A 141,248-nucleotide genomic window follows, 5' to 3' on the forward strand; every position below is an offset into this window, starting at 1 on the left:
AGAGGCAACAAGCATGACAGATTTCATCATTGAATGCAAGTATGTGGAGCTGCAGCCCTCAATCAACAAGAGAAGATTGTTACCAAATTGAGTTTCTCATAGAGCTTTCACACTAGCTATGTATTCCTATAAATACATTCCTTTGTGAGAAGAATAATACACATGAATTCTCATTCTCTCTGAATCGAAACTCTCTCTCTCTCTCTCTGTCAATTTTGATTATCCTTAAACACGTTATCAGCACGAAGTTGCTCTAGAATTAGAATCGAAAATTGACAAGAGTAGAGTTCATCATCAATCGAAGTCATTTTTCCAAACCTACAAAAAACCTCCAAAACCTAGCTCATATCAACGCCATTGATCCCAGAAGCCCAGAACCGGCCTCAGAATCGCCGGAACCGGCCGGAAAAGGCCTGAACCGGCCGCCGGAATTTTTGAACAGAACCAGACCGCTGCCAAGTGCTGCCGAGCAGCTGCGCAGCAGCTGCCGAGACCCTGCGCAGCAGCTGCCGAGCGACCTGCGCAGCAGCTGCCGAGACCCTGCTCAGCAGCTGCCGAGACCCTGCTCAGCAGCTGCCGAGAAGCTGCTGCGCAGCTTCCGAGCGACCTGCGCAGCAGCTGCCGAGCGACCTGCGCAGCAGCTGCCGAGCGACCTGCGCAGCAGCTGCCGAGCGACCTGCGCAGCAGCTGCCGAGAAGCTGCGCAGCAGCTGCCGAGTCACCTGCCAAACACTTTTAAGTGATTTTCCTGTGCAGATCAGCCTGTTTGCACGCCCCGAAACATCTTGATAGGGACCTCAGATCAAAATCCTTCCTTCATCAAAGTTGTTCGTCTATGTCTCTTCTATCTGACCTCCAAATTGTAGCCCTGTTGGAGTAGTTTTGAGACCTGTACACCATTCGAAGTGGGAGCTGTTCAGCACGCTCGTTCCTGTGCAGATCAGCCTGTTTGCACACCCTGAAACATCTTGTTCAGAACCTTTAATCAAAATACTTTCTTCATCAAAGTTCTTCATATATGTCTTTTCTATCTGACTTCAAAATTTCAGCCCTGTTGAAGTCGTTTTAAGACATGTACACCATTCAAAGTGGGAGCTATTCAGTATGATCGTTCCTGTGCAGATCAACCTGCTTGCACGCCGATAAACGTCCTTTTCGGGACATCTAATCAAAATCATTTCTTCATCAAAGTTGTTAATCTCTGTCTCTTATATCTTATCTCCAAATTTCAGCCCTGTTGGAGCAGTTTTGAGACCTGTATAACATTTGAAGTGCGATCTGTTCAGAAGCAAATTTGCTCCGAATTTCAACAAGTAAGTTTTAAAGATTAAAGTTCCTGTTTTGAGTTTGTATTCCTTTTTCTCTTCTTTTCAGGGACTTGTAATCAAAAAGCAGGAATTGTGGGATTCACTCTAAACGAACTAAGAGTGTTCGTAAATCAATGAACTAAGAGTGTTCATAATAATCGGACTAAGAGCGTCCGGAAAACATCAATTTATGGACTAAAAGTGGAATCGTGGGGATTCACTCTAAACGAACTAAGAGTGTTCGTAAATCAATGAACTAAGAGTGTTCATAATAATCGGACTAAGAGCGTCTGCAAAACATCAATTTATGGACTAAAAGTGGAATCGTGGGGATTCACTCTAAACGAACTAAGAGTGTTCGTAAATCAATGAACTAAGAGTGTTCATAATAATCGGACTAAGAGCATCCGCAAACATCATTGTTTTCATCTAAATCCAAATATTCTTGGAAATTGATTTCTTGGTAGCATAGCTCAGAAATCTTATTATTTTAGTTTTCGTGGAAGTTTAAACTCCGAAACTAATATATCTTATCTTCCTATTGTTCAGGATGTCGAATGAACCTAGACTCGATTTTCCAATGCTTGACTCAACAGGCTCGGAATACCATGGCTGGGTAACCAACGTTGAGAACCATCTCACTACGAGAGGGATATTGCCCATAATACAGGCACCTAACCAGGGCCTTGTGTTCCAACGAACACCCACAAAGCATGCTGCTCAAGTAATTATCTTGATGTGATACCATATGGATCAATTGAAGCATTGGTTCAAGCAATGCCATGCAAGTACCCAACTAGCCGCAAGCTACAAGGAGTATAGGCAATTGAGAGAGCAAGAAATCAATCTTGCTGAAGATGAAGATGGTGAAGATATCACTCTCACCACTGAGGACTTCAAAGTTGTAAAGAGCACGAGGATGCCGCAGACTTTGATTAGAATAGTCCTTTTCTATTTTCCAATAAAACGGCAAATGTGCCTTAGTCAACAAATGACAATTGTATTGACTCTTTCTCATGTGGCGTACCCAATGAAGTATGATGTCTAGGAAAGTAATTGAGATCGGGGTATTTAAGCGAGCCTCGCTCCACCAACATCTCTCTACTTCCCTGGTCATATTTCATTGGAATTACCAAACGGATTGGCAATTACAATTTGTATAAGTTTGATTTTATTTTGGAATAGATTTTGGAAACTTTGATGTAATCATTGGCTATTAATAAAGTGTCGCATTATTATTCAATATCATGGACATGTGTTAATTTCCGAACTTTATTACTTGAAAGATATAAGAGCCAATGATTTTCATGTGAAAACACATTGTAAGAATGGACAAGAGTTCCTTTGCATTGCCTCTAATGACTACGGACATAAACGAGTATTAGAGAAACTTATGTGTCGCTCTAGTGGGTTGCATGCAACCACTATTCGAGTCATTGAATCAAACCATGTCATAAGAGATGACTTATGGGATTCTGACACATATAGGCTTTGGCAAGACCGTTTGGGATATCCAGGTCGTGATATGATGTTCCATATATTAAAGACTTCACGGACATCCATTCCTCAAAACGAAAAGAAGTATGAACCAAAGATTGGTCCAAAGAGTTACTTCGTTTTGCAAAGCTTGCTCTTTAGCAAAGATAGGATCGAGACCATCCTATGCAAAGGACACTAAAGAAAATATACCATTCTTACAATTAATCCAAGGTGATATTTATGGACCTATTCAACCAACTTGCGGACGTTTGAATATCTCATGATGTTGGTTGACACGCAAACACACTAATCACGTGTTGTGCCATTGTCCATCTATAAAAGCTACGTATGCTATACTCCTAGCACAAATCATATGACAATGGGCTCACCCCCCAGATTCATCATTCAGTCAAATAGATTTGACTATGCTAGAGAGTTTACATCGAAGACTTTCGATGGTTATTGCAAAGGGACTGATGTTAGACATCACATTCCCATATACACGCCCAAAAGGTCTCGCGGACATAACTACGATGGTAGTTCAGATATTGGTGATACGCACCAATCTTCTTATATCCGCTTGGGGAGATGCAATATCGCATACAACTATGCTAATTTCTCTATGACCTACCGCCACTCAATGTATATCTGCGTTACAGCTAGTGACTGGGTACAAATATTTTGTACTTACACACATTCGAGTGAGCCATTTATGTGCCAATTGCGCTGCCACAGCGCCTATGGTAGGTCCTTACCAATAAGTGAGCAACTTAGTTGGATTTGAGACTCCAACAATCGTTCGCCACTTAATGCCCTTGCAAGGCGATCTCCTTTCCGTTTGATTTACGGATGTCACTTTGATGAGACAGTCTTCCCATCGTTAGGGGGAGATAAGAACTCGAATGTTCAGCAGGAACGACAGGAATTGTCGTGGTCTGTCCCCACTATGTCTCATCTCGATCCCTATTAAAAGTGATGAGATCACACACATTTGCTGCAAAAATGCCTGCAAGGAAGGACGTCCCAATAAGAGGACATAGCACCACCCTACACAGAGGTAGGCAAGGCGCCAACACCATAGAAAGTGGCACTCTGGTGTTACAGGCCATGGCCCCAGCTAAGATGCTTGGGAAGCCTGTGGATTCGAAGGATACTTTGGCACAATCCTTGGATCATCGACACTCAACATCCGTCTTATGAGTATCTTCCGGATTATGGTTATCGTTGGGGGACGCCTCAACGTCAGAACCTATTTCCGAGAATATAGAGCTCTATGAAAATCACACTAGTGTACATAAGACGTGGAATAGAAACTCCATCATAATTGATGATGTATTTGCGCATTTTGATGCACATGAGTTTGTTGAGATCGATGATATCGAACCACGCTCCGTTGAAGCATGAATACCAACGTAGAGAAATTTGGCCTAAATGGAAAGATGCGATCCAGGTTAAGTAAGATTCTCTAACGAAGAGGAAGGTCGTTGAGCCAGTGATGCCAACACCTTCTTACATAAAAACCTATTGACTAATGGGTCTTCGTTAGAAAGCGTGTTGAGAAAAAGAGATGGCAATCTCGCCTTATGGCGCAAAGCTTCTCACAAAACGCCCTGGAATTGACTACGATGAGACATATTCTCTCGTAATGGATGTCATTGCACTCCACTACCCTGTCAGTTTGGTAGTTTCCAAATAACTGAACATGCAGCTTATAAATGTGGTCACTATGTATCTCTATGGGGATCTAGATATGGAATATACATGAAAGTTCATAGTGAAACTTTAGTTACCCAAATCAAGTGGCTCTAGACCACGGAGCGCGTTTGCAATAGAGTTGAAACGCTCGCTAAAAGTGACTACTTGATTGGGAAGGGATATGCCCGCGCGTTTCCATAACAAGTTTCGGATTCTATCGCGGTTTTCATGTTGGACATGATCTTCATTAGAAGCCCTTAAAGAGTTAAGGGAAACCGCTGAACACTTGAAATCCGAGTTTGAGATGAAGGATTTTGGGGGAACACGATTATGCCTCAGTTTGGAACTTGAGCACCGTGTTGATAGATGCTTAGGCATTTTAACAAAAGGTCAAGCCTTCAAGCACCCCATGATCGTTCGTAGTCTTGATCCTAAAAAGGATCATCTTTTGTCTGAAGGATGATCAGACAAAGATGTGCAAGAGGCAGAAGTGCGAATAAGCGCATTATTGTACTTAGCTCAATGCACAAGACTGGACATCTCGTTTTGACATAAACTTGTTAGCTAAAAGGTATAGCTCTGCGCCAACGCGACGCCATTGGATTGGTGTAAAAGATATCTTTCGATACTTGAGATGTACGATCGATATGGGCTTATTCTATCCCTACAAAGAGATGATGGAATCAGACCCATCACACACCAGAAACGCCACCAAACGCTGGCCTGCGTTTTCTATCCCTACCCCAAAATGACATAAGTGTTTTTGGAAGGTTTTGCTGATATTGGGTATCTGTTGACCCATACAAAGGCCTTCCCAGACTGGTAAAGTGTTCACCATGGGTAAGACCGCGATATCTTGAAGGTTTACAGAATAGACCTTAGTCACTATATCTTCGAACAATGCAGAGAGTATTGCTCTTCACGAAGTAGTTCGTGAATGTATATGGACTGGATCCATAGTTACGCATGTTCGAACAGTTGTAGTTTGAAGTCTACCACAGATGAGCCTACAAGCATTTAAGATAATGCTGCTTATTTTGAAACAAATGAAGCAAGGCTGCATCAAAAGCGACAACATCAAGCATAAAATCAGCAATAAAAGACTCTCCTCAAAGATCAATCAGAGGGGGAGATGTCTACATATATGGTCTCGAAACGTGAAGAGTGTGTTGTGCTCTTTTTCCCTTTCGACCGAGGTTATTTTTATCCCACAGGGTTTTTTACTACTCGGCAAAGGTTTTTAATGAGGCAACGAGAGAAACACCACGTTTGGGAGACACAAAGGAGATGTTGAAATCAGGGGGAGTATCCAGAAGTATACCCACTTGACCATCGTGTACTCTTTTTGTCCTTCGTCCAGGGTTATTTTGTCCCACTGGGTTTTGTTACCTGGCAAGGTTTTAACGAGGCACATCTTTAGCATGGTCGCCCCACTTATACTACATCCTGAAGATGTTTTGATTCAACATATATGCTTTTGCTCATCTTTTCCCTTCGACCACGGTTTTTTCCCACTGGGTTTTCCGGGCAAGGTTTTGTTGCAGCAACTCTAAATGCTTCCCTCTCGTAGACATATATACTACCTACTTATGATGCTGATAAGAAGACTCCACTTATCTCTGAAGCTATGATATTGCATACTCCACACTCAACGCGCGTTGTGCTCTTTTTCTCCTTCGACCAAGGTTGTTTTTCCCACAGGGTTTTATTACTTGACAAGGTTTTTAACGAGGCAACTTCGAAGCGCACGGCATAGACAATACTATTGACATGAAATATCCAAGGGGGAGTGTTGTAGTATATATGACTCATGTTGTAGTATGTATGAGTCATAGTATAAATGTCTATATCATGTAATAAGTACTTGAGTGTATAGATAGGTACTTGAGTGTATAAACATAGGTACTTAAGTGTATGAAGACTTGTGTGACATGCTTTATACCAAGAGGCAACAAGCATGACAGATTTCATCATTGAATGCAAGTATGTGGAGCTGCAGCCCTCAATCAACAAGAGAAGATTGTTACCAAATTGAGTTTCTCATAGAGCTTTCACACTAGCTATGTATTCCTATAAATACATTCCTTTGTGAGAAGAATAATACACATGAATTCTCATTCTCTCTGAATCGAAACTCTCTCTCTCTCTCTGTCAATTTTGATTATCCTTAAACAATTGTGTTATAGTGCAAATATCTCCCCATGCCAGTTGGATTGTGTTTTAGAAGCTTATATGCTTTGGACGCTTAATCCTTAATGCTTGGAAGCAGTCATATTTATGTACTGGCAATTCGATCTTTCATTAAATGAATATAAGATTATTTACAAAATTTTTATTTCCAATTCGAGACTTGTAAGTATTCGATTTTCCTTGTATGCTTATATACTTTATCTCTTATCTTCACCACAGTTAATCTTGCAAATAAAAAAAATTCTGTTCGATTAGAATTTTGACAGAAAACCCCAGAAGATGACTCTAGCTAAGTTGGAAGATGTTAAAATGGGTGAAAGGAGATAGAAAAAGAAGATAAAATGAATCTCTATGAGTTTGTCATTAGTCTTGTGTCCGAATTAACTGGCAAATAAGCTATACAAGTTAAGTCAACTTTGGCTTCTTGGTTAAACGAACCACAATCATTAACAGTTGGGGCTTATAGCTCCCTTGTTTTGCCTGTTTTTCTGCATGTACGTACTCGTTTTTGCTTGCATTATATGCTTATCTTTCAACTATATATCTCAGCAAAATTTCTCCAAACTTTACGCGGTTGTGTGATCGATTATGAAGCATGCCCCAAAAGTCCACGCTACAATGGCACTCAGAAGAAGATTCCTATTACACTCGAGTCATGGATTGTGGTCCCAAAAGTTGTTTCTAAGAACCCATCTCCAGCAGTAACATGAATTTATGTGAATAAGCTGCTAACTGTATGGACAGAATTTATAGAAAACACTTAGTATACAAGTAGTGGAAGACTCTGATAGATTTCATTTCATTATTCTTTATTTTAATAAATGGTTTTTGTTAGGCCTAGTATGTTTTGATAGTGATAAGTGTTAACTTTCCACTAGTTGGCTTGCTTTTGTACTGTCTTAATCTAAATGTTTGATTTCCAGATGTTCTTACTGTTCACGTGTTGAGAAAAATTTATTTCCCAATTTAGATTCTTTGAGAATTGAGTTCTTTCTCAATTGGCTTTAGGATTTCTCACGTGTTGAGATTCTTTGAGAATTGTTTGATTCTTTGAGAATTTATTCTCAAAGAATAAATTCTTTGAGAATTTATTCCTCCTATTGGCTTGCTTTTGTACTGTCTTAATCTAAATGTTTGATTTCCAGATGTTCTTACTGTTCACGTGTTGAGAAAAATTTATTTCCCAATTTAGATTCTTTGAGAATTGAGTTGTGTGATAGTCTAGAAGTCGGGTTGACTTTGTTGACCTCTGTACAACAAGCTCTTGTTAAAAGAAACAGAAGTGTCAAAGTTGACTCTTGTAATCATTTGCCTGCATTTGCATGCTTTGTCCGACTTTATGTGGTTGTTTGATTAATCCAGAAAGATGCCGTAAATGTCAAACGAAGTTTCCCCAGTAGACTCTGCATGGGATAAGATTGGGTCCCAAATCTGGTTTTCCAGGAACCTATCACCACCTCCATCAGCTTTCATTTTCAGGTCTTTAATTTTCTGAAAACTCATTATTTTATGGTCTTCAAGTTTATCTTGCCATCTTGAACTTTCTTTGAAGATGCTGGGGAGGACTTTTTGCACACAACTAGTATCTTTATTGGTCTGTCAATGTGAACAGCTTTCTCTGTTCCACCCAAGCACTTGTAGCAAACTTTCAAAGCACCTTCCTTTTGCATATATAGTTGTTTGGATATGGTGACAGAAAATTGCAATGAATTTTTCCAAAAACAAAGAGGTTACAATGGATTTCAGGATTGTAGAGGCAATTGAGAGAAAGGACATAGTCACATTTGCTAGCTTAGTCCGAGAAAATGAAGGAATTCTCGAGCAAAGAGAAGCCGATACTTGCAACACGCCATTACACCTTGTGTCAAAGTTTGGATACCTTGAAATGGTGTCTGAAATTGTTTCTTTGTGTCCGGACATGGTTGCTGCTGAGAATAAGAACCAGGAGACTCCAGTCCATGAAGCTTGTCGAACAGGGAATCCCCGGATTTTAAAGATACTGCTGGAGGCGAATCCTGAGGTAGTTAGTAAGCTTAACAGTAAAGAAAAGGTCAGTGCACTTTCTCTGGCATGTAGCTATGGTCATCTTGATGTGGTGAGGCTCTTACTGAAAGAGCCTGGGAAGCTGGGTTTAGGGAAAGAAGGGTTTGATCAAACTTGTATACACTTGGCCGTGTCTGGTGGACACATGGGTAAGTATATATCATCAAAGTTTTGTCATTTAAGTATAAATTGATGGAGAAGTGACATTTCAATTAGTTCTAGCTTAGTACGTTTTCTTTATTCTTTTAGCTTAATTTCTGTTTACATATTGGTGGTGCAGATGTTGTTAAAGAGTTGCTAAGAGTGTGTCCTGACCTTGCTTATATGGTTGATGAGAAAGGAAACTATCCATTGCACTATGCAACTAGCAAAGAGAACAGGGAGATAACCTGGGCACTCCTCAAGCTTGATCCAAAGCTTGCTCAGCAGCACAATCTCAGTGGTCACACGCCCTTGCACTCGGCAGCAATAAACTACAAAGTCTCAGTCCTTCAAGTGTTCGTCTCAATGGCTAAACCAGCTTTTCAGATCGTAACAAAAGCCGGCGAGACGGTATTCCACTTGGTTGTGAAATATGGGCGATATGATGCTTTAGTATACTTGACCCATGTCTGTGATGATATGGATTTCTTCGACTGTAGAGACTGTTATAATAACACCATCCTACATCTTGCAGTTTCTGAAGCACAACATAAGGTGAGATTTGCACGAGTATAAGTCAACTGATAATGGTGATTGATAGATTTCGATTTTTGACCAGAATATAGAACATGGAAGTATGTTATTTGCCCAAATGTATTCATCTGTCGGTTAAGGAACCTTGCTAAATGTTATTACCTGCATCTTGTAGTCATGATAGGAAGATTTATCTTGCAAAAATATGGAACTGCAAATATATCATGGAATGAAAAAGTCAGATTAAGAAACAGACGTATTACATATGAAGTGTCCTGCCATGAAACTTGGGGTGTTTTCAGCATTATGTCATTTATATCAAGTTTTGGTACTTAATAGGAACAAAAATAGAACATTGAAAATGCTCGTCCCTAATGTTCTTACAACCATAGTGAAAAAAGTGGGTTAATAATGCCTGGCTGAACATTGATTAATTTTATCTTCTTCTTGTCCCAGATAGCAGAGTACCTAGCTAATCAGCAAAAAGAAAGTAGAGCTCAATTCTCGAAACAATGAAGGACTCACAGCCCTTGACCTCCTCAAACAGAGCAAGGAAAGTGTAGACAATCAGCGTCTCGAATCCATGCTAATGAAAGCAGGAGGTAAAACAAGGATTGAGCTGTTATCTACTTCACCAAAAGCAGATAAAGCCACCGCTCAGCCAGTGACACTTCCTGAAAACATTCCGAAACGAGCACAATTCGTTAAAGAGTATGAACTGCAGTTGTCCATCATAAATGAGATAGCTTCTGCGGCATCCAAGTCCCCATCAAGCTCATCAGTGTTGGGAAAATTAATAGAATGGAAATAATAACCCCAACCACAAAAGGATAATATGCAAAGAAATAAAGGGGTAAAAGAAAGAGAACACCAGATATAACGTGGTTCGGCAAGGTGCCTACGTCCACGGGGCAGCAACAACAAGAACTTCCACTATGATAAGGTGGGTACAAGAGATACACAACTTCAAGAATATTACTTGAAGGAAACTCTCTCTCTCACACTTGTTTTGCTACCTAACAACTACAACACTCTCAACTTGGAGTGGACACTCTTCACTCTCAACTTGGATGAAGATGTGATTGGATTGGATCGGATGAGATTTCATTGGAATGGGCAAATGACCTCTCCTTATATACACCAAGGAGGAACCCTCTAGATGACTTCATTAATGCTCCATTCAACCACCTTCATTTAATGCTCCTTCATGAATCTTCCACATTCATCTTGGTCCAAGCACTTCAAACTCTAGAACCAAGAGATGTTTGACCCCTCATAAATTCCTTGTGGGAAACTAGAATACATTATTCTAGAACCAATAGATCATTCATGAACATTCTTTGAATTTGGTCTGGATATTTAACAATCTCCCCCTCCAGACCAATCCGGGGAAATGCGAAGTGAGACTTCTACTTGAAGTCCATCCCAGCGGACTTGCTGCAATACTCCAACTTCTGCTGTGGAACCACTTTAGTCAACATATCAGAAATATTTTTGTTGGTGTGAATTTTCCCCAATTGGAAAAACTTCTTTGACACTACATCTCGAATCCAATGATAGCGATGATCAATGTGCTTAGTGCGAGGGTGATACATTGAATTTTTGCTCAAGTGAATAGCACTCTGACTATCACAATGCACCACATAATTTTCTTGCTTCACACCCAATTCTTGAACGAACCTTTGCAGCCATATCATTTCCTTGCCAGCTTCATTTGCTGCTATATACTCAGATTCTGTGGTGGATAAGGCAACACACTTCTGTAACTTGGATTGCCATGACACAGCTCCCCCAGAAAATGTAAATAAGTATCCAGAAGTGGACTTTCTATTATCAAGGTCTCCTGCCAAATCTGCATCTGTGAAACCTTCCAAGAATGATCCTGAACCACCAAAACACAAACACAACTTTGAGGTGCCCCTCAAATATTTAAGTATCCATTTGACAGCTTCCCAATGCTCTCTGCCAGGATTAGAAAGATATCTACTAACAACACCAACTGCATGTGCAATATCAGGGCGGGTGCATACCATGGCATACGTAAGACTACCAACAGCTGATGAATAAGGGATACCTGCCATCTTGTCTTTCTCCACTTGTGTAGTTGGGCATAAACTTCTGCTTAACTTGAAATGATTTCCTAGAGGTGAGCTTACTGGTTTAGCTTCTTTCATGTTGAACCTTTCAAGCACCCGTTCAACATACCTCTCTTGTGACAGCCATAATTTCTTCGCTTTCCTGTCACGAGCAATCTCCATGCCCAAAATCTGCTTAGCTGGCCCTAAGTCTTTCATGTCAAATGACTTTGATAAATTTGCTTTCAACTTGCGAATCATAGAAACATTTTGGCCCACAATCAACATATCATCAACATAGAGCAACAAAATTATGAAATTACCTCCAGTAAACCGCTGGATATAAACACATGGATCTGCATCAGTTCTCTTGTACCCATGACCCACCATGAATGAGTCAAATTTCTTGTACCATTGCCTCGGTGCTTGCTTAAGCCCATATAAACTTTTCTTCAACTTGCAAACCATGTGCTCTTTTCCCTCAACCTCAAAACCTTTTTCGGTTGGTCCATGTATATTTCTTCTTCCAAATCACCATGAAGAAATGCCGTTTTCACATCTAATTGCTCCACCTCAAGATCCATGCTAGCAGCCATGCCCAAAATAACTCTGATAGAAGTCATCTTGACAACTGGTGAGAAGATCTCGTCAAAATCTACTCCTTCTTTCTGCCCAAAACCTTTCACAACCAAGCGAGCCTTGAACCTTGTTAACTGTTCATTCTCATCTCTCTTCAACTTAAACACCCATTTATTTTTGAGTGCTTTTTTGCCTTTAGGAAGCTCCACCAACTCATAGGTGCCATTCTTCAATAAGGACTCCATTTCAGACTTCATCGCCAACATCCACTTATCACTGTCTGCATGAGTTTTTGCCTCCTCAAAGCATTCAGGCTCCCCATCATTGGTCAATAGAATGTATTTGGAATATGGATCATCTCCATCACTAGTGACCAAAATATATTGTGAAGAAGGATACTTGGTACTTGGCTTTGGCACTCTGTTGGATCTTCGAACTGGTACTTGGGCATTTTCTAGCTGCTCCCCCTGATTAGGCTCCCCATGATCATGATCCTCCTGATCATTATCTTCAGGTTCTGCTGCTTCTGCTTCTGCTTCCGCCATATCAGGAACATCTTCATTTACCATATCTTGAGTTTTGTCACTAGGTTCTTGTAGAAGCGGTGATGAATCGTAGGTGAGGCGGTCTGCATGTTCTACTTCCTTTTTGTCAAAATCCGCAATGGTTTGACCTTCATGGAACACCACATCTCTGCTTCTGAATAACTTCTTGGTCTTTGGATTCCACAACCGGTAGCCCATCTCTTCATTGCCATACCCAAGAAAGATGCATGGCATGGACTTGTCATCTAGCTTTGATCTTTGCTCCTTTGGTACATGTACAAATGCTTTGCACCCAAACACCCTCAAGTGGGAATATGAAGCACTTTTACCGGTCCACACGCCTTCGGGAGTCTCCAAGCCCAACGGTACACATGGTGTTCGGTTGATAAGGTAACATGCGGTTGTCACTGCTTCACCCCAAAACTCTTTTGCCAGGTTGGCCGTCTTCAGCATGCTTCTCACTTTTTCTAGAATGGTGCGGTTCACCCTCTCTGCTACACCATTATGTTGTGGGGTGCCAGGAATTGTCTTCTTGTGTTTGATGCCATGCTTCGAACAATAATCTCTGAACCCGTTCGAAGTGTACTCTCCGCCATTGTCACTACGGATACTTTTGAGGGTTCTTCCTGTCTCCCTCTCCACCATGGCATGGAACTCCTTAAAAGTTTGGAACACCTGGTCTTTTGATTTCAACAAATAAACCCAAACCTTTCGTGAAGCATCATCAATATAAGTGACAAAATATTTATTATGACCTAGTGATTCAACTTCCATGGGGCCACATACATCTGAGTGTACTAGGTCTAATACATTTTCTTTCCTTATAAATGTTCTTGTGAAACTAACTTTATGTTGCTTACCAAATAAACAATAATCACAAGGGTCAAGTGAGGTACCTTTGGCAAAGGGAATTAGAGACTTCTTTGCCAAAACTTGCAATCCCTTCTCACTTATGTGGCCTAGCCGCTTGTGCCATAAACTTGGATAAGAATCGTCTACAACATTCAACTCTCCTTTGCATATCTTGCCATATGTCTTGTAGAGGGTACAACACATCTTCCCTCTAGCAACTACTAGTGATCCCTTGGTAAGCCTCCATTTTTGATCACCTCCATGATGATGAAACCCTTCTCGATCAAGCACACCGGTTGACATCAAATTGAGACGTAGACCTGGAACATGTCTAACATCTTTCAACATAAGCTTGTTGCCCAAATCGGTCTCAAAACAAATATCTCCAATTCCTGAAATCTTGGAGTAGCCATCGTTGCCCATCTTCACAATCCCAAAGTCACCACCTTTGTATGTAGTGAAGTACTCCAAGTGTGGAGTGGCATGGAAAGAGGCTCCGGAATCAACGACCCATGCAACACCTGGACAATCATCAACATGTAGACATTCACCTTCAAGACAAAGGAACTCACACTCATCATGAGACACGGAAGCTGCAGTGTTTTTCGTGTCATCCTTGGGTTGATGAGTATTGCCATCTCGACCCTCCTTTGGATCATTCTTCAACTTGTTGCAATTCTTCTTCATGTGGCCAAAAATACCACAATGATGACACTTTCCATTGAATCTTGTCCTCGATCTGCTTATACTCCTTCCATGGCCTTTGGGACCTCTACTTTTGCTCCTTCCTCTATTCTCCGCCACAAAGACTTGGGTATTGTCGGAGCTTGAAGATTTTCTTCTAGTTTCTTCATTCAACATGTTACTCTTAACATTATCCATAGACAATACACCATTTGAAGCGGAATTACTTACGGTTACAACGAAGGTTTCCCAATTGTCCGGCAACGATCCCAATAGCAATAAGGCTTGCAACTCATCATCAATCTTCATGTCCATCGTGGCCAATTGATTGATTGTACTTTGGAAGTTGTTGAGGTGCTCGGTTACTCTAACACCATCTTTATACTTCATGTTTACAAGCTCCTTGATTAAAAATGCTTTCTTGGCAGCAGTCTTCTTCTCAAACAAGGACTCCAACTTCAACCACAATTCATGTGCGTTGGTTTCTTTGGACACATGGTGGAATACACTATCATCCACCCATTCGCGGATATGACCAATGGCTTTGCGGTTCATCTTCGTCCAATTCGCATCCGAGGTCTCTTCTGGCTTGGCCTCCTCTCCTTCGATTGGCTCATGTAAATCTTTGCAATAGAGAATATCCTCCATTCTCGGCTTCCATGTAATCCAATTAGAGTGGTTGAGTCGGATCATGGTACTCCTTGAACCTTCCATTCTAACACCCCTCACGAACCAAGGGCTCTGATACCACTGTTGGGAAAATTAATAGAATGGAAATAATAACCCCAACTACAAAAGGATAATATGCAAAGAAATAAAGGGGTAAAAGAAAGAGAACACCGGATATAACGTGGTTCGGCAAGGTGCCTACGTCCACGGGGCAGCAACAACAAGAACTTCTGCTATGATAAGGTGGGTACAAGAGATACACAACTTCAAGAACACTACTTGAAGGAAACTCTCTCTCTCACACTTGTTTTGCTACCTAACAACTACAACACTCTCAACTTGGAGTGGACACTCTTCACTCTCAACTTGGATGAAGATGTGATTGGATTGGATCGGATGAGACTTCATTGGAATGGGCAAATGACCTCTCCGTATATACACCAAGGAGGAACCCTCTAGATGACTTCATTAATGCTCCATTCAACCACCTTCATTTAATGCTCCTTCATGAATCTTCCACATTCATCTTGGTCCAAGCACTTCAAACTCTAGAACCAAGAGATGTTTGACCCCTCATAAATTCCTTGTGGGAAACTAGAATACATTATTCTAGAACCAATAGATCATTCATGAACATTCTTTGAATTTGGTCTGGATATTTAACAATCAGCACCTATGTCCAGGATGTCATCACATTTTCCATCACCCCAATCCAGCAAGTCTTCGCCTAGGCTACCATCACCGCAATCTAGCAAGTCATCACCTAAGCTGCCATCACCGCCATCTAGCAAGTCATCGCCTCAGCCTCAGGTTGGGGAAGCTGGCTTATCACCTCAGCAGCAAGTTGGATCAGCATTTGAAGTTAGGGAGGGACTGGATTATGAAAGACAAAAGAAGCAAGAGTTTCTTCTGCAAACCTTTGCCAGACAACACAAGCATCCTAGAAAATGGAACCAATCAGAAATGAGTACGGAGATTTTCTACAACCGGCGCAGGAAGCATGAAAAGGTGTACACAGAGGCACTACAGAATGCCAGGAACACCATAACACTAGTTGCCATTTTGATCGCCACGGTTACTTTTGCTGCTGGCATTAGTCCCCCGGGTGGTGTTTATCAGGAGGGACTTATGAAAGGGAAGTCGATAGCAGGAACAACAACTGCTTTCAAGGTGTTTGAAATAAGCAATTACGTCGCACTATTCACATCACTCTCGATAGTTGTTGTTCTTGTGAGTATCATTCCATATCGGAGAAAGCCATTGATAAGATTGTTGAGGGTTGCTCATAAGGTAATGTGGGTAGCTGTGGCATTCATGGCAACAGGGTATGTTGCATCCACATGGGTTATCATGCAACAAAATCAGAAAAACAAATTGTTGTTTGTGGCCTTTTTGACTATAAGCATCGGAATTCTGGGAACAGTTTTCATTTGGCTGGGTGTTATGCTAGTTGTTCATTGCCTGCGAAAGTCGAAGTGGAGGAAGGGAAGAAGAGAGATTGGGGAGGCTGATGAGGATCCTGAAATGGGAAGCCAAAACTCAGATGTTGATAGCACATACAATCAAGGATATCATTCATATTAGATGCCTTCACCTCCCAAATGATTGATAGGAATGTCTGGTGCAAGCAAGCCACATTATATTAGTTCCCTTCTCTTAATTTCAATTAATGGTTAATCATGGGGAGATTCAGATGTAGGCTTAATTTTGTTTTCTGTCAAAGAAATACTTGCATTAAAAAGTGAATAATTATAACCAGTGTGCAGAATGTGGCATAGTCACAAACCTTGCTTGATGAGAGCAAGTTAAGAAAAGGTACCACACCAGTACAAATGCTTTCCTTCCAACTTCTACTTTTCTAGTTGCAATTATAGATAAATACTCTGGAGCAGCACTGTTGCAATGTCCCGAGCAAGGAAAAAAGAGTACCACACCAGTATAAATCAACTAGACATATCACCTATCGGAACTTCCTCAACCCATAGAGGGGGCCGGCTTCCTTCTAATTTCTAAAGACTCTGGAGAAGCTCTATTGCAATGTCTTGGTAGTTTACTCCAAATAACTTCCTGAAAAGCTTGCTTCAGATATTTAAGTTCTTAAAATATGGGCCGTCCATGCTCAAATCTTATTCAGAATTGTTGATAGCTCAGATCACATTCATGGCAACACTTTCTAGCTACTTGTATTTTGCAATAACATTCAAGCAAAACCTCATTCCATACAATACTGCCAAGGCTTCAGTAGCATGACGTAAGAGACCGCTTCTGAAAGAAAATAGTAGTGCAGCTTTCAACTTTCCTTCTCCATCCCTCACAACTGCTCCTATACCAACTCTTCCCAACGAACATCCAAGCTCTTTCTTCATTCAATTTCAACCTTGAATGGGTCTGTGGCATCCAGCTAATTGGCTGTGTAGTAGCTACCCTATTGTAAGTGATTGATGAGGTGATTATGATGCTGCATCTCAAGGATAATACGAGATGGACTGAACTTACTAGAAATGCCACCGGGATAATACGAGATGGACTGCACTTATTAGAAACGCCACTTAGCTGTTCACTTCCTCCAGAATGCACCTTCCTTAGCAAAGCATAGCACGCCGCATCCTCTGTAATCGCATTCATCGCCACCCGACAATCTGTTTCAGAGCAATTTTTTCCATCAAGAGTTAATTCCATGACAGCCTTGATTGCCAGCAGCTCAGCAGCAAGCACAGAAAAGTCAATTATCCTGCTGCTGTGCTATGGCACACAAAATAAAACTCCTACTCCACACAAACCAGAATTCCCCAATGTACATAGCTTATGTTTATTTACCTTTAAGCACACCAGCAGCAGGCGGTTTGCATGTTTGAGGCCAATTCTCACAACATATGCAACCATCCCTACAACATCCAACAAAAAGTTATTACATAACAAAGCTTCCAACTTTTATAAATTACCACATGATTAGGCCAAAGCACAACAAAACCACTGCTGAAAACCTTGAAATAAAACAAAATGAAAATAATGCTTGGCTAGCTAATGGATATTCAGGCCTGAGAACTATTATTTCATTGTATAAGGACAACTTACTAATGACACATTCCAAGCTAGTTTAGGCAAGGACCTCATTATCTCCGTCAAATGAGAGCCAAACTATCACTGTTTGCAATCCTCCTGCACAATTAATATGTATATATCAATTAGATGGGATCTGATTTTTCGAGCTGGAGGTTAAGCCATTGTTTCATAGTTCAAGAAAATAATTACCAACTCACATCAGTAATAGTTCGACTGCAGTTTCAAGTATGCAATGTCTGACAACGGCACGTCTGTTGTACATAATAACCAAGTTTTGATGATTTGAGCAGAAGAATATGTCGACCCGCCCTGCCATTTCATCTTGTCACTTTCCACAGAGATTGGTAGTTTTCTTTTTTATTTTGGTCTGAAACTCAATTGCAGAGATTGACATATAAAAATAAAGAAACAGATATAGGAAACAGATTACTATTGAAATCTTCAAAACAAAATTTAGCTTACAACCTGCAAAGGATGATATTGGCGTCATTATATACAATAGTCCACACCATAGCAATCCGTTGCAAGTTTAACTGGCAGTCCTTCCATCATGCTACATACCTAATGAGACGAGAGCACATGTCTGAGGTCCTGACTCCAAATGCTGTAAACATAGTAAACCAAGTTATTATGAGAGGTCTGCAGTCACTCACTCTGTGAATGTAACATAATTTGATGATATTTTTGTTCTAGGACCAAAGGAAAATTCATTTCCATACTACCTACAGCTTTTAGGTCTGATCGAGGTTCCCAGAATGGCACTTGCAATACTTTATGTAACTTAATTGCAAATCCAGAACAATTGTTGCTTTCTTTCTGCATGTAGTTTTTACATTATATCAAAACTTCTTGCAGTACAATATGTAAATATTTTGATAAAGAAGAGCTCAATTACCAGAAGAAGAGAGGATGAGATTTGGTAGAGGTCCTATGTTATGGAACATCATAGGGAGGGATTGATCGACTGAAATTGAATATTTAACACAAAATAGGAATCTTGTGTCTCAATTTAAGCTCACAACCTGCAGAGCATATATATCAAACAACATACAAGAAGACAATAGCAATCCCTTGCAAGCTCGCTCACTGCCATTGACAAACACATATATGATTGTATTCATTGACCGATTACTTTCAATTAATTACGATTCAGATCTTTCCAGCTAGCTACAATACCTTGATACATCGGGCTTCATCTACTTGAAGCATTTTCTGCCAGCACGATCCCTAGACTGCATGTTGCACCGCTCCGAGGCAACTTCCAATGGCCTCACACTGGGGCATGCCTCAATTTCGCCTTTGAAAACACTACTTATTGATCCTTTTTGCTTCATTGTGGTTTGAGCACCCAAAAGGGTGCTTGCCCCTGCAATTTTCATGACCATTGTCTCGTAAAACTGCTTTTAGTAACCCGTCAATCTAGGGACATTAAACACATAGAATTCGTACTGTTTGAACCTAAATTTGGCAAGGCCTACGTGACATTAAGCCAGGTCGCACATGAAGTAGGCCGGGGTCATTGTGAGCCGTGATAGAATAAATATTTAGCCGAGGCCCGGCTCACTTCAGCTGAGGTCCAGCTCACTTCACCTCAGCCGAGGTCCGGCTCCCTTCACCTCAGCCGAGGCCCGGCTCACTTCAGCCGAGGTTCGGCTCACTTCACCTCAGCCGAGGTCCGACTCGCTTCACCTCAGCCGAGGTCCGGCTCACATGAGTCGATTTCTGGTTTACTTGTGGCTGAGAAAGTCCTATCCAAAACCCGTCAGAGACACTGATAGCATGACATTATGAGCAGATAAATGCCAACTTCTACGTTACAGCACTAAGTGTGGCTGTTACAAAATAATCATTTAAGAGTCATGATGGCTGATTGTCAGTTATGCACATCAAAGGAATTTTATTCTTAGAATTCAATTTGTAATCAATCCAGTCTCAACAATTAAGGCTGAGATTGTACGTATTAGTTTTGTTATCTTTATTCTGTACTATAAAAGGGGCCGTAGACATCTTTGTTAAAGGTCCTCGAGAAACGCTCTACGCGATTACTCAAATTTTATCTCAATACATTTCAATATTTCTGCAACACTTATCAATCTTCACGCGTTTATCTGATTGCTTTTATTTTACCGGTACTTATCTTTCCTGCACTTTACTTTGTCGTTCTTTACATTCCAGCAATTTATCTTTTTGCTTGTTACTTGTCTGCACTTTATTTTCTGCGGTTTATATTCTTGTTGTTTATTTTTATTTGCTGCACTTCTACTTTGCATTATTTACATTCTTGCGCTCATAAATACAAAATCACAAAAAGAATCAATCACCGAGTTACACAGCACTGCGGCCAGATAAGGCCGATCTGTGCTAAAGTCCTTGCATTCAAGGCAGAGAGAACCCCGCGGCCGAGATTGATCCTTCCTCGGCCCACAATCAACTGATCAAAAGTCAGATCGGCGCAAGACCTACAATCTATAACAAAACCTCGCTTGGCCCACCAGCCGCGAGTTGGCACGCCCGCGCACATGTCACCACTCCAGAAGGACACGTGTAAGCCAAAGAAGCCCTCGGCCTAGTGACACGCGGCCGAGACAATTTTTGAGCGAACACATACACATTGAAAACCATGATTAATTTAAGAGGTAAAATCATTTTACCACCTTGAACTTTACACTTTAAATCAGTTGTGCTCCCAAACTTTTAATTTGATCGCATGTGCTTTGTACTCTCCAATTTGTTCAATTATGGTCAATCCTTCACTAATCTATCAATTTATTCATATATTGTTGTCCACTCAAACTAGTTTTTAGCCTTTAATCATGCAAGAAACACACTATTTACATGATCAAGGCTAAAAATTGACCCTAAGTGGGCATGCATTGTCACTAATTTATGAAGAAATTGAGGAATTAGTTTACTAATGATTATGATTGATCATATTAGAGAGTATAAGGGCATATGTGATCAATTAAAAGTGCAGGGCCACAGACGATTTTAGGCATAAAGTTCTTGGCGGTAAAATGAATTCATCTCTTTAAGAGATACGAGCTTAATTACCAGAAGAGACCGTTGGACTAGATTGGCAGAGCTCCTTCTGCATCTACGACCGGCCGCGTCTTTAAAAAGAAAAGCGACCCTAAAAGAAGAGCGTCCCTTCAAATTGGTAACCACTTCAAATTGAGGTGTGGTCTATTCTGCAGGAAGTCTGGCAGTTGTTTTAGGCTTGCTGACTCGATGTGTAGGTTAGAAAGATGCGGCATTATTGTAACTTGGCAATCTTCTTCCATGAAACCTTGCACTCCTTCCCACTCTTTCCACCCCAACGTCGACCGAAAGAAGAGTTTTTCCAATTTTGGGAAAGCGGTAACAGGTGATGTTTGAGTTTCTTCTATACCCAAGAATTCAATTCCAACCCTTTCCACTCTCATGCCTTCTATTCTCAGAACTTCAAGAGATTGCAATCTCCCGAGAGGAGGCAAACATTCACAATTAAGGCAAAACTCAAGAGTAAGAAATCTCAAATGGTGTAAAGACATCAACCATTTCGGAGACACCGTGGTGCCTTTATAGTAGGAAATCCTCAAATCTTCCAAATTTTGATGTGGTTGCAAGGCATTCGGTACCTCTACATCGCTTTTTCCTCGGCGCTCCTCTCCTCCTCCGCGATAATGTAATTCCAAATCAAGGAGGTGTTTCTTCTTCTCCAGTTGTGCTTTCTGAGCCTCACTAGCATCAATCACTTCCCCCAACTCTGCAATTACAATCTTGCCCTGAACCAGGTCAAAGATTCCCAGATCTCCCAACTTCAATATTTCATTGTTGTCGTCGTCATCACCACCACCACAGACAACATCGAACGTATCTAGTATACGTAGACCTCTTATTCTCCCAATCCCTTTCGGTAAGTACTTTAGCGAATAACAACCAGCAACATAAAGATGCTTTAAGTTCATCAACTTTCCCATAGCCTTGGGCAGTTTTGTAAGTGATCTGCAATACTCAATGCGCAAGGTTTCTAGATTGAACAAATTACACATGGTGTCAGGTAATTCCTCTAGACTGTGATTACAAGACAAATCAATATACCTCAAATGTAACAGTTCACCAATCTCTTTGGGAAGTTCATGGACCTCGTTACCACTCAAATTTAACGTCCTAAGACATTTCAATTGCAAAAGTAAATCCCCACCTATTGTTGTGATTTCTGAATGAAAAGTTGCGAGGGTTTGCAAATTTGTGCATTTGTGAAATGAATTAGGAACTGAAAATTGACCAACTGCTGACACTAGAGATAAATGGCACACCTTATCAATTGAGAGCTCTGTTGATCGGTTAGCACCATTAGCCTCAATAATCCAAGATTCATTCCGGGCAAGAAACTTTACAAACTCATGCACAATATCATGCATCTCGCAAAATTCAATATTTCCTTTATTATCATATTCGAAGTCTTGAAAGAAGGATCGCGCCACTAAGTCATCAAAATAGTTTTGACCTATGGTTCTCCTCTCCTTGTTTCTTTTTGAATTGAGATAATTCTGTGACATCCACAACTCAATCAATGTGTCTTTATAGAACAAATAATCTTGTGGAAAACTTGCACAGAATAGAAGACAACGCTTGATTTCTGATGTCAAATCATAATAACTTAGTAATAACAGAGGAAAAACTTTCTGCTCAACCTCTTCTAAATCCCATATTTCACTATCCAAAACATCACGCCATTCTTTCGTTGTTTTCTTATTCCACATAAGACTACCTAAAGTCTTTGCAGCAAGTGGCGAACCCTTACACTTCTTAACAATTTCCTTACCAATAGCTTCAAACAAATCAGACTTGTCTTTTTCCCTATTAAAAAATGCAAGGTGATAGAATAATGAGAAACAATGTTGATCACTCAAATTTTCCAAATGGACCATTTGAGTGCTTGCTCTCATCATACGAGCAACTGCTTCGTTTCGTGTGGTCACTAATATTCTACTGCCTTCAGCACCAGACATTAAAGCTAACATTAATGGTTTCCACTTTGTATCATCTTCAGTCCACACGTCATCTAGGACCAGAAGAAACCTCTTTCCCTCAACAGATTTAGACACGGATTGCATGAAGGCATCCAACTCATCTGAAGTTGGGGTATCATTCTTATCAATGATGGTGTTGGCAATCTTGATCGTATCAAAAGGATCTGAGACACAAACCCACTTTCTCTTCTCAAAATGGGCTTTGACATCTTCATTGTTGTAGGCTAGTTGTGCAAGGGTGGTCTTGCCTATGCCCCCCCATCCCTATAATAGGGATGACTAGGGGCCCCATCTTCTCTTTACCCAACAACATGCTAATCAAGGTATCATTTTCATCTTCCCTACCAAATATCTCAGATACATCGACCTGAGATGAACTCTTTGGTCGTTCAGGTAATTGTTCAATGCCACCAGTTGTTGTGGATTGAAACTGGTACCTCTGCCTTTCCTCAGCAATCAAAGTTAGCCTACTATTCAGTTGTTTTATTTTCAGAGCAATGCCATGATGAACTTTAACCCGACCGACTTGGCCAAAGCAAAAGCAAGGAGAGGGAATAGAGAAACGCACCTTTTCCTCCTTATTAACAAGAGCTTCCTCACCTTCATTTTCTTGGTTCTCGAGTTGTTGTTTTAGAGATTCAGTGTTCCACTCATCAAGCACGTTGTCCATCTCGTACGACACTTGTTTGAGCTTGTCTAACCAATCTTGCACCACAGCTTCCTTGACTTGCCTCTTCTCTGCGTCCTTAAGTACAGCTTGAATTGCTTTGAGATTGCTGGTGAACTCCGCAACTTCGTTCTCTACATCCAAAATCAATCTCACCTTTCCTCTCATGCGTTCATAAGTTATTGAACCCAATTGGTCAAGAAGCACGGAAATGAGTGCCTCGGCCGCCATATTTGGCTTTGGGATTTAGGTGACAATGAATGGAAACAGGGGATCAGAGAAATAGCTAAGAAATATCAATGGCCACTGGAATTAAAGGTCCCAATGCCAGGATAACGTTTTCAACTTTATATGGTTCTGGAACAAAGCAGTACTAGCTGGACTCTCAGGGCCCGCCCTTCAGCAATAATGCAAGCCTTTTTGCCGAAAGGTCAAAAATGCAATATTGCCAGCTTGCTTTCTTTATTATTTGCCAAAATGAAAAAAAAAAAAAAAAAAAAAAAGCTATCAGAATCCATCTCCATCTCCGCCGCTGGTTCACGACTGCTTGAAGCTATTGAAGTGCGAGACAGACAGACGAGCAGCGCCTCTCCGACCTTGACCTCCTCACCCAATTTTGCAAACCCAACGACCACTTCTCACTATTCACCACGCTCTCGGTCCCCACTTTCTCGATCAACTCCTCCGCCCCTCCACAGCCCGCGGGCACGACGCCGTTTTACACCTCTCAATCACGGCCCTCGCCGTCTTCTGCCGCGTTCCCCAAATTGCCGTCGGAACCGACATTGTTTCCAAGATTCCACTCGCACTCAAACTTGTCTCAACATGTCAAGAATCAGGCCCAATTCTCCAAGAATGCTTTGAGTTTATGTATCTGCCTATCTGGTGTCTACATTACATTGTACAATTCTGGGGACTTCCTCAAATTTCTGGCTTCTTATATACCAATTTTACCTGAAGGTCCGTGTTTGTATTAAGCTTTTGCAAAGTTTACCGAGTACAGTGGTGTTTCTTGATGAGTATGTGGCAGTGCTATCAGTGATCTTGATGTGAAGAAAGAGATTGTTCCGGCAGACAGGTGCTTAGTGCTTGTTTTGGAGCACTCAAGAGTAGAGGTTGCGGTTCTGTTGAATGAACTTTGCCTACTCGAAGCATGAAGCGTATAAGAATTCAAAATAATTCACCAACTTGTGAGACAATTTGGTTAAAGAAAGGGAATGTGTCTCTTATGTAGTCTTGGTTGCTTGAAAACATAATTAACTTGATATCGAATGCTGTTTCTAGTGAGAATGAAGAGGAAGTACTCGTTGATGAAAATACTTGTGGGAGGATGATTGAAGGCCTTAATGAGACGATTGGTGTGGTTCTGGAGTATTTAAAGGATGCAAAGGAACATGGAGAGAGGAAGGGAATGATCTTTTGGCTTTGGTGCGGATAACTGGGAGATATATATATTGTTGCAGAAATCTCCCTTGCATGCAAGGACAAGGTTGGAGAGCTTTTATAGGCTAGTATATGCTCTACATTGAGGGTGAAGATGAAACAAGAGGACCCTTTTACTCGGTATGATTTTTTGCTTCCAATGCTGTGCCAAATGACAGTGGAGATTGGAGGATGTACAGCTTTGATTATAGCTCCCTTTGTGTATGCATGTCTGCATTTCATAGTTGTTTTTGCCTCCATTACATGCTTATCATTTTATTAGCACAGCAATTACTTCTCCAATCTTTACACGGTTGTGTGCTTGATTAAGAACCATGCCCAAAAAGTCCACACTACAATGAGACTCGGTCGAACTTTCCCAGTAGACTTGAGCATGTGGATAGTGGTCCCAAAAGTGGTGTCCAAGAACCCATCCCCTGCAGTGACATGAATTTTAGAATTTATGATCTTCTCCTTGGCATGGACACAATTTATAGAACACACTTGATTATACTAATATGGAATTGACTTTGATAGATTTCATTTCCATATTTTTTATTCTAAATAATGGTTATTGTGAGCCTGCTAGGCCTAGTATGTTATGTATATGTTTCGATAGTTGGTGTGTAATTTTCTCACTAGTTGGCTTGCTTTTTGTAATTATTTAAGCTCAATGTTCAATTTCCAGAGCAGTACTATATATTCTTACTGTTCAATTACAGATTGTTTAGAAAAAATTATTTCTCATTTTGTATTCTGGGATAATTGAGTTATGTAACTATCGAGCACTCGGTTGACTTCTGTACAACAAGCTCCTGTTAGTCTTGTCTGAAAGGAAGAAATGGAAGGGTACGTAAGCTTAACACAGTAAAGAGAAATCAGTGCACTTTCTCTGGCATGTAGCTATGGTCATCTTGATGTGGTGAAGCTCTTACTGAAAGAGCCGGGGAAGCTGGGGTAAGGGAAAGATTAATTTGAAATAGAAATCGAAATTTCAATTCTAGTTTAGGACATTTTCTTTATGGTTTTAGCTTAATTTCTGTTTACATATATAAGTGGTATCTTTATTGGGGGTGTAGATGTTGTTAAGGAGTTGCAAAGGGTGTGTCCTGACCTTGCTATATGGTTGATGAGAAAGGAAACTATCCAAAAAAAAAAGGGAGATAACCTGGACACTCCTCAAGCTTGATCCAAATCCTGCTCAGCAGCACAATCTCAGTGGTCATCACACACCCGCAAACTTGGCAGCAATAGACTACAAAGTCTCAGTCCTTCAAGTGTTCGTCTCAATGGCTAAACCAGCTTTTCAGATCGTAACAAAAGCCGGAGAGACGGTATTCCAAATGGCTGTGAAATATGGGCGTTATGATGATATGGATTTCTTTGACTGTAGAGACCATTATAATAACACTATCCTATATCCTTGCAGTTTCTGAAGCACAACATAAGGTGAGATTTTCATGAGTATAAGCAAATTACTAATGGTGATTGATTAATGCAGCAACAATGACTTGGTTAGAAAAGAGATATCCGCTTTGGAAACCTAAGATTAAGCCCACCCCATTTTGGTCCAAAGGAAGGTCTCCATGGTAGTCTAAGGGTCTTGTCAGGTTAATTTTCAGTTTTATGTGCTTTTAAGAGTATTAAAATCTTAGGGTGAGTATTCAAGGGTCTTGAGTGTGTCTTTATGTCTATTTAATAAGTATTGAAGAGTCTTATTATTAATAAGTTTTTAGTAGTCTTTTGGTGTGCTAGGAGTCTAAGGGTTGTGTTTGGAGCCTATAAATATGGTTATCTATTGTAAGCCATATCAGATTGGAATGAATTAAAATTAAATCTTTTGGAAGGCTTGTGCCTTGGTTTCTCTCTCCCCTTACCTTCCTCGCTCTATTTCTCCCTTCTACAGCTAAGAACCCTCTGTTTCTTCTAAAATCATTCTTCTTTCTTATTCTCTCAACACTCCCAAACCCACCCAAATCATACTCTCACCTATTGTTGCTCTCTGCTGCATCAGTTTTGGTATCAGAGCAAAACATCCTAACTGCTCATTCATATCCCTACACTTAGATCTACAATGGTTACCAACACAGAGCTTTCATCCAAAGTGGACAGTTTGTCTCAAGAATCTGAAGGTTATAAGAAGATGTTCAAAGAGGTGCTTGAAAAATTGAATTCCTTGGAACATGGTTTTCAATCTATGTCTGCTTTGGTTAAGGAGAAGTCAAAAGATGGTGAAAGAAGCATAGGCCGGAATTCATTTTCAGATTCTAGGCACGAAGACTCAAGACAATTTGGTTCAGAAAAGGGTGTGAAACTGGATGTTACTGATTTTAATGGAGACAGCAATCCTGAGGTGTTCCTTGATTGGCTACATAGTTTGGAAAGTTACTTCAAATGGCATCAGTTGGCAGAGGAGCGAAAAATCTCTTTTGCAGAAGCTAAATTGAAGGGGACAGCTAGAGTTTGGTGGGAAAAATACCAACAAACTCATTTTGCAGTGACTAGAACTTGGGAAGACATGAAGGTGACTTTGACATGTTTCTTTGTGCCACCTAATTACAAGCAACGGGTACACCTGCAGTTCGTAGAATTGGTGCAAGGAAGCCTATCAGTAGAAGAGTATACAAATAAGTTCATTAGTTTGGCTGCAAAATCAGATTTTCCATGGAATGAAGACATCATGATATCGATGTACCGCAAGGGCTTGAATCCTCATATTTCTTCAGGATTAGCAGCAAGTCGAATTTATACTATGAATGATGCTGTCCAGATTGCATACCAAATGGAGGAAGAGTATAAGAAGAAATCGTCCATGTCAATTTCAAGCAAAGGGAAGACACTTGACAAATCTTCTGGAGGATTCACATCTACAACTAGCGATTTAGATGAGAAAACTCATGGTGGTTCCTCATTTTCCAACCAGTTAGTGAGTTCTACTCTTAAGAGTGCACAAAAGGCTGCTGGTCCTGCCTCTAATACGAGGAATGAAATTAGATGGTGGAAATGTAAAGGCTTTGGACACTTGATGGGACAATGCCCAAATCGGTTAGTTGCTTTGGCAGATAAGGAAGATCCTATTGCATCCGCCAACCCTGAACAAAAGGTAAATGAAGTTGTTGAATTGCAAGCTGAGCAAGAGATGGAGGTAGAAGTGTATGACCCATGCTTAGTACTACGTTCGGTTCTCACTACGCAAAAAGAGCATGAGGAAGATTGGCGAAAGAGTAACATTTTCCAGACCCGTGTTCGGTGCAATGGTCAGTTGTGTACCCTAGTTATAGATGGAGGGAGTTGCTCTAATGTCATTTCTGAGGAAGCTGTTCTCAAGCTTGGGTTGCCTACCGAACCACATCCAAGTCCTTACAAGGTGGCATGGGTAAATAACACAAATCTCAAGGTCAATGATCGTTGTTTGGTGACATACTCTATTGGGAAATTGGTTGACAGCGTGACCTGTGATGTGCTGCCCATGAAAGTGTGTCATATTCTTCTGGGTTGACCATGGTTATATGATAAGAAGATACAGCACTGTGGCTATAACAACACATATTCCTTCAAAGATGGAAGTTCTGAGTTCAAATTGGTACCAACTAAAGTTTTGTCAACCATAAAGCTCAAGAAGACAGCTGGCACGTTCCTCCTTAAACAGACTGAAAGTGATGATTCTATACTTGGTCCAATTCCAAACTCGACTGAGTCGAGTTCTTTTCAGAGGGGGAGAATTAATGCAGCAGCAATGACTTGGTTAGAAAAGAGATATCCGCTTTGGAAACCTAAGATTAAGCCCACCCCATTTTGGTCCAAAGGAAAGTCTCCATGGTAGTCTAAGGGTCTTGTCAGGTTAATTTTCAGTTTTATGTGCTTTTAAGAGTATTAAAATCTTAGGGTGAGTATTCAAGGGTCTTGAGTGTGTCTTTATGTCTATTTAATAAGTATTGAAGAGTCTTATTATTAATAAGGGCATCTCCAACAGAATACCTATTTTAAAAAAAATTTGAAATTTAACAAATTTTGGGATAAGTTTTATCTTCAGCAGAATACCTATTTAAAAGCTAAATTTAGCTTTAGCTAAAAACTCTAGCTAAATATAGCTAGAGAGGAGAGAGAAAATAACTTCACGTAACATCCTCAACGTTTCAAAATTTAAATTAACTCAAGAATAGTTATCTTTGCTGGAGGACAACTCTCAAATTGGATAGTTATATTTAACTTTTAGCAATTTTTAGCTATGTTTATAACAAACACTGTTGGAGATGCTCTAAGTCTTTAGTAGTCTTTTGGTGTGCTAGGAGTCTAAGGGTTGTGTTTGGAGCCTATAAATATGGTTATCTATTGTAAGCCAAATCAGATTGGAATGAATTAAAATTAAATCTTTTGGAAGGCTTGTGCCTTGGTTTCTCTCTCCCCTTACCTTCCTCGCTCTATTTCTCCCTTCTACAGCTAAGAACCCTCTGTTTCTTCTAAAATCATTCTGCTTTCTTATTCTCTCAACACTCCCAAACCCACCCAAATCATACTCTCACCTACTGTTGCTCTCTGCTGCATCATTGATAGATTTCGATTTTTGACCACAATATATAACATGGGAGTATGTAACTTGCCCAAATGTATTCATGTGTCGGTTAAGGAACCTTGCTAAATGTTATTACCTGCATCTTGTAGTCATGATAGAAAGATTTATCTTCAAAAAAATGGAACTGCAAATATATCACGGACGAATGAAAAAGTCATATTAAGAAACAAAAGTATAGTATATCAAGTGTTCTGCCATGAAACTTAGGGTGTTTTAAGCATTATGTCATACTCATATTTATATTAAATTTTGGTACTTATTAGGAAGAAAAATAGAAGATTGAAATTGCTCATCCCTAATGATTTTACAACCATAGTGAAATAAGTGCATTAATAATGCCTGGCTGAACATTGATTAATTTTATCTTCTTCTTGTCCCAGATAGCAGAGTGATAGCAGGTACTTAATCAGCAAAAAGAAAGTAGAGCTCAATTCTCGAAACTATGAAGGACTCACAGCCCTTGACCTCCTCAAACAGAGCAAGGAAAGTGTAGACAATCAGCATCTTGAAGCCATGCTAATGAAAGCAGGAGGTAAAACAAGGATTGAGCTGTTATCTACTTCACCAAAAGCAGATAAAGCCACTGCTCAGCCAGTGACACTTCCTGAAAACATTCCTAAACGAGCACAATTCGTTTATAGTATATCAAGTAGGCCACATTTTATTAGTTTACTACTCTTAATTTCAATTAATGGTTTATCATGGGGAGATTCAGATGTTGTTAGACTTAATTTTGTTTTTTGTTTAAGAAATACTTGCATCAAAAAGTGAATAATTATAACCAATGTGCAAAATGTGGCATTGTGGCATAGTCACAAATCTTGCTTGATGAGAGCAAGTTAAGAAAAAGTCATCACACCAGTACAAATCAACTAGAGGGGCAGGCTTCCTTCCTACTTCTACTTCTCTAGTCGCAATTACAGATAAATACTCTCGAGCAGCTCTATTAATTGCAATGTCTAGAGCAAGGAAAAAAGAGAACCACACCAGTACAAATCAACTAGACATATCACCTATCAAAACTTCCTCAACCCATAGAGGGGTCGACTTCCTTCTAACTTCTAAAGACTCTGGAGAAGCTCTATTGCAATGTCTTGGTAGTTTACTCCAAGTAACTTCCTCAAAAGCTTGCTCCAGTTATTTAAGTTCTTGAAATATGGGTCGTCCATCCTCAAATCTTATTCAGAATTGTTGATAGCTGAGATCACATTCATGGCAACACTTTCTAGCTAATTGTATTTTTCAATAACATTCAAGCAAAACCTCATTCCATACAATATACCGCCAAGGCTTCAATAGCATGAGGTAAAAGACCGCTTGTGAAAGAAAATAGTAGTGCAGCTTTCAACTTTCCTTCTCCATCCCTCACAACTGCTCCTATATCAACTCTTCTTAACGAACATCACAAGCTCTTTCTTCATTCAATTTCAACCTTGTGGGTCTGTGGCATCCAGCTAATTGGCTGTGTAGCAGCTACCCTATTGGAAGTGATTGATGAGGTGATTGTGATGCGGCATCTCAAGGATAATACGAGATGGACTGAACTTATTAGAAGCCACCGAGCTGTTCACTTCCTCCAGAAAGCACCTTCCTTAGCATAGCATAGCACGCCACATCCTCTGTAATCGTATTCATCGCCAACTGACAATCTGTTTCAGAGCAATTTTTTCCATCAAGAGTTAATTCCATGACAGCCTTGATTGCCAGCAGCTAAGCAGCAAGCACAGAAGAAAATTATCCTGCTGCTGTGTTATGGCACACAAAATAAAGCTCCCACTCCACACAAACCAGAATTCCCCAATGTACGTAGCTCCATGTTTATTTACCTTTAAGCACACCAGCAGCAGGCGGTATGCATGTTTGAGGCCAATTCTAACAACGTATGCAACCATCCCTACAACATCCAACAAAAAAGTTATGGGTGTTTCTAAATTTACCCAGCAAATTTCTTAGTATACCCAGCAAATTTATTTATTTAAAAATATATCTAATTAAATCACATCATTTCCCAAACTAACCTTATCATGTACCCAACAAAAGAAACATGGCGATAGAAACTTGTTAGAAAGTAGAGCAAAATTAGCTTGATATAGCTGTCAACATTCAACACAATCATTATGTATCATCACAGTTAATTCTATATAATTAGGCATTAATAGGCCACGAATAGTTTTCCTTTTTGTATCCTAGAATCAAGCTATATCTTTGTATATATGATATACAGATCAATACAGCAATCATCACTTCCTGAAAATCTGTTTCTGTTGTTTTTCATGGTATCAGAGCAGGACGCATAATCCTGACTCTTCTCTAGTCTTCTCAACATCAAATCCACAAAGCCATAATCACAATGGCTGGTGATAACGTCCCACCATCACCATCCAATCCCAGCAAATCAGATAATTCAAAATCTGATGTCTCAAATCCATTCTTCACTCATCATTCAGACCACCCTGGATTGGTCCTAGTCTCCAAGCCTTTGAATGGAGACAATTACACAGGTTGGAAGAGGGCTATGACATTGGCTCTTAATTCTAAAAACAAACTCGGCTTTGTGAATGGTTCAATCAAAGCTCCATCATCCGAAGCTGATCCTGAAGGATATGCAACTTGGTCAAGATGCAATGACATGGTCCATTCATGGATCGTTAACACTGTCAGTTCTGAAATTGCTGACAGTATCATCTACTATCCTACAGCTCATGAGGTATGGGAAGATCTACATGAGCGTTTTTCACAAGGCAATGCACCTCGCATATTTGAAATTCAGCGAGACATCGCTTCACTCAGGCAAGAACAACAATCAGTTTCAGCAAACTACACGAAATTGAAGAGTTTATGGGATGAATTGGCAACCTATTCAGAAGCATCACAAGGAGCCCAGGCAGATCAACAGAAACTTATGCAGTTCTTGATGGGATTAAATGAGACTTACAGCGCAACCCGCGGTCAAATCCTCTTGATGAATCCCCTTCCAAGTATCAGACAAGCGTATGCTGCCGTTGCCCAAGAAGAGAAGCAACGTTTCATTGCAGCAGCGGAGTCTGGTTCAAGCGCTGCTGCCATGGCAGTTCAAAGTGGCGGCCGGTCGAACCAGATCGGCAGCAAAGGCGGTCGTGGTGACCGACTGAATTTTCGGACCGGTCAGGATGCAGAACGCGGCTTCACCCCGCGTTTTGGTTCAGGTCGAGGAAGGGGAAGGCCGCATTGTACCTATTGTGGTGATCCTGGACATTGGGTCCAAACATGCTTTCACTTGATTGGTTTTCCTCCAGGTCATCCCAAAGCAAAGCAAGGATCAGGAAATTTCCCCAAGAAGCACACTGCTTCACCAGTCGCGCCCTCTCCTTCTGCTCACCAGGTTAGTGCGACAGGCATCGTAGAAGAGGAGAAAGGATCAGCAATTACTTTATCTGAGGCCCAATTCCAGCAGTTTTTAGCTGCTCTTCAACAAGCCCAATCCAAATACTGACTCGAGTTCCAAAGCAAATGCAGTAACGCAGCCAGGTTTGTCTAGAGTTGCTTCCCGCAATTGGATTATTGATAGCGGGGCGACAGATCATATTACTTCGTGCTCTAAATTGTTGAATAAAAATAAAAAATATGCATTACCGCCTGTTTTGCTACCTAGTGGAGAAAAAATGCATATTGAAGCCACAGGTTCTATGCCTCTGAGTACCGCATATTATCTACATGATGTACTGTTTGTGCCAAAGTTTAAGGTTGATTTAATGTCGGTTAGCCGTTTGACAAGAGGTCTGAATTGTTCAGTGACATTCTATCCTTATTGGTGTGTTTTACAGGATCTGGCTACGAAGAGGACGATTGGTTTGGGTAAAGAACGTGATGGGCTATACTATTTGGTGGCACTGGCGACGGAGCAAACCAAACATTCCATTACTAAACCTTCCAGATCATCTTGCAACCTTGCCATTTCCGCTACCAACCTTTGGCATCATCGCTTGGGTCATGTTTCTTCTCCATGTTTAAGTCACATAGCAAAACAGTTTCTGCATTTTTCCATTCAGCCATTTAATAATTGCCATGTATGTCCCTTGGCTAAACAGAGTCGTTTACCATTCGGTTCTAGTTCTATTTCTTCTACAAGACCTTTTGAAATGATTCATTGTGATATTTGGGGTCGTTATCGACACCCTTCTCTTTCTGGTGCCTTTTATTTTCTTACCATTGTGGATGATTTCACCCGATTTACTTGGGTTTTCTTAATGAGGCACAAAGATGAAACACAACCACTTTTAAAGCATTTTTTTGCTCACATTCTCACTCAATTTGACTCTCGCATTAAAACTTTCCGAAGTGATAATGGTAGTGAATTTATTTCCCTTCGCTCTTTTTTTCAAGATCATGGCGTTGTCTTCCAACATTCTTGTGTTTACACGCCTCAACAAAATGGGGTTGTGGAGCGCAAGCATCGTCATATTCTACAGGTAGCTCGTGCTTTAAAATTTCAAGCTCACCTCCCTTCACAATTCTGGGGGGAGTGTGTCCTCACAGCCGTCCATATAATCAATCGCTTGCCCTCGCCCATCCTTTCTTACAAAACTCCATTTGACCTTCTTTACTCCAAACTGCCTTCTTTTTCTCATCTTCGAGTTTTTGGTTGCTTAGCTTATGCGACTAATGTGCACCCTACTCATAAATTTGACACTCGAGCCATACCTTCCATTTTCATTGGTTACCCGGTCGGTCAAAAAGCCTTCAAATTGTTTAACTTATCGACTAAGAAAATTTTTACGAGTCGAGATGTTAGATTTCATGAAGATGTGTTTCCTTATGCCTCCAATCCGCCCACTATTCCTTCTGCCTCGTTGGCCCATGACCCAGGCCCAGGCCCCATTCCACTTCTCTCTAACTCCTTTTTTGACTCAGCTTTTGACTCTCAGATGCCTCCCACACCAGTTCGGCCTCCCACACCAGTTCCTTCTTCTCCGCCATCCCCAACCACGCGATCTTCTCCGCCAATCCCAGACCCACGATCTTGTCCGCTACCGCCACCTCCGCCTCCGCCTCCACCAGTCCGGCCCCCTGTCACCCTTCGCCAGTATTCCCGTCGACCCAGGCCGCCTGCTCCACCCCCGCTCGTCCCTCCTCTTCCTACCCCACCATCTTCTCCGTCTCCTCCTCCCTCACCTCCACCCGTCGCTCTTTCCGACCAGCCTCCTCCCGGCCCACCACTGCTCCGTCGCTCCACCCGCTCCGCTGCGCCACCTGCTCGGTTCGCCGATCTCGACTTCTCCAAGCCTCAGTCCAATGCTTGCACTTACCAATCGCCCTCCTTCCCGCCAGGTCCTTCCAAAGGTACGCGGTATCCATTGGCCAATTATGTCTCTTATCATCGTTACACTCCTACCTACTCCTCTTTTGTGGCTCAGCTCAGTGCCGTCCATGAACCAAATTCCTATTCTGAGGCAGCTGCTGTCCCCGAATGGCAGGATGCCATGCGAGCCGAGTTGGAGGCCTTGCAGGCCAACGGTACATGGACACTCACCACGCTGCCCCCTGGGAAGTCCCCCATTGGTTGTCGATGGGTTTATAAAGTCAAGCACAAGTCTGATGGTTCCATTGAACGATACAAGGCCCGGTTGGTGGCCAAGGGCTTCACACAGATGGCAGGTATTGACTATCAGGACACCTTTTCTCCTACTACTAAAATAGTTACAGTCCGTTGTCTACTTGCATTAGCTGCGTCCCGTGGCTGGTCCCTTTCTCAACTCGATGTCAACAATGCCTTCCTCCATGGCAATCTGGATGAAGAGATTTATATGTCTCCACTGCCAGGGCTTCGGAGACAGGGGAGGAGCATTTGGTTTGTCGGTTGCATAAATCCTTGTATGGTCTAAAACAAGCTTCAAGGCAGTGGTTTTCTAGATTTTCAGAAGTTATTCGATCTGCTGGTTTTGTGCAATCTAGAGCGGACTACTCTCTTTTTACCAGAAGGCAAGGCAAGTCATTTACAGTCTTATTGATATATGTTGATGACATCTTAATTACTGGCAATGATCCTGTGAGTATTGCTGATGTTAAGAATTTTCTGCATAAAACATTTCGTTTGAAAGATCTTGGCTGCGTAAAGTATTTTCTTGGCATTGAGGTTTCTGCATCCAAGAGAGGAATTTTTATTTGTCAGCGCAAGTATGCGTTAGAAATTATAAAAGATGCAGGATTATTGGGCGCTGCCCCTGTTGATACACCCATGGAACGTGGTTTAAAGCTGTCAGATAAGACTGAGTTACTCAAAGATCCAGAGAAGTATAGGCGTTTGGTTGGAAGATTGATCTATCTCACAGTGTCAAGGCCAGATATTACATATCCTGTTCATATATTAAGCAGGTTTATGCATCAGCCTCGAAAAGCCCATTGGGAGGCAGCCTTGCGAGTGGTACGCTACCTCAAGTCAGCTCCTGGTCAAGGCTTATTCTTTTCCTCAAATAGTGATCTTCGGCTACGAGCCTTTTGTGACTCAGATTGGGCCGGGTGTCCACTTACAAGAAGGTCTACTACAGGGTATTGTGTGTTCTTAGGACCTTCTTTAATCTCATGGAGGTCTAAACGTCAGAAAACAGTCTCTCTTTCTTCAGCTGAAGCTGAGTATCGTGCTATGACAGGAGCTTGTTGTGAGTTGACTTGGCTACGTTATTTACTTCAAGACTTGGGGATTTTACACCAGGAAACGGCATTGCTTTATTGTGACAACAAGGCTGCTTTACATATAGCAGCAAATCCAGTGTTTCATGAATGTACAAGACATATAGAAATGGATTGTCACTATATCAGGGATAAGATCCAAGATGGTTCAGTGGAGACACGGTTTGTGAGTTCTGGAAATCAATTGGCTGATGTTTTGACTAAAGCTCTTGGCAAGGAAGACTTCATGCTTATGATTCGCAAGTTGGGCGTACAAGATATCCACTCCCCAACTTGAGGGGGAGTGTTAGAAAGTAGAGCAAAATTAGCTTGATATAGCTGTCAACATTCAACACAATCATTATGTATCATCACAGTTAATTCTATATAATTAGGCATTAATAGGCCACGAATAGTTTTCCTTTTTGTATCCTAGAATCAAGCTATATCTTTGTATATATGATATACAGATCAATACAGCAATCATCACTTCCTGAAAATCTGTTTCTGTTGTTTTTCATTCCCACTGTTCATCATTCCTTATACCAATCCTCTTTGGTGATAAGAACCAAAAAAATCCTCTTTGGTGATTTTGATTAACCAATCCTTATTTTCTGTTTTTTGAAAACCATGGATTAACTAATTCATGTCTTGTCCATTGATCACGACTCTTGGGTATGTTAGTTTAACTCGATTGATTTTGTGGGAAGAAAAGGCCTTTTATATTAAACTCGATCGAATTTGTGGGATATATCCTAATATATAGGGAAGGGAGGGATTCCTGTAATAGAAAATTTGAAATAGTGGAGTTTGATTATATAAGAATTGGACAGATTTGTCTCCAACGAACTGCAATCGATGAACTTTGCCAACACCCGCATGTAGATTGTTATGAAACCAGAGGCTAATTAATATCCAATCTTTCTTCGTTTCCCTCCTCCCTTCTTTGATCTTATCTGGTGGTGTTGTAATCTTAGATTATGAACAATGTATCTAGCTTTTTTAATTTAGCATACTCAGTGTATCTATATTTGAGTCATTCCAAATACCAGATGGGGACCTTTTTCATGTGGTCAAGCAAGCAAGCTTCCTGTATATGTTTTTATGTTCTTTTGTTTCCCTTGATTAGCTAGATAGCTACTTTCACCAAACATTGGATTCTCAAAGAAAACTCCCAAGTTTCCCGATTCTGCAGCTTCATTTTTCTGTTAACAAATTTCTTGGGGATTGTCTTACAATATGAGCATCTTCATATATCTACTAACATTTGAATCTTATATTTTGATCAACACTAACTGATTCAGTGATCCCTCTAACATTTGTTGGGAAATCAACATTTCCTACAGTCATTCAGTAAGCTGAGAGAAACAAGACCAAGCAAAAACCATATCAAATGGAAGGTCGGTCAAATTGTTCCTCCAAAACAGGGCAATTTCAAAAACAAATGGGGGCAAGAATTGCTGACTTCGAATTCCCTCAAATGGATGTCGAAACCAATTTTATCTTCAGCCAGTGACTCGTTTTTGTAAACCACGGATAACTAAAATACGGTTCAATAGCTTCGGATTCAATGCTAATTCAAAAAAAGTTTTAGCCAGAACTGGACATGTATAGTTTCTTTAAGATTCAACAATTACAATGAAATTGCAACAAGGCGCGTAAGACAAGGAGATGATTGGATTGTGTGGCAGATGAGGATACTGATTTTTGGGATTTCAAATGAGTGAAACAAAAGGTAATTTTGGCAATAAAGAAGTTTGTTGGGTACAAGATAAGGGCAACTTGGGAAATTAGGTGATTTAATTAGATATTTTTAAAAACAAATAAATTTGTTGGGTATATTAAGAAGTTTGCTGTGTACATTTAGAAACACCCAAAAGTTATTACATAACTAAGCTTCCAACTTTTATAAATTAACACATGATTATGCCAAAGCACAACAAAACCACTGCTGATAACCTTTTTTTTTTTTTTTAGAAAATAGATAACTTCATTAATTTATCCATGGCCAGAAGGCATGTATATCAGATGTTGTCTCATACCAAAATCATAAATGGCACAAGCTACCAAGCAAAGGACAAGTGAGCCTCACTGTTAACACATACGCTCACATATTTGAGCCTAACTACAAGAAAACAAATCCTCACTACTAACCTCTTTTTGAAAAGTAAACCTAGTCGCCTAGAGACCTCAATTGGTGTACAACTAGAGAAAACTAAGATGAAAGTAATAGAAGACCAACTTTCTGGTAATAGGTAAGAAGACCAGGAAAACTTAAAGCTTTCCTTTGCCCTTTTCTCGAGCCTCCAGCTGTAGGGTAATGATCCTCCGGGATCCCAAATATGAAACCCTGAAGAAAAGGAGCATATTCGCAGGGTCCACCAAAGAGCCCAATGCCAAAAGGTACTCAGAGCAGGTTTGGACACTCCAGGCCCATTTGATTGTAGCCTCAAAATTGATTTGGGCCACCACAATCTTTTGGGCTTCCAAAATGATTTGAGCACCCAAACTGATTTGGGCCCCCAAAACGATCTGGCCACCCCACTTGTCGCTCCACTGCCAAGCACGTCCGACGTCGTCGCTACCCCTCCAGATGCAGCCACCGCCATCGTCTCAGACACCCCACCGGCGTGCTCTGCAGACTCCAAAACATGATTCGCTTCACGGTGCACGACGACAATCTCCGCCACTTCCAAAAGTTGGAGTGCAAAGGCCGGCGCCGCCATCAATTGAAGTTTGGCCGCTTTGATCCGGGTCCAGAGGTCGCACGTCCACCACACAGGATCTCTCATCTCTTGGCTTCTAGATTGTATGCGTTGGTCGTTCCCGACTGCGAACCACCCAGACTTGAGCCGGCCTCGCCTCGGCCGGATCCGACACGACCATTCTTCCACCCAATCAACATTGAGTCTGATCGGACTGGAGCACCGATCCATAACCCTCACATCACCTATTTCCTTCCGGCAAGAGATGATGAGTAACCTAGGACAAGGTTGTGTGGTCGCCGCACAAGGTCGGCTTCTGAGTGTCATCAGCAGATGACGTAGAGGGGAGGCCGATACCGGCCGCCATGACTAAGGGCTAGGGTTGAGGTTTCGCCAGGGCCTCATTTTTAGTTCGGACTAGGGGAACTGCTGAAAACCTTGACATAAAACAAAATGAAAATAATGCTTGGTTATAAATATATGTTTATTATATTTGCTGCAGCTGCATTAGAATTTGATAGCTAGATACGGATATTCAGGCCTGAGAACTATTATTTCATTGTATAAAGACAACTTACTAATGACACATTCCAAGCTAGTTTAGGTAAGGACCTCATTATCTCCGTCAAATGAGAGCCAAACTATCACTGTTTCCAATCCTCCTGCACAATATGTACATATCAATTAGATGGAATTTGATTTTTCTAGCTGGTGGTTAAGCCATTGTTTCATAGTTCAAGAAAATGATTACCAACTCACATCAGTAATAGTTCGACTGCAGTTTCAAGTATGCAATGTCTGACAACGGTACGTCTGTTGTACATAATAACCAAGTTTTGATGATTTGAGCAGAAGAATATGTTGACCCGCCCTGCCATTTCATCTTGTCACTCTCCACACAGATTGGTATTTTTCTTTTTTATTTTGGTCTGAAACTCAATTGCAGAAATTGACATATAAAAATAAAGAAACAAATATAGGAAACAGATTACTATTGAAATCTTCAAAACAAAATTTAGCTTACAACCTGCAGAGGATGATATTGGGGTCATTATATATAACAGTCCACACAATAGCAATCCGTTGCAAGTTTAACTGGCAGTCCTTCCATCATGCTACATACGCAATGAGACGTGAGCAAAGGTCTGAGGTCCTGACTCCAAATACTGCAAACATAGTAAACCAAGTTATTATGACATAGAGGTCTGCAGTCACTCACTCTGTGCATGTGACATAATTTGATGATATTTTTGTTCTACGACCAAAGGAAAATTCATGTCCATACTACCTACAGCTTTTAGGTCTGATCGAGGTCCCCAGAATGGCACTTTCAATACTTTATGTAACTTAATTTCAAATCCAGAACAATTGTACCTTTCTTTCTGCATGCAGTGTTTAAATTAAGGGAAAATTTTAAGAACAGTACATGAAGTATCGGTCATTCTAACCTTTCGTGAATCAACTTTCGAAACTATCAAAACGGTACATGAATTTCAAATCTCAACCTAATTTTGGTGTATGCCATTACATTCTCCGTTAGTCAATGTGATTTCTGTCAAACTTTAAGGGGCAATTCAGTCACTTCTTAATTTCGTATTAATTGATTATTAATATTAATAATTAATGGAGAGAGAGAAATTAAAAAAAAAAAAAAAACAATATGTTCTCTCTCTTTTGTCCCGTTCAAACCCAACCCAGCAAACTCATGTTCTCTCTCTCTCTCTCTCTCTCTCTTCCCCCCCTCCCCATTCAAACCTAGCAAACCCAGCCAAGGAGTTAACCCCTTCTCCCCATTAAAAACTGTTAAAGGTCAGAAATTTTGATAGCTAATAAGCTCCAAAACACAAGAACCCATAACTTGTGGCTCAGCTCCGTTTCTTTTCGCATTTCCAGACTTCTCTCTCCAATTTTCTCCGTTCATTTTCAGTCAATGGCTTCCCGGTGGTTGAAACTTGAGGTTTACCCGCTATTCTTTGCCGTCGGAGCTGCAGTCAGATTTTTTTTTTTTTTTTAAGAGAATGGGTATTGGTTTTAGAATGGGTTTTAGATCGGAGAGGGACCGGATCATCCTCGGGTCTGGGCAAGGACATGTCGCCGTTAGGGGGAGAGGGGACGAGATTAATGGATCGATTGGTTGGTGGTTGGCAGCGATTTGGCGTATGGCTTGAGGTCTGGTGTTGACCATGGTGGATTTGTGGCTGGTTGTGGGTGGAGTGTTGAGATCGGTGGTGTGGGAGAAGGAAGGTGTTTGGGATGAAGTGCACTATGGATAAGGTGAAGACAACGTGCAGAGAAGGGGGAAGAAGAAGGACGCAAGAGTAAAAGAGATAGAGTGAAGAAAGAGAGTGAAGGGGGAAAAGGAAGAAGAATTCCAGAAGAAGGAAAAAAAAAAGATAGAAAGAAGAATCAGAGCCAGAGAGAGAGAGAAGAAGAATTCCAGAAGAAAGAAAAAGAAAAGGGAAAATTTCAAAACAGTAAGGTGAGGGAGAGGGAAATTGCGGAGGTTAGCTGGGATTGGTTCGATAATTGCAGGCCCGGCCGGCGGAATGGTGTGCTATTGCAGATTCGGAGGCGGTTTGATGGGGACGAGGTCGGGGCGGCATGTCGTGGCTCGGATCAGATTGTTCAGATCTGGGTTGGCTCGTTTGCCTGCGATCTGGGTATGGATCCGATTTATAGGGTTGCTGCCTCCTCAAGGCGTGATGTGGCTGGCAGAAAGTTGATGGTGGCGGTCCGGCCGAAGTGGTGTGGTGGTTGCGGTCAGTACGAGGGGGAAGGGGAGAGAGAGAGAGAGAGAGGTGCTCAATTTAGTTGGGTTTTTTTTTCCATCATCCTTGAAAAGACGGATTTACCCTCAAAAGTTTGACAGAAATCACATTGACTAACGGAGAATGTAACGGCATACACCAAAATTAGGTTGAGATTTGAAATTCATGTACCGTTTTGATAGTTTCGAAAGTTGATTCACAAAAGGTTAGAATGGCCGATACTTCATGTACTGTTCTTGAAATTTTCCCTTAAATTAAATCAGAACATCTTGCAGAATAATATATAAATAAATATTTTGATAAAGAGGAGCTCAATTACCAGAAGAAGAGATGATGAGATTTGGTAGAGGTCCTCTGTTATGGTACATCATAGGGACGGATTGATCGACTGAAATTGAATCCTCAACACAAAATAGGAATCTCGTGTCTCAAATTAAGCTCACAACCTGCAGAGCATATATATCTGGCAACATACAAGAAGACAATAGCAATCCCTTGCAAGCTCGCTCACTGCCATTGACAAACACATATATGTATTCATTAACCGATTACTTCAAATAATTACCATACAGACATTTCCAGCTTGCTAGAATACCTTGATATATCGGGCTTCATCAACTACAGCGCCCAGGTCGGAACAATTTCTTCAGTCTTTTAACGAGGAAGGTCGGAAGCGGCCCAGGTCGGAACCGGATAGCGCGATCCCACGTCAAATTGAGGTGTGGTCTATTCTGCAGGAAGTCTGGCAGTTGTTTTAGGCTTGCTGACTCGATGTGTAGGTCAGAAAGATGCGGCATTATTGTAACTTGACAATCTTCTTCCATGCAACCTCGCACTCCTTCCCACTCGTTCCACCCCACCGTCGAAAAGACGAGTTTTTCCAATTTTGGGAAAGCAGTAACAGGTGATGTTTGAGTTTCTTCTATACCCAAGAATTCAATTCCAACCTTTTCCACATTCATGTCTTGTATATTCAGAACTTCAAGAGACTGCAATCTCCCGAGAGGAGGCAAACATTCACAATTTTCGCACGACTCAAGAGTAAGAAATCTCAAATGGTGTAAAGACATCAACCATTTTGGAGACACCGTGGTGCCTGCATATTGAGAAATCACCAAATATTCCAAATTTTGATGTGGTTGCAACGCATTCAGTACCTCTACATCTCTTCTTCTGCTTCTTCTTCTTCTTCTTCTTCTTCTTCTTCTTCTTCTTCTTCTTCTTCTTCTTCTTCTTCTTCTTCTTCTGCTCCTCCTCCTCCTCCGCCTACTCCTCCGCCTCCTCCTCCTCCTCCGCCTCCGCCTCCGCCTCTTCCTTCTCCTATCCCAAAATCTAATACCAAATCAAGGAGGTGTTTCTTCTTCTCCAATTGTGCTTTCTGAGCCTCACTAGCATCAATCACTTTCCCCAAATCTTGAATTACAATCTTGCCCTGAAGCTGGTCAAAGATTGCCAGATCTCCCAACTTCAGTATTTCATTGTCGTCGTCACCACCACCACCACAGACAACAGTGAACGTATCTAGTATACGTAGACCTCCTATTCTCCCAATCCCTTTCGGCAAGTACTTCAACTTTTCACAATCAGCAACATGAAGATGCTTTAAGTTGATCAACTTGCCCATAGCCTTGGGCAGTTTTTCAAGTGATTCGCAGTTCTCAATGTGCAAGGTTTCTAAATTGAACAAACTACAGATGGCGTCAGGTAACTCCTTTAGAAATTCATTATCAGACAAATCAATATACCTCAAATGTAACAGTTCACCAATCTCCTTGGGAAGTTCATGGACCTCGCTATCACTCAAATTTAACGTCCTAAGACATTTCAATTGGAAAACTAAATCCCCACCAATTGTTGTGATTTCTGAATTATAAGTTGCGAGGGTTCGCAGATTTGTGCATTTGTGAAATGAAATAGGAACTGAAATTCGACCCTTTGCTGACCCTAGAGATAAATGACACACCTTATCAATTGAGAGCTCTGTTGATCGGTTAGCACCATCAGCCTCAATAATCAAAGATTCATTCCCAGTAAGAAACTTTACAAACTCATGCACAATATCATGCATCTTGCACCATTGAATGTTCCCTTTATAATCTAATCCAAAGTCTTGAAAGAAAGACCTCGTTACCAAGTCATCAAAATAATTTTGACCTACGGTTCTCCTCTCCTTGTTTCTTTTTGAATTGAGATAATTCTGTGACATCCACAACTCAATCAATGTGTCTTTAGAGAACAAATAATCTTGTGGAAAACTTGCACAGAATAGAAGACAACGCTTGATTTCTGATGTCAAATCATAATAACTTAGTAATAACGGTTGAAAAATTTTCTTCTCAACCACTTCTAAATCCCATATCTCACTCTCCAAAACATCACACCATTCTTTCGTTGTTCTCTTATTCCACATAAGACTACCTAAAGTCTTTGCAGCAAGAGGCGAACCCTTACACTTCTTAACAATTTTCTTACCAATAGCTTCAAACGAATCAGACTTATCTTTTTCCCTATTAAGAAATGCAAGGTGATAGAATAATGAGAAGCAATGTTGATCACTCAACTTTTCCAAATGGATCATTTGAGAGGTTGCTCCCATCATACGAGCAACTGCTTCGTTTCGTGTGGTCACTAATATTCTACTGCCTTCAGCACCAGACATTAAAGCTACCCTTAATGGTTCCCACTTTATATCATCTTCGGTCCACACGTCATCTAGGACAAGCAGAAACCTCTTTCCCTCGACAGATGTAGACACAGATTGCACGAAAGCATCCAACTCATCTGAAGTTGGATTCTTATCAATGATGGCTTTAGCAATCTTGATCCCATCGAAAGGATCTGAGACACAAACCCATTTTCTCTTTTCAAAATGGGCTTTAACATCTTCATTGTTGAAGGCTAGTTGTGCAAGAGTGGTCTTGCCCATGCCCCCCATCCCTATAATAGGGATGACTAGGGGCCCCATCTTTTCTTCACCACTACTCTTACCCAATAACATGCTTATCAAAGTATAAATTTCATCTTCCCTACCAAATATCCTAGATGGATCGACCAAAGATGAACTCTTTGGTCGTTCAGGTTGCTCAATGCCACTAGTTGTTGTGGATTGAAACTGGTACCTTTGTCTTTCCTCAGCAATTGAAGTTAGCCTACTATTCAGTTCTTTTATTTTCAGAGCAATGGCATGATGAACAATAACCCGACTGACTTGGCCAAAGCCAAAGCAAAAGCATTTACAGGGAGAGGGAATGGAGAAACGCACCTTTCTCTTGTTAACAAGAGCATTTTCACCTTCATTTTCTTGTTTCTCAACTTGCTGTTTTAGAATTTCCGTGTTCCACTCATCAAGCACGTTATCCATCTTGTAGGAGACATCTTTGAGCTTATCCAACCAATCTCGCACGACAACTTCCTTCACTTGCTTCTTCTCTGCATCCTCAAGTACAGCTTGGATTGCTTTGAGATTGTTGGTGAACTCTGCAACTTCTTTCTCCACATCCAAAACCAATGTCACCTGCCCTTTTATTAGCTTATAAGTTACTGAAGCCAGTTGTTCAAGAAGCACGGAAATGAGTGCTTCTGCCATAATGGGAATTGATTGATAATGCAAAGAAGAGGGAAATAGCTAGGAAGTGAGAAATATTGGAGAATGATTGTGGTATTGCCTTCCGTTTACCTCATGGGTTTATATACTAATCTGATAGTTCCCGCTATTGGACTCAAAGGAGCCGTGATCGTAGCATGACTAGCATCCAAAGTTCAAGAATCAAGCTATCTCTTTGATTTGTTAGCATAAATACCTTGCTTTCTTTGGGTGCTCTCTAGCCTCTTTATTCCTTTCTCCACTATGGCAATATCACACACGTACGGTTTCCTTTCTTTTCCTCTTAGTACTAAAATTATTTGTCTTGTTTAACAAAATTGATTTTAAAACACCGCGCTAGAATCAAAGAAGAAAGAGATACTAATTGGAGGGTTTTAGGTCACAAGAAGGTGACTCAGACAAGTAAGCTAGCTATAGCCTGATCCAGGAGTGAGAGTCTTGCGTACGGAAGACGCAAGGAACGCGTGGTACGGGCTGACTAATCAGACCCTTAGTAGGAGGGTATTTTGGGTATTTCACTTTAAAATAACAGGGGGGGGGGGGGGTTTTAGAATGAAAGAAATTTTTGGTGGGTTCTGATTGGACAACTACACGGCCACGTGGTGCGGCTACCGTATGTAAGAATTTTTCGATCCAGGAGGTAAGGGAGGGTTTGAGTACTCATCTTTGAGTTATAAATTGAAAATTACAAATATATCCCTTTCCCATTCCTTGATAGGATACCAAAGAACAAACCCATTCGTAGTAGGATAGGGAAAGAAGTATAAAAATCCCGAAGTAAACCAAAAAAAAAGAAAAAGAAACCGTCCAAGACCCTGTCTTTCAATTTCTTCTATCCCGGCCGGAAGACCCATCAGCATTCAATCTTTGAATCACCGATGGCTTCGCAGCAAGACACTCAATCTCCGCCGCTGGTTCACGACTGCTTGAAACTATTGAAGTCCGAGACAGACGAGCAGCGCCTCGCCGGCCTCGACCTCCTCACCCAATTTCGCAAAGCCAACGACCTCTCCTCTCTCCTCACTATTCACCACGCCCTCGGTCCCCACTTTCTCGATCAACTCCTCCCCACCGCCACCGCCCGCCGCAACGACGCCGTTTTACTTCTCTCAATCACAGCCCTCGCCGCCTTCTGCCGCGTTCCCCAAATCGCCGCCGCAAACGACGTCGTCTCCAAGATTCCACTCGTACTCAAACTTGTCTCAACATCTCAAGAATCAGACCCAATTCTCCAAGAATGCTATGAGTTTCTGTATTTGGTGTCTACAGCTTCCGATAAGGGAGCCACCACATTGTTCAATTCTGGGGGCTTCATCAAAATGCTGGCTTCTCATATAGCAGTTTTACCCTACGGTGTTGCTATTAAGCTTGTGCAAAATTTACTAAGAAAAGTGGTGTTTCTTGATATATATGTGGCAGAGCTCTCAGTGATTGTGGCTACATTGGCAAGGCAATTTGCTATGTTGCACAATGCTGCGAAATTCGATGCTCTGCATCTACTTTCGGGCATTCTCTCATCAACACATTTGAATTCAGCGCGGCTTCGGGACTCGCTTCGGCTGCTTTCGGATAGAAACTGGCCAAATTACATGCGTGATGGTATTGTGGCTATTTTGCAAAACCATGTTGGAGCCACTGAGAAGCAGGAGGCGCTTGTTCTGGCTGAGGCTATGGTGTCGATTTTCGGGGAGGGGTGGTTGATAGGGGAGATAGATAATGTAGGGGAACTTGATGGGAAGAAAGAGCCTATTCCGGCTGACAGGTGCTTACTGCTTGTTTTGGAGCAATCAAGAGTTGAGGTTGCTGTTCTGTTGAAAGCACTTGCCTATTTGAGAAATGAAGCAAGTAAGAACTCGAAATCTTCACCAACTAGTGAGACAGTTTGTTCAAAGAAAAGGAATGTGTCTCTGCTGTTTTCCTTGGTTGAAAAGATAATTAACTTGATGTCGAATGCTGTTGCTAGTGAGAATAAAGAGGAAGTACTTGTTGATGAAAATACTTGTGTGAAGATGATTGATGGCCTCAATGAGACGATTGGTGTGGTTCTGGAGTATTTACAGGATGCAAAGGAACATGGAGAGAGGAAGGGAAATGATCTTCTCGCTTCGGTGCGGATAATTGGGAGATATGTTGCAGAAACTCCCCTTGCATGTGAAGACAAGGTTGGAGAGCTTTTAGGGTATATGCTCTCGGTTGAGGGTGAAGATGAACCAAGAGGACCCTTCTACTCGGTGTGCTATTTGCTTCCAATGCTGTGCCAAATGACAGTAGAGATTGAAGGATGTAAAGCTTTGATTTCTTGTGGAGGTCATAACACTGTTGTTGACTGCCTTGTAAGATTGATTCGGCAACATAATCGTTATATGGGCGAGGATAATGGTTGCATCTATTTTGCATGGGGCACCATCTTGAATCTTCTTTCAAACAAAGAGCTAGTGCCAGTGCCATTGGATGACTTAACTGCTGTTAATCTATTGAAAGCATTGGCATGTTGGACAGAAAGCACTCATGATGACCCGTCAATTGTTATGATGGCTTCAAGAATTTGCGCATTGCTGTTGGATTTTACATCGCAGAAGGCTCTTCTTAAGAATCCTGACTTCGACAACAACTCTCTTGGTAGATTGTTTCGGCTGATTGCAAGAAGTTTGGCTTGATGGGGACAACATACATCTGATGCTGGTGAAGCAGAGAGAATTTCTTGGTATTGTTACAGCAGAAGTTTTGGTTGGATTTTGACTAGGAATATAGAGAAGATGCAAAAAGATATAGTTTTATTTTGTGCCACAGAAGGCTCTTCTTAAGAACCTTACTTTTATGTTGTTCTAATAGACTGACGTATTTTGCAACGCACAACAAGCTAGCTACAACCTCAGAACTTGTTTTGATATATAGGTCATTTGTTATTCATATATTAGCTTGAACAAGTGAAGTTCTTTTCAAGTAATTTCTTTTTCTTTTTCTTTTTGTATGTGTGATTATTGTCATTTCATTTCTGTGTGATATGTTTGGTACGTATTTGATAATTGGCTGCGAAAATGAATGTGGAGAAAGAAAATGGAGGTTAATACAGGATCTGAGATGGGAAGTCGAGACTCACATGATGATAGCACCAACAGCGTGGGATATTAATTATGCATCTTGAATCTTTTCACCTTCCAACGGATGGTAAGAATTCAAATTACTCATGTATTTTCATTTGATTAATCACTTATTGTTGTGAGCTGAGGTTGTCTTGGTAAGTCATAGACTCATAGTGTTCAATCTTTTTCCAGTTGGTTTGTTTTTGTACCGTACGTTCTCAGTCTTAAACTTCCAAAGCATATGTTCTCTAGCTAGAAAAGCAATATTGATCAAGTTTAGATTGTTAAGATGATTAACCTAAGTTGTAGCTTGTCAAAGAATTCAGAGATGTGATCTTAAGTCTCCTATATGGGGTTTGGTTATATACATAGACCAGAGTTATGTATGTAAACACACTTCGAAGCAGTTGTCAGTTAGAATTCATATATGAACTTGTGGAATTTTGCAAGCGAAAGGTTATTGATTGGGTAATCTACAAGGTTTGACAAAGTCAACCAATCCTTCAGCTGCAGACTTTGCACTATTATATATTTTCTGAAATGTCTAGCCTAGATTGATATGAGTTTAAGAACTATATATACATAAGGATCTAAGATAAAACAATACCCAAAATTTGTGGAACGGGTGTCTACGTCCCCCTTCAAGATAAAACTGCACACTGGAAGAATTTAAACGTCCTTAGGGGACATTATTGTCCTCCATCATGTTCAACATTTATATGTCAACATAAGCTTGGCCTGAATCCTATCCATCCAGAAAGCCCGCATTTCATGAGTATGCATTATAAGAATTGTTAACATGCCATTTACATTTAATTTACATGGCATACATGGTTTCTTTCAATTTCTTGGGCAAATTTTGCCTTGAAAGACATGTTCATCAAGGTTTGGTACAAAGAGAGAATTTTTATACAAAGACCTGTGTTCTAAACTAGTATGATTGATAACAGTACAATATATAAGATCAGGAAGTTTCCTAGAATAGGTGATAGAAAGACTTGACTATCTGAGTAGGGCGGGAATAAGTCATAGCAGACCAGGTTTAATCCTCATTTCTAGTAGCTCCTTTTACAAGTTTTGTCCCAGTCATGACCGCATAGTAAACCAAGATTAATCCCTCATTTTCAGTAGCTTCTTTTTTTTAATTTGTCCGGTCATCGCCACATAGTAAACCAGGTTCACTATTGGTTGAGGCAAGAACTAGAAAACTTGACTTCATTTTCTAATCATGAATAAATTAAAGTTATAAAACCATACAGATTCCAAGTCCAATTAATTGTGGAAGATTATAATCTGATCCCAAGTTCTAGGCATTTTCAAGGAACAAGGCAATCAAGTATATCCAGGAATATTGGCAAGGCCGGTAAGGGCCTTGCCAATATTCCTGGAGATACTTGATTGCCTTATTCCTTGAAAATTGCCAAGGGGAATATTCACAGTTACATGCATCATCCATGTTTTCCAAATTCAGTCAAATATTAATTCATGTATATTTCAAATCCTATTAAAATTTCCAAGAACTTGCAGTACACGAATAGAGCGTCCAACAACGTGTAGTATACGTTTTGAAAGATATAGACAACCTGTGTGTTGCCTACTCCAGTGTCCTTTATTATATATATGCATCGTATAAAGCTCATTTAGTTCCCCCCTAATTCTGAAGCCTAGTCAAAAGAATAGACAATAAAGTGTGTTCCAACTTTGAAGCCTTAAATGGATCCAAGGCTTTTAGTGTGCATTAGCAGCAACAACATACCTGAATTTATCGACTTACATCATGAAAATGAAGGAATTATTGCGCAAAGAACAGCTGATTCCTTCAACACAGTTTTACACCTTGCTTCGAAACTGGGACAAAATGACATGGTCCTGGAGATTATTAAGTTATGCCCTGAATTGGTTGCTGCTGAAAACAAGTACCTTGAGACTCCAGTTCATGAAGCTTGTCGCCTTGGAAATGCCAACATCTTGAAGCTGCTGTTAGAAGCCAATCCTCAAGCAGCAAGTAAGCTCAATGTTGAGAAAAAGAGTGCTTCTTTTCTAGCTTGCAGTCTGGGCCATCTTGATGCAGTGAATCTCCTATTGAATCAACCTTGGATGGAGAACTTAGAGGATGTTGGGCTTGATCAAACATGTATTAATGTTGCTGCATCCAATGGACACACAGGTATAGTTACAAAATCTCACGTAGCTTATTTTATGCATCCCTAATTCCTTTTGCATGAAACTATCATTCTCGTTGATTTTTAACTCTGTCTTGCAAAGTATCATTTGATTCTAGCATGTTATTGTAATGAGATCAAATGTTATTTCAATATATGCACGATTAGGTTCGATGCTTAAAAGTTTAAAATGATCTGGTGGTGCAGATATTGTTAGAGAGATACTAAACATCTGCCCTAACTATGCTCAAAAGGCTGATGACAATGGAAATTCACCTTTGCACTATGCTTGCAACAAAGGGCACAGGGAAATAACCTGGTTACTGCTACAGCGTGATGTCAATCTGGCCTTGCAGTATAACAACAATGGTTATACACCTTCTCATTTGGCAGCAATAAATGGAAACATATCAGTCCTTGAAGACTTCGCATTGAAAGCTCCAGCGGCTTTTCATTATCTCACAAAAGAAGAGGAGACAATATTTCATCTGACTGTGAGATACGGCAAATATCAAGCTTTGTTATTCTTGGTGCATGTTGCTAACAGTACTAACCTCCTTCACTGTCAAGATCGATATGGTAACACTATCTTGCACCTTGCAGTTTCTGGAGCGCGTTATGAGGTGAGAAATTAAATATCAATTTTAACTATAGCAAATAAATCAAGAAGTGATTACAGAAGCAGAATGTGGAATTGTAATATAATTAATATAGACAAATTCCACAGCTTTATGAGCTACATATCCAAGCATCGTTCTTACATTGTTTTGCTAATAGATACACTTCATAAATTTAATGGACATAACATAAATGTCAGTATTAATGCCATTTTTCTTTAAATGGAATCTCTGCCTGTACGTATAAGGACCGAAATGCTTGACTTACAAATTCCCAGTCATGTATGACAAATTTTAAATCGGAAGTATGCACAGAGTCTAGGGAAAATTAATTAAAAATATGCCAAGACAAGTATAGAGTCTAGGGAAAATTAATCAAGTGTAATATGCCAAGACAAGCATTGACATCATTCACTTATTCTCAAAGTTTTTTTTTTTCATTCTATTCAGATTGCTGAGTACTTGATCAACAAAGCAAAGATGGAGATTAATTCGCGGAACAGCAAAGGACTTACTGCATTTGACCTCCTCACTCAGGCCAAAGACAGTGTAGAGACTCGTCATCTTCAGACAATATTCCATAAAGCCGGTGGTGAAAGGTACACTAATGTGACAAGTACTTGTTCACCAGAAACATCGTCTTCAAGGCAGAGTTACATATTCGAATCAGACATGTCTATTACAAATGAAAATGCTTTACCCTCTTTGCAAGAAATAACCTGCACTCAGCCAGACAACCAATACAAGTTAAGACAGTCATCGATACTCCACAATCAAGTTCAAGGGAGATTTGACGAGGAAGCATACAAACTGAAGTCCTCTCCCTCAACCAACTCGCATCATCAACGCAGCAAGTCTTCGAACAAAAGGCACTGCAAAGATCATAAGCAGCATAAGATGTACAGAGAGGCGATACAGAATGCGAGGAACACCATAACACTAGTTGCCATTTTAATTGCAACAGTTACTTTTACTGCTGGAATTACCCCTCCAGGCGGTGTCTATCAGGATGGAGCAATGAAAGGGAAGTCGATAGCAGGCACAACAACATCTTTCAAGGTGTTTGCAATAAGCAATGACATTGCTCTCTTTTCATCACTGTCAATAGTTGTTGTTCTTGTTAGTATCATACCTTTCAGACGAAAACCGCAGATGAATCTCTTGGTGTTTGCCCACAAGGTCATGTGGGTAGCTGTGGCTTTCATGGCAACAGGTTATGTTGCAGCCACATGGGTGATCATGCCGAGAAATCATGGGACGGCTTTTGTGTTTGTGGCTCTACTGTCTGTCAGTGGTGGCACTCTAGGAACAATTTTCATTGGTTTGGGAGTGATGCTTGTGGATCATTGGCTAAGAAAGTTGAATTGGAGGAAACTGAAAAGGGGAATCTGGGGAGGTGCAGATGAAATTGAAAGCCAAAATTCTGATGTTGAGAGCTCATTCCATCAAGGCTATCACTCATACTGAATATCTTTCTCACCAAATAAATGAATTGTAAAGAATGTGTAATATCGATCTGCAAGTCAAATGCACTTGAGCTACCAAAAGAATTAAAATTTGATTGTAAAGATTTCAAAGTCCTTTTCGGAATTGCTGTGATTATTACAAAATTGAAGTTTTATTCTAGCTTTGGACCATTGGTATTGATTTGCCCAAGAGGTAGATTCTACTCATTCTAGTGTTCTACTTCTACCATATTGCGAAACATGTTATGCACGTATTTTGTTTCTTTAACTTAATAGTTGACATTGAAAGAAAGAAGATTGGCTAAAAAATGATATTGCATTGATACATTGTCGATTACATACAGATTACATATAGAAGGTACAAACCTATATTCACAAGGTAACTAATCTCACTGATCCTATAATCAAGCTATAATAAAGGAGTGCAAAAGTAACGGATATCTACAGATCATACAGAGGATATTTAGGATTACTTTCCTAACATGATTGATTTCCTAACACTCCCCCTCAAGTTGGAGAGTGAATGTCTCTAACTCCCAACTTGCCAACCATAGGAATGAAGATTTCCTTTCCCAAAGCTTTGGTGAAAACGTCTGCCAATTGATGTGTAGAACCCACAAACTTCGTGACAACAGATCCATCTTGTATCTTATCTCTTACATAATGACAGTCCATTTCAATGTGTCGAGTCCGCTCATGAAAGACAGGATTTGCTGCAATGTGCAGCGCTGCTTTATTATCACAATATAGAAGGGCTGGTTCTTGATGCAATACTCCCAAATCCTTGAGAAGATATCGAAGCCATGTGAGTTCACAACAAGCACCAGTCATTGCTCGATATTCTGCTTTAGCTGAAGAGAGGGAAACAGTTTTCTGTCGCTTTGATCTCCATGAAACCAATGAGGGACCAAGAAAGACACAATAACCTGAGGTGGATCTCCTAGTAATTGGACAACCTGCCCAATCAGAATCACAGAAAGCACGCAATCTAAAATCACTCTTAGAAGAAAAGAACAATCCTTGACATGGTGCCTTCTTAATATACCGGACAACACGCAAAGCTGCTTCCATATGTAGCTTTCGTGGCTGATGCATGAACCTGCTTAGTACATGTACCGAATATGTAATGTCTGGTCCTGAAACTGTAAGATATATTAATCTCCCAACAAGTCTTCTGTAACGAGCTGGATCTTTTAGCAAGTCACTTTTATCAAACAACTTTAAACCTCTTTCCATAGGACTGTCAGCAGGGGCTGCGCCTATTAACCCTGCATCCTTGACAATTTCTAATGCATATTTACGTTGAGAGATAAAGATCCCATTGCTAGAGGTTGAAACCTCAATACCAAGAAAATATTTCAAGTCTCCTAGATCTTTAATACGGAAATGGGAATGGAGGAAATTCTTGAGTGCAGTAATACTCACTGGATCATTTCGGGTAATTAAAATATCATCAACATAAATTAGGAGAGCAGTAAAGGACTTGCCGTGTTTCTTGGTGAACAAAGAGTAGTCAGCTCTTGATTGTACATATCCGGCAGACTGAATAGCCTCTGAGAATTTGGCAAACCACTGACGGGACGCCTGCTTTAGGCCATACAACGACTTGTGGAGTCGGCAGACTAAGTGTTCCTCCCCCTGTCTCCGAAGCCCTGGTGGAGGAGACATATAGATTTCTTCCTCAAGATCGCCGTGCAAGAAAGCATTGTTGACGTCCAACTGGTGAAGAGACCAGCCACGAGCTGCTGCCAAAGCAAGGAGACATCGAACAGAGATAATCTTGGCAGTGGGAGAAAAAGTGTCTTGATAATCAACACCCTCCAGCTGCGTAAATCCTTTGGCAACTAAGCGAGCTTTGTATCGCTCGACGGAACCATCAGCTCGATGTTTAATTTTATAAACCCATCGACAATCAATTGGGGTCTTACCAATCGGAAGAGGAGTGAGAGTCCAGGTTCCGTTGTCTTGGAGAGCGTGCAATTCAGACTTCATTGCCTCTTGCCATGCCAGATGGGAGACAGCCTCGGAGTAGGAACGGGGCTCGGTGGTTTGACTGATTTGAGCAAGGAAAGAGTGGTGTGCAGGCTTACATCGGTGATACGAAACATAATTGCAGAGGGGATAGCGGGTGCCTCTGGTTGGACCTGGAAACAATGAGGATGACTGATCGGAGCGGGGAACCGTGACCTGTGAGACGATATAATCCCTGAATTTGACCGGAGGAGTTGTGGTCCGGCTGGAGAGACGAAGGGGCTCGGCGACGGGTGGGTCGGGCACGGGCAAAGGAAGGGTTGCTGGTGTAGGAGCAACTGTGGAGGAATCGAGCGGTGGAGAATGGGACGCTGGGAGATCGGAAGTCGATGAGTGGGTGAGTGGGTCTGGTGGTGCTGGGGTTTTGGGACGGCGAGCATAGGTGCGAAGGGGTGGAGGAGGAGAGGATGGTGGCGCGAGGTCAAAGTTGTGGGTAGGAGAAGGGACGACGGGTTCTGGGGTGATGGACTGGGAAGAAGAGGAAGACGTGGCTGGGAGATCGGAATGGGTAGAAGGCGCCGGAGAGAGTGTCGGCGATGATGATGCGGGAACGGGTTGGTCTGGTATGGGTTCAATCTCAGAAATGGCAGGTGGTGGAACGGCTGGAAGATGGCATGGGGTCGAAGGAGGAAGAGAATTATCTGAGATTGGAGAGTCAACGTTGGGAATAGACTCAATGTTAGGGCTTTTATAAGGAGTTGGGTCAGGGGTTAAAGTTGGAATTGGGCCTGAAGTGGTCCCCAAAGTAGGGAAAATTGAATTGGGCTCAACAGAGGCATAAGGAAAAATGTTTTCGTGAAAGATGACGTCTCGACTAGTAAAGATTCTTCGAGTCGACAAATCAAACAATTTGTAAGCTTTTTGCCTAGCAGGATAACCAATGAAGATGCACTTGATGGAACGAGGAGAAAATTTATGGACAACACGAGGATTTGTAGCGTAAGCTAAACAACCAATGGTCCACAGGTGAGAAAAAGAAGGGATTTTATTGTAAAGGCATTCAAAAGGAGTTTGAAAAGAAAGAAGAGGAGTTGGAAGACGATTGATGATATGAATGGCAGAAAGAACGCACTCTCCCCAAAATTGTGTAGGGAGTTGAGCATGAAATTTCAAAGCCCGTGCAACTTGCAAAATGTGACGATGTTTGCGTTCCACTACCCCATTCTGTTGAGGCGTGTAAACACAGGAATGTTGGAAAATAACACCATTATCCTTGAAGAAAGATTGGAGTGAGAGAAATTCAGCACCATTGTCACTTCGAAAAGTCTTAATATATGATGAAAATTGAGTAGACACATAGCTAAAAAAATGCTTCAAAAGTGATTGTGTTTCACTTTTGTATCTCATCAAGAATATCCAAGTAAAACGAGTATAATCATCAACGATAGTTAAAAAGTAATGAGCACCAGAAAGAGAATTAAGGGTGTTTGTATCGACCCCAAATATCACAATGGATTAAATCAAACGGTTTTTCAGATGAAATGGAACTAACACCAAATGGCAAGTGATGTTGCTTAGCCAAAGGACAAATAGGGCAAGCATCGATAGGCTGAACTGAAAGATTTAAGAAGTTCTTAGCAATGAATTTTAACGGGGAATGAGAAACATGACCTAAACGGCTATGCCAGAGATTAGTAGAGGAGGTTGTGAGGTTGCAGGCTGGTAGATGGTTTGGTGATGAATAGGAATTGGTCAAGGTTTTCTTCATTGCCAATGCTACCAAGTAGTATAACCCATCACGCTGCTTACCCAAACCAATCATCCTCCTTGTAGCCAGATCCTGCAAAACACACCAATATGGGAAAAATGTCACTGAACAATTCAAGCCCCTTGTCAGACGACTGACCGATAACAGATCAACTTTGAATGTAGGCACACACAGTACATCATGCAGATAATACACAGAATTCAGAGGCAATGATCCTTTTGCAACAATATTAGCCTTCTCTCCGCTAGGTAATAACACAGGAGGTAATGAACAATTTTTACTCTTATGCGAAAATAATTTAGGAGATGAAGAGATGTGATCCGTCGCCCCGCTATCAATGATCCAGCTCCTTCTAAAAGATCCAGCTGCGGGAAGCGATCTTAGATAAACCTGGTTTAGTTACAGCAGCATTGGCTTGTGAATCAGACTGATTGGGCTTGCTGCTCCTAACAACGATGGTAGCTGAATGTGATTGAGGACTAAAAGAATCATCAGATACTTTGTGATTCAAAATAGCCAAAACTTGTTGAAGTTGTTGCTCAGAGAGAGGACTGCAACCGGAGGAACCGTTTTGCCAATTAGATTGGTTTGGTCGATTATGTTGGTTGAACACTATCACCAAGGCCGGATGATCAGAATGATCAATGAAAAATTATCTGAAATTTTGATTTCCCATGGAAACGAGATCAAGGATTGTTGTACGAGATATAGATCGAGTACAACGTAATGAGAAGAAAATTCGTTGCACGAAAGATAAGGTGCAGCGGCTATGGAGTCAGGATTTTAGTCCTGCTCTGATACCATGAAAGAAAGAAGATTGGCTAAAAAATGATATTGCATTGATACATTGTCGATTACATACAGATTACATATAGAAGGTACAAACCTATATTCACAAGGTAACTAATCTCACTGATCCTATAATCAAGCTATAATAAAGGAGTACAAAAGTAACGGATATCTACAGATCATACAGAGGATATTTAGGATTACTTTCCTAACATGATTGATTTCCTAACAAACATTAGAGGAGGTGAGTTCTGTACCATTTAGTCTAGTGATATTAGTCCTTATTTTGTAAGTAAAAAATTCTGAGGTTCTGACGCTATTGATAATGAAAAAGATCACAGCGCAGAGTGAAGCGTGAGGAATAAAAGTGACAAATTAACTAATATGTCAAAATTAAATTGAAGACAAAACACATGCAGAAAATACAAGGGTCCTTGACTCAAAGCACCAAAATGAACAAAAATTATCTCACTTACCCCAACAACAGATTTTTGTTCTCACCTACACAATTTAACAACAAATTATCATTTTACCCTCAATTCAATTAAGGAATTACAGCCCACTGCCACACACACACACACACACTCTCTCTCTCTCTCTATATATATCTCTCTCTCCCCCCCTCCCCCTCCCATACCTTCAGCCGAAGCTTGTCTCTCTCCAGCACAACCCTGTCGCCACCTACACAATTTAACAACAAATTATCATTTTACCCTCAACTCAATTAATGAATTACAGCCCACTGCCACACACACACTCTCTCTCTATCCCATACCTTCGGCCAAAGGTTCTCTCTCTCCAGCATGACCCTGTCGCCGGCACACACACACACTCTCTCTCTCCCATACCTTCAGCCGAAGCTTCTCTCTCTCCAGCACAACCTTGTCTCCACCTACACAATTTAACAACAAATGATCATTTTACCCTCAACTCAATTAATGAATTACAGCCCACTGCCACACACACACTCTCTCTCTATCCCATACCTTCGGCCGAAGGTTCTCTCTCCAGCACGACCATGTCGCCGGCACACACACTCTCCCTTTCCACTCTCTCTCTCTCCCCCAGCACTGGTGGATTCCCACGGTGGCGGCATTTCCAGTCCCAAGAAAGCGCTGGATTCTAGTAGCCAAGCCGTCATCGTTTCTCGTTGGATTCATGTCGTCGTTTCTTCGATTTCGGTAACCAAGCCGGTCGATCTGAACGTCGTCGTCTCTCTCCGCTTTCCCACCGGCACGACACCTCTCCCCTCCAAAATCTGATTTTGATTCCGTGAAGCCGTGGAGGAACTTGCCCCGTAAATCGTTGCAGCCGAGAAACCTGTGTGAGCTCGGAGTTGTGCAGCTCCGGTACGTCACCTTGAACCTCTCCTCCGCCTTCAACATGCCTTCGAAATCGGACCTGGTAGGAGAGCTCAGAGTCAGAGCTCCGAAGCACCCACGAGGCCTCTAGCTCGGATGCCTAAATCTTTTTTTTTTTTTTGTGGGCTCCGAGAGATGAAAGAAAAACGAGAAAAAAAAAATCTATACAATTTGGTCTTGTTTTATACAGTCTATTCTTTTTTTTTTTTTTTTTTTTTGGTAAAATGGGGGCAATAAAGCGCTATTGAGGGATAATAGACGTCTATTGGAAGGTAATAAATGTTTTAAATTGATGTAATCTCCTCTTCTTCTTTTTTTTCATTAATCAAAGTTTTATTTGTCTAATTTTACAGAGATCAGTTCTCATTTTGGCGACCGAAAGTTCTATTGGGGGGCAATAGACGTCTATTGGGGGGCAATACAGGTTTATTCAGGGGCAATAAACCTCTCCGGCCCCATATGAGATCTCCGACAATAGACATCTATTGGGGGGCAATAGAGGTTTATTCCCCCTCTATTAGGGGGCAATAGACGCCTATTTAGGGGCAATAAACCATTCTGGCGACCTATGAGATCTCTGACGACCTTTTTGGGGACCTCCGGTGAGGTTTTCAGAGAAGTCCAGGTGGATGGCGGCCGGTGACTGGATTCCGGCGATCGGTGGCAGGAATCCGGCTGTCGATGACCGGAATCCGGCGATTGCTGGCCGGATTCCGGAAGTCTCCTATGGCTTCTCTCTCTATGTAACAAAGGGGTGAGGGTAAAATAGTCTAAAAAAAAAAAAACATAATTGGGTATTAAGGAATACCTTATTAGAGTCTTCATGGGTAATGGGGAATTAAAAAAACTTAATGAGGTAAGTGGGAAAAAAAAATCCCTAGAATAAGGGTAAATGGACAAAATCCCATAATACAAAATTAGAATCCTTGACCCAAAGCACCAAAATTATCTCACTTACCCCAACAACAAATTTTTATTCCCATCTACACAATTTGACAGCAAATGACCATTTTGCCCTCCACTCAATTAAGAAATTGCAGCCACTGCCATTCTCTCTCTATCCAATCCCTTTGCCGGAGCCTACCTTCTCTCTCTCTCTCTCTCTCTCTCTCTCTCTCTCTCTCTCTCTCTCTCTCTCTCTCTCTCTCTCTCTCTCTCTCTCTCTCTCTCTCTCTCCCCAGCACGACGTCGGTGGATTTCCACGGCGGCGGCGTTTCCGGGCGCTAATCTAGAGGCAGAGGCAGAGGATTCATGGCGTTTCCCAGCGCTAATCCATCGGAAAGCGACGGTGTTGTTCACGTCGTCGTTTCTTCGACTCCGGTAGCCGAGCCGATCTGAATTGTCGTCTCTCTCCGCTCTCTCTCCCGCACGACGCCTCTCTCTCTCTCTTGCAAATTCCGACGATCCAACCATCTCGCCGGTCTCCTCACAACAGCAACTGAGGGCCTGATTTGACATTCAAACATCTTTGTGCTCCGGTTTCGATCGATTGATTGGGATCAAAACAGTAACCGATGGCCTGCAACCGGCGAAGAAAGGTGCAGCGGTGGGTGCCCAGATCATTTTCTGGGTGCCCTAATCAATTTTTTTTTTTTTTAAAGTAATGGGACAGAAGGGAAAAAAAAATGTTTTGAATGTCTATTGGGGGGCAATGCATGGTCTATTGGAGGGCAATAGACATTTTTAAATTGATATAATCTCTTCGTTTTTTTTCTTTAATCAAAGTTTTATTTGTCTAATTTTAGGAAGATTAATTCTCATTCCAGCTACCGAAAGTTCTATTGGGGGGTAATATACGTCTATTGGGAAGTAATAGAGGTTTATTGCCCCTCTATTGGGGGGCAATAAACCTTTTTGGCGACCTATGAAATCTCCGATGACCTCTTTGGGGACCTCCGGCGAGGTTTTCAGAGAAATCCGGTGGGCGACTCTCGGTGACCGGAATCCGACGACCGGTGACGGGCTCCGGTGAAGTCTCCTATGGTTTCTCTCTCTTCTATTTTCTCTCTCTCTCTCTAAGTCACAAAGGGGTGAGGGTAAAATAGTATTAAAAAAAATAATAAAAAATAAAAAAATAAATCTTAATGGAGTATTAGGAAATACTTCCTTAGAGTGTTTTGGTTAAGAAGGAATTTAAAAAACTTTCCGAAAAAAATCCCTAGAAATGGAGTAAATTAACAAAAACCCACAAAATTAAACACCGGATTGCAAATAAAGCAACACACGAGCATCAACTTGCAAGGCTATAAATAAGGACAAAATTCCACCGCCTCTGCTTTTGGATTCCCTGCGACGGGGGCCGACGCTCCACGTAAGTTAACTATCCTCAGATTGTCCAGTCCAGCAACTCCATTCCACTATTTCCTTTGAACTTCCATATTGCTGTAATCGTGGAATCTGAGCAATCGTGTTCGGTACTTCGGTATATTATTTTTCTAGTTTCCAGTTTCTAAATTGAGAATTGAGAATTTGATTCAATTCCTTTTCCCTAATGATGTTGTAGATGATGCTAATGTTGATGGTGTTGATTTAGATGCTGTTTACGTTGACGATGATGTGCTGTTGAATTGTTGATAATGTTTGCAGTGCATATGTTTGCTTCCAAGGTTGTCAGTAGTATCCTATTTCACCACTGATGCTGGAAGTGTCTGCTAGTCTGTATGAACACCTCCCTGGTTTAGTCTGTTAATCTGTTTCGTATGAACAACAACTAGGATCGATGTTGCCTTTGAGTCAAAGCCTACTTGTGCTCCGGTCTCCCACCTCCCTGGTTTAAAAGGATGTTCCCTAGCCATTAATTAAAAACAAAAAATTTCAAGCTAATGGGTTACTTGAATGCTGCGGAAGTGCGGATGGCACCCATGAAGGCTAAGAACGGTTAGAGGATTTGAATGTTGGGTGTCCTGATGGTCTGCAGAGTTATCCCCAAGACCCCAACATGGAAGTATCTGCAACTTGTGTGTTACTTTATTTGGATATCATGAACGTAGCAGGATGGCTCTACATGTACCGAGGCCACAGATGGAGATCATCTTATGCATGTGTGAGATTAAAAGACTGAAAAAGAACTGTGAAGAAGTGCTTCTTTGCATGCCCATCCTTAATGAGATCGCTTTTGCAATCTTCCGAAAGGACTTGGCTTATGTGGAAGCAGAGTACAATACACTGAAGATGCATGGGGAATTACAAGTTGAAGGAGAATTATATTTTCTGCTGAACCATGTATCATGTATGTCGGTTTCATTCGATGGAATACTATGCTATATTCTATATATTGTTGTAGTATATATGACTCATGTTGTAGTATGTATGAGTCATAGTATAAATGTCTATATCATGTAATAAGTACTTGAGTGTATAGATAGGTACTTGAGTGTATAAACATAGGTACTTGAGTGTATGAAGACTTGTGTGACATGCTTTATACCAAGAGGCAACAAGCATGGCAGATTTCATCATTGAATGCAAGTATGTGGAGCTGCAGCCCTCAATCAACAAGAGAAGATTGTTACCAAATTGAGTTTCTCTTAGAGCTTTCACACTAGCTATGTATTCCTATAAATACATTCCTTTGTGAGAAGAATAATACACATGAATTCTCATTCTCTCTGAATCGAAACTCTCTCTCTCTCTCTGTCAATTTTGATTATCCTTAAACACGTTATCAGCACGAAGTTGCTCTAGAATTAGAATCGAAAATTGACAAGAGTAGAGTTCATCATCAATCGAAGTCATTTTTCCAAACCTACAAAAAACCTCCAAAACCTAGCTCATATCAAAGCCATTGATCCCAGAAGCCCAGAACCGGCCTCAGAATCGCCGGAACCGGCCGGAAAAGGCCTGAACCGGCCGCCGGAATTTTTGAACAGAACCAGACCGCTGCCAAGTGCTGCCGAGCAGCTGCGCAGCAGCTGCCGAGACCCTGCGCAGCAGCTGCCGAGAAGCTGCGCAGCAGCTGCCGAGCGACCTGCGCAGCAGCTGCCGAGACCCTGCTCAGCAGCTGCCGAGAAGCTGCGCAGCAGCTGCCGAGCGACCTGCGCAGCAGCTGCCGAGTCACCTGCCAAACACTTTTAAGTGATTTTCCTGTGCAGATCAGCCTGTTTGCACGCCCCGAAACATCTTGATAGGGACCTCAGATCAAAATCCTTCCTTCATCAAAGTTGTTCGTCTATGTCTCTTCTATCTGACCTCCAAATTGTAGCCCTGTTGGAGTAGTTTTGAGACCTGTACACCATTCGAAGTGGGAGCTGTTCAGCACGCTCGTTCCTGTGCAGATCAGCCTGTTTGCACACCCTGAAACATCTTGTTCAGCACCTTTAATCAAAATACTTTCTTCATCACAGTTCTTCATATATGTCTTTTCTATCTGACTTCAAAATTTCAGCCCTGTTGAAGTCGTTTTAAGACATGTACACCATTCAAAGTGGGAGCTATTCAGTATGATCGTTCCTGTGCAGATCAACCTGCTTGCACGCCGATAAACGTCCTTTTCGGGACATCTAATCAAAATCATTTCTTCATCAAAGTTGTTAATCTCTGTCTCTTATATCTTATCTCCAAATTTCAGCCCTGTTGGAGCAGTTTTGAGACCTGTATAACATTTGAAGTGCGATCTGTTCAGAAGCAAATTTGCTCCGAATTTCAACAAGTAAGTTTTAAAGATTAAAGTTCCTGTTTTGAGTTTGTATTCCTTTTTCTCTTCTTTTCAGGGACTTGTAATCAAAAAGCAGGAATTGTGGGATTCACTCTAAACGAACTAAGAGTGTTCGTAAATCAATGAACTAAGAGTGTTCATAATAATCGGACTAAGAGCGTCCGGAAAACATCAATTTATGGACTAAAAGTGGAATCGTGGGGATTCACTCTAAACGAACTAAGAGTGTTCGTAAATCAATGAACTAAGAGTGTTCATAATAATCGGACTAAGAGCGTCCGCAAAACATCAATTTATGGACTAAAAGTGGAATCGTGGGGATTCACTCTAAACGAACTAAGAGTGTTCGTAAATCAATGAACTAAGAGTGTTCATAATAATCGGACTAAGAGCATCCGCAAACATCATTGTTTTCATCTAAATCCAAATATTCTTGGAAATTGATTTCTTGGTAGCATAGCTCAGAAATCTTATTATTTTAGTTTTCGTGGAAGTTTAAACTCCGAAACTAATATATCTTATCTTCCTATTGTTCAGGATGTCGAATGAACCTAGACTCAATTTTCCAATGCTTGACTCAACAGGCTCGGAATACCATGGCTGGGTAACCAACGTTGAGAACCATCTCACTACGAGAGGGATATTGCCCATAATACAGGCACCTAACCAGGGCCTTGTGTTCCAACGAACACCCACAAAGCATGCTGCTCAAGTAATTATCTTGATGTGATACCATATGGATCAATTGAAGCATTGGTTCAAGCAATGCCATGCAAGTACCCAACTAGCTGCAAGCTACAAGGAGTATAGGCAATTGAGAGAGCAAGAAATCAATCTTGCTGAAGATGAAGATGGTGAAGATATCACTCTCACCACTGAGGACTTCAAAGTTGTAAAGAGCACGAGGATGCCGCAGACTTTGATTAGAATAGTCCTTTTCTATTTTCCAATAAAACGGCAAATGTGCCTTAGTCAACAAATGACAATTGTATTGACTCTTTCTCATGTGGCGTACCCAATGAAGTATGATGTCTAGGAAAGTAATTGAGATCGGGGTATTTAAGCGAGCCTCGCTCCACCAACATCTCTCTACTTCCCTGGTCATATTTCATTGGAATTACCAAACGGATTGGCAATTACAATTTGTATAAGTTTGATTTTATTTTGGAATAGATTTTGGAAACTTTGATGTAATCATTGGCTATTAATAAAGTGTCGCATTATTATTCAATATCATGGACATGTGTTAATTTCCGAACTTTATTACTTGAAAGATATAAGAGCCAATGATTTTCATGTGAAAACACATTGTAAGAATGGACAAGAGTTCCTTTGCATCGCCTCTAATGACTACGGACATAAACGAGTATTAGAGAAACTTATGTGTCGCTCTAGTGGGTTGCATGCAACCACTATTCGAGTCATTGAATCAAACCATGTCATAAGAGATGACTTATGGGATTCTGACACATATAGGCTTTGGCAAGACCGTTTGGGATATCCAGGTCGTGATATGATGTTCCATATATTAAAGACTTCACGGACATCCATTCCTCAAAACGAAAAGAAGTATGAACCAAAGATTGGTCCAAAGAGTTACTTCGTTTTGCAAAGCTTGCTCTTTAGCAAAGATAGGATCGAGACCATCCTATGCAAAGGACACTAAAGAAAATATACCATTCTTACAATTAATCCAAGGTGATATTTGTGGACCTATTCAACCAACTTGCGGACGTTTAAATATCTCATGATGTTGGTTGACACGCAAACACACTAATCACGTGTTGTGCCATTGTCCATCTATAAAAGCTTCTTATGCTATACTCATAGCACATATAATATGACAACGGGCTCACTCCCCGGATCATCCTATTTAGTCAATTGGATTTTGACTATGCTAGTGAGTATACATCGAAGATTTTCGATGGTTATTGCAAAGGGAGTGATGTTGGACATCACATTCCCATATACACACCTAAATGGTCTCGTGGAAATAACTACGATGGTAGTTCAGACATTGGCGATGCGCACCAATCTCTTTATATCCGCTTGGGGTGATGCAAATATCGCATACAACTATGCTAATTCCTCTATGACCTACCGCCACTCAATGTATCCCTGCGTTACAGCTAGTGACTGGGTACAAATATTTTGTACTTACGCACATTCGAGTGAGTCATTTATGTGCCAATGTGAGCCATTTATGTGCCAATTGCGCCGCCACAGCGCCTATGGTAGGTCCTTAAAAACAAGTGAGCAACTTAGTTGGAATTGAGACTCCAACAATCGTTCGCCACTTAATGCCCTTGCAAGGCGATCTCCTTACCGTCTGATTTACGGATGTCACTTTGATGAGACAGTCTTCCCGTCGTTAGGGGGAGATAAGAACACGAATGTTCAGCAGGAACGACAGGAATTGTCGTGGTCTGTCCCCACTATGTTTCATCTCGATCCCTATTAAAGTGACGAGATCACACACATTTGCTGCACAAATGCCTGCAAGGAAGGACGTCCCTATAAGAGGACGTAGCGCCACCCTACACAGAGGTAGGCAAGGCGCCAACGTCATAGAAAGTGGCACTCTGGCGTTACAGGCCATGGCCCCAGCTAGGATGCGTGGGAAGCCCGTGGATTCGAAGGATATTTTGGCATCCTTAGATCATCGACACTCAACATCCGTCTCATGAGTATCTTCTGGATTATGGTTATCGTTGGGGGACGCCTCAACGTCAGAACCTATTCCTGAGAATATAGAGCTCTATGAAAATTACACTAATGTACATGAGACGTGGAATAGAAACTCCATCATAATTGATGATGTAGTTGCGCATTCTGTTGCGCATGAGTTTGTTGAGACCGATGATATCGAACCACGCTCCGTTGAAGCATGAATACCAACGTAGAGAAATTTAGCCTAAATGGAAAGATGCGATCCAGATTAAACGAAGAGGAAGGTCTTTGAGCCAGTGATGCCAACACCTCCTTACATAAAACCTATTGATTAATGGGTCTTCGTTAGAAAGCGTGTTGAGAAAACGAGATGGCAATCTCGCCTTATGGCGCAACGCCCTGGAATTGACTATGATGAGACATATTCTCACGTAATGGATGACATTACATCCACTACCCTGTCAGTTTGGTAGTTTCCAAATAACTGAACATGCAGCTTATAAAAGTGGTCACTACGTATCTCTATGGGGATCTAGATACGGAATATACATGAAAGTTCATATTGAAACTTTATTTACCCAAATCAAGTGGCTCTAGACCACGGAGCGCGTTTGCAATAGAATTGAAACGCTCACTAAAGTGACTACTTGATTGGGAAGGGATATGCCCGTGCGTTTCCATAACAAGTTTCGGATTCTATCACGGTTTTCATGTTGGACATGATCTTCATTAGAAGCCCTTAATGAGTTAAGGGAAACCGTTGAACACTTGAAATCCGAGTTTGAGATGAAGGATTTTTGGGGAAACACAATTAAGCCTCGGTTTTTGAACTTGAGCACCGTGTTGATAGATGCTTAGGCATTTTGACAAGGTCAAGCCTTCAAGCACCCCATGATCATTCGTAGTCTTGATCCTGAAAAGGATCCTCTTCGTCTGAATGGATGATCAGACGAAGATGTGCTAGAGAGGCTGAAGTGCCTTACTCAAGTACAATAAAGCGCATTATTGTACTTTGCTCAATGCACAAGACTGGACATCTCACTTTGCCATAAACTTGTTAGCTAAAGGTATAGCTCTGCGCCAACGCAACGCCATTAGATTGGTGTAAAAAGATATCTTTCGGTACTTGAGATATACGATCGATATGGGCTTATTCTATCCCTATAGAGAGATGATGGATTCAGATCCATCACACACCAGAAACGCCGCCAAACGCTGGCCTGCGTATTCTATCCCTACCCCAAAACGACATAAGTGTTTTGGAAGGTTTTTGCTGATATTGGGTATCTCTTGACCCATACAAAGGTCTTCCCAGACTGGTGAAGTGTTCACCATGGGTATGACCGTGATATCTTGAAGGTCTATAGAATAGACCTTAGTCGCTATATCTTCGAACGATGCAGAGATTATTGCTCTTCACGAAGTGGTTCGTGAATGTATATGGATTGGATCCATAGTTACGCATGTTCGAATAGTTGTGGTTTGAAGTCTACCACAAGATGAGCCTACAAGCATTTAAGATAATGCTGCTTATTTTGAAACAAATGAAGCAAGGCTGCATGAAAAGCGACAACATCAAGCATAAAATCAGCAATAACAGACTCTCCTCAAAGATCAATAAGAGGGGGGGATGTCTACATATATGGTCTCAAAACGTGAAGAGTGTGTTGTGCTCTTTTTCCCTTTCGACCGAGATTATTTTTTGTCCCACAGGGTTTTTATTACTCGGCAAGGTTTTTAATGAGGCAACGAGAGAAGCACCACGTTTGAGAGACACAAAGGAGATGTTGAAATCAGGGGGAGTATCCAGAAGTATACCCACTTGACCATCGTGTACTCTTTTTGTCCTTCGTCTAGGGTTATTTTGTCCCACTGGGTTTTGTTACCTGGCAAGGTTTTAACGAGGCACATCTTTAGCATGGTCGCCCCACTTATACTACATCCTGAAGATGTTTTGATTCAACATATATGCTTTTGCTCATCTTTTACCTTCGACCACGGGTTTTTCCCACTGGGTTTTCCGGGCAAGGTTTTGTTGCAGCAACTCTATTTGCATCCCTCTCGTAGACATATTACCTACTTATGATGCTGATAAGAAGACTCCACTTATCTCTGAAGCTATGATATTGCATACTCCACACTCAACGCGCGTTGTGCTCTTTTTCTCCTTCGACCAAGGTTGTTTTTCCCACAGGGTTTTATTACTTGACAAGGTTTTTAACGAGGCAACTTCGAAGCGCACGACATAGACAATACTATTGACATGAAATATCCAAGGGGGAGTGTTGTAGTATATATGACTCATGTTGTAGTATGTATGAGTCATAGTATAAATGTCTATATCATGTAATAAGTACTTGAGTGTATAGATAAGTACTTGAGTGTATAAACATAGGTACTTGAGTGTATGAAGACTTGTGTGACATGCTTTATACCAAGAGGCAACAAGCATGGCAGATTTCATCATTGAATGCAAGTATGTGGAGCTGCAGCCCTCAATCAACAAGAGAAGATTGTTACCAAATTGAGTTTCTCTTAGAGCTTTCACACTAGCTATGTATTCCTATAAATACATTCCTTTGTGAGAAGAATAATACACATGAATTCTCATTCTCTCTGAATCGAAACTCTCTCTCTCTCTCTGTCAATTTTGATTATCCTTAAACATATATATATATTTTTTTTTGGTTACAAAGCTATAAATTCTATATTTCAAAATTAAGGTTTTGTAGGTTTTGTGCATTCCAAAATTTGCAAAGTTTTTATTAAAATTTTGGATAGTGCTGTAACAAAAAAAAAAAAAGGTTTTGGACAGTGCATAATGAAAGTTGAGGCTAGGAAACGGTCGACGTTAAAAACAATAAAGGTAGTGAATGCTACATATTTTCCACCAAAATAATAATTTTGTAGATTTTTTTAGAGCAATCGTAGATAAAGACAGAGGAAACCGTCTGTGATGATATTGATATTTTGTAGTAGCGGGGTAGTGATTATTTCTATTTTGGGAATCCAAACGAAGAGACTAATCTCGTATGGACTGGGAATGACATTTTAGAACTAGGATATTTCAGGAAACGTCTAAGAAGTTGAGTTTCTTCGAATTTTTGAACAGAAATAATAAACTGCCGCCTCCCTTTTTGATATTCTAGCTAGAGTAAACAATGGAGCAGAATGGTAGATAAGGGCTGAAATAGGATAAGACTGAAAACCTTGCCTTACCTGTCTTTGAAGTCTGTTCTCTTCTAAGCTTTAGCAGATATTTTATTAATAGTATTATATAAATCTGCTCTCCTCCATGACTGTTTGTATTTACTGGTTGCGAGACACTACTCCTGAACTTACCCTTTTGGAAAAAAGAAAAAAAAAAGAAAAAACTTGAGGAAATGAGTCTAGGGCTGTTTGAGGCAATTGCAAGAAATGACTTACAGACTTTTCAAGGACCTGATTCAAAACAATGAAGAATTTCTTATGCAGAAAACTGGCGAAACAAAGAACTCTGTGTTGCACCTTGCTGCAAGGTTCGGTCACATTGAGCTACTTGTCTTTATCATTGAGCTACTTCCTGACTTGGTTTCTATTGGAAACGTCAAGGGTGAAACTCCGTTACACGAAACTTGTCACCAAGGGAATACCAATGTTGTGAAGCTGCTGGTAGAGGCCAATCCATATGTGATTGGTACTCTTAACCATGAAATGCAAACTGCTTTTTACATACCCTGCAGTTATGGGCATGTTGATGTTTGTCAAGTACATGGCACCAACCAGGGGTGTTAGACTCTGAAGACCATGAAGTTTTGAGTCCTCTTCATGTGTCTATAGCAGAAGGCTACGTTGGTAAGCTGAGAGTTCTTAATTCCCTCTATATACATTTATAAGCTCTTCTGTGCTTGAACTAATGTTTCAACTTTCAACTAATACTGCAGATATTGTTCAGACTATTTTGAAAGGGTGCCCCAGGTTTGCTTGGAAGGTTGACAGCAATGGGTGTCTACCGCTGCATATAGCTTGCGAAAAAGGTCACTTAGAGATAGCAAGAACACTGTTGATGATTGATCCAGACCTTGCTCTTGAATTTGACCATTATCTTTACACACCAGTACACTTGGCTGCAATGAATGGTCAAATCAAAATCCTTGAGGAACTTCTTTTGTGCTCTCCCAAATGTTTAGCAAGGCTCACAGGAGATGGAGAAACTGTGTTTCATCTTTCAGTAGGATTCAATAGATACGCTGTGTTTACCTCTTTGGTAAAGAATTATAACAATACCTATCTCCTGATTCTCCTCAACCAGGCTGACAAGCATGGTAACACAATCTTAAATATTGCTGTCTCTGCAGGGAACATTACAGTGAGTTGTTAGCTATTCTATTTTAAAATTATTGGTTGGTTGCCCTCTTCAACTCTGTATGATCTTAAACTATGTCAAATTGTTAGTTGACAGAGCACATCATCAGGAATACTACAGTTGATGTCAATTGTAGAAATCAAAGAGGTCAAACAGCAATGGATATCTTGTGCCAGCAAAGAAGAGCGTCGGATATCAGAAACATGTTGAAGAGTTTTGGTGGCAGGACGAGCACTGAGTTGTCGTCTTTAACACCAAAGATTGATGAGATAGATTATGAGACTACAACAACATCAGAAAGTCCTAGAGTTGTACTTGAGCAAGAATTTGAAATGCTTTTCGAAGGCATCGCACATCCGGGAAGTGATCAATATGATTGTGAAATTGGTATGGGGTCCCCAGCCTTGAATGTGCAGCATCTTCCAAAGCCAAGAGGACAAAACAAAGTGGGAAAAACTAGGCAATATGAGATATATAGAGAGAGGCACTGCAAAATACCAGGGACATAATAACATTTGTTGCCGTTCTAATTGCCTCAGGTACTTTCACTACTGGTATGAATCCTCCTGGTGGTGTCTACCAGGAGGACCAGCTTAAAGGACAGTCAACAGTTGGCAGAACAACAGCTTTTAAGGTCTTTGCAATATGCAACACAGCAGCACTTTTCATATCTATGTGCATTGTCAATTTGTCATTGTCTTGGTCAGCATCATTCCCTTCCGGAAAACCACTAATGAAACTACTGGTGGTTGCTCATAAAGTAATGTGGGTGGCGGTGTCACTAATGGCCACAGCTTATATCGCAGCCATGTGGATGATCATGCCACACGGTGAAGATGTAAATTGGACCCTTGAAGTAGTGATTTCTGTGTGTGCAGGGACTATGGGATCTGTTTTTTTATTCCTTGGTGTCACATGGACCAGACACTGGTTGATGAAGTTCAAGTGGAGGAAGCAGAGAGGTAAAACTACAGAGGAAAGAGCACAAAAACAAGCTGTACGAACACATCAAAGAGCACAGAAAAGAACAGAGGATACACCAGAATACAACTCATCATTATTCACCAACTCCATTGCTGGGAGTTTCGAAGAACTAGGATATCGATCATACGTACTGAACAAAGAAAAATGGAGAAATATATTGTGTTCTTCTCAATCCAATGGAACATGAAGATGGAGTCTACTGTGAAATTTACTCGGGGCCTAATTCAAGGTTAGGCTATGCTTTTTGATAGACTGGCCTTTCTGTAATATTCTTATCATATGTCGCTTGTATTTATTCTTAATGTTCTTGGCCTAATACAAGTAATAAATTAAATAAACTAGATAATTAAGAACAATATGATATAATCATGAGAAAATTACCTGCAACACATCAATTGGCTACTACTGAAATATTGTACAATATTATATGATTCCAGTAGACAATACATTTGATCAGGTTTCTTTATTTTTCACAAGACACTAGATGAATAGATGATCCGTGACTACTCGATGACTTTTTTTTCTTTTTTTTTCACGTGCCGGGAGATCATGTCAGAACGCTTCTTCCCCCCTAGCCACCAAGAATAGATTGAAATTTTACTCCAATCAGCATCAGCGGGATTCGAACCCAGTGTGAGGGTTACACACTTAGAGACTCTTACCAACTTGACCACCTGTGGTGGTTACTCGATGACTCTCTTATTGCAAGCTTAATCAATCAGTTGCATGTAAATAAATAAAACCGTTAAAATTCCTGATAAATCTTTAGTCAGTTTTGATCGAGCGAGCATTTGGTCTGAACATTATCCACTCTTGTCTATACGAGAACAAAAAAAAAACAGACAAACAATGTCATGTTTAAATAGGCAAATTTGCTATTCCCACTTTCGGAGATCAATTATTGAACTGAAGAGGGCAAATAGTGTAAGACACTAAGACATAAGGAGCGAATAGCAAGCGTGATAAGAATAAAGGGACCAAATTAGGACCGAAGTCAGGAAATTCGATCGAAATTTTCCTAAACCCGGGTAAAAAATTGGCTGAGTGTGAAAAAGGCAGGAATGGCATCGAAACGGAGAGGAGTAGTAGATGGAGACCAGCCGATGTACCAACTGTTGAAGGCTGAAACGTGTTTGTGGTATGTGATCGAGGTCCAGGAGAAAGAAATTCGTACCAGACAATAATCATATGCTGTGTTGGTATGTGATCCTTTTTCCTATTTATCAATTCTTGTTGTAAAACTAACATAGAAAGTGTTTCAGAAAATGGAGAGAGCTTTGCTTCTAAGAACTTGAGAGAGAGAGAGTTTAGATGCAGATAATAAGTGTAGTATTTTCTGTTTTTCTCCTCATAACATGGATGAGAAATGGACTACATATAGTGGAAGATAGGGAACATGTAGCCTAAAGTCCTCCATAAAACAAGGACCCCTAAAGTCCTCCATAAAACAAGGATTCCTAAAGTCATCCATAAAACATGGAAAGGGTAAGCCTATAACAACATAATGATTTACCCTATATCTATTTACATGATATAGCCATAATGATTTACAACAATTCTGAGTATAAATTCAAAAATTAAGGTGTTTTTTGTTGAACTTTTGGTTTTTGAGAATCTCATTCTAAATCAAAGCCAATCTGAACCGAAAAAAAAAAAATGGAAGATTGGTCACTTGGTCAGGATACAGTTGATGATTTTTTTCGATGAAGTTGTGTGGTACGTGCTACACTGCTACTGGTGTTCGAAATGGTGGTGGGGTAGTAACCATTGCTATTTAGGAATTGAAAGGAATAATACAGTAATTTTGTTAATGTATTTAGCCATGCTAACGTGCTGTTTTGTTAATGAGCTACATGTTAGGATACAGTTGAAAAGAGAGAATGCAAACCAGTGAGGTAGTGAAAGAAAGGAAGATTGGTTGGGATTTCTATTTGGGAATTGAAAGGAATACATTAATTTCTCTGCAACTTCTCAAGTGTTTCATGAATAATTGCCCGGACGTATGAACTTGACATTCCAGAACTAGGATATTTCCTAAGAGTTTGCTGAGAAAGTAATGATTTTGTTTGACTTGTTAAACAGAACTGATTGACTCATGTTGTATTCCAGCTTGAGTAAATGATGGGTTAGAAAGGGGACTAAAGTAGGATTAGACTGGAGACCTCGACTTGGACATCTTCGAAGTCTTTTCCTCTTCTTAGCTGCAGCAGATGTCTTAAGCATTGGAGTATTATATAAATCTGCTATTCCCCATTACTGATTGTAAAAGTGGTTGTGAGACAGGCTCTACTCCTAATTTTTTTTTTTTTCCATTTAAAAAGTTTAAAGAAATGATTCCAGGGCTATTTGAAGCAATTGCAAGAAATGACACGCAGACTTTCATCGACTTGGTTGAAAACAATGGAGGTTCTCTCATTCAGAAAACTGAGGAAACAAAAAACTCAGTGTTACACCTTGCTGCAAGGTTTGGGCACGTTGAGCTGGTTGCCTATATCACTAAGCTGCTTCCTGACTTGGTTTCTGTTGGGAACATTAAGGGAGAAACTCCATTACATGAAGCTTGTCGCCAAGGGAATACCAGTGTTGTAAAGCTGCTGTTAGAGGTCAATCCATATGTGGCTTGTAGTCTTAACCACGAAATGCAAACTGCTTTCTACATGGCTTGTAGTCATGGAAATGTTGATGTTGTGAAGCACATGACAAACCAACCAGGGGTGTTAAGACGCTGAAGAACATGAAGTTTGCAGCCCTCTACATCTAGCTATAGCAGAAGGCTTTATCGGTAAGCTGTGTGTTCATTCTTTATGTATTCATGACATGAACCTTGCTTTTCTGTGTCATAACCTGAACTAGTACTTCAACTGATGCTGCAGATATTGTTAGGAGTATTTTAGAAGCTTGCCCCAGGTTTGCTTGGAAGGTTGACAGCAAAGGACTTTTGCCGCTCCATTTGGCTTGCGAAACAGGTCACGTAGAGATAACAAGAACACTCTTGACGATTGATCCAAACCTTGCTCTTGAGTTTAACCCTTACGGTTACACACCACTACTACACTTGGCTGCGATGAATGGTCAAATCAAAATCCTTGAGGAACTTTTACTGTGCTCTCCCAAATCTTTAGAACTTCTCACACGAGACAGGGAAACTGTCTTTCATCTTTCAGTAAGATTCAACAGATACAGTATGTTTACCTCTTTGGCAAAGAATTATAACGACACCAACCTCCTCAACCAGGCTGACAAGCATGGTAACACAATCTTACATCTCACTGTCGCTGCAGGGAACACTAGAGTAAGTTTACTATTCTATTTTTAAGGTATTGGTCAATTGTCTTAGCTCCTTCAACTTTGCATGATCCTAAACAATGTCAAAATTTCAGTTATCGGAGTAAATCATCAGAAACACTAAGGTAGATGTCAATTTTAAGAACCAAAGAGGTGAAACAGCGTTGGACATCCTAAATCAGCAAAGAACATTATCGGATCTTAGAAACATGTTGAAGAGTTTTGGTGGCAGGACAAGTGCTGAGCTGTTCCCTTTAACCCCAAAGGTTGATGAGATAGATTCTGAGACTACAACATTAGAAAGTCCTAGAGCTGCACTTGAGCAAGAATTTGAAATGCTTTTTGAAGGTAATACGCATCCAGGAAGTGATCAATATGATTGTGAAATTGGCAGGGGGCGCATGGCTAGAAACTGGTCTGGAGTTATCCCATTCATGATGGATTCAATCCTCAGAAACAATCAACCACTGGAAGAGTTCACTACAGTACAAGCGAAGATGAATCCATGTCATCAAGTTGTGATGAACTCTGATAATGATTTTGGCTCAAATTCTTCTAGAACAAGAATGAGCTCCCAAGTCTCGAATCCAAAGCAGCTTCCGAAGCCAAGAGGAAAAAATAAAGTGGGTAAAACTAGGCAATATGAGATCTATAGGGAGGCATTGCAAAATACTAGGAACACTATCACAATAGTTGCTGTTTTGATTGCCTCGGTTACTTTTACTGCTGGCATAAACCCTCCTGGTGGTGTCTACCAGGATGGATGGCTTAGAGGACAGTCAACTGTTGGCAGAACAACAGCCTTTAAGGTCTTTACAATAAGCAACACAGCAGCATTGTTCATATCCATGTGCATTGTCATTGTGTTGGTGAGCATCATTCCCTTCCGGCGAAAATCACTGATGAAACTACTTGTGATTGCTCACAAAGTCTTGTGGGTGGCGGTTTCCCTCATGGCTACAGCTTACATTGCAGCCTCATGGATAATCATGCCACATGGACACGGTGAAGGAGAAAACTGGACCCTTGAAGTTGTGATATCTGTGTGTGCAGGGACTATGGGATTTGTTTTTCTTTGTCTTGGTGTCACATGGACTAAACACAGGTTGATGAAACTGAAATGGAGGAAACAGATATGTAAGACTGCAGAGGAAAGAGCACATACACAAGCAGCACTAGCACAAGAACGAGCACATAAAAGGGCGCAGCAAATAACAGCGGATACTCCAGAATACAGCTCTTCAGTATCCATGAACGCCCATGCTGAGGGTTTCGAAGAACTAGGATGCCATACTTACTGAACAACAAGAAGTGGGAAAATTGCATGTGTTCTTCCCAAAGTCTAATGGAACATAAACATGGAGTTTTTTGTGTAGTTCACTCGGTACCTAACTCTGTAAAAGCTATTAGTATAGGCTTTTGGCAGACTTTCATTTTTATAAGATTTTTAAGCTATTAGTACAGGCTTTTTAAAGTTTTCTATCGGCTTTTATCATTTTTATCTCTCTCGTTCTAGAGTTAGGGTTTTCTTTTGGGTGAGAGATTCAGCGGGCAAATTCACAAGATCCTATGTGATGGGGGATATCAATGTGATCGGTTATTTTTATGCCAATCATTTTCTTACTACCAATTATGAATGTCACTTGTAGTTCAGGGAAGTAGGGTCTCCCACAGAGGATTATTGGATCTAAATGTTTCAAAAAAGATTTGATTTTGGATTGGTTTTGAAAACAAATAACTAGGAACAAGAATTAAAGCAATATGAAAGTACGTTGTGAGAAAGAGAAAAATTCAGCAACCGTCCCCAAACTATTATGTCAAGGCCAATTTGATACCCAAACTCTCATACGTACCAATGTGATACCCAAAGTCTTATATTGACATCGATGTGATACCTCCATCCAAATTTCGTGACGGCTCCGTTAAAAAGCTGACGGGGCAAGCAAGTCAAGAAAAAAAAAAGACCAAAATGACCCTGATGTTAAATCTTATCACCATTTTTTTTTTAATTAAATTTTTCTTTCTGGGGTCTGCTTCTTCTTTGAGCTCGGGGGTTGGATGCTGAGAAATTGAAAAGGATGGGTTGGTTTGGCAGCGGCGGAGGGTGACAGGAGAAAGGGAGTTCGGCGGGGATCGGGAGTAGGGGTTGGCGGCGAGGTTGAGGTGGAAGAGGAGGGACTTGAGGGAGGGGTAGCGGTCGATGAAGGTGGTGAGGAGACTTCCTATTCTAGCTTAAATGTGGAGAATGTTGGATGCTTTTTGTGAGGATGAAGTTCATGGGTCTTTGAAATGTTTAATCTTTCAATTTCCAAATGCCAAAATCAATTTTCATGTTTAAGTCATTCTCCAATTTACAGAGTCCCCTTAGAAATTAGAATTCAACCATTGCAAATTGGCCGGTTGCTATTCATGTTGAGTGAGAGCTTTGATTTTGTTGCTGAAAATCTGAAATGATATTACTTTCATTGATCAACATCAAGAATCTCACATTACATGCAAATGCAACAATTTGACAACTTGTAATCCAATTCAAATTGAGAAAACAAGAACAAACAATGTGTTAACTCTGGGTGACTACCGGAGCCGGCAAAGCCGATCGATCCAGTTTTCTTTAGGGATCCGATCCGCCCAATCGGGAGCCACTCCAGCAAACGAAATCCCTCTCATTGCCTCCATAAACCTCGTCGCATTCTCCGACGTCAACGACGCATGCCGGCGACTCTCGTCTTCTCTTATCGCCCTCGTGATCGCCGAATTAGAACCCTCTCCAATCACATCTTCTTCTTTGCTGCTACTGCCATTATCACCCTCGACGTCGTCGTTTAATCTGAGTGACGACACTCCCCTCTGCGCTTGGTTCACAATCAGGTCGTTGGGGAGCAGCTGCGAATGGGAAACAACAGCGTCATTTTGGAGATGGTGATCCTCTTCATCTTCGGAAATGAGTCAAGTTCAAGAAAGAAACTGTAAAACTAGAAAAGAGAAATTGCAAAGCAAACCAAGAATGAGTTGGACCCATCAATTTCAACCCTCCCAATACGAGTTCAATACGAAGAGGTCGAAGATTTGTACAATTACCAGAGACAATTGAAGATTTGTTCACAATCTGTAGCAGTTTCTTTTCAAGATTCAAGTTTTGTTCATACCAGTTTTTCGTAGCAATTCTTTCTCAAGATTCAATCTTCAAGCTTTTCATCAATGGCGTCTCCAAATCAAGCATGTACTGTTGTTTCCGTTCGACTCGATGAAACCAATGATCACATTTGGGTTTTTCAGATGCATCACTACCTTCGTGGCCATGGTTTTCTGAAATATGTTGATGGGTATCATCGAGAGAGAGAGGGAGAGAGAGAGAGAGAGGGAGAACTTTGTGCTTCGTTTTTTTTTTTAATTAGTTAGTAGTGCAAGACTATTTTGTCCTTCATAAAAATATCACATGGGGCCCACATGCTTGCCACGTTAGCAAATAGACAGACCCATCACGGATTTTGGACGGAGGTATCACGTCCATGTCAATATAAGATTTTAGGTATCACATTGGTACGTTTGAGAGTTTGGGTATCAAATTGGAATTGGCACAATAGTTTGGGGACGGTTGCTGAATTTTTCTTTGTGAGAAACCAATCAGAGAAAGAGCTAGGGAATGTCTACACCTCTAAATAATCAATCAATAGCAATCTACTTAACTCAATTCCATGCAATTGGATGACTATGTCCACGATTAAGCCTAGGGTTTTAAAGTCAAAACCGTATTAGATACTCTCTTAGTTGGCATGTTATGTGAAGGGGTTATCACCATAACTTGATGTGCAACAAAATGGTAAAGAAGGGTGTTCTCAAATGCCTAAGATGCAGCATTCATTAAGCAAGAAGAGTATATGAACATAACAAAGTATCTAATGAAGGGTGTTATCACTAGGTTACCTAGAAATTGGTTTCCACAAGAAAGGCTAAGTTCCTTGGTTGTTTCTTATTAAACATGCATTGATTAGGTGGTCATCTACATGCTTAAAACATGGATCCTAGAACATGCTTCTACTTCGGCCTCCATAGAAAACAAATACAAGAATCATCAATGAGAAACCATAAAACCAAAATTCGTCCAATAAACATAGAAAAGAATCAAGTATCACGAAGCTATTCATGTCTAGGGCTTGAACAGCCCCTAACCTAGATGTTTAGTTACACATAGTTTGGATGAAGACAAACTAATCATCATAAAAAAGAAAGAAAGAATAAAACTCGAAAATATGAATTGATTCGGGGTTGAGTTCGACGAGTTGAACGACAGCAGAGAAGTCTTCTCACGTTCTTGCTCAGATCTCCTTGATTGATTTTCGCGCGTAAGAGCTTTTTCAGATGTTTTTCTCTCCTTTTATATTGATCCTTGAGTTCTTTCATTCCTTTTTGGATTAAGATTTCTTAAACTGTAGAGAAATCCAACTTCTTGATTCTTTATTTGATTTACGATTCTCCACATCATCTTTCCAATAAAAGCTCGCCATATCATCAATGCAATAAATGTGAATATCCTCCATATTTGATGCGCAGTCTCCATGGATTGGACTCCTTGGTCCATCAAGGTCTCTTGCTTGGGCCAGGACTTCAAGTTTTTCCTTATTTGAGCGTCTTTTTCTCCTTTTTATTTTCTTTTCACATATTTGCTCCATAATACCTATTAAACATAAAAGATAAATAAATCGCTAGAAAATAGAATGAACTAACAAATAAAGTTTAGGAATACCAATAATAGTGTCGCGTATAATGCTCATATCACAATGCAATGGCTACAAGACTGGCATCCTCTCTGACGTCCTGGATCTGAGGCTGTCAAAGGGTAAGGGACTCCAGCAACCGGAGCTGTTTATGGTGGGCAAGTTGCTTACTGCTCGGGACTTTAATACAGAATCTTTTTTGGGGATGTTTCGACTTGCTTGGAACGTCAATGGGGTTTTTAGGTTTGAACCTGCTGAAGGGAATCGGATCTTGTTCACTTTTTTGGACCCTATTGACAGAGACCGGGTGTGGCACGGCAGCCCTTGGGGTTTCAACTACACTTCGATCGCCATCACTGCCTATGACAGGGTTGAACAGATCGATCAGGTACCGCTGTAAAGATTCTCATATTGGATCATGTTGTTGAAGCTTCCACAAGCGTTTCATTCTAAGAGAGTGATGCGGATGATTGGCAGCACTCTTGGTGACATGAAGGAATGGGATAGGCCGGCTTTCTGACAAGAAGTGTTACGCATCCGAGTTGAAATTGATTTCACTCAACCCTTTCTCTTGCAGCAACTGCATGTACTATTTGGAGGATAGAGTCCAAGTTTTGGTGCACTTCAAATATGACAAGCACTTTGGCAAATGTGGCAGATTTGGTTTTGTGGCTCATGTGGGGCTACCTTGTTCGGGGTGGCCGTTAGAGGAGACAAAAAGCACTGGTGGAGCAAGACGAGGAGCGACAGCAGGTTCTAGAGTCGCAATTTTAGTGGCAAGACCAGGGTTACAAATGGTGGCCCGACTTTGGTTTTCAAAGCACAAGTGCCTCAGGGTCTTGCTGCAACCCTTTCTTCTATCTCTGTAGGAGTGCAAGTGCATTCTTGCTCCATAAGACTAGGTCAGATTACGATCATGGAGCTTGAGGAGCCGGCACAGGCTGGGTCACCCATCACTGAGAGGAGAAGAAAGAGAGTGGCAGACCACTCTGTGTCACCGAAGAAGCCAAGGTTAATTTGGCTATTGGAAAAACAAATATTGATGATGCTACTATGGGACTGCTCACAATGGAGCCGTATGCTGCTAGCTCTGGTAAGAAGAAAAAGGGTCGCCCTGTTGGTAGCCAAAACAAATTGCCTTATGGCACTACTGGTAAAGGGAAGAAAGTTGTTGAACTAGGTAGAGAGAGGAAAAAGAGGTCTAAGGTGAAGAAGAATCTGCTAGCTCAAATGGAGGGGACTTCGGGTGATATTGGCGATTCCAACCCTAAACGAAAGGAATTAGCTATTGTTTAATTTTTAGATCTTTATTTTACAAGTCCAGTGTTTGTAGAAGTAGCTTCTAGGAGCCTTATGAGATGTTTCTATGTTTTCATTTGTACCACAATTGCGTGTAGGCAAGTGAGGGGTAGATGAATGATTTTTCCTTATGAGGTGAGGCTATTTTAGCGTGTATAAGGCTTGCTATATGCGAGCTAGCTTTATTGGTTTGTAATGAGCTGTAATACTTAGATAGAGAATTGGTTGTTTCCCCGTCAATATCTCTATTCTTAAGTGTTATTAGTCTCTAGCGTTTTTATGGATGTTGATTTAATGCATTCAACTTCTATTTCAAAAAAAAAAAAAAAAAAGGATGCTTCCTAAAGTAGTTAGAAAGATCGAGTTAACGCTACAAAAGACAACCAATTATATAACCTCTTTACGAAGGTCAATAAGACACTAGATGATCGTTGACTACTCGATGAGTCACTTATTGCAAGCTTAATCGAACAATTCCATGCAAGTAAATAAAACCGTTAAATTTCTTGATGAATCTTTAGCTGGCTTTGATCGAGCGAGCATTTTGTTTGAATTTTATCTTCTTCTTTAGCTATCACAATCTATGCCTTTAAGACCGGCTCACCTTATTTGCACGGAAAGAAAAATGTTATTTTTTTTTTTTTAGAGTATAAAAATAAACAATAAAAAAAAATGTTATGTTCAAATGGGCAATTTTGCTGAAAAACTGACCAACTTCATAATTTTTATACATTTTGAATTAATTAATTTAAATACATCGGTCAAGATTAAATAAAAGTTAGAACTTAAAGACCAAAAATACAAATTATTCAAACTTTCGGAGTTCAATTATTGAACCGAAAAGGGCAAATAGTGTAAGAAACTAAGACATAAGGAGCAAATAGCAAGTTTGGCATAGCATATACTTTGCAAAAAGCTACTTAACTTATGTTAATGCTTTGATCCGTGGGGATCTATTTAACGATAAGTAAGAGAGAGAGAGAGTTGACACGAGATGTATAGTGGTTCGCCTCCGCATGAGCGGGAGACTACGTCCACTTGAATGTTGTACTAGTGTGTCGAGCCCTGCGGCCCAACGAGATTACAAGGGATGTAATGGGATGTCCTAATTGTGGGAGGGGGGCATTCCTCTTATAGATGAAGGAATGCCCTTACTATACTTATTCTTCGATGTGGGATAAGTTTTCACATAATTCTAGTATAGAAAGCTTAGAAGCATGTAGAAAGCTATTTTGTGGTGACATCTTGGCAAGGGCGGGAAGGTGGCTTCCCGGTGGCGGATTTGTGACTTCCGGATACCGCCGCGTAGCCTGAACATAGGGCTACACGATGCATGTCTCGGTTGGGCCTTGCCATGCCTTGTGGATGTCCCAAAGTGGGTGTTACTTATGCTTGGTGAGGTAGTAAATACTCCATATTTATTGGAGGTATGTACAAGTCCCCGAAGTCCCCAAGTAAGAGGAGCTTCTTGGTTGGGGAGTTCAAATCATGAAGTCATCAAGCATAAGTAACCGGGCGGTACGGAGCCCCTACAAGTCCCCGAACTCCGTAAGCAAGAAGGGACTCGTTAACCTGCACAACAAAGACAAGAAGACAGGCATATGTAGAATGCTCGCTGCATTGGGCAAAAAATGTGAGTTGCGTGATACATGTTGATGTATACACGCGAATGGCGAGGACGATCGATTACGACGTACGAACTCGAGAGCGCGTATGGTCGTGTGAGCATATGGATTGCATATGATAAATGCACGTTGTATGAGCGTTGCGAAGGTAAGCGTTTGTTTGCTTGTCGCTTGTATTAATGGAACGCGAAAAGAATTCAATTTGTCGGGAGCGACAAATGGTAGAAGAATTCCATGTTCCATTAATGTGTGGTGTGTCGAGTAGACATGAATGTGAAGATTGGGAATGCCTGGAAGGCGTGAGCGGGAAGCTCGAGGATTGCCGGGAAGGCATGAGCGGGAAGCTCGAGGGGGATGAGCGGAAGCTCAATGGGTTGCCGGGAAGGCATGAGCGGGAAGCTCGTGAGCGGAAGCTCAATGGGGCGCCGGGAAGGCATGAGCGGGAAGCTCGTGAGCGGAAGCTCAATGGGGCGCCGAGAAGGCATGAGCGGGAAGCTCGTGAGCGGAAGCTCAATGGGGTGCCGGGAAGGCATGAGCGGGAAGCTCGTGAGCGGAAGCTCAATGGGGTGCCGGGAAGGCATGAGCGGGAAGCTCGTGAGCGGAAGCTCAATGGGGCGGGCCCCTGGTAGGCCCCGCTAGAGAGTCCCCGACTCCCCAGCCATGTTTGTTGAGGGGGAGCTGCACGGAGCAGAGGGTGTTGGGAAGCGATCCCAATCTTTGGTACCCAAGCGTCGGGGTTAACTGCCGGATCAATGGCTGCCGTAGGCTGCGTTAACTAGTCCCTTGCTGCCGGATCAATGGCTATTATGAGGCGTTGCCTGACCGCATGGCGGTTTTGGTCGTAGACCGTGGATGTGTACAGTATGTATTTGCATGAAAAAATGACAAACACATAGAGCAAGCATGTACAAGTAGTAAAGTGGCCAAGAACATGTCGTAGACATGCGTAAGGGTCATGGAGACATGTATAGACATAGCAATAGCTCTAATTGCAAGAGCGTAAGAGATAAGATGAAGCTACTTATCGTATGCCGATTTGGAGCGAGTTGGAGTTGGAATCGATGTAAGTACCCAAATCATGTTGGAGTTTGTGCAAGCATGACGCTCCATTGCTCCGGCGAAGTTCCTTGTTAGTAGAAGGATGATGATTTCGCTAATCGGAAAGGTGATCGGTGATTATGTCTCCTTAGCATAAGATACAGTAAGCGATTAGTACTCTTTCCATATAATTAAATTGATGAAATATATATATGCCAAAGATATTTAATGTGACATGCGAGAATGTCATAGTGGTGATCATAGTGATATGATTGCTTCACATATATGCATGGTGTTAATGTGCAGACACAGACATTCACGTGACGTTGATATATATATCTCAAGAAATATATGATTTGAGAGGCAAGAAAAGCCTAGCAGATAAGTATATCATGTCATGAGTCATGCTCAACTTATGTGCCCACTGATGATTATATTAATTATGAGATAATATATATAGCTTTGGCAAAGAACACATGTGAACGTAAAGTTGACATGCTAGTACACATGGGAGACTAGCGGTACACATGCCTCTTGTCTAATTGTCAAGCAAGCTGTCATAATGTATGTGTATATACAAATATACATGTGTAAAAGTGAGGAGCGAGTAGGGATGTACTAGGGACAAGCACAGGGGCTTGGTTCATCACCCTTATGCATGTGTATGAGCTAAGAGAAATCATGGTATATATAAATGATATATGGACGAGTACAGGCAAGGCACTCTAATTATGCCTCTGATTGCAGCACGTGAGAGTGCAATTGCATTAATGCATAAAAAGTGTGTACAGAGCATGACTTTGACGTGGCATTGAATTGATTAACCATGCCTCTGTGTACCAACTGCTCTACACGTGAATAACCAGAGAGAGATAAGAAGACTTATCTTGTTGGTATCTCTGCTGCAAGTGGCATGGGTTCGATGGAGAGACCAGTCGTCCAGCGGGTAACTAGAGCAGTGCGGCCAAAGAAGACATCAGTGTGAAGAGAGGAAGATGGCAGCTAGCGGTTTGGCGGAAGATGGCAGCTAGCGGTGGCGCAGAAAACCGCCGCCGCGGACTGGGCATAGCGGAGGAAGCTCTGCCGGCGGGGATTCTTTGGCAGAAGCTTGATTGGGCGTTGACTGAGCGAGAGAGTAGTCTGACGCTTACAAGAGAGGATGGCCGAGTTGTCCTCATGGGTGCCCAGAGTATATATATGGCGGTGCCACAAGAAGCAAGGCTCGGTTTTGACGGTGCTTCATGGTATGCTGGGCGGAAACTCAGAGCTCAGCGGAGACTCGACGGACCTGGAGTTCAGCGGGGAATGGGCGCTGCCGCTGACGGAGTTCGGCGGAAGACTCTAAGCCCAGCGGAGGCAGCAGTGGGCTGACGCTAGAGTGCCACTGACATTAGCGGTGCTGCTGTTCGAAAGTTCGTCGGAGCTTGTGGCAGCAGCCAGAGCTGGCGGACGACCTGGCCGGCGGTGTGTCTCTTGGCGGACGACTCTCCGGCAGAGGGCTCGGAGCTGCAACCCGGCGGAGTAGGCCAGCAGAGCAGTGGTGATGAAGCTAGTGGAAGCTCGGGGGAGGAGGCGCCGGGCATGCCGGCACTGGGCTGGGCTGGCGGTGACCAGCGGAGCTTTGGCGCGTAGCGGTGAAGGTCAACGGTGACCTTGATGGATATCTAGTGGAGCTTTGTATCCGGCTGACGAAGCCGAGCGGAGAAGTTTCCCGCTGGTGTCCAGACTGCAGTTGGGAGAGTGATATTTAGCGGAGGAAAACCCAGCGGAGGCGCTGGCGGTGTTGGCTGGGGGCACTGTATGTAGCGGAGCATGGTGAGCTGGGCGGTGGTGTGCCGCCAGTGAGCTCGGCGGAGTTTAGGCCGACGGAGAAGGCTTGGCGGAGGTTTCCCGGTGGAACTGGGGTGCAGCGGGAGTTGCTGCAGTGTCGCTGGGCGGAGGAAGCGCCGGAGTTGCAGCTGGCGGAGCTACGAGTTGGGCGGGGCTGCAAGTTGGGCGGCAGGGGAGGCAGGACACAACGCAGCGATGAAGAAGGAAGTGGCAAGGGTGTCCAGAAAAAATGTCTGGGTGCCCAGAGAAATTTTGGCCGCCCAAAATTTTTTTTTTTTTTTTGGTGGTGCCAGCGTTGACCAAGCTTTGATGGGCGTTGACTGCCCCCGCCGGGCGTTGACCAGCCCATACGTTGGTGTTTTGAGCAGTTTCCGCAAGTTTTGACCACTTCTTGGGCGTTGACTAACTCCGCTGGGCGTTGACCACGTGTTGACCAGCCTGCAAGGTGCAAATTTCTGCACACTCTGCTCTAGTTGCCGCCAAGAAACATTAATTCAAACATAAACTCAAAGAAGGAAGGAATTTCTTCAAACTCCGCTGAGCAGACTTAGCTCATGGTAGGTGATGAAGCCATTGTGTTGGCTTCCCACAGACGGCGCCAATGTTAATGCTTTGATCCGTGGGGATCTATTTAACGATAAGTAAGAGAGAGAGAGAGTTGACACGAGATGTATAGTGGTTCGCCTCCGCATGAGCGGGAGACTACGTCCACTTGAATGTTGTACTAGTGTGTCGAGCCCTGCGGCCCAACGAGATTACAAGGGATGTAATGGGATGTCCTAATTGTGGGAGGGGGGCATTCCTCTTATAGATGAAGGAATGCCCTTACTATACTTATTCTTCGATGTGGGATAAGTTTTCACATAATTCTAGTATAGAAAGCTTAGAAGCATGTAGAAAGCTATTTCGTGGTGACATCTTGGCAAGGGCGGGAAGGTGGCTTCCCGGTGGCGGATTTGTGACTTCCGGATACCGCCGCGTAGCCTGAACATAGGGCTACACGATGCATGTCTCGGTTGGGCCTTGCCATGCCTTGTGGATGTCCCAAAGTGGGTGTTACTTATGCTTGGTGAGGTAGTAAATACTCCATATTTATTGGAGGTATGTACAACTTATAAGTTACGTAGCAGAAAATGTTTGATAAAATTAAATAAAGCAGCTTATTTCAAAAGTTATAGAAGTTGGTAAAAAACAGCTTTCATAAGCTAAAAGCTAAAACAGCTGCTTAAGATTTTCGATTTAAATTAAGTTATCCCAAACTGGGGCTTAAAAAATCACAAAACCCGAGTAAAAAAAATTGGGTGAGTGTGAGAAATGCGGCAATGGCATCGAAACAGAGCGGAGTAGTAGATAGGGACCGGCGGATGTACCTACTGTTGAAGGATGAAACGTGTTTGTGGTGTGTGATTGAGATCGAGGAGAAAGGAATTCATACCAGAAAATCATGTGTTTGTGGTATGTGATCGTTTTTCCTAAATATCAGTTCTGTTTGTAAATTCAAAAATTAGGGTGTTTTTTGTTGATATGTTGGTTTTTGAGAATCTCATTCTAAATCAAAGCCAATCTAAACCCAAAAAAAATGGAAGACTGGTTAGGATGCAGTTGATGATTTTTTTCGATGAATTTGTGTGGTGCTACTAGGCCTGGGCATTTTAGCCCAAAAGCCCGAAAATCCGAACTGGACTGATCCGGACCGTCAGGTCCAGGCCGGGCTTTGAGAAAAAAAAATACACAAAAAAATAAGGCCTGGACCGTTTGAGTTTTAACGAGCCCGTCCCGGGCCCTGATATGTATAGGACCGAAAGCCCGAAAGGCCCAATTCAATATTATCCTTCATTTTTTTTTGTTGGGATTAATACCCTAGTCAATTTGTCATTAGTCAACATTTAGTCATTTACCCTACATCTAAAAAGACGCTTTCTCAGTACCTCGGGTAAAAAGGCCATTGCGTGTCTCCTTGTGGTCCTTCCCAGTACCTCCTTTTTAAAAAAAAAAAAAAAAAAAAAAAAAAAGACGCTTTCTCAGCCCGACCCTTTCTCAGCTTTCCCTTTCCTCAGCGTCAACAAGGAGAATCTGTAGTGCCCTCAACAACGAGCCAGGCTTTCATCTGAGAAACGAGCAATTGGAATTGTGCGATTTTGGCGAGGTCTTGACGAGGACGATTGAGAATCTGCAGTGCCCTCAACAACGAGCCAAGCTCTCATAGTTCTTATATATACTGCTTCAATCGCGCCTCAAGGTACTTATCTCTGGTGAAATTAAGCCTTTCCCATGGTATTCCATGTATGTCTTTTCCAATTTCCCATGGAAGTGTGTGGAAACAAATAGAAAAGTGCGTTGTTGTGTAGGAAGCAAAGCAATCTGAGGATGATGATGTAGAAAAGTGAAAGGAGGGAGAAGAATCTAGAGAGCAAGCATTGGATTGTACCGAATTTCATTAGTGCAATAAACCGAGAAAATCAGAAACATGATGAAATTGGCAACAAAATGAAGTTCAGAAAAACTGAACTTTTGGGCCCAAAGGACCGGCCCTTTCATTTACAATCCGGGCCTTTCCAGTCCCTAAGACTGAGAAGCTTGATTTGAGCCCGGCCCATTTAATTCGGCCTTGGTCCCGGGCCTTGCATATACCATGTTGGGCTCGGCCTGTGCCCAGGCCTGGGCGCTACAATGCTACTGCATGGTGTTTGAAATGGTGGTGGAGTAGTAATCATTGCTATTTAGGAATTGAAAGGAATAAAACAGTAATTTTGTTGCTAATGTACTGTTTTGTTAATGAGCTACATGTTAGAATACAGTTGAGAAGAGAGAATGTGCAAAACAGTGAGGTAGTGAAAGAACATTGGACGATTGAATTGGTCAGGATTTTTATTTAGGAATTGAAGGAAGGAATACTGAATACATTAATTTCTCAGCAACTTCTCAAGTATTTCGTGAATAATTTCCGGGACGTATGAACTTGACTTTCTAGAACTAGGATATTGCCTAAGAGTTGCTAAGAAATTAATGATTTTCTTTGACTTGTTAAACGGAACTGATCATTTCAAAAAAAAAAAAAAAAAAAGTTGACTGATTGACTCATGTTTGAATTCCATCTTGCGTAAAATGATGGAATAGAATAGTAGTCTGATCGAAGACCTTGACCTGGATATATTTCAAGTCTTTTTTTTTTTTCGTCTTGGCTGTAAGCAGATGTCTTAAGCATCAGAGTATTGGATTCGGCTTCTCTGCTAGAATTCATTTTACTAGGATCTGCTTGGATAACACTCTCAGCTCGCCACGTGTTACTGGTTCAATCTAAGGGCTATAATGCTTACAACACAGAAAGCCTGAACTTCACTAACGATCTCCAAATAGTTCTTTAACGTCAGTGTTGAATCGAACAAGATCTCTACCCCTGGACTCCTCGCATCTCCCTCTCTCTCTTCGCCCAATTTCCTCCTTCCCCTCATCATCTAGTCGTGAACTGAAGCCGAGTCCGATCTCTCGACTCCTCACTTAACTCTCAAGATTTTTCAGATGATGGGGAAGACTCACACCGTGGCTTAGAGAAGAGAAATGGGTTTAGCTTCACATGGGAGAAACCTTGCATTTCAGATTGGTAATCCAAAATCAAGGCTTTTGATTCGGGTCCACTACTGCAGTTATAAATCAGAGAGTAAAAAACAAGAGGATGATGAAACAGTGAGGGAATTCTGTACCATTCTGAAGCGAAGCAGAGAGTGGGAGTCCGTGTTGAGCTCATCAGGGTTTCCCAAGAAGCTAAACCCTTGTGTGGTTCGATCCGTTCTTCAACAACACCACCAGGTTGGTGACCCAGAAAGACTTTTAAGTTTCTTTGATTGGTCTGGTGCCCAATTGGGTGTGCTCCCAAATTTGCATTCTTTTTCGATTATGGCTGTTGTTTTGTGTAATTCCAAGCTTTTTGGGCATGCCCATGGTGTGTTGGAGAGAATGGTTAGGACCCGGAAGCCGGCTTTAGAAGTTTTGGATTGTGTTGTTAGGTGTTTTAGAGAGTTTGAGGGGTCTGATATGGTGGTTTTTGAGATTTTGATTACTGTGTTTACGATGGGGGGTTGGTTTTATGAGGCTGCTGATGTGTTTTTGGGTGTTAGGAGTGTTGGGATTTCGCCGAGATTGGAATGCTGTAATTCTCTGTTGAATGAGTTGTTGAAGGGTAATAGGATGAGGCTGTTCTGGAAAGTGTATGATGGGATGTTAGAGGCTAAGATTGAGCTGGATTTTTACACTTATAGCAATGTGATCAACGCACTTTGTAAGTTTGGGGATGTTAGGCAGGGTAAGAGGCTACTGTTTGAGATGGTAGAGAAGGGCTGTAATCCGAATTTGAGTACCTTCAATGTGGTGATTGATGGATTGTGTAGAAGTAGGGCTGTTCATGAAGCCATTGAGTTGAAAAAATCGATGGTTGAGAAGGGATTGACACCTGATAGGTATACATATTCAATACTAATTGATGGATTGTGCAGACAGAAGAGATCAGAAGAAGCAAAGTTGGTATTGAACGAGATGTATGATATAGGTTTGAATCCTGACCGCACCTTGTACATTGCTTTGATTGATGGATTCTTGAAAGAAAATAACGTGGATAAGGCCCTTAGGATCAAAGAAGAGATGGTCGCTCGAGGAGTTAAGTTGTGCGGTGTCACATATAATGTGATTTTTGCAGGGATCTGTAAAATAGGTAAGATGGAGAAGGCAGAATCTCTTTTGAATGAGATGAATGCTATGGGAATTGAACCTAATACCCAGACATATAACTATTTAATTGATGGGTACTGTCGGGAGCAAAATGTAAACAAGGCTTATGCATTACTTAATGAGATGAAGCAAAGGCTGTAAGTTATGGGGTGAGGAGTCAATTAATAACATCATCTTGTAGTTTCTATGTATGAAAAGGTTGTGCAGGACTCCAATTTGGAGTGAATTAATATGAAAAGTTTCTGTGTATGAAGAAATTCTGCAGAGTATATGAGAATTTCATTTTTTATCTTAACTTGGTGAATGACCAGCCATGTTATTCAAAGTTCTCAAGCTTCTTGAAGTAAAGTAAGTAGCTTTGTCAATTGGTGTACCAAAGAAGCAGGTTTGAAGAACAAAAATTCCAGTTTTAAGTGATTGCCTCCTTGTTAAGCTACTAATGGTCAAATTACACAACAAATTGAGCAGAAAAGTGGCTAACCAAATTACACAACAGAGTGATTACCTCCTTCCACTTTGAAACTCAAAAGTGGCTAACCAAAACTCCCATACATACACAAAAAATTGAGCAGAAAACTAAAAACTGATGGTCAAATTACTCAAGTTCTGCAACTTTCTGCAGAAAACTAAAACTTGTACAGTTCATTATCAAATAGAGCAGAAAACTGGAAAATCATTGTCCATTAAATAGTTCATTATCAAAGCCTGCAATATCCTTGTTTAATAACAAAGAGCATGATAACTTTGATTGAGGCTTTCTGCCACTAGCTTGGCTAGCCGACACATAACCACCAGGTGTGGCACATTTTGAGCACATAAAGCCAAAAATCACCTCTTCACTATTTCATATGCAACTCCTTTGACAAAAAGAAATAATGATCCTTTAACGTGAATCAATTATGCTTTCTCCCCTGCAACTATAGCCACTGTATTTGGCATATACTAAAGCCACTTGCTGGTTTAGCTAGATCGTCTTCCAATAGTGCTTCAGCCATGAATGCAAAGCAAAGTGTGATATAACAGACTACTGTGAGGGGAAACTCTGAAAATTTCTTGGTAGCTTCACTTCGCGAGTTCATACTCCTCTATGGCACTCACATTCTCGTTTCGTATCTAATTTAGAGACTTCATGTAAGTATGTAACTGGAGTCAACAACCTGAGATGCCCACCATCATTCAAAAATTCTTCTTGAACTCAGAAAATTTTTAAGGCCACTAGTATTAGCCCAGTGATATTAAGATACTTTAACAAATCTTAATCTGTGAAAATTGGCTTATATTCTCTGCCCCATATGTGCCCCACAGTTTTGAAGTCTGGAATGAATCAAGTCAAGCGTTGGTGTTAGTGTTGGACATCAGAACGTGAGTGTGCCTCCCAGCGTGAGCTAGGCAAATGTTAAACCTCTGTTCGTTGCACTTGACCAAGGAGGATTGATATTTTCTGGTAATCTCTCAGGGACGCGCTAACATGAGGATTAATAGTTCTGTCCCCCAGGTCTGCATATATCACTTCCACATAACATTTCTCTCAAGCATTCCATCAAACACCTTGTGGGCATATATCATATTCTCAGAATTTTTTTTTATGAAAGCTCAACAGAATGACCCACGAGCAAACAGAGTACCAACAACGAAATAATAATTACTTCCTGGGGATTGCGCTTGATTCTTCGTAGAAACAGTGGGAGATTACTCCGGATTGGACATGTAGTCCCCTGCAGTTCGATTTTGCTTCTTCTCGCCGGCAGAGGAAACCCTCCCTGAATTCGCTTTAGCGTCTCAAGTCTTCCGCTTTGCTCTGCCTCGACGTCTGCCACTGTGGTTGGCATACTCTCCATTAAAGACCACTCAATGCCCCTTTGATCGGCTGAAAACTGGATCAAATAGTTCATTATCAAAGCCTAATATCTACACGATTCTGTGATATGCTTCACCACAGATGGCAAAAAGAAGAAGAAATTGAACTCTGAGGTCAAATCATTCATCACCACGGTATGAGTCTTCCCCATCATCTGGAAAATCTTGAGAGTTAAGTGAGGAGTACGTCGAGAGATCGGACTCGGCTTCAGTTCACGACTAGATGATGAGGGGAAGGAGGAAATTGGGCGAAGAGGGAGAGGGAGATGCGAGGAGTCCAGGGGTAGAGATCTTGTTCGATTCAACACTGACGTTAAAGAACTATTTGGAGATCGTTAGTGAAGTTCAGACTTTCTGTGTTGTAAGCATTATAGCCCTTAGATTGAACCAGTAACACGTGGCGAGCTGAGAGTGTTATCCAAGCAGATCCTAGCAAAATGAATTCTAGCAGAGAAGCCGAATCCCAGAGTATTATATAAAGCTGCTATTCATCCCCATTACTGATTGTAAAGTGAGATAGACTCTACTCTAAATTTTCCCATATAGAAAAAATTAAAAGTTTGAAGAAATGATTCCAGCTCTATTTGAAGCAATTGCAAGAAATGACACACGGACTTTCAAGGACTTGGTCCGATACAATGGAGGATCTCTCTTGCAGAAAACTGAGGAAACAGGAAACTCAGTGTTACACCTTGCTGCAAGGTTCGGGCATGTTGAGCTGGTTGCCTATATCATTAAGCTGCTTCCTGACTTGGTTTCTGTTAGGAACGTTAAGGGAGAAACTCCATTACACGAAGCTTGTCGCCAAGGGAATACCAGTGTTGTGAAGCTGCTGTTAGAGGCCAATCCATTCGTGACTTGTAGTCCTAACCATGAGCAAACTGCTTTCTTCATAGCTTGCAGTTATGGGAATGTTGAGGTTGTCAAGTACATGGCAAACCAACCAGGGGTCTTAGACTTTGAACAACATGAAGCTTTCAGTCCTCTTCATTTTTCTATAGCAGAAGGCTATGTCGGTAAGCTGTAGGGTTTATTCTGTATATGTTTATTACATGAGCCTTGCTCTTCTGTGTCATAACCTGAACTAGTATTTCGATTAATCCTGCAGATATTGTTAAGACTATTTTGGAAGCATGTCCCCGGTTTGCTTGGAAGGTTGACAACAATGGGTATTTGCCGCTGCATTTGGCTTGTGAGAAAGGTCAGTTAGAGATAACAAAAACACTCTTGATGATCGATCCAAACCTTTCTCTTGAACTCAATCGCTACCGTTACACTCCACCACACTTGGCTGCAATGAATGGTCAAATCCAAATCCTTGAGGAACTTCTTTTGTGCTCTCCCAGATCCTTAGAACTTCGCACAGGAGACGGAGAAACTGTGTTTCATCTTTCTGTAAGATTCAACAGATATGATGTGTTTACGTCTTTGACAAAAAATTATAACCACACCAACCTGCTCAACCAGGCTGACAAGCAGGGTAACACAGTCCTACATCTTGCTGTCTCTGCAGGGAACACTAGAGTAAGTTTTCTATTCTATTTTTAAAGTATTGGTCAGTCATCTTAGCTCCTTCAACTTTGCATGATCGTAAACTATGTCAAATTTTCAGTTATCAGAGTACATCATCCGCAATACTGCAGTAGATGTTAATTGTAGGAACCAAAGAGGTCAAACAGCATTGGAAATCCTAGACGAGCAAAGAATATCGTCTGATCTTAGACATACGTTGAAGAGTTTTGGTGGCAGAACAAGTACTAAGCTATTCTCTTTAACCCCAAAGGTTGATGAGATTGATTCTGGGACTACAACAACATTAGAAAGTCCTAGAGCTGCACTGGAGCAAGAATTTGAAAGGCTTTTTGAATGTAACACGCGTCCAGGAAGTGATCAATCTGATTGTGAAATTGGCATGGGGCGTATGGCTCGGAACAATCAACAAATGGAAAACTTCGCTACAGTACAAGCAAAGATGAATCCCAGTCATGATGTTTTAATGAATTCTGATTTTCTTTTTAGCTCAGAATCATATAGAACAAGTATGAGCTCCCCAGTCTTGAATCCACAGCTGCTTCAAAAGCCAAGAGGGAAAGTGGATAAAACTAGGCAATATGAGATATATAGAGAGGCATTGCAAAATACTAGGAACACTATCACAATAGTTGCTGTTTTGATTGCCTCAGTTACTTTTACTGCTGGCATAAACCCACCTGGTGGTGTCTACCAGGAGGGATGGCTTAAAGGACAGTCAACAGTTGGCAGAACAACAGCTTTTAAGGTCTTCACAATAAGCAACACAGCGGCATTGTTCATATCTATGTGCATTGTCATTGTGTTGGTGAGCATCATTCCCTTCCGGCGAAAATCACTGATGAAACTACTTGTGGTTGCTCACAAAGTCTTGTGGGTGGCAGTGTCACTCATGGCCACAGCTTACATTGCAGCCTCATGGATAATCATACCACATGGACGTGGTGAAGGAGAAAATTGGACCCTTGAAGTTCTGATATCTGTATGTGCAGGGACCATGGGATCTGTTTTTTTCTTTCTTGGTGTCACATGGACTAGACACTTATTGATGAAAATGAAATGGAGGAAACAGATACGTAAGACTTCAGAGAAGAGAGCACAAAGACAAGCAGCAAGAGCACAGAAACGAGCACATAAAAGGGCACAGAGAAGAACAGAGGAAACACCAGAATACAGTTCATCAGTATCCACGAACTCCCATGCTGAGAGTTTCGAAGAACTAGGATATCATACATACTGAATTAGAAGAAGTGGAGAAATTGTGATCTTCCCAATTCAAAGTTAGGCTAATAGGCTTTCGCTAGACTTCCAATTCTGTAAATTCTTATCATTAGTGTAAACGATCAGATTTGATTGGAAAAAAAAGGCCCAAACTTAGAACAAGAGTTGACTTCAGATCCTAGCTAACAGAATATAATATGAGCTTAATTGTTTTACTAACTTGGTTTTACATTTCTAATATGATAATCGAAGACAAAATCTCGATCAAATATAGCAAAGCTTTACTGCAAAATCATGTTTCTTTTTTTGGTTTCAGTCATCTTTTTTTCTACTTGTACTAGCAAACAACATTAACGATTAAAAACATTACACCACGGTTAACATGAAAATTTCTTCTTACTCTTTTTGTTAACTATACATCATTAAGATTCATTGAGATAATGGGGAAATTAACAAGGCAGCTTGTTCAGAATACAGCATGATCAAAAAGAAAATGTATATCATTTTTGTGCCAAATAATCATTTAATGTGAACTTTTTTTTCTTTTTTTTTTTAGAATAATCATTTTATGTGAACTTGAGAATATGATTTGGGAGAATATTGAGGTGTATTTCATTGATAATAGGAGCATCTATATATAGAGAATTACATAGATGATAGATGATATGTTTAGAGTACAAGTAAAGATTCCTATTACATAGTAACTAAGATACCGATAGGATTTCCATGAGAATATGTTAACCCTGTTACAATTAGCTTAAGTAACCTCGTTTGGACGAGGCACACTAGAACTCTAACTCCTAGGATATCCATGAGAATATGTTAACCCTGTTACAATTAGCTTAAGTAACCTCGTTTGGACGAGGCACACTAGAACTCTAACTCCTGCAGCAGTTCTATCTTTTCGAGAATATTTTTGACTAATAGCCAAACTAATTTCCTTTTTTGGCTAATAAACGTCTAATTCACTTTATTGGCTAGTAGCAAGCATTACATTAAACATGTTTAGATCTTGAAACTAATACAGGTTACAAAGAAACGCCATGGTTGTGGTCGTAGATTCAGGTTTGAAAGCTTCTGGGTCTATCATCAGGATTGCCAGAAAGTGGTTGCGGAAGGATGGTGCAAGCCGATTTTGGGGCGACCTATGTATCAAGTGTCAAAAAGAATCATGCACACTCGACTCTCGTTGAATAACTGGCAGCGAAGTGTGTTTGGTTGCAGAGGACGTGAGATTGATCAGCTCCGGGCTCGACTGCAAGTTCTTTCTGAATCTCCCTTGTCTGTGGAGAATCAGGGTGAGAGCGTGAGTCTCTATGCCAAGTTGGATAGGTTACTGGAGGAGGTGAACGATTATTGGAAACAACGTTCCAAGGTTACATGGTTAACTGAAGGTGATCGGAATACAAAGTTCTTTCACCGCAAAGCCTCTAATCGTAGGGCTAAGAATAGGTTGATTGGGCTTTTTGATCATGAGGGTGTATGGCAAGACTCTGTGGAAGGGATGGAGGGAGTGGTACTGCACTACTTTTCCAAGATGTTCTCGGCTGGGAGAGTTGATTATAATCATATGCATGCTTCTGTTGATTTAAAACCGAGGGTCACTGCCAGTATGAATGCAGATCTTTGTGCTCCGTATTCGGCGGTGGAGATTAGGGCTGCTCTTTTTCAGATGTATCCTACTAAGGCTCCAGGTCTGGACGGTATGCCTCCGTTGTTTTTTCAGAAGTATTGGGATGTCGTGGGGAGTGATGTTGTCTCTGCAGTTCAGAGCTTTCTTACTTCTGGTCAGTTATTGGGTGAGATTAATTTCACTCATATCTGCTTGATACCAAAGGTGAAGAATCCTGAGTCCGTTGCTGACTTACGTCCAATTGCTCTCTGTAACGTTATTTACAAGATTTGTTCAAAGGTTATAGCGAACAGGTTGAAGAAAATTTTGGATGTTATTATTTCTCCGTTTCAGAGTGCTTTCATACCGGGAAGGTTGATCACAGACAATACTCTAATTGCCAATGAGGTTTCTCATTATATTCATAACTGTTATTCCAGTACTGAATGAGTGTTTTCTTTGAAACTTGATATGAGCAAAGCATATGACCGGATGGAATGGAAGTTCCTAGAAGCTGTTCTGTTGCGTTTAGGGTTTGATGAATCCTGGGTAGGGCTTATTATGCAGTGTGTTACTACAGTCCGGTATGCTTTCCTGATTAATGGTCAACCTCGGGGATATCTCGTTCCTTCTAGGGGTCTTCGTCAGGGGGATCCTCTATCTCCGTACTTATTTCTTTTATGTACAGAAGTGTTCTCAGCTCTGTTGGAAAGAAAGGCGTCTGTGGGAGCTCTGTCTGGTATTAAAGTTTGCGAAGGGGCTCCGGCCATTCATCACTTATTGTTTGCAGACGATAGTCTGCTTTTTGGTAAAGCAAGCTCTGTTGAGTGTTATCATATAAAGGAGGTGTTGTTGGATTATGAATTGGCGTCGGGTCAACAGATTAATTTCACTAAGAGCAGTATTGTTTTCAGTAAGAGAGTGTCTGAGGATGATAAAGTGGCCCTTGCAGCTTTGTTGGGTGTAATGATAGAAGGGAAGCATGAGAAGTACCTAGGGCTGCCTACATATTTGGGTAGACATAAGACGGAGTCTTTTGCCTATATTAAAGAGAAACTGAGCAAGAAACTTGCTGGTTGGCAAGGTAAGCTACTTAGTGGAGCTGGAAAGGATCTATTAATAAGGGTAGTGGCGCAGTCTCTTCCATCTTATTTCATGAGTTGTTTCTTACTTCCTAAAGACTTTTGTGATTCTTTGCATCAAATGTGTGCTAGATTTTGGTGGGGTAGTAAGGATGCTAATCGGAAAATCCATTGGTTGTCTTGGGAGAAGCTCTGTTTGTCCAAAGATGAAGGTGGAATGGGTTTTCGAGATTTGCATGCCCATAATCTAGCATTACTTGCTAAGCAAGGCTGGCGTGTACTCAAGAACCCGAACTCTCTGGTGAGTCGGTTGTACAAAGCGCGATACTTTCCCAATACTCCTTTTTTACAAGCCCCGAGTTCCCGATCTCCTTCTGCTTGTTGGCGTGGGATTTTTGGTGCTATGGAGGTTATCAAGAAGGGTATACGGTGGCAGATAGGGGATGGATCTTCAGTTCGTATTTGGGAGGATCCCTGGATCCCTCGGCCTCACCTATTCAGGCTCTTACGTTTCCATGATGTACCTTACTCTCAGGTTAGTGAGTTGATGCAGAATGGGGAGTGGGATAAAGAATTGGTGCAGACTATTTTTAGTCCTGACGACGCTTTGATCATTCTCTCATTGCCTTTAAGTAGTAACAGGGTGGCTGATTGAGTTATCTGGCATTATGATCCTAAAGGTCGATTTACAACTAAAAGTGCCTATCATCTAGCCTTTAGTTCACTACATTCTGCTTTGGTGGAGGCCTCTGGTTCATCTGCGCCCTCTAATTTTTGGAAGTGTGTTTGGGCTGCAAAGGTACCTGGAAAGGTCAAAGTGCATGCATGGAAGGTCTGTCAGTCCATATTACCCACTTTATCTCAGCTTCGTGGTAGGAGGGTACCTTTGGTGGGCGGTTGTTATTTTTGTAATGAGGAAGATCAGTCTATAGCACATATTATGGTGGACTGTCCTTTTATAAGGGATTTGATCACAACGGTGCCCTCGCTGCAAGGAGTGTTATCGGTTATGCCCTCTGATTCCCTACTGCTTTGGCTGCAGGCATGCAATTCTTCCCTTACTCATGAGAATTTTTCTCTTCTATTGATTCTCCTTTGGTCAGTGTGGAAAGAGCGGAATAAGAGAGTATGGAGCAACAAGTTTCACTCCCTTTCTCAGGTTTATTTTCAGGCTATGAGTCTATTTCAGTCTGTCAAAATGGTTCTCTCTGTTAAAGCTCCGAGGGGAGGACGTCGTTCTCGACCGTGGAGTCCACCACCAACAGGTTGGCTGAAGGTTAATATGGATGGGGCTTTTGATGTATGTTGATATCACTTATATTACATACCGCCAAGCATAATCAACGACCTCATAGGTGGGCCCCACGACATGGCTAGCCCCGCCTATGGCATGCATCCGGTAGGCCGACACCCGAGCTACGTTGTCATGGTGGAGGTCGGCCGGTACCTCGTAGGGAGGCCACCCTCCCATGCTCTCCAAGAGGCTTCAAGAGAAGCAATATGTATGTTGTGTCCCACATCGGAAATGTAAACTAGATGGGGACTTCCTTTAGCTATAAAGGGAAGTCCTCCCCTTCTTAGAGATGATGGATCCATGATCCCTATACTTGTATCACTACAAAGGTCACTTGACCTCACTCATAGTAGAATCTCTAAGTGGACGTAGCCTTGCCTCAAGAGCAAGGTGAACCACTATACATGCGGTGTTATCTCTCTCTCTCTCTCTCTCCCCATCATAATCCACACACACTTCCTGTTCCGTATTCTTCAGTAGAAACATTGGCGCTGGAAGGAGGGTCCCTAGGAGTTAGGGTACGAGCCTCCGACCTTGAGCAAGGGTCATGTACGGGTACCATGAGCTTCCGGGTACATGGGTACATGCAGGACACCCCACCCTCAACCTCACCCAAGCCCCAGAGGAGTCATCCGGGTACACGAGCCATCCGGGTACATGAAGGCCACACCACCACCCATCAAGGAGTCAAGATCCAGTTGACAACAAGGAGTCAAGCCCAAGCCTCACTTTTCTCCGGGACTCCCATGGATCAGCGGGTACCCGCACCCTCAATCTGGTTACTCGTTCTCATTTACAAGACCCGAAGGCTTCACCACCCCAGGCACATGACCTACCCACACTTCATTAACCAACTCGGGTCCCGGTGGACCAGAACACCGCTCGGCGAGACCTGCACCTTGTTCTCGATAACTCAACTTGTTGCTCGTCCAGAACCCTCTTCCCGGAGACAACCCCTTGCTTGAATATCAACAAGGATCAATTTCCTTAGTACACCCGTGCACCCAACTTGAATGCTTCCAGCACCCCAACCTCCCGGTGCCTCTTCCGAGCAGCGACGATCTACCGGCGACCCACCTCTCAGGTGCTGGTCTCGGCACTGGTACAAAACTTGGAAGCATCTCTCAGTGACCCACCGGTAACTTCAAATAGCTCTGGCGAGATACCGCAGCAATTCAGCAAACCATCCAAAAAAAGAAAAAAACAGGATCTCGGTGGGAACCCAACGATTTAGCATTCTCCGGTACCCGCTGACCCTCTCCCACTCTTACTCTCCGGGAGTATATCAGATGTTCGTCCGGGGTTTTTAAAAAAAAAAAATGGCTCTCAGTACCCGGCATCATCCTCAACTCTCCGCAACTCTCACCGGATCCACCCACAGACCCGTCAGAGTAACACACGACCCATCATCGATACCATCAATTTCCGGCACCATGACTATTATCCGGGACTCCAAGTCGCTCCCGGCACCACGAGTCCACCCGACACCTACAAACCCGACTACTCCAAAATCAGCCTAGCCAAATTCATCAACCCATATGGATTCCCGGACAACGTCAACAGTTCCTGGATTTGCCTGCAAACTTGCGTGAGCATCAGAAGCAAGACTATGCCCATTGCTATCTGGTACGACCCAGTTAGTTCCCGACCGGGCCAAGCTCATCAATCAACAACTGTCGGCGACTCAACTACCACCTTCAGTTCCCGGTCAAAGTCGCACTTACCTCTTCCCGGTGACTCATTACAAATGTGACCCGACCCGAGACTTCACCTCTTGGTAATCAAACTAGGCAGCCTTCACCACCTCTCAGTGACCTAACCCGAAGATAATTTCTGGTACCCGCTGGCCTCCTTCAACAACCCAGGCTCTCTCAAGCATTAGAGACACTCCGGGATCAAAAAAAAAAAAAAAAGATTAGCTCTGGGAACCAGTACATCCACTCTGCACACCAAACACCAGCAGTTCAGTATCCTCACGGCCCTTTGCAGGCATCCCAACTAGCCAAGAGCTGCTCATCACGGCGAGCCTTCACTTGGACCTGCAGCACCTCGAAGAAAAGAGCTAAGTCCTTTTCGTTGTCATATGCAGTTCTTATGTTCTCGAATCTAGCTTGCTAGCTTGCTGCACGTTCATACTTTGTGTTCACTAATAGCTTGACACCAACAAACAGCACGTGCCAACTTGTGAAATAACATGACTTGATTGTTATTGCCGCTTGTCAAGAGCATTTATTCGCCTAACACAAGGTTAACAGGCAAACACGTTATTCATTGCTACTGGCTGCATGAACTTCTTATTACAATGTTAACACGCACACATCAATTGCTTAACTGCAATTTTCACTTGGATTCATGCCACCGTATAATTAAGCATGTATCTACTTACTCTTCCATTAAGGGTTTAAAGGTTTAAATGTGGAGGTAGCTATGCTCTAAAGCCTACACACATTAATTCTGCTTAGACTCAGCATGTTGCCAATTAACTCGGCCACACATGCATTATTGCATAATCATAATACTATACTCTGCCACTTCAATGATGCATGCAATAGTCATTCAAAATGCGAGCAAATTATACAAGCATATCATATTTAGATTAGCCAACTAATCTAAATCGATAAGTCGCTAATCACTTATTTTATTTTCGAGGAAATATATTTACCCAACCGGGTACCCTCTTACACGGACAATGCCTAGCAAACTATTGATGGTCATTATCTACTCACATGGAGCGTCATGCTTGGACAACTCCAACATGATTTGATATTCAGGTCAATCCCAATTTTCAAACTTCTCCAATCGGCAAAAAAGTAAGTTCTCACTTACGCTCTTTCAATTTGAGCTAATACAAATGCTTAACATGCTTCAAATAACGATTTCTATAATCTAAGCATGCTTACGAAATATGATAGTCTCGACATATTTCTACATATATAGATCTGACATAACATGCGGCACTTCAAATCCTCTCCAATCGGCGAGATACCCCAACGGGGTTACAAGGCCAATGCCATCATTCTTCCCGGGGCCACGCCACCGGGTACCGGAGGCGAAATCTACCGGATACCCCAATAGGGTTACAAGGCTCAATCTCTGATTCTACCCGGGGCCACGCCACCGGGTAAAGGAGGCCTACAGGCCCTCATTCAACCCCATTGGGTTAAGGAGGCTCAAGCCCTCACGTGACCCCACCGGGCCACGCTGTACAAGTCCTCATTTACCCTTCCGGGTATCAAAGGCATCAAGCCCTCATGCTACCCCATCGGGTACGAGAGGCATCAAGCCCTCATGCTACCCTATCGGGTGCTAAAGGCATCAAGCCCTCACTCTACCCCTTCCGGGTATCAGAGGCATCAAGCCCTCATGCTACCCCATCGGGTACGAGAGGCATCAAGCCCTCATGCTACCCCATCGGGTACGAGAGGCATCAAGCCCTCATGCTACCCTATCGGGTACTAAAGGCATCAAGCCCTCACTCTACCCCTTCCGGGTATCAGAGGCATCAAGCCCTCATGCTACCCCATCGGGTACGAGAGGCATCAAGCCCTCACTCTACCCCTTCCGGGTATCAGAGGCATCAAGCCCTCATGCTACCTCATCGGGTACGAGAGGCATCAAGTCCTCATTCTACCCTTCCGGGTATCAGAGGCTCAAGTCCTCAATCTACCCTTCCGGGTATCAGAGGCTCAAGCCCTCACTCTACCCCATCGGGTACTAGAGGCATCAAGCCCTCACTCTACCCTATCGGGTACTAGAGGCATCAAGCCCTCACTCTACCCCTTCCGGGTATCAGAGGCATCAAGCCCTCATGCTACCCTATCGGGTACTAAAGGCATCAAGCCCTCACTCTACCCCTTCCGGGTATTAGAGGCATCAAGCCCTCATGCTACCCCATCGGGTACGAGAGGCATCAAGCCCTCATGCTACCCTATCGGGTACTAGAGGCATCAAGCCCTCATGCTACCCCATCGGGTACGAGAGGCATCAAGCCCTCACTCTACCCCTTCCGGGTATCAGAGGCATCAAGCCCTCATGCTACCCCATCGGGTACGAGAGGCATCAAGTCCTCATTCTACCCTTCCGGGTATCAGAGGCTCAAGTCCTCAATCTACCCTTCCGGGTATCAGAGGCTCAAGTCCTCATTCTACCCTTTCGGGTACCATAGGCTCAAGCCCTCAGAAAGCCCCACTTGGTACCGAAGGCGGGGTAAGCCAAGGTCCAGTCCCTTGCTTTTGAGTCATCTCACCTCCCGAGCATTCTCTATACTTGGGGGACTTATTCATACCACTTATCACAAGTGGAGGTAGTACCCGACCGGGACTATCATTGAGTTTCACGCTCATACTTTCGTGTTATGGTCTATTAATGGAAATATTGCAATCTTTCACCTATTGTTGATCGCAACAATTAAATTTCTTTTACATCCCATTAATAAGACCATAGGACAAAACTCACACCCGCTCAACATGAGCGAGCTCATCTCTTACGTTCCCGTTACACATGAGCCAAACAATCAGGTTATGGCTTATACGTTCGGGTTAAGTAAGTTAGAGTTCCTTCCTCTAACCTATACTTGGGGGACTCTCATGGTCACGCCATAGTCTCGCTAGTATTGTCAATGGTTACTTCGATACCGGAGCTTCATTCTTAGCCTTACCGGCTTCGTCTACCGTAATCTAAGTCCGAATTCCCGTTTCACTAACTGCGTGACTTGGGGGACTCGGCGAGTAACAACACTCCCGATCCTAACACATATGTATCACGTGCATACAACATTACATATCATTATGTGTCATCGTGTTCATCACACATCTATGCATCATATGCACTTCGTTATACTATCATATCACATACGTTTTCGACTTATACGTCGTATGTCAAACATTGCATAATATGTGCATACACACATTGTGTAACATGCATCTCACATAAACATTCATGCACCTCGATGCATTTGACTCAAATGTCACTTAGATTGCCCTAGCGCAGTCAATATGTATTTTGTACACTCTTATCTTATTTGCAGGTACTAGCGTGATGAGGGCCCCGTGGCACCAACATACCCGTAGAGTCCCTTCTTACTTACGGAGTTGGGGGACTAGTATGGGTATAGCGTTCAACGAGGTCATCACTCATACTTGGCGGCATCACATTTAAACTCCCCAACCAAGAAGCGCCTCTTACTCGGGGACTTGGGGGACTTGTTGATATCACTTATATTACATACCGCCAAGCATAATCAACGACCTCATAGGTGGGCCCCACGACATGGCTAGCCCCGCCTATGGCATGCATCCGGTAGGCCGACACCCAAGCTACGTTGTCATGGTGGAGGTCGGCCGGTACCTCGTAGGGAGGCCACCCTCCCATGCTCTCCAAGAGGCTTCAAGAGAAGCAATATGTATGTTGTGTCCCACATCGGAAATGTAAACTAGATGGGGACTTCCTTTAGCTATAAAGGGAAGTCATCCCCTTCTTAGAGATGATGGATCCATGATCCCTATACTTGTATCACTACAAAGGTCACTTGACCTCACTCATAGTAGAATCTCTAAGTGGACGTAGCCTTGCCTCAAGAGCAAGGTGAACCACTATACATGCGGTGTTATCTCTCTCTCTCTCTCTCCCCATCATAATCCACACACACTTCCCGTTCCGTATTCTTCAGTAGAAACAATGTAGCAGCTCACAGAGGTGGTATGGGGGTGGTAGTCCGTGATGTTGATAGCCGGATTGTTGCTGGGGCTTGTGCCAGGGTAAGTGTAGCTCTTTCCCCTGCTTTGGTCGAAGCTTTTGCTGGGCGTCTTGCCTGTCGTTTGGTGGAGCAGTTTAGTTTAGCTCCGGTTGTGTTTGAAACTGATTGCCTTCAGTTAGTTAATGCTATTCAAGCTGATGGGGAAGATATTTTCGGAGTTTGGTAGGGTGGTCGATGATATTTCTCATGCTCTCTCTATTCTCTAGAATTGTCGATTTTCTCATGTAGGTCGGGAAGCTAATGTTTTAGCTCATAAGTTGGCCAAGTGTGCTCTAGGCACAGGGTTGATTCTTTCGTGGTGTGGTTCTGTTCCCACAATACTAGAGGAACTCCTCTGTCCCTAATGTAACTCTCTTGTTTACATTAATATAGTCGGTCGTCTTGCGTTCAAAAAAAAAAAAAAAAAACGCCATGGTTGTGACTCGTGACCTTTTCAAGATCCGAGGTGAACAAAAAAAAAATATTAATAGTTAATATTATGAAAAATAGTTACAAGAAAAAAAAATATATATATATATATATATATTTATACTATTATTAAGAAAAGAGAGTTTGCTTTCCATAACCGATTTTTTTTACCAATTTACCCCTTATATATATTTTTTTTTTTTAGGGGACCGGAAGACTGATCCATTGATATAAAATCATACGACCTCACTCGGTCAAGCATGAAGGGTACAAACACCCCTCATATTACAGTCATTGCTCAAGTAGTGCACTGAATGCACATAAAAATGACTACTAGCCTAGACTACTGCGCCTTGAACACTAAGATGCTACAACACCAAAAAACAGTACATCCGCCTAAGACCCAAATGGTGTACATCAGTACTGAGCTTTGGGCACATTGTAACGTCCTAGAGAAACAAGGTATACAAGGCCAAGGCCTATAGCACCCAAAAAGGGAATTATTAAAATAAAAAAAAAACAAGAAAAAACTCATGCAACAGTCTAACTGGCCCAAAAGAAAGCAATATCCAAGGCCCAAACCAGCCTGGCCTTGCCCAGCCCAGCCTCCACTTCCCTGTGCATCTGCCACACGCACACAACGACGATCCCACCACCACGACTCACCGTGATCGAGGAACTGCCGCCCGCATCAAGGAAGATCACCACCACCGCGATGCCACCGCCACAGAAAAGACACCAAAACAGCCAAACTTGGGTCCAACTGATAGATCCCAACCTTCAAGCCGCCACCGGAAACCCCTCTGAAGACGCCATCACCGCTGCCCGGATCACCAGTCGTCCTTGATTCGGTACCCACGGTCGCTCAGTGCAGAAAACGACGACCAGACCTCACCGACCGGCACTGGCTAGCCCGAATATAGCCAGCCTCAAAGCCAAAAGGACCATAACCATCAATACTCGTCCGGCAGCGTCACAACGTCGGCGAGGCAGAGCCAGCACTGACGCTGGAGCGCCACCGGACGAGAAAAAACTCTCAAAAGCCTAGGCAGAAGTCGTGCTCTTCTCTCACCCCAGCAGGCGGCTAGGTTAAAGTCACAGAACCATTTACCCCTTATATATTAAAATACTTTGAATCAGAAATAAGCAATAGGGATAATAAAATCAATTAACAAAATAAAAAACAAAAATTAAATTAAATGTAGTGAAAACGTGGTGGGTGGAAACATAGATCCCAAGTACCCAACATATTATAATTAAGTAACAAGGTTCAATACTGGATGAATAATCAAAGGCACAGCTACAAAAGATTTTAACAGCCAGGATCAATATATAAGAAAACAAAAGACTATGGCGCTGAACACACTAAAGCTAAACTTGTGACAAGAAGAGCAATAACAAGCGAACAAGGTGTAATAGAAATCACAACTCCTAAACTTGGTGAGGATGCAGGAGAGTCTGCAGCCAAATGGGGTTCTGGTGAGTCAGCAATGGACTGTGGAGATTGCGAAATTGGGTGAGGTTCCATCACTTCAACTAGCAGTAGCTGGCCATTTTTGCAATGATCTGGGACTCCACTGATGAAGTAGAAGGGGCCAGACCTATCGAGCTTCATTATACTCTTCCCGTTATCAAATGCGATGATGGGATGGCTTGTGTTGCAGTGGTAATACCCCCATTTGTCGACCTCAAGAACTGAATCATTTTTGTACTTGAAAACTGTAAAACAAAAACAACAGTACCAAATATAGGGACTGAATGTATTCAGTAAATTAAGAAGGCAACTTTCCATGATTAGAATCCAAACTTTGCAAACAGTACGTAACAGATTAAACCAACGTAGAAACAGTAAGAAGTCACATACTCCCAGTATGGTATGAATAAGTAGCTAGTAATTACCGTGCTTGATTCAACTTTTCACAAAGTAATGTGCGAGACTTGCAAACCAAAGAATTGAAACAAGTAAATTTACCCATAATTCATTTTATCCAAAAATAAACATTTTCTTATCTCTAGCTTGTCCCAAATAACTAGACGTCTTTCATTAAACTAAATGAACCATATACATACCTTCATAATTCCTAAATACATGACACAACTCTCTATTTATTAAGAACGTTACGCTAAAAGAAGAGAACTAGTCAGTTAGACAGAGTAATCATAGAACTCACAGAGTGAATCTCCAACATGAAACCTGTTGTTGGAAGCCCAGTTAGAGTAGACAGCGGAGTTGTTTGAGCCAGGCTGCTGCCAACCAAATTCATCACCGACTTGGAATTCCGTAGCAGAAGAGTTTACAACAACAAGAGCCAAGAAAACCGTCAAGACAGACCCCATGAAAGAAGCCATGTTTTGTTATATATTCGTAGTCGCTCTCGCAGAAGGTTTAGGAAGCAATGAAAATGGAACTGAAAACTGGCCTGAAGAAGAAGACTATATGACGGTTGTGTGGAGATCGTGCGGAGTTTATGGAACACGTTGCGATCTCTGGGTGATTGTGTGCCTTCTGGCGGTTAAATTTCAGTTCAAATAAGAAAACTGGACTAGGGCTTCAGAAATTTTTCTACGCTGAATTAAGGTCATCACGTTTTTTTTTTCTTTCCTTCTTACCGTTACCCTTATTGTAATTCCATATTATTTAAATAAAATAAAATAAAAAAATGGGCATACTTGGTCATGAGTCATGACTCTCTCATGAGTTTCTAGTTACTCTTCTGTATAAGAAAACCACTAAAACCTGCTTTGGAGACTCACTTCCGTTTAAACCAAACTAATTTATTACTCTATCACGATTTTTAACCCACTAAGATGATGGAGAAAACTAATACACAGATTTTTCAATCAGGCTATGGTACACTTGAAACTCGATGGTTAGAAAGTCTGAATGCAATTTTGATTCGAATCATTGTGCCCGGTAGCGCACATTACACTGCACAACTCGGGTAGAAGTGACATTCCATCGCAGCACAATAAATTATGTAGTAATCCTGTAATACCATATATTCAAGTAGCCAAGGAGAATATATAGATTCAAATGGGCAAGACGTAAACCGAATCATTGAATATTATATATTACAAAATCAAACAAAAAGAGTACTAGAGGGCTTTCTCCCCCGTGAGGTTAATATTGCTTTACCTGACCCCCACCATCCCTATCTTACTTGTTCCTAATCAACGTATAACACTTCAAATTTGATCATCGGGGCTATCTATGATGCTCTCAAAATTAATGACCAATACATGTACCAAACCCTGCTCATATGTTGCTTGCTTCCACATAAAAGATCAGGAATCTACCATACGATCCACATAAAAGATCAGGAATCTACCATACGATTCTGTCCACATCTACCTCATAAGTTACTACCTGAAACTAATTCCTTTTGCTTCATCATCATGTCCTGGAACTGCTTTCTTTTGGTAGCCCGGATGTCAAGTAAACTAGGTGGTGCAGGTTTGAGGGAACCATGTAACTCAACGAGGTTAAAGAAATCTTGTTTGGTCAGACTCTTCTTCTTAACAAGTTCATCGACCACAGCATCCATGAGCTTTCGGTTCTGCTCCAGTATCTGCAATGCAAAACAATGGCATGTTCACTTTGTTAAGATAAGGATGATAGGGAACCCCACTAGAGATACTGATTAATCTGCATCACCTCTTTTGCACGTTCATAACACATGTTGACAATCTGCAATGCCTGCACATCGAGGTCCTGAAATAAATTCATTACAAAAGATTAACATTCAGTCTTCTTGCATTCGCTGCTTAGTTAGAGAGCAGACAGATACAGAAATTGGTATTTACAGAGCAAAAGACCAATGACCATGTTTCAAATTACGTCAGTAATGACAAACGCCAAAACCCAACCCTTAAAATGATTAGTGTATAAAGATTGTATTACATTGAGTCGATCCGCCACCCAGAAATTAGATAGACCATAATTCTTCTCAGAAAGGCCACCAAGAACATACGTCCGTGCAGCTGACCTAGCATTGTCTGCTGTTTCAGCCCATATTGTACTTAGCTGGAGAAATTGAAAGTACAAAGAAAAATTCAGATAAATATTTAGACTAAGATTGACTTCAAACTTAAAAGTCACCATTTATAAAAGATTAAGATCTACATGACTTGCATTATGTGTTAACAATTTTCCATGAGAAGTCACATGACAGATTCATTGTACTCTGCAGAATGCAAGTTGCTCTTAACAATGCAAAACATACAATGACCTCAAATTCATAATATGAGCAAACCATAAAATGATCCCTTCCTATACCTTCTTCTGAAGTTGAGAAACTGGTTATATCATAAACTTTTTAGTTATTCTAGTTTGAAAGATATTTTACCGCAGAGTTCTTACATCCAGCCCCATAATTTACCATACAAAAAACTAACTGTGCATAAATTAAAAATTTTCTTACCTGACCCTCACCAAACCAAAGTTCATCAGCTGCACGTGGTGCTAGTTGAACAGTAATATGATCCAGTAGGGATTGTCGACTTCAAGACATTGGAGATACGAGAAGTATTGTTAGGGAACAAAAACAAAAACAAAAAACAATAAACATGAATTTCTAATGCACTTTCAACAATAAGGAACGCAAATGATTTAACAGAATTGAAGCAACATCTTCTTTAAGTTACATATTTCAGTAACCAAGCAGGTTCGTATGGTATTGTTATACATTTCAGTTCCTTTTCTTGACATGCTCTGATTGTACCCCCAATACCTGTACTATATACAGGAAAGTAAGAATGTGGGTAAACAGTAAACCTACACGTTCTTTTTTTTTTTTTTCTTTTGATCAAATAAATGGTAAACTTGCAGAGAAGAAATATACTCTTTACTTGTACACTAAGCCATATTCAGGAATAAAGTTTCTCTTTCCCTTTATTTCTTATAAACAAAAGGTCTTCAAATCTATTCTGTTATTTGTACTCTGCTCTCACCGTACCTCTCCTAAGTAAAGCCTACTTCCACTTTAAGTTTCGATTAACTTGAATCAAAGAAGATCATAACAAACATCTTTGATAACGATCTAAAAATTCAAATTACTTTATGCCCCTAATATTAGTATATGAGGAAAGCTATATCATCTGTTTGAATTAATACTTTCCATATGATTAATAGAAATGATATTAACTACATCTTTTTTTTTATTCTCTACATAATTATTCTAAGCTCTGATTATTATAGTCAATAGTTAATGTGCATTCCACATGTCAATATGCTACTTGTCTTTAAAATCAAGACAAAGAATTAAGGACTCAGTAATTCTTACGTTAGTGTTCCCTCTTTGAAGTTGATAGGATCCATCTTCATTCTAACATAACCCAATTCCCTACCAGCTCTAGGAGCAATTGTCACCTGCACCATACGAGAAACTGTCCTAAGATATATAATTCATATTTTCTTTTCTTTTTTTGATACTTCATATTTTATTAAAAGTAATTAAATTTCTACTCATTGTTACCATATATGTACATTTAGAAGACGACAAGTTAAACTATGGAATAATATTTGTGAAAATTAAAAAATTAAAAAATTGGTCAAGTTTAAAATTTGAAGTCAATGAACCAAATGACAAAGACCAAGAAATTCAAGAAAGACACAGAATAAAAGATTTCTCAAGGAAAGACTTCTAAGCAGCAATTATTCTAAATTTTAGGACACATTTGAGAAACAGGACGACCAACAAAGGCCAATTATTCATGTCGCTTAAATTGCCCAACATGTAAAGGTAGTGCAGAATAGAAACAAATCAACAATCTTATGCTATGAACAGAAGAAGCTTTGAGTTTTCAGACCAAAAATAGAGGAAGAGAGGCTTGAGCTAGGGGACCATACAAACTCAATGTTTTTCAGATCAGGAAAGTTTGCAGCAACAACAGCCATCGCTGCTTCATTGATAGCTACTTGCTTCCATGTATCAAAACTTCTGTCCTTCCTATCTAGCATTCCTCTTTCTTCCATTTGTGCAGCTTGTAATAAGTCATCAGTAGTAATCTGCATATATCATAACCGCAGGCATTCAAAAAAAGGACACAACGTGTGACGTAATTAACTAAATCAAAAGGCACTAACATATGAAATCTTCAAAACATTAGATGCTAATAGAGCTCAGCCCATGACCATGTGGCCATGCCTCTACCGCATGTTTCAAGGGAATAGACAGAAGTATAATAGCTACATGACTTTCACATTCCAATAGATGTAACATACCCTTATTCAAAAAATAAAATAAAATAAAATAAAATAAAATAAAATAAAATAAAATAATGATGCCTAACTAAGCCTTCAACAGTGTTTGTTTCGCTCCTTTTTCTCTTCTTCTGCCTCTTTCATTTGAGGTATAGGTTCTATGGTTAGTATAAGAGGAGGCAATACCTCAGTTCTTCCATCACGCATCATGTTGATTGCAGCAACCTCGACTATATTAGCTAGCTCTGCACCAACCATTCCATCACTCATACTTGCAATAGCCATATAGTCCACGTCTTCAGCCATAGGTTTCTTGCGCGCATGGACCTATAACAGGACACAGAAAGAAACTGGAAAAATATGAGCCGATCATGGAAACAACAAGAATTAAGAGCAATGCCAGATATTCTGTGAAATGGAGCATGATATAAGGTCCAACTACCTTCAAAATTTCAATGCGGCCTATAAGACCAGGCTTAGGGATATATATCTTCCGATCAAACCTTCCAGGTCTGACAAGGGCTGGATCTAGAATGTCTGGTCTATTTGTGGAAGCAATAGTGATCACGTCCCCCCTTCCTTCAAACCCATCCAAGCAAACCAGGAGCTGAAGCATAAAGACAACATTGAACAATTTGTAGCTGTTTAGTTATAAAATAAAATAAAAATAAAAAATAAAATAAAAGATATGCATAATAAGTTCAAGCATTCATCCATCACCAACCTGGTTAAGAGTTGCGTCACGTTCTTGTCCGCCAGAACCCTTGATCAAACCACGCTCCCTTCCAACAGCATCCAACTCATCAATGAAGACAACTGATGGAGCCTGTGCACATAGACACAACTATGAAATGTAACAATGTGTGCAACTACACTACATCCAATCAAAAACAGGATGAACAAGAAAGGCATAGCATTTTCAAATATGGTCTAAAACCTCAATAATAATACTGAAATCATTAGCAAGAACAACATATCAAATAAGGATATTGAGAGGAAAGAGGGAACATAAAAAGAGTGCAATTGAACAGCTAATGTCCACTTACATTTTCCTTTGCTTCCTGGTAGAGTGCTCGGACACGAGAAGCACCAACCCCAACATATATCTCCACGAATTGAGAGGCCGAAATGGAAAAGAAGTTGACGCCTGCCTCACCAGCAACAGCTTTTGCAAGCAAAGTCTTCCCCACCCCAGGAGGGCCACAAAGAAGTATCCCACCTGATAAACAAAACAACCACCCAAAATATATATGTCAACAACCACCCAAAATATATATGTCATACATAAAGAACACATAAGTAAATGTTTTGGGAAATAGAACAATCAAGTTCTTTTGCAGTTTGCTTTCACCGGAACCAAGCAAATACTCCAACCAGGACACGAAAAAAGGAACAGTTTAGTCAACAATCACTCAAGCGAATCACAAGGGTTCTCATACATGTGATCCAATTCAATACACAAATAAGTTCACATAACAAAAAGCTATCTGATAAAGTCAATAACTGAGTAGCATTGCTGCAGAAACCAACCTGGAATTTTAACTCCTCTTCTCCTATACATTTCCCCATGAGTGAAGAACTTGACAATCTCCTCAAGCTCAAGCCTGATCTTCCCAAGTCCAGCAACATCCGAAAACTTGACATCCACACCTCTCTCCAAATACTGAGGCATCCTCTTATTATGAGCTCGTCTCACACGAGCCCCGGACCTCATGAACTGCATTGCCATCTTCATATAAGGATTCTGCTCCCCCTTCCCCTGCTCCCCTTCCTCATCCTCCTCGCCGCCCTCAATCCCCTCCATCCTCTCCAAATCCCTCATCTTCTTCCTCTCCTCGGCCTCGGCCTGCTCAATCTTCAACCTGTCCTCATAATCCTTTTTCTGCCTCCTATAACTAAGCACCACAGTCCTGTAAAAAATGTAAAAGAACACGAGCCCCAGCGCGGTGGCCACATTCGAATCCTGAGCCAAATTGGCCCACACATTGGCCATCTGCAAGTAATTCCGGCGAGCCTCCCTCAACGACTCGTCATGCTTCTTCTTCCTCCTCTCTCTCCTCACTCTCCTCTCCTCCTCCTTCTTCTGAGCCTTCATGGCCCTATCAATCATCTCTCTCTCATTCCTCATTCTCTCCAACTCCTCCTTCCTCTGCATCTTGAACTCCTCCCGCGCCTGCCTCAGCTCCGCCGCCCTCTTGCTCTCCTTCCTCGCCGGCTTCCTCGTCCTCGAAAACCACGCCACCACCGCCGGCATTCTCGCCAGGAAGCTCAGGTACGGCAGAGGCACCTCCGGCGGCCTCAGCGGCGGCGTGTAGGCGTTGACGCACAAAGAGTCCAAACTCAACTTCTCCCATTCCTCCCAGAACCTCTTGTCAGTCTCCGGCGACGGCAAAACGGTGCGCAGCACTCTCGAATCGTCGAGAACCACGAGGACCGGCTCGGCCTTCTGCCGCAATTCGATCCCCGGAGGCTTGATTACGTGCTTGAGCTTCGATTCCCGGTTCAATTCGAGGAGCTGAGTGTAAGGGACGCGGTTCGAGACGACGGGGAGACCTTGGGACCAGGATTTGAGCTCCTGGGGAGATAAAGCTTCGGACTTTCTAGAAGCGGAGGATTTCTTGGGGGCGCGTGGCTTTTTGTCCTTGACGGCGGCGCGTGAGGTTGGGATTTGGGGGAGGGAGGCGGAGATGACGGTTAGAGTTACGGAGAGCTTGAGGAAATCGAAATTGGGGTTGTTGGTTTTATCGTTTTCTTCGTTATCGGAAGTGGGTGAAAGGTGGGAGGAAATGGAGGAGGGGATTCTGGATTTGGGTGGGGTTTTAGGGGTTTTGGGGTTGGGGTTTGGGGGTAGGGATGAAGATGAATAAGAGCCCAGAAGGCATTGGCAGGCCATTGGGGTTTTGCGTATTGTGAAAGCTCGATTGTGCTACATTTGAGAAGCGAAGCTGAGGTTGAGTAGAATTGAGGGAGTGTGTGAGTTTTGAGATGAAGCTTTGGTTTTGCAGAGCTCACTTCTCTGCGAAATGAAATGTTTGTTATTTACGAGATAGAGATTAGAGACGACGGGTTCAAGTGCGTAACGTCGTCGTTTTAGAATTATTTATTTGAGAATTTTTTTTTTTTTTTTTTTTTGACTTTGTCAAGGGGAACCCAAAGGTTTCCTAGGCCCAAGATAAACCCCTTCGGCGCATGTGAAATGCTCCAACTGTGCATTGCAGCACAGTGCCTCGCCACTTTGACAGCTTCGGGGTTCGAACCTAGGTTGGGGAGCACACCCAACTAGGCAAGCATTAAAGTGATTGTAAGTGTGAGCGAATTAATAAAATACAATCTAAAGAAGTGTGGTGGTTTTGATTTGTTCTTTGTTGAAGTCGCGCTAAACATGTCCTAGAATCTCTCTGGTAGCAGTTTCGATCCAATAGGGCTGTGTTGATGGAGACTTAAAACAGTGACTGAAGTTATTAATTAATGGAATCTGGTCATCAAACATCAAGCATTCAGCATTTCACCACATATAGAAAGGGTATTTGGAACTACATAGAAAGTACATGAAGCCTTAAGACAGTGAGTAAAATGCCTAATGTTATAAAATTATGATATAGCTAGAGTGCAAGTGATTAAGTACACACCCAAGTACTGCGTGGAAACAAAGCAATGTAGCTCAGTTGTGGGAGAGCCAGATTACATTCTGAACAGCAGATGTGGCCAGCAAGAGGCAGCTTAAGAAAGTGAAGCCTATCGAGATGGCAATGTGGTTGCAGAAGATATTTAGTGGTTTACAGAAATTCGGGAGGGGTGTGTGCCGGATTCCTGTGCGATTCAGGTTGCTTACTCCGGATGCAGCTGACCCTGCGCTCATCATTGCATATGCAAATACCTATGAAAGGGAAACAGTGACACTTCAATTTCACTAGGTAAATACTGTAGAGCTTCCGATTCCATACAAATAGGACAATCAAAATTTGAGGTACTTGCGAAGTCTCTCGTACTATGCAAGCTATACAATGACAAAGAAAAGTAGAAAACACATGCTGCTGTTACCAATTTTATAGAATAATTTGGTCCATTATGATCCACCGGGTTCACATGACATTTTTTTTTTTTTTTTTTTCATTTTTCATGCTGGACTTTTAGTAAAGCGAGAATCTTATGAATCTTGACTTGTAAATTCAACTTTAGTAAAAACAGTCTTTTAACGTAGAGAGATGAACCTGTCTACTATATACAGCAATAAAACATGCATCTAATTAACTAGAAAACATGCTACTATACTACAAACTCTGCTCAGAACTTTAGAAGAATGAGCTAGCTAGATAGAGGAACCTATTATCAACAACTGAAGAAGTCATTAAACCACAGAGCTTATATGCCGGCCGGTTGTAATTTCATTTCCGCAAGGGCGGTTAACAAGGGGTATAAGTTACCTGATCCCCAGCAAAGCTAAGCCAGGCATGATTCCTTGAGGGAATCATCGGAGACTTTCTCAGCAGCCTAGATCCATTTATCAGTAGTTGCAGAAATGAATGGACCGTGACAGCTGCCGTGACTGCAACCAGATATCTGCTCACCAAAAATTCAGAAACTTCAGTACCTTTATATTATGCAAATCGCCCTTCTAAGTTCTAACTACACCGCCTTGGTTGTTACAATATAAGCCCTCATCATTGTTACTAACAGAGTCAAAATGTAAATCCTACTCCCTGATTCAAATTCATGCACATTAAATGATCAATGCTACATTACTAATACATGACGAAAAGCACTCATGTTCAACATCCCTACAATCCCAATAGCCAGTAAATGATATCTGATCTTAGAATTCTGATTGATTATTTTGCAATGAATTGGTTCCTCCGCAAAACCCAAAGTGATGTAAAAAAAACTACTAGAGGCTGAATGAGAAGTAGCATATATAGCAACTTAAGGGCCTAAAATGAGCAGCAAAATGTTCTCCAACTAGTTTTACAGATCATTTATGGAGAAACAATTAACTCTGACATTATATTCTCAATCAAGAAAAAAGATTAATAAACATGATTCCACCTAATAATTTAATCGAAAATTTGTTGGCTAGGGTACGGGCTAAGCTAGCTAGACAACAATTTCCAGGTTAGATCAAACTAGAAGACAAATATTTAAAAGGAGACATAAAACTTAAAAAAAGGGTGAAAAGCTTTTAGAAAATCAAGTAGAAATTAAAAATCCCTCACGGGTCTGATCCTGTTCATTCAGATGGGAATGAAGCTGGGAAAGAGGTTCAAATTTGTTGTCACTTCGAAGTGCCAAACAGAAGGGTAGTTTCGTCAAACACAAAACCCTCACCTCAAGGGAAACCACCATAACATGACAAACCAAATACACCTGCCCGGTTTCCCCGGCCGGTTGGGGACAAAAGCCAGTAGTAAATAACGCAAAACGCCAAGGGAGACTCGAAAGAAGTGAAGAACGGCCGGAATATGGCAGTGTACGTTGTTGTTCTAGAGAGAGGGGAAAAAGCAGAAGGGCATTTGAGTAATTGTACTTACTCGAAGGACTCGGAGAAAGACCACTTGGAGTAAACCGGGAGATGGAAACCGTAGATAGTGACGGTGCTGGCTTGCTGGGCGGTGACCATGAACGACAGCGCCGTGACGGAGGAGGCCATGCACAGCAGCCTGAGGCACACATGCGCCACGTCAGCCTTCCGGAGCAAGGCGCCGAGTTGAGCTGGTGACTTGGTCGCCTGCCCAGTAGTACTCATGGTGGTTGTTCCGTTCTCCACCGCCTTGGACTCGGCCATTTCTTCGTCGCACGACGTTGTTTTCCGGCCGGTCACCATTGTCTCTCTTGTTTTCTTCGCTCTTGTGTAGTTAAGAGAGAGAGAGGGAGAGGGAGATGGTAGTAATGTAGAAATACGTGAGCGAACTGCGAGGCAGTAGTAGTAGTAATAATATGCCTATACTGAACTGTAGAGGCTTTGGCGGTTTTTATAGAATGGGCCATCATACCTTTCCCTGCTCTACTTCCGTCTGTCTAATTGTGATTCTTTTTTTTTTTTTTTTTCCCTTTTACCTCACCTCTTTTTCCAATTTTTTACCAACTTATTAGTTGTATTTAATAATAACAAACTTATTAGTTGTGCTTTCGATAAAAAAAATAAAAACTAAAGACTTACGTGAATGTCCAATTATTATTAGTCTATGCTTGCGGAAGTTCTTCTATGAACTTTTCACTTTTATAATTGTGTCTGATTTTATCGTACCACAATTGCGTGTTCAGCGTGTAGAGTCTACTTGACTCAAATTGCCGACAAGGCGAAGTGTTTTTGCTTAGTATAAACTATAGACTATAGACTACTCGGTACTCATATATTAGCATGGAATAGTCGTCTATGTATTATTCTATACCAATATTCGGGGTCATATTTAATGTTATGAAATACACTAGCTTAAATTGGTAGTCATTTACGCTTGAGAACACATTATTTAATTTATTCGACGTCTTTAGAGATTTTTGAAATTTTAACTCTACTTTATTTTTATTATATTTTGAGGTTTGAATTCTCAATAATAATTTTTCTGTTTTTTTTTATCATTTCTCGTAATCTACACCGGGTCTAAAGACTTGACTCAAAATTTTAGCCCTCTAACCTTCGAAGAGCATAGCCCTATATATATTTTTCTATTCTTGTCATTGCCTTAATGCCTTGCTTCCTCGGCTAGATGTAATATCATAAAACTCATTCAGTAACCCTATATATTGTCATATTGGGGCTAGGTAGAACTATAAAAGTAGCTAGGTCTGTCTTATCTATAACAATAATCTATTGTGGTTTAGCCTCTGCAACATTTTATGTGTTGAGGCTCTGGATTTTGGGTATATCGGTTGAGGTTGGAAGTTGCAGAGGGCAACAGGTGGAAAGAATGTAGAGGACCCCGTGAGTGTACATATCGCCATGGAAGTGATAGGTTTGTTATGTTTACTGTAAGTCTGTAACACCACACGTACACTTGCTGGACTCTTCACTGGAATCACCACTGCTATTCCAGGACCTCTAATTCCCAATTTCCCATCACCCATGGCTGCACCTCATGGGGCACTTCAGTTTTTAAACCCTTCTTTCTGATTCTAAACAGTTTTAATAAAAACGTTATTCTTGAAAAATATACTAAGAATAACCACCTACTTTTCTGTGTGGGAATGTTGTTTTCTTAGACAAACTGTCGGTCGTATAAAGAAACCAAGTATAGAAAAAACCAAAGACAATACATACATGGAGTTCGTTTATAGTACATTAATATACTATGATACATTAAGTAAATTAGTTTGATTTAGAGGTAAACTGGCTACATACAGTGGTACACTAATTTGAGAGTACTCTACTTCTGTATTAAACTAGTCTATCCCTATATCGAACTAAATCTACTTAATGTATCAATATGTTAATGTACTATAGATTCTCCTTGAGTAAATTGGCCACATGCAATGCTAGACTAATTTCAGACTACTCTCTATTTCTGCATCAAACTAGTCTACCTCTATATCGAATTAAGTTTACTTAATGAATCAATATGTTAATGTACTACAGAAATTCCCTGAAGCCTCTCTGAATAGTATTTTAGCTAAAATAGTACATACACCAAATTGAAGTCCCTAAGTAAAACTCATTAAAGCATACTTATTAATATTTTAAGAATAACTAACTCTTAGTATGTAATACAGGCTTTCGAGTAGGGGCGGGCAGAAACCGAACCGGACATCAAAAATCAGCCGAACCGGCCAGGAAAACCGGCTCAGGGACCGAACCGGTTGAAACAAGACTGCAAAAAAAAAAAACTAGACCGGACCGGAATTTAAAGGTTCGAGACCGGGTTTAGCTTCAGAACCGACCGGAAATAACCGAACCGGTCCGTATATTTAATATTTATTTAAATTATTATTATTTTAATTAATTTAGTATTATTTATATATTTTTAAATGGGTGTCGAATTTTAATTGGTGGAAATCAGGTTACAGTTACTCCTTGCTGCACTGGATTACTCTCAATGAGAGAAAACCCTAGCTGACTTAGTCAGCCTCTCATTTCAACAGCGCCTCATCTCTCCCAACCTTCATCTCTCTCGACTCACAGACACAGCCAACCAAAGATACCGAAATCAAAAGTCGACTGTTCGATCCGCGCCCACCCCGTCTCAACCTGAATCCCAACTCCATAGTTAAACAACCAAGCAAGTGAATCCCGACTATTCGACAAAATCAAAAGCCGGTGGCCTCTCAATCTTGACAAACTCCAACACTTTGGTGTCGAAATCAACCGATTCAAAACCATCAGAGGAAGTTGGTGCTCTTCCTTTTGATCTTTTCTATCATGATCTTTTTCTTTGTGTTGGTTTTCCTGAAGATTTGATAACTTCTTCCTTCCTCTGCTGCGTTTTCTCAGCTGATCGACAACGCCAAGTCGCCAATGCCAACGCTCATCTCAGCTCTCATCTCATCTCTAGATGGAATCGGTATGGAAAGCATCAGCTCTCATCTCATCTCATCTCATCACTTTTGGAGTTCGATTTTGAATTGATTTTGAGTTCGATTTTGGGTTCAGCTTGTTTGGGAGCATCAGTTTCGGATTGATCTTACTTGGGTTCGATTTTGGGTTCAACTTGTTTCGATTTGATCTTAAGTTTCTTGCTTGCTTCTTCAGTTCGATTTTGGGTTCAGCACTTCAGCTTGTTTCGAAGTGATCTTTCCGTTCTTACTTGCTTGCTTCTTCAGTTCTTCTAATGAGCATGAGAGCATCAGTTTGATTTTGAAATGAGCGTGATCAGTTTGGTTTTGTTATTAGTGCTAGTGATTGTTTGAGAATTGTGGTTTGATTACTTTTGTTTCGATTTACTAGTCTGAAAGAATTTTTGAGCTGCTCTGTTGTTTCTGTTTGTATCTTATTCTTTACTGATTTGATTTTTTCTTACTTTCTTATTAGGGAAGTGGAGCATCGCAAACTCCCAATGCGACGCCAACTGAGTCAAGCACCGGAACAACACCAACTGCTACAAGTGAAGCTGCTGCACCGCTTCTGCTTCCTCCCCCACCACCTTCTGCAGCTGCTGCTCCAATTAGTGAAGCTGAGTATGTGAAGAGGAAGAACCAGTCTACAGCATGGGACCATTTTGAGAAGATGAAGAATCCGGATGGTACTCCGTTGGTGAAACCAAGAGCTAAGTGCAAGTATTGTCCCTGTTTGTATCCAAAATGAGCATTTTGGCCTGACAAGGCACGTCTTGGAGAAATTGAGCCAATGTCAGTGGCTCAAGCTATATATTGTCGACAAGTTCGAAATATATATTTAGAGGCTAAATAAAGCCTACTATGGAAGCATGAAAAGTCAACTTTAGCACATTTTCCTACTTCGGCTAGGAGAAACCGAGCTAAACAGAAGGAGTGGCCGCCTGACCAAATGAACTCAAAATGAGCTGAAACTCTGCAGATCCATTATAGAAAGCCCAAGGATCATTTCTTATGAAGAGTGCCAGAGCTATTTTTGAGTGGAAGGCCTTCAAACAATCAGTCCAATTTTCTGCAGAAGCAAAACTTGAAAACTGGACCTGTAAGAGGTCCAGCCGCGTTTCCGGCCCAACCACATGGAAGAAAGCTCTAAAAATTTTCCATAATGATCTACACTCATTGTGGATCATTTGATGTGAAGAGGTCGAAGGCCCATTTTGAGTTCTTAGTGGAGATATAGCTGCATCAAAATTGGAGCAGTAAGTGCTTAAACCTAACATTCCATTAGTGTTTAAGTGCTTAAACCTAACATTCCATTAGTGTTTTAAGTGCTTAAACCTAACATTCCATTAATGTTTAAGTTCTAAAACCTAACCCATTATGAGTTGTTTAAGGCCAAATAGTGTTGCTTGGTAGCCTATATATAGAGGCTACAACAAGTATCAAAAGACAACAACACAATTCAACAAACATCTCTACGATGATCTAAGTTCTCTTTAGAGCAACTCCTCTCCTTCTCTTTCTCTTACCGGTGATCACACTCCTAGTCCTAGTCTTCTCAGAAGCCGACTTTCAGTGCCACCAAACCCTCTGTCAACGTACTTCGGTCCTAGTCTCCTCGGGAGCCGATTGTAGTACCACGACCACAACGGTTACGGAACCAGCCAAGCAAGGGTAACGCCCTCGCAAATCAGCCAAGCTAAAGTCACGCTTTAGCAAGTTCTCTCTACTTCTCAGTGGTTCTCGCTCTGCTCGATCTACAACATCGAGTATCGATTGTGATTTTCAAGAAGCTCAGTAAAAGTCCTCGCCACGAGGCATAAAGAATCCCACGACGAGGTTGGTGCTCTCCTCGTCTACAATCGCTTGAAAGAAGTCAGGTCAAGGGACACCCCCAACGACCGCACCCAAACGGTGCTGGCACGCCCGCGCAGAAAAGAGACTGTTGACCAGCTGCAACAAAATTGGAGCCAAACAGTCCCACCACGTATGCTTGCGACTCAAGATCAAATGGGACGACATCCATGAGGACTCATATGCTCTACCAATGCAAGAAGTGTCCGGCATACCAACCGGCTAAGAAGCAAAAGTTTCTTTCCTTTGATTATGCTGATAGTGGTGGTAAGTTAGTTACTAGGGGTTGGGACCCAGATGAATGTAGAAGAGCTTGTGCTAAAATGATTGTGAGGGATGAGTTGCCATTTAGTCATGTAGAGGGGCAGGGTTTTATTGATTTTATGAAAATTGCATCACCAAGGTTTGATCCTCCCTCTCGGAGGACAATTGGTAGAGATATTACGGATATCTACCAATTTGAGAAGGAAAAGATTCAAGAGTTTTTAGCTAGGAACAATCTGAGGGTTTCTCTTACCACCGATACCTGGACCTCGTTCCAGAATATCAATTACCTTGTCTTGACAGCTCATTTCATAGATGAGACTTGGGCACTACACATGAGAATAATAAACTTCACTATTATTCTGAATCACAAGGGTAAGACAATAGGGAAATTGGTGGAGTCATGCTTGATTAATTTGGGTATTGAGAGAGTTTTCAGCATTGTAGTTGACAATGCATCGAGTAATCAGGTTGCTATAGAGTATATAAAGGAGAAGATTGGGAATTGGAAGTATATAAAGGAGAAGATTGGGAATTGGAAGCAGTTAGTGTTAGGTGGGAGTTTTCTGCATGTTAGGTGTTGCTGTCATGTTTTGAATCTTATTGTGAGGGATGAGATGGAGGAGCTTGATTCCTTCATCGATGCAATTAGGAACGCTGTTAAGTTTATTAGGAGTTCACCTGCAAGGCTCGAGAAATTTAGGAAGTGTGCATCTAGAGAGAAGGTTGAACACAAGGGGGGTATTGTGCCTTTAGATGTGTGCACAAGGTGGAACTCCACCTATTTCATGTTAGACATAGCTGTGAAGTATAGGCAGGCCTTTGTGAGGTTGGAAGATAAGGACCAGCAGTACGAAAACTACTTTCAGGAAAGGGTTGGGGGAGGAAAAGGGTCGGGCCGCCTAGAAATGAGGATTGGGATAAGGCTGCTAGGTTGGTGAAATTTTTGAAGATTTTTTATGATGCAACTTAGGCATTTAGCGGCACTAAAGTGGTAACTGTAAACCAACCTGTTGTGTGGATGTGTACCATCATTGAAGAATTGGAAAAATGCAGCCAAAGTGTCGATCCTTTGATGGTTAACATCGGGGCATCAATGAAGAAAAAATTTGACAAATATTGGTTGAAGTTGGAGGACTCGAACCCTATTTTGTTGCTTGCTGTGGTATTAGATCCAAGATACAAGATATTGTATCTTGAGTTCTTTTTTCCTTTGCTGCAGCAAGACATGTGCTTGGTCTCGGAGATGATAGATGATGTTAAGGGTCAATTGATGCAGCTTTATCATGAGTATGCTAATTCTGACCCTATGGCTGCACAAGCGTCATTTGAAGCTACACAGCCACCTACTCAATCAATTTCTAATGCCAGAGAGGAGGATAGTCATGCTGCATCAATGAACAAGTTCTTAAGGCTTAGGAAACAAAAAGATGTGGTTGAGATAAGGAATGAAGTCGACAAGTACTTGCTTGAAGCTGTCGAAGACCCTGCCAATACAAAATTTCAAGTTTTAGATTGGTGGAAAGAGAATTCTCCTAGGTTTCCAGTTTTGTCTAAAATTGCAAAGGATGTCTTTGTTGTTCCAGCTTCAACGGTGACTTCGGAGGCTGCTTTTAGCCTAGGAAAAAGGGTCGTTGACCCATTTAGAGCTTCATTGACTCCTACAATGGTTGAAGGGCTGGTTTGTCTCAATGATTGGTTAAGAGGTGGTGCTTTTAATGAGTACAAAGAGCCGACAAAGGCTAAGTTGGAGCTTTATGGTGAGCTTGAGAAGCTTGAGTCAGGTATTTTTTTACTTTACACTTTTACAGTAATTGTTAATTTGAATACATTTATTTGTGTTAGTTTGTGATTGTTGTTTTTGGTTTTTATTAGACTCTGTTGTGACCCAAGTGTCTGACTCTGAGGGATGAAGTAGGTTGCAGCTGCTGGAAATCGGACTAATGGAACAAGCTTTTGAAATAAATTGTTGTGCTGCTGGAGCAAGTTCTCTGTGACCCAACTTTCTGCTTTTTGTTTTTCCCTTCCGATTTCATTCAAGTATGAACTGCTTTAACTTTGGTTTGTAACAACTAATAACTTTAACTTCTGTTTGGTACTTGGAACTTGATGTTACAGCCTTTAAGTTCTTTAACTATGGTTTGTAATAACTTTAAATTTAATGTTTCATACTTTGAAGTTTGAACTTGATGTTTGTGCTGCTGGAACTTTGATTTACTACTGCTGGAACTTTGATTTACTGCATAATTTATGTTTGTGCTGGAACTTTGATTTACTACATAATTTATGTTTGTGCTGGAACTTTGATTTACAACTTTGATTTACTGCTGCTGGAACTTTGATTTACTGCTGGAACTTGGAAGTTGGAACTTAGATTTATGTTTGTGCTGCATGTTAGCTATTTGGTTTGGAAACAGATTGTTAGACTATTGGAACTTTGATTTAGTTTTGGAAATTGCTTTTTGGTTTTAAATGTTGAACAGCTGGAGCAGATTATTGATATTTGATAGTTGATCTACAGGTTTGACAGATTGTTAATGTTATTTGTCTAGTTCAGAACTTGAGATGTTGATGTCATGAACAGGTTACTTGTAATGTTCATTACTTGATTTAGTGAACAGATTATGAGTGGTTTATACTTTATTTTGTTGATATTTTGATAGTAATGGTTACTCATTTTAGGACAGCTAAATTTGTTGACTTTGGTCGAAAATATGCAAAAAAAAAAAAAAAAAAAAGTCGAACACAACCAAAACCGATCCGCACCGCAAAACGGTGTAACCGAAGTAAGCGGTGTAGGCTTTTAAAATGCGGTTGCGGTTTTAAATATAGCACAACCGAATGAAGCGGTTCGGTTGCGGTTTTGGCCTAACGCCGATCCGCACCGAACCGCGCCCACCCCTACTTTCTAGATTAGTTAGAATGTAATACGCATACTTATTAATATTTTAAGAATAACTAACTCTTAGTATGTAATAGAGTCTTTCTAGGTTAGTTAGAATGTAATACATATTAATATTAAGAATAACTAACTCTTAATATAGTGATCATATTTACTGATACAATGTTGAATTAAGTTTTGACTTCGAACCCCCAACCTATAAAATTAAACGAAAAAAATGACAACATTATTCTTAGAAGTGCCTCAAAATCTAAGCTCAACCTACATCTATTTTGCAACTTCAAATGAAAATGAAAAAAGAACCATTCTGAGATGAAGATACAACTGAAATTATTGCCCAAGAAATTAATGACGAACATATCTTGCGTGCCAAATGTCATATCCGAGCACAGAAAGTTCAGAAGAATTTATGAGAGCTTCTAAATCTTAACGCTATTAGTAGCAACTGGATTCGAGTTTGTGACAAATGATGATATTTATCTTCCCTATGTTGTAGACATCAAAACTGACGACTAGCATTAAAGACCATGTTACTCACATTTCTGAACCTAAGCAAGAAATCAAGTGAGTACAGGATTCATGATCTCGAGTATCATACATAGAAGTATGGAACAATATAACCTCCATAATTTGGATGAGAATCTGAAAGCAACCGACCTTTTCCCCGATTCAACAGAGGGGGAGGGTGAGAGTCGAACACTGAGTATGGATTTGGATAAAATCTTCTATACCATTGGAGCCATAACGGGGCATGCCACTTGAGAAATTTTCATTATAGCAATGAACCTCCTCATGAAATCTTCAACAAGAGAAGCCTGAGGCACTATCATTGATTTTCGCTTTCGACAGTATCAACCATTTGTTGCATGAAAACTAAAACAAACCAACCACTAGTCTTACATCGACCTCAATGGAACCTGTAATACAATAGCTTTGAAAATTTTGGAGAATATAAAAGGGGGGTTTGCCTTTCATAAAAGGGGGGGTGATGTGCCCACCTCTTCAAATTTGGATGGTAAACCAAAATGCCGCAACAATTACATCTAGACAAAATCCCACAATACCAGTTGGCTGATCACAGCAGCTAAACTCCAAACATCAAATCCATGACCTTGGAAACCAATGACTTTGTTGGGGAAGCAATTGTGCCTCCAGATTGCTGCACACTGGTATTACCATTTTGAAGATAGTAAGAGCGAGGGGGGGCTCTTGAAGCATCTAGTTCTGCATGTCTCATGGATGATGGAGGTGGCAAAGTCATGAAACCCTGATTGTTGATGAGCCTTTCATTTAAGGTATGGCGTTGCATTGGATCCAGTGGCTTCACACCTATGATTAATGCTCCATTAATTTGCATCCCATTCTTACTGAGAGCCTTCTGAGCATCAGAGGAACTCTGCACCACCAAGAAAGTGAACATTCAAAACTTGAACTCAAATTGATAGTATCAATCTTCAGTGCAGTTGCAGTTGCAGTTGCAGTAACAGTAGTTTAGTTCTTCAGCCAGGTAAATCACAAATTCATGATGGGAAAATAAACGCAAGTTTTTGAAATAAAAACACACGACATATCCTACCAACTACAAAAATATCCAGTAGAATGGGCGGATCATGACAACAAAAAGAGGCCAAACACAAGATGGAATAAGGTCATAAATTAACCAAAGAATGATGGTCTACATCAAGTTTATGTCTTAACTGGACTAAACATAATGTCACAAATTCCTTTCCGTTTCATATAACCAAGATTATTTTTGGTGACAGCATCTAGCAGTCATAACCAATTATATGAACCTGATCTTGCAATTTTTTAGACAGAATGATCAAGGCACATAAAACTCCTCATGCAGCCATGCTGACAACCAATTGCAAATAAGTGATTATGATTTTACAGCAATGCATGTCACTAAATGTGCCAATGCGTGAAGTGGATCAAGGATTTTGTACCCCGGATCTCAAATAAATATCAAGGCAATAAGAGATACACTTTGGATCAGTTTTGACTTCCATAAAGCATCTACTCGACAACAAAACACCAACTCAAAAGTGATCTACAGTGGCACTTCTCACATGCAACAGAGATAAATCAAGGAAATTTAAGTACAATATTTTTCAATACAAGAAAAACAATAACCAATCAAAGTAGATTCAGCTATTTCAGCCAGTGTAAGTTTTAAATCCAGGATTCTTTCTCAATTCTTGATTAACTTTTCATCCCCCATTTGGCATGCATTTCTTATAGTGCCCGTGACTGGCAAATCTGGAAACAAATGAGTCCAGAAAAAGGATACAATGAAGCTAAATTGATGCTTGGTATTAATATTCGATTCGCTAATATTCGATTCGCTAAACTTTAACACAGGGAAAGCAAAGAACCTGATATAGAATGTGCATCCAGTTGGCATCTCTTGGGCCAGGAACATGTTTCAAAATCACACCACATTTCTCCAACTCCCGTAAAACTAAATTTGTATCAGCTGCAGAAAATCTGGAAAGAAGAAACACTATGAGAGGGCATAATGTGGATACGCAAGTAAAAATAAAAAATAAAAGTTTAAGAACTCAAACTAAGATAGACAAGTAATCTCATGCATGTAACTTCAGACCAAATAAGCTTCAATCACTAAAACTTAGGCCTCAAAAGTTGGAAACAACCATGAGACATCCAAAAGCACAAAAAATAAAACAACAACACACAAACAGAGAGAGAGAGAAAGATCCCACTACATTTCTTTATAGTGCATAGAAAACCATGCTCAGTATAGCAATTCATTTGCTAAATCATACTTGATTTCTTGGGGACATATTAATTAATTACAGAATCTTTTACAGTTATGTTGAGACCTTTTTGTTCTTTAGTTTCCATCTGACTTACAACTACTGATAGAAGTTGCAACCAGATACAATCAGATTGATTGATTAAGATCTGTCTTCTGTTTTCTTTCTGATCCAAATCCTTTACAAAGTTCCAAAAGTCACTGAACTCAAATTACTTGAGCAAACCCCATGACAGAGGAGCAAAGGGTAGGTGAGGGACCATGTGGTATGTGAAGAACTAATTGACAAACACTTGCGCAGAACTAAGGCAGCAACAATGTAACAGATCAGATTACAATGCAGCTTACATTTTTATGACAAATTTGTTTTTAATTTTTTTTTTATATTCCAATTTCCAAACACCTTTTGCCTTCACGATAGGCTCTTATTCTCTTTCTACTCACTAATGTCCATTTTTTTTTTTCTGTGGGGCAATTGCTTCATGCATGTCTTAAACCTCTAACAGATTGAAAAACAACAGTATCTAAAAGAGACGAAACTCATTTCCTTCCGTACCAGGAATTGAAGAACACCCACCACACAATAATAAGGCCAGAGCCTCTTTTTTTTTTTTTTTTTGGCGCCCCTCCTCAAGAATAATAACATCTAACGTCAATGAGGATGTGGTAGAATAAGATAGAACGTCAGATCTTGAACCCGAATAACGCTGAAGAAATAATTAATTTGAAAAATCACAATATATATCTATAAGTCACTATGCAATCCTACCACCATAAAACATGGTATTTCCCAAAAGAATACCTCAATGATATTTCTGATTATTGTTTGGCAGAATAAGGCATCTCTACAAGCAAAGATTGATTATACAGAGAAGGTAACTAGCACAGATAGAAAAAAAGTCAAAGATTGATATAGAGAGAAGGTAACTGGCATAGGTAGGACTACAGTCAAAGATATGCATACTTATAAGCTAAAGATGTAAGCATATATGTCGATGAAAAGAAAAAGACAAAGGTGTGGTAAAAAAATACCCATAAACAGTAACCCATTCTTCCTCTTGGGGATTTGCTGCAGGCATGGTACTCCTTTGCATTTCTGGCCTTGCAACTTCCCTTGGAGGTGGAAGAGTGATCAAAGCACCAGGCTGAACAACACCCTCCACTGGTGAACTCCTTCCCTTGTCATCTTGCTCGCCACCACTCTTTGAGAATGACCACCAATTCATAGTTGCCGAACCCTGTTGGCCATGCTGTCCACTTGAGAGAGCATAAGAAGTGCTGGCCTCTGATTTGTTTTTGACAGGAGTCGAGAAATCATATCCAGAACTTTGGAACGGAGTTCTGGGATCTGATTTGATTTCTGGGGATATCGGATAATCTTGAATTCCAGATTCAGGGGAAAAGTCTGAGCGGTCTTCCAAAGTGTAAAGTGGAGGAGGGGGAAGATCCGACCGATCACTACAACTCTCGCGCCACAGAGCAGATACTGCTGCTGCCTGGCCTGGAGTTGAGATTTTTCCTCTCCGGGCCGAGATAGGTGAAGCTAGATCTTGGTAAAACAATGTCTGCCTACTAGATTTCGGAGTTCTATTTGCAGTGGCACTCATCCTGTGAATTCTTCAAAGACAGATTGCCTCTGAATATCAACACCAGAAGATAGCATTGAGTTTAGTCTCCACATCAAACAAGAAAACTACTATTCATTCGGGTAACTAAAAAGTTCAAAACTAACATATTACAACAAAGTGTTGGAGAATGTTCAGCCCTCAGGCACTACTTAACAACACACAGAATCCCAAAAAAGAATCCCAAGTCTTGTTACTTTTCCTTGTGCAAACTCTCTGAGCAACCAAATGACAACTTAGTCTAAAATAAAGACCGAATTTTCACACTAATATCAAAACGGTGAATTCATTTACATAAGTAACGAAAAACATAGGTCCAGGAGTCCATGCCCTAGTATCAAACTTCAAGTGACTTTGATTCCACAATTTAAAATACACGGCACCAAATCGCATAGTTTACGGCTGAAATAAAATCTACAGGATTCTATGTGCATTTCGAAACTAACATATTACAAACCAAATTTAGGAAAATGCTCAGTCCTCAACCTCAGGCACCCACTTAATAAAATACAATCCCAACAACAACAAAAAATCCCAAATTTTCATACTTTTATTCTTGTGCAATACTCTCAGCACACCACAATCAAACCAGAAAGATAAAGACTTAGACTTTTCACGGTAAAATGGAAAAGAGCGAATTCATTTATATAAGCGAAGCAAACCTAGGTTAATCCCATGGTTTTAATTTTGATTCCACAATCTGAAACACTTAACCGCATGATTTGAAGTTGAAAATAGAATCTATGCACGAAAAACTAATCAACTAATTACCCATTTGAATACTGAATCGGCTTTCCGCTAAAAAGCAAGCTTGGTTAGAGAGATGAGTTACCTGGGAATTGGAGGAATGAAGTTGGGTTACCTTCCTTCTCCTCCTTCTCCTTCTCCTTCTCCTTCTATAGGGAGCTACCTTCCTTGCCCAATTTGAAACCCTAAACCCTCTTCAACTATTTCAAATTTGCTTTAGATTCGTTGTATTTCTTCAAAATGACCATTTTATCCTCATCTTATTTTCTTCGGAAACTTCTACTGCATAGCACACAAAACCAGGGTTGTCAATGGGTCTTGTCGGGTCAAGGTATTTATCGTGTCGCAAGATACAAACTCAAATCCAACCCATTTCATAATCGTGTCAAAAATTTAAACTCAAACCCAACCTATTTATTAAACGGGTTACCCGTTTCCAACCCGCTTAACCCATTTAATAAATAGGTTGTGTCGTGTTTGATAAAATGACCAATTTAAGGGTTAACAATGCGACCCATTTAACTAAAAAAATGCATAAATTGATTAAATTCACTAAAAACTCCACAAGACGAATAATATAAATAATTATATATAATTCATACATAATTAAATCCAATAATTATAAAGCAAAATATTTCAAATTGTCTAATCCTATGATCAAATATTCTCAACGTCTAAAATTTCAAGATGAAGTATAGCATAATCGGGTTATACGGGTTCACTTTGTGTTGGCGGGTTGACCCGTGACCGACCCATTTATTAAATGGGTCATGGCAGGTTGACCCATGGCCGACCCGCTTTTTAATCGTGCGGGTTCAACCAGCTTTATTTCGTGCAGGTTTCGAGTCATGTTATCGGGTCGTGTCGGAATTGACAGCCCTACACAAAACCCTCTCTTATTCTATACTTCTTTTTTTTTGGAGCTTTTATTCATACCTCCATAATTTTTTTTTTTTTTTTGAACAAACCCAAATAGGGCGACTATCATTCATCGAAAGCCAGAAATTAAAGGGCCATTACATATCCTCCCTCTACCATCAAGGGGTAGATAAAGAGTTTGTGGTAGTAGCACAGTGATACATAGATTAGGTCCAATCATTTGACGGTTTCATGCTCCGAAAAGAAGCCTATAGACTATTAACTACTACATAGTAAATAGGCCGAGTAAACAGGACTCGATGACACTCACTAAAAAACTAGAAGCATAGCTCCCTAACAAAGAAGGAAATTATTTTAATCAAAATGACGAAATAAGAGGGCCAAAAACATAGGATGGGCCTAGGGCAAAAACACCCTAGCCCAGATAAAGAGCAACCCCAAGAGAAAGGGTCCAGCTCAAGGCCCAGCAGCAAAGGGATGACCCGAGTCCGCCACCATCCCCACCTCCAGCCACCTACCACACCGCCCGACCTACAACCGCCGCGACCTCCCCACGGAACCGGCCAGAAAAAACCACTTAGCTACGCCGCCATCACGATCCAAAACAGATTCACCATAGCCTCGTTGCCCCAGCGATCATCCCAGACCACCAAAGCCCCACCTCCACACCAATCTGCCAAAAACCACCATAGCCACGCCACCACTGGTCCTGGAAATTCTCTGCCGAAGATGCCCACCGCCACAGGTCATGGACGCCCTTCGACCACCACCATACCTACACAATCCGATTGACCCAGGCATCACCCAATCCGCACAACACCTTAAGCCACATCCCACTCATGAGACTACCAGCATAGCTTTCAAGTACCCGTCCGGCAGCCGCCCAATACCGGCGCGGACAAACCAACGCCGATCTCGAGCGCCGCCGGACGAGAAGAAAATCGAAAAAACCTAGGAGCAGCGGCTGAGGTTTTTGGAGAGAGTTAGAAAAAAAATTATTCATACCTCCATAATTGGTATTTGGACATCCCTACTTAATAGACATCCAACTTACTTTTACAAATAACGAATATGCTATTTACACCTCCCAGACTTTCCCACAATGCCCATCCTCCAATAAAATCAATAAAAGCCTTTTTTTTCTTTTTTGAAGGAGGATAGCCTCGAAGTCCATGGCCTTCAGAGGTCATCTTAGTTTGGCAGGGTGCTGATGATCATGAACTAGGAAAAATAATTGGTTCAATAGTGAAGAGGAAGAAAGCTTCGCATGCTGAAATATTTAAAATTGCGAAGACAGCAAATACGCCCATGATACATATTGGTGGCTAATGTGCAGGTTCTATACAACCAGAATTTATTATAAACACTATGAATCTACTCCCCACCATTGAATCAAATTTCAACTAATAGCAGGTATATCAAGTGGATTGATCGGAACTTATCAAAATTTGTGTGAGGCCATGTCTACTTACCCAAGAACCTACGACTTCATCCACTTTGATTCAATTTTCACTCTTTATAAGGACAGATGTGAAATGGATCGGAAGACATTCTTTTAGAAATGGATAGGATTTTAAGACCACAAGGCAATATAATTTTCAGGGATGATGTTGATATGGTTGTGAAGGCCAAGGCGCTCCTATATGCAATGCAATATGATGCCAAAATTGTAGACCATGAAGAGGGTCCTCATCATAGATAAAAGTTATTGTTGGCGGCTAAGCAATACTGGACAACACCAGTACCAAACCAAAAAGAATGAGAAAGAAGTAAAGAATCATAGGGCTTTTCTTCTTCCTTACTTTGACTATTACATTTTTCTATCCATAATTTGTCTATCAAGTTATTCAACACCCATTTTTATGGTGTGATAGATACTTGGGATTGAAATCTGCATACCAATGAAAAGTAAAGGTTTTCGACAAAAAAAAAAAAAAAAAAAAAAATTCCTCTTTTGTGTCTTTATTGGTAATTTGACATAAGTTGACAAAGTTAGCTATAACTTTGAAAAAGAGAAAGGTCCAAGTGGCAATTATGGAGGTATGAATAGAAGCTCCTCTTTCTTTCTTTTTTTTTTTTTTTTTTTTTTTTTTTCTGAGAACACCTATCCATTTTTTTCTCTGGCTAGTTGGCTTTACAATTGTTGATGCATTTCGTGTAGGGCTGTCAATTTCGACATGACCCGATGACAAGACTCGAAACCCGCACGAAATAAAGCGGGTTGAACCTGCACAATTAAAAAGCGGGTCAACCGTGGGTCAACTCGCCATGACCCATTTAATAAATGGGTCGGCCATGGGTTAACCCGCCAACACGAAGTGAACCCGTATAACCCGATTATACTATACTTTATCTTGAAATTTTGGACGTTGGGAGTATTTGATCATAGAATTAGACAATTTGAAATATTTTGCTTTATAATCATTGGATTTAATTATTTATGAATCATATATAATTATTTATATTCTTCGTCTTGTGGAGTTTTTAGTGAATTTAATCAATTTATGTATTTTTTTAGTTAAATGGGTCGCATTGTTAACCATTAAATGAGTCATTTTGTCTAACACGACACGACCTATTTATTAAATGGGTTAAACGGGTTGGAAACAGGTAATCCGTTTAATAAATAGGTTGGGTTTGAGTTTAAATTTTTGACACGATTATTAAATGGGATGGGTTTGAGTTTGTCTCATGCGACACGATAAATACCTTGACCCGACACGAACCCAACCCGACACGACCCATTGACAGCCCTAATTTCGTGTGTCTTATTTGTCCTAACGATGCAGCATCTTGTTTGTTTTATCGAATGGATGGTGGTAGGATAATATAAAGTGCGGTCAAAATTATTTTTAATCAGCAATATAGTCGGTCTAATTGTTTTGTGGCTTTCTATTTGCATTGTCTTTATGGTGTATTATCGTTGTAAAGTAAATAGACTTGTCCATATTGTTTTTGCTTGTATGACAACTTTTGATAGTTAGTGCGTGTTTGAATACAAAAATTTAGTGGAGGGTCTTCTTATTATTCAAAATGCTTTCTAGTCACTTAATATAATTTGCAGTTTAGATTTTAATTGTATTTAGCAATTCTATTAATAGAGACTTTAGGATGGTCGCACCAACCTTTATTTAAAACTAATAATAATAAAATAAAAATCAGTATTCCTACTACCCACTTTTCACAAACACGCTCATAATTTTAAAATTATTCTTGATCTCGATATAATAATTCGGGTGATTCTAGTTGAACCTCCAAATTTGATATTTGGACCTCCAACTTTTTTCAATTATTAATAGACTTTGTCAAATCATATAAAAAGACAAATAAGGACAAAGAAAGAAAAATGGAAAGAAAAAAAAAAACTCTTTCTTGCCTCCCTAAATATAACATTCAATTAAATTGTTTTTTTACTTCTTTCTGAATTTCCTTATATTGCCATATAGTTTTATAATTTACCTAAAACAATTAAGTAAAAATAATAATTTCTATACATGGCCCATCATTTAATACAAAAATAAATTCAAAACAATCTGATTTGGAATTTTCTTAAATTAAATTCATTCAATATTATGATATAATTATTACTTGATCTTCCAACCCAAAACCCTTGAAATCTATCGAGAACCTCTGATTCAAAAGATATCGAGAACCTCTGATTAATTTTGGTGGAGAAGATACCTACTTTGATTCATTCTTCTTCTCATGGTTGAATATAGAGATAAAAAGTAGAGTAACAGATTGTTGTATCTCATATTCAAGGATGTTTTGGTAAAAATAAAGAAGTCTACTTAGCTTTTCAAGTATTATAAAAAGTAAATTAGAGGTGTACTAAGTATGAGAGGTCCAACTAGAACCGCCTTTTTTATTATTATTATTAAAGATGAATTTTATTAAAATGTTAATGTATGCGATACATCAAGTTTTTTGAATATCTTAGACCGTTGGGAAAACATGTTCTCAAGGAGAACCCCAATACTAACACCATTAGCTTAATTATATCAATAATTTCATGAAGCCAAGCTTCCTGACAAAACATAGCTTGCACCATCTTCAAACTCCTTCTAGTAAGAGTATGAGCAATTTCATTATTTCTCTTGCATACATGTTTTCAGGTAACTATCTCAAGTTGATGTAACAACTTGTTTGTTATACATTAGAACTTGACTTACAATTTAAAATTAAAACGAATTAATCGTCTCAATAGGAAGGAGCCAATCTTACATCTATATAGATCATAGTTGAGGCCCAGGGTCTACCTAAGCCTTGAGTCCTTGACGTTCATCATGGTTGGGAGAGAAGAAGAAAAAAAAATTCTTGTATATGTGAATTCGTTAATAGTGGCGTACATGCACGATTGCCTTCTCAAACATTTTCCTTATACACAGTAGTTGAATTAGGTTGAGTACTAAAGGCATAGAATATGTGACCATGATATGCTACACGTACAACGTTCTATAAGGCTTTCAAAATGGGGCCGAGAGGGGTTCCTTAAGCTTTTCTTGATCAGGGATTTCAATATTGGCAGCAGCACACAAGCATTGGCATGGTCTTTCATACAGTTGAGACTCCTCCGACTCCAGAATTAGCTTATTCTGTGGTTCTTCACCCCCTTCAGCAATATTTACATGGTCCACCTGTGTCTCTGAACCAATCGGTCTCAATCCCTACATATAGAAACATTAGCAAATTTAGAATTAAGCAGCAATGTAGTAATATTTCATCACACATGATTTCTTCTATGATCGTATCATTTTAGTACGAAAATGCTCATTCACTTGAGCACCTATAAGATTAGATGCTCAAGTCATGAAGCGCCCCTAATTAATCAATGCAATTCTAGGCACTACGTACTCATAACCGATTCTAGGTTTGAGTTCATAGATATGATGGATGCTGTGAACTTGTGCAGTAAAACCACACCTCACTGAATGTAGCTGAGGCTTCATTTGATTCCATTTTCTGAACCACATCTGCAGCCATTTCCTGCATGCAGAGTTATCATGAGAAACAATATGTCCCGGCCTTTGAAAAAGAAAATGAAAACATATAGCTCAAACCTAAATGTAATGAAAATGATAATTAATATACGAAGGCAAATCATATATATGATGGAATGTATAAATAAAATTAGTACGTACCCTAGCATGGTTGAGTTGTACTTGACTCAAGGTCCTAGGTTCCATCTCAATGGAGCAACAAACTTTGGCCATGAAAAAAGAACAGACTTGATCGAGCTCAAATTTCTCAAAACACCAGCGGTGGTACTATCATCGATCAGTAGTATTGTTGATGCATAGACTGGCCCATATATATAGTCAATCATCTGAAACATATATGTCGCCAATATTTTTTCTGATGTAAAATCTTTCACGGAGTATATGACAAAGAAGTAGAGGTTAAGCTTATAAAGCAAAGCGAAGTCTCACCATCACTCACATCCCGTGCTTCTCTGATAGAAATTGTTTGGCCTATTTTCTATGGTGAGGAGCATATATACATAGCTATATGATCTGATGGAATTAATTGATATTTGTTGGAGGATAGGATAGGTGTTTAATTTCTCTGAGCTGTAAATTTGGTAAACCTAACTGTACTAATGAGGGATCATAGTCAATGAAATTCATATGATCCGGCCTTTGCTTGTGATTTCAGTACTAATTTTCTGTCTTTGTTTAAAACTACAGCTTTTTGACATTTAAGTAAACTTTTTTTTAATTTAGACATAGATTATATAGAGAATGTGAGCACTAAAAATATCAACAGAAAAATTGGACTCAAATTTTTATGCTTGACATTGTTTTTCTCTGATTACTACACCCAGAGGTTAGTGGTTTAGAATTTTGCTAGTTCTAATGATTTCTGGGTGGAGTGATGAAATTTTAGGTGTACATAGCAAGACTCGTAGACAAATAATTGTTGAACAAGCCCAACGAAAGGCTGAAATAAACCTAAAGACCAACCTTTTCTGTTGGTCGTTGACCTTAAATACTACCCAGATTTCAAGATATGCTCAAAAAATCTCAAGGTTTGGTGCTAATTGCCAAACCTTTGTTTAGCAGTTAATTAAATTAAATTAATGGGGTATAAATTAAGTTTAATCAACTGAGAAGACCATTTAACAGGGAGCAGCATTATTAATCATGTTGACTAACTCCATACATAACAAGGTTAACAAGAACAAACAAGGAGAGCAACTGTAGCCAACTGGTTTTTGCATAGCCATGTGCCTGCCTAAGCCTAGTGTGGGTGGGTCAAGAACAGCATCACTACTAGCTAGCTAGTTTATGCTTGATTAACTAATTTAATTTGCTGATCTCTCTCTAGTGAAATCATTATTATTTGGTAAAGTCAAAGGTAAAGTCAAAAGGAAGTTTATCTTGATCATGAGTTTCACTGTTAGGTGGTTATTTACGTTATATTAATGTATTGGTATATTAAGTACATCAATTTAATACGATAGTAAAGTAGTAACTTTATTAATTGTTAGATTAATTCATTTTAATTTTGAAGTAGCTGGTGTACTGTCATAAAAAAATAATTTAAACATAAATATATCGATACATTAATTTATAATTTACAAAAAACTTTTTTTTATCTCAATTTACAATAAATTTTTACATTAATTAACTCATTTTTTTCACTTAATTTTCTTCGGAAGTAATTAATTACTTCAGAATCTTGAGCTGGCAATCATAAACCTAGCTAGCAATAGGGCTTAGCATCTTTTTGTTGAATTATGTATCCACCTTCCGAGAAAGAAGAATATGTGAGACAAAGTGTATATTCCTTCACCCATCTTGTTCATGTTACTCAAAATGCAATTAAAAACCAAAGCAAAGAACTTTGTGTTTTTAGAATTGTTCCATGAAAAGATGTTATCTTTACCAGATGTAGTCAGACGAACAGAACCGCATACCATGATGAACAAATCATTATCTCTAGGCTATGTGAATTGGGAATTCAAAGTCATACACAGAGAGAATGGGGGTTTGTTCATCATGGAGAATTGGAGAGGAGCCTAAACCTTATCATTATCATTCAACTAATTTTGTAGTCATGCTTCCCATTAGTTTGCCCAATTACCATTTATAAGCTGAGCTATTCAGTTGGGGCATATTTTCTTCATGCTGGAAAAACAATTTGGTGCTCCATGTGGGATGCTTTTTAATTAAGTAGACATCCATCTCAAAAGAATACCCACCCGTTTTCCTTTTCATTCCGATTGATCCATTTCCTGCTCAGCTGCTTTATGATCACCTTTATACCAATGCTTCCAGCTATACTGAATAAGTGAATATTCCTATTTGTAGCTAGTTCTAAATTAACCTCCAGTCTAGGGCCCTTCACCATGCATGTTATAACTTGGATAGAATACGTAGAAGTTAAACAGTACAAGCACAATGAAATATATAGAATTAACTATTGATACTTTTTTGTCAAGGGATATCTGATAAAGTTAGAAGGGTATAAAGATGATTAGCATTGCCCATGAGTAAAGATCGATGGCACACATAAATCAAGAAATAGCATCAAAAAACTTTGAGAGTCAACATTATACTGTTTCCACTTTATAGTTATATTTTTACACTTCGTAGTTATACTGGTTGATTTATAGAGTTTCGATTCACTCTGTATAGTGACCGAATGGAAAACTAACACCATAATGAATACAGTCGGTCAAAGACAAAAGTCATCCAGACTAACAGCAACCAAGAACTGAAATAATGTCATTCAGGGGGACGTAAATGAATGTAGAAAGATCAAACATGGGCATAAAAGAAAAAAGTCAAATGAAGTTTGCCTATCAATTAATTAGAGAAAAGTTTATGTAGTCGTACTGAGAAAAAAGCTTGATTTTGTTGTAACAACACTTCACTTAAAACGTAGACAAACCACAAAATTCTATAAAAAGGAGTTTCAAGTTTCAAAAATATACGTATAGGTCTTTCATTTTTATGCTCAAATATCCTAGCCAGCTAGCCTTATCCCAAGACCAGTCAATGCAATCTTTGGGACCTGGAAGTTTGCTAGGTTTGGTTCTTGTCACAATTATGAAACAACAAGTACTGGGAGCTTGGCCACCATATCCAATCCGAGGTGTCGAACAAGTTCATGTTCTCAAACAGTCGGAGCCAAACCACTTAACTCTTCCATGATTGCCTGCTAAACTTGGACTCAAACTTCCAAGTATCGCAATGAACAAAGGGGCTAGCTACTAATTGAAGTGCGAGATCGAATTCTAATCAATAACATTGCTTATTACTTAAGGCAAAATAAGAAAGACCCATGCCATGATTCCAAAGTCACAAAAGGTTAGCTATATATCTATAGGGAAGGGACGAGAAACATATATTATTATCGTATCTGGTTTACTTAAACAAATAACATGGGGGAAAAGATCCCCATATACATATCCATAGACAAAGGGGTCAGCAAAGCCATTCCTGAAATTAATCTGGGAAATATATATTATCCGATGCAGAATATATATGGAGGCAGGCATGCACGTCACGTAGAGAAGCATGTGCTGGGTTTCATCATCCACATGCAAAACCCCGAGCCTCCTTCAAATCACATTCTATCATGCTCCCAGCTGCTAGCTAGCTAGTTAGCTCCCTTTCAATTATATACGGTGTTAGAGTAGACCAACAATATCAATGATCTATGTATGTGTAATGTGTACAAATGTCGTGTACTTTTGTGTACCCTTCTAAGTTCTACGTATATAAATGTGTGACTTTTCAAAAGGTTGATAGCTAGCTAGCATGGATTGCATGGCCCAGCTGCACTAGGCTTTGTCGTCAATTCAATTTAGCCCCATTCTATCACATTACTGGCATATGCATCGAAAGAAATGGGCAAGTATATATATGCATTGATTTTAGTCTCTAAATTCTAGTATTTTTGAATGTAGTTTATATAGTACTTTAGTAATTAATCGATCTGTTGTTTATGAGTTAAGCTTATCTCCATTATTTAAACGGTTGTCACTTCACTCGAAATGTTACCAAGTTTTCAAAAAATTTGTTGAGAATTATAAATCTCTTTATATTTACCATGAAGTCTAAATTCTGTTTATATTTTTCTTCTAGCGCAAGGATTGAAGCAGAAAGCGTGCATCGCATTCTAGAGATATTTACTAGAAAGTCGAAAAATTGGTTGGTGACCCCCTAAACGTCACAAATTATCAAAAGATCTCTCAAGTATAACCTTGGGAATCTGAGCCTAAAAGGCTAAAACACCAAATGGCTCAAAATTTCAAGTCTAAGCCATCCACTATTAGGGCTCCATCATTAGCCCATTTTACCTGAAAAGCAGTTGCAGTGCTTGAAGCAAATATCGTCGGTGTAACACTAGAAACCGCCATCGCTAATTCTGACGCTGAAACTCACCGTGTCTAGGTTGCTTCAAGAATGAAGATGCCACACTCAAATCAGCCAAACCACGGCTAACTTAACATGTCGTACTTGCACAAGCATCAAAACTAATGACTCCCTAAGAGTTATAAGATCTATCACTGTAAGATCTAACAGAACTCTCGACAGTTAAGACTTTTGCAAATTACTCCTCTTATAATCACAATTAAAAAGAAAATTGTAACAAAGAATGGTACAGGATTTCTAAATGTAATACAAAGTAACTAAGACAGAGGGAGCCCATAGAAGAGCAAATGTCTAGGATCGGGTGGACAATTATATGTGTCCCCAAGTGTACCTAATTCTTTGTTTAATTGATCCCCACATGACCTTAACCTTTCCTGCTACCTGCACCATTTTGCAAGCTATCAAACCAAATACCCCTCATCCCTTCAATTTTGTTGATGAATGCAGATTTTAAAAGTATTGTCTGGCTTTGCTTTCTCTACTCTTCTGCATTGGTTTCCTTCAAAGTTTTTTAAAACGCACTTTAATGGTAGGATGGTACGTACAAAAGACGATGTATTAGAGAGTACTAAATTCTCATATCATCATTTCACTGAAACCCATGCCAATGATGCCATGCGAGCTCTTATTGGTAGCTACCCAGCAGCTTGTTATTCTCTGATGCCTCAAAAGTTGGACCCCTTCATCGTCATCAAAAAACGAGTTAAAATTCTCTGTTTACAACTTTACATTGTAATTTTTTCTTTTTTCTTTTTCTTCCGGGTGCAAATCTGCTTACATTGTACATGATTGATTTTTCAAAATTTAGAAGTCAATAGATATGATCTAATCTTGGAAATGTTTAAAAAAGAAAGAAAAAAAAATCTTTTAATCACCCAAGTTTTTTTAATTCCTTATAATGTTATTCCTGATTTTATGGTTTTCATCTTGTGTAAGATTATCAATTGTCATCAAACTTCTCCAACTTACGAACAATTCAAAATCATAATCTATTTAATAATGAAAAAGTGATATGTTATTCATGTTTACATATAAGAGAAATAAGTTATTCACTTGTATAAAAATTTAATATTTAAATAAGGAAAATAAGTTCTTCACTTGTATGGAGGATTTAATGTTTAATGAACCGATCTTTAATCATGAAACATGATATGTAAACATAGACCAAAAGTAGCACTATAAAACATAATCAACTTAGAAATATGGAGGAGCAAAATACTTCCCTAATTCCATCATAATTCCAAACAAATAATAATTTCATAGTGACAAGACTTCATAATTAGTCTTAAAATGTAATTATTAATTCAATCAAATCCTCTTTTATTTCCATATATTTTTTGATGAGGAAAGAATTCCCATATTGTTGCCAATCTAAGCCTTGTAGTTACCAATCTATTATATTTTGTTTCTATACCAACTTCGAGCTACCTACAACGTATAGACATTGCGCAAAGTCTTGGTAGCTTAAAGTGACTCGATGATTCATTTTTGAATCAACGTGCAAATGAGGAAGAATTGACTACATGCAACAATTTTGTTTACTTGTGAGCTAATCATTAGTACATGGTACGCTCGCAATTCATATGGTGGGCCCTTTTGTAACTCATTAATTTTTGTGATTACATTGCAATGTTATACCATAAGCGAAAACATATGGTAGCAATAAGAAAGAAACATTGATTTTATTAATTTAACAAAAAAGGGAAACATAATAATTTGATTCTAAATTTGCCAATCT

The 141,248-nt window shown here is 40.7% G+C and overlaps 15 protein-coding genes, 1 long non-coding RNA gene and 2 pseudogenes across 27 annotated transcripts in view; 10 read left to right on the forward strand and 8 right to left on the reverse strand.

Moving 5' to 3' along the window:
* LOC133740065 (ankyrin repeat-containing protein ITN1-like) overlaps positions 1 to 2,512 on the forward strand; it is a 5,634-nt gene extending 3,122 nt beyond the window's left edge. Inside the window, exons 3-4 of the mRNA XM_062167917.1 lie at positions 1 to 1,312; positions 1,856 to 2,512. The exon at positions 1 to 1,312 is cut by the window's left edge and continues 1,428 nt beyond it. The gene's annotated coding sequence lies outside the window, so the exon portion shown is untranslated. The remainder of the gene's footprint in view (positions 1,313 to 1,855) is intronic.
* Positions 2,513 to 7,900: 5,388 nt separating this feature from the next.
* LOC133725276 (ankyrin repeat-containing protein At5g02620-like) lies at positions 7,901 to 16,512 on the forward strand (annotated as a pseudogene).
* A 556-nt stretch (positions 16,513 to 17,068) lies between these two features.
* On the reverse strand, positions 17,069 to 45,372 carry LOC133725274 (putative disease resistance protein RGA3). Of its 11 annotated transcripts, none has more exons than XM_062152477.1 (8): positions 42,246 to 45,372; positions 41,970 to 42,160; positions 18,578 to 18,671; positions 18,053 to 18,459; positions 17,868 to 17,951; positions 17,610 to 17,677; positions 17,289 to 17,431; positions 17,069 to 17,201 (listed from the first exon to the last, which is right to left on the reverse strand). In XM_062152477.1, exon 1 carries the CDS (start codon positions 45,234 to 45,236, stop codon positions 42,810 to 42,812), a length of 2,427 nt encoding a protein of 808 aa, XP_062008461.1. In that variant the 5' UTR covers positions 45,237 to 45,372; the 3' UTR covers positions 17,069 to 17,201; positions 17,289 to 17,431; positions 17,610 to 17,677; positions 17,868 to 17,951; positions 18,053 to 18,459; positions 18,578 to 18,671; positions 41,970 to 42,160; positions 42,246 to 42,809. The 11 variants fall into 11 exon arrangements, with proteins under 11 accessions (XP_062008461.1, XP_062008462.1, XP_062008456.1 ...); XM_062152478.1 differs by having other exon boundaries at positions 17,085 to 17,217; XM_062152472.1 differs by lacking the exon at positions 17,069 to 17,201 and having other exon boundaries at positions 17,293 to 17,431; positions 18,053 to 18,222; positions 18,417 to 18,459.
* LOC133729726 (putative disease resistance protein RGA4) lies at positions 18,751 to 23,768 on the reverse strand. The gene is made up of 4 exons (XM_062157294.1): positions 23,174 to 23,768; positions 20,907 to 23,118; positions 19,032 to 19,221; positions 18,751 to 18,877 (listed from the first exon to the last, which is right to left on the reverse strand). Exons 1-2 carry the CDS (start codon positions 23,766 to 23,768, stop codon positions 21,005 to 21,007), a joined length of 2,709 nt encoding a protein of 902 aa, XP_062013278.1. The 3' UTR covers positions 18,751 to 18,877; positions 19,032 to 19,221; positions 20,907 to 21,004.
* LOC133729734 (uncharacterized) lies at positions 27,034 to 28,458 on the forward strand. Its single transcript, XM_062157302.1, has one exon. The coding sequence runs from the start codon at positions 27,034 to 27,036 to the stop codon at positions 28,456 to 28,458; it is 1,425 nt and encodes a 474-aa protein (XP_062013286.1).
* Positions 45,373 to 46,089: 717 nt separating the features above from the next.
* Positions 46,090 to 48,136, forward strand: LOC133740076 (uncharacterized). Its single transcript, XM_062167927.1, has one exon. It carries the CDS (start codon positions 46,133 to 46,135, stop codon positions 47,909 to 47,911), a length of 1,779 nt encoding a protein of 592 aa, XP_062023911.1. The 5' UTR covers positions 46,090 to 46,132; the 3' UTR covers positions 47,912 to 48,136.
* Positions 48,137 to 49,902: 1,766 nt separating this feature from the next.
* Positions 49,903 to 52,780, forward strand: LOC133740080 (ankyrin repeat-containing protein ITN1-like). Its single transcript, XM_062167940.1, has 3 exons — positions 49,903 to 50,504; positions 50,707 to 51,122; positions 51,567 to 52,780. The coding sequence occupies exons 1-3, from the start codon at positions 50,051 to 50,053 to the stop codon at positions 52,581 to 52,583; spliced, it is 1,887 nt and encodes a 628-aa protein (XP_062023924.1). The 5' UTR covers positions 49,903 to 50,050; the 3' UTR covers positions 52,584 to 52,780.
* A 7,985-nt stretch (positions 52,781 to 60,765) lies between these two features.
* Positions 60,766 to 64,355, forward strand: LOC133740088 (uncharacterized). Its single transcript, XR_009861011.1, has 3 exons — positions 60,766 to 60,893; positions 61,058 to 63,119; positions 63,663 to 64,355. It is a non-coding gene; the product is annotated as an uncharacterized LOC133740088 (long non-coding RNA).
* A 4,857-nt stretch (positions 64,356 to 69,212) lies between these two features.
* On the forward strand, positions 69,213 to 71,106 carry LOC133729763 (ankyrin repeat-containing protein At2g01680-like; annotated as a pseudogene).
* Positions 71,107 to 73,454: 2,348 nt separating this feature from the next.
* Positions 73,455 to 75,804, forward strand: LOC133729769 (ankyrin repeat-containing protein At2g01680-like). The gene is made up of 3 exons (XM_062157340.1): positions 73,455 to 73,788; positions 73,998 to 74,416; positions 74,535 to 75,804. The coding sequence occupies exons 1-3, from the start codon at positions 73,455 to 73,457 to the stop codon at positions 75,708 to 75,710; spliced, it is 1,929 nt and encodes a 642-aa protein (XP_062013324.1). The 3' UTR covers positions 75,711 to 75,804.
* A 12,670-nt stretch (positions 75,805 to 88,474) lies between these two features.
* LOC133729775 (pentatricopeptide repeat-containing protein At5g61990, mitochondrial-like) lies at positions 88,475 to 89,779 on the forward strand. Its single transcript, XM_062157352.1, has one exon. The coding sequence runs from the start codon at positions 88,475 to 88,477 to the stop codon at positions 89,777 to 89,779; it is 1,305 nt and encodes a 434-aa protein (XP_062013336.1).
* Positions 89,780 to 92,022: 2,243 nt separating this feature from the next.
* On the forward strand, positions 92,023 to 94,408 carry LOC133740091 (ankyrin repeat-containing protein At2g01680-like). The gene is made up of 3 exons (XM_062167951.1): positions 92,023 to 92,511; positions 92,604 to 93,019; positions 93,108 to 94,408. The coding sequence occupies exons 1-3, from the start codon at positions 92,064 to 92,066 to the stop codon at positions 94,263 to 94,265; spliced, it is 2,022 nt and encodes a 673-aa protein (XP_062023935.1). The 5' UTR covers positions 92,023 to 92,063; the 3' UTR covers positions 94,266 to 94,408.
* An 11,191-nt stretch (positions 94,409 to 105,599) lies between these two features.
* Positions 105,600 to 106,779, reverse strand: LOC133740101 (early nodulin-like protein 7). The gene is made up of 2 exons (XM_062167961.1): positions 106,569 to 106,779; positions 105,600 to 106,116 (listed from the first exon to the last, which is right to left on the reverse strand). The coding sequence occupies exons 1-2, from the start codon at positions 106,744 to 106,746 to the stop codon at positions 105,746 to 105,748; spliced, it is 549 nt and encodes a 182-aa protein (XP_062023945.1). The 5' UTR covers positions 106,747 to 106,779; the 3' UTR covers positions 105,600 to 105,745.
* A 620-nt stretch (positions 106,780 to 107,399) lies between these two features.
* LOC133725277 (probable inactive ATP-dependent zinc metalloprotease FTSHI 2, chloroplastic) lies at positions 107,400 to 113,660 on the reverse strand. Of its 2 annotated transcripts, XM_062152485.1 has the most exons (12): positions 112,130 to 113,660; positions 111,646 to 111,818; positions 111,324 to 111,425; positions 111,042 to 111,206; positions 110,786 to 110,926; positions 110,246 to 110,404; positions 109,680 to 109,765; positions 108,819 to 108,897; positions 108,299 to 108,421; positions 108,053 to 108,109; positions 107,702 to 107,966; positions 107,400 to 107,669 (listed from the first exon to the last, which is right to left on the reverse strand). In XM_062152485.1, the coding sequence occupies exons 1-11, from the start codon at positions 113,490 to 113,492 to the stop codon at positions 107,751 to 107,753; spliced, it is 2,664 nt and encodes an 887-aa protein (XP_062008469.1). In that variant the 5' UTR covers positions 113,493 to 113,660; the 3' UTR covers positions 107,400 to 107,669; positions 107,702 to 107,750. The 2 variants fall into 2 exon arrangements, with proteins under 2 accessions (XP_062008469.1, XP_062008468.1); XM_062152484.1 differs by having other exon boundaries at positions 107,400 to 107,966.
* Positions 113,661 to 114,078: 418 nt separating this feature from the next.
* Positions 114,079 to 116,527, reverse strand: LOC133740107 (CASP-like protein 3A1). Its single transcript, XM_062167974.1, has 3 exons — positions 116,125 to 116,527; positions 115,024 to 115,159; positions 114,079 to 114,476 (listed from the first exon to the last, which is right to left on the reverse strand). Exons 1-3 carry the CDS (start codon positions 116,415 to 116,417, stop codon positions 114,261 to 114,263), a joined length of 645 nt encoding a protein of 214 aa, XP_062023958.1. The 5' UTR covers positions 116,418 to 116,527; the 3' UTR covers positions 114,079 to 114,260.
* An 8,026-nt stretch (positions 116,528 to 124,553) lies between these two features.
* LOC133725278 (nuclear pore complex protein NUP35) lies at positions 124,554 to 129,472 on the reverse strand. Its single transcript, XM_062152486.1, has 4 exons — positions 129,331 to 129,472; positions 127,906 to 128,509; positions 126,473 to 126,584; positions 124,554 to 125,493 (listed from the first exon to the last, which is right to left on the reverse strand). The coding sequence occupies exons 2-4, from the start codon at positions 128,478 to 128,480 to the stop codon at positions 125,182 to 125,184; spliced, it is 999 nt and encodes a 332-aa protein (XP_062008470.1). The 5' UTR covers positions 128,481 to 128,509; positions 129,331 to 129,472; the 3' UTR covers positions 124,554 to 125,181.
* A 4,954-nt stretch (positions 129,473 to 134,426) lies between these two features.
* On the reverse strand, positions 134,427 to 135,602 carry LOC133740110 (uncharacterized). Its single transcript, XM_062167988.1, has 3 exons — positions 135,266 to 135,602; positions 135,048 to 135,110; positions 134,427 to 134,791 (listed from the first exon to the last, which is right to left on the reverse strand). The coding sequence occupies exons 1-3, from the start codon at positions 135,335 to 135,337 to the stop codon at positions 134,591 to 134,593; spliced, it is 336 nt and encodes a 111-aa protein (XP_062023972.1). The 5' UTR covers positions 135,338 to 135,602; the 3' UTR covers positions 134,427 to 134,590.
* A 5,602-nt stretch (positions 135,603 to 141,204) lies between these two features.
* Positions 141,205 to 141,248, reverse strand: part of LOC133740114 (GATA transcription factor 9-like) — a 1,632-nt gene continuing 1,588 nt past the window's right edge. Inside the window, exon 2 of the mRNA XM_062168003.1 lies at positions 141,205 to 141,248. This exon is cut by the window's right edge and continues 905 nt beyond it. The gene's annotated coding sequence lies outside the window, so the exon portion shown is untranslated.

This window comes from Rosa rugosa, chromosome 1 (assembly GCF_958449725.1).
Source record: "Rosa rugosa chromosome 1, drRosRugo1.1, whole genome shotgun sequence".
NCBI lineage: Eukaryota > Viridiplantae > Streptophyta > Magnoliopsida > Rosales > Rosaceae > Rosa > Rosa rugosa.

Coding starts and splice junctions, on each gene's coding strand:
- LOC133725278 (XM_062152486.1), bottom strand. CDS start 128,480: ATGAGTGCCACTGCAAATAGAACTCCGAAATCTAGTAGGCAGACATTG. Junction 126,585..127,905: donor GAATGGGTTACTGTTTATGG/GTATTTTTTTAC, acceptor TCTTCTTTCCAG/ATTTTCTGCAGCTGATACAA. Junction 125,494..126,472: donor GGATGCACATTCTATATCAG/GTTCTTTGCTTT, acceptor TTGGTGGTGCAG/AGTTCCTCTGATGCTCAGAA.
- LOC133740091 (XM_062167951.1), top strand. CDS start 92,064: ATGATTCCAGCTCTATTTGAAGCAATTGCAAGAAATGACACACGGACT. Junction 92,512..92,603: donor TATAGCAGAAGGCTATGTCG/GTAAGCTGTAGG, acceptor TTAATCCTGCAG/ATATTGTTAAGACTATTTTG. Junction 93,020..93,107: donor TCTCTGCAGGGAACACTAGA/GTAAGTTTTCTA, acceptor TCAAATTTTCAG/TTATCAGAGTACATCATCCG.
- LOC133740107 (XM_062167974.1), bottom strand. CDS start 116,417: ATGGTGACCGGCCGGAAAACAACGTCGTGCGACGAAGAAATGGCCGAG. Junction 115,160..116,124: donor TCTTTCTCCGAGTCCTTCGA/GTAAGTACAATT, acceptor TTTGGTGAGCAG/ATATCTGGTTGCAGTCACGG. Junction 114,477..115,023: donor TTAGCTTTGCTGGGGATCAG/GTAACTTATACC, acceptor TCCCTTTCATAG/GTATTTGCATATGCAATGAT.
- LOC133725274 (XM_062152477.1), bottom strand. CDS start 45,236: ATGGCAGAAGCACTCATTTCCGTGCTTCTTGAACAACTGGCTTCAGTA.
- LOC133725277 (XM_062152485.1), bottom strand. CDS start 113,492: ATGGCCTGCCAATGCCTTCTGGGCTCTTATTCATCTTCATCCCTACCC. Junction 111,426..111,645: donor ACCAGGAAGCAAAGGAAAAT/GTAAGTGGACAT, acceptor CTATGTGCACAG/GCTCCATCAGTTGTCTTCAT. Junction 111,207..111,323: donor GTGACGCAACTCTTAACCAG/GTTGGTGATGGA, acceptor TTTATGCTTCAG/CTCCTGGTTTGCTTGGATGG.
- LOC133729769 (XM_062157340.1), top strand. CDS start 73,455: ATGATTCCAGGGCTATTTGAAGCAATTGCAAGAAATGACACGCAGACT. Junction 73,789..73,997: donor AACTGCTTTCTACATGGCTT/GTAGTCATGGAA, acceptor CTGATGCTGCAG/ATATTGTTAGGAGTATTTTA. Junction 74,417..74,534: donor TCGCTGCAGGGAACACTAGA/GTAAGTTTACTA, acceptor AGAAACACTAAG/GTAGATGTCAATTTTAAGAA.
- LOC133740101 (XM_062167961.1), bottom strand. CDS start 106,746: ATGGCTTCTTTCATGGGGTCTGTCTTGACGGTTTTCTTGGCTCTTGTT. Junction 106,117..106,568: donor TCATGTTGGAGATTCACTCT/GTGAGTTCTATG, acceptor TTTGTTTTACAG/TTTTCAAGTACAAAAATGAT.
- LOC133740080 (XM_062167940.1), top strand. CDS start 50,051: ATGGATCCAAGGCTTTTAGTGTGCATTAGCAGCAACAACATACCTGAA. Junction 50,505..50,706: donor TGCATCCAATGGACACACAG/GTATAGTTACAA, acceptor CTGGTGGTGCAG/ATATTGTTAGAGAGATACTA. Junction 51,123..51,566: donor TTTCTGGAGCGCGTTATGAG/GTGAGAAATTAA, acceptor CATTCTATTCAG/ATTGCTGAGTACTTGATCAA.
- LOC133729726 (XM_062157294.1), bottom strand. CDS start 23,768: ATGGCGGCCGAGGCACTCATTTCCGTGCTTCTTGACCAATTGGGTTCA. Junction 23,119..23,173: donor CTTGATTAGCATGTTGTTGG/GTAAAGAGAAGA, acceptor GGGGGGGCATAG/GCAAGACCACCCTTGCACAA.
- LOC133729775 (XM_062157352.1), top strand. CDS start 88,475: ATGGGTTTAGCTTCACATGGGAGAAACCTTGCATTTCAGATTGGTAAT.
- LOC133740110 (XM_062167988.1), bottom strand. CDS start 135,337: ATGGCCAAAGTTTGTTGCTCCATTGAGATGGAACCTAGGACCTTGAGT. Junction 135,111..135,265: donor TACAACTCAACCATGCTAGG/GTACGTACTAAT, acceptor CTCTGCATGCAG/GAAATGGCTGCAGATGTGGT. Junction 134,792..135,047: donor CCTCAGCTACATTCAGTGAG/GTGTGGTTTTAC, acceptor TTCTATATGTAG/GGATTGAGACCGATTGGTTC.
- LOC133740076 (XM_062167927.1), top strand. CDS start 46,133: ATGGCTTCGCAGCAAGACACTCAATCTCCGCCGCTGGTTCACGACTGC.
- LOC133729734 (XM_062157302.1), top strand. CDS start 27,034: ATGGTTACCAACACAGAGCTTTCATCCAAAGTGGACAGTTTGTCTCAA.